Source organism: Nelusetta ayraudi, unplaced genomic scaffold (assembly GCF_046127955.1).
Source record: "Nelusetta ayraudi isolate G7.1 ecotype Tasmania unplaced genomic scaffold, CSIRO-AGI_Nayr_v1 ptg000002l, whole genome shotgun sequence".
NCBI lineage: Eukaryota > Metazoa > Chordata > Actinopteri > Tetraodontiformes > Monacanthidae > Nelusetta > Nelusetta ayraudi.
The window spans coordinates 7,643,284-7,784,959 of NW_027466052.1; the positions used below are offsets into that span (position 1 = coordinate 7,643,284).

A 141,676-nucleotide genomic window follows, 5' to 3' on the forward strand; every position below is an offset into this window, starting at 1 on the left:
AATTTTCGTGACCGAGCTGCTTCGCGGCGCTTCCGCATCCGGTGTGAACCCGGCGTAAGCCTTTTTGTCCCTTTTACTAACCCGTAGTCGGCCCCCTGGCTGCTTTCCTGTAAGAAATACTTTACTTTATGGGGTTAAAACTGCCTTGAGATGCAAAATAATGGAATTTCACACATGCAATTCAACCCGCGATTAATCGCAGTTAACTATGAAGATTCTGCGATTAATCGTGATTTTAAAAAATGTATCGTTTGACAGCCCTAGTTTTTTGTTTGTTTTTTTTAATAATTTCCTGAACCTCTGAAAAACTAAAATTCTTTAATCTTTCGTCAAGATAAAAACAACAATGCGATGCTAATTTTATATCAAGTCGGACCAATTCTCAAGCGTTGAACGACTCTGTGGCTCGGTGCAGGTTGGAGACTTTGCCATCCTGCTGAGGGCCGGCTTCGACCGCTGGAGCGCCGCTCGCATGCAGCTGTTGACTGCGCTGGTCGGCGTCCTGGGCGCCTGCTTCGCTCTGTGCGCTTGCTCACCACAGGGCACGGGTGAGTGGGCCACGAGCACGTCCTCTCAGCGCACGTGCGCTCGTGCGATTGCCCGCCGTCGAAGTAGCTCACAACTGTTTCCTTCCATGAACAGAAAACGCCACCGCCTGGATATTGCCGTTCACTTCTGGAGGCTTCCTCTACATCGCCTTGGTCAACGTGGTGCCCGACCTGCTGGAGGAGTCCAGTTTAAGGTATTCTATCGCTTTTCATTCAAGTGGTAGCAGTTGGGATGAGGGAAAAGATGGAGGCGGGCGATTGGCTGAGGCCACCTTTGAAGCGAACGGCCCAAAGGAGAGGAAGACGAAGCATTGATTCATGTTTTTTTTTTTTTTTTGTACGACTTTTTCTCCTCTCATTTTTTTTTACTTTCATTGCGAGCAGTGGAAACCACCACAGAGCCCCTTTTTTTAAGCTGTTGTGTTTGATATGAGTCGTCACATTGATGCCATTGAAGGGAGAACAAAACGAGGTGTTTTGTGTGAAGTTTTCCCTTGATATCTCCCATTGAATGCATCGCCCTGGTTAATGTTTGTTTCTGCTTTTTTGTCGTCCCAGGCAATCCCTTCTGCAGATCCTGCTCATATTCAGCGGGGTGGCCGTCATGGCTCTGCTCTCGGCCGTTGTCGAATGAAGGTGTCTCGCCGTACCAAACGCCAATGCTCCGTGCCAGAGTGGGAATCTTGCACTCCTCGCACCCTCTCTCTTTACCCGTCTGCTCCTTCTCGTTCTCACGGAGCCTTCGTCTTCTGCGTGCTGGGGTCAACTCCAAAAAAATAAAAAAGATCTGGCAAAAGAGTTGCACTTTAAGAGTGGATGTCTGAACGGAAGACCTGCAGCAGGGATACACCTGTGGACACTTGTGTTAGTGCCAAACTGAAAGGAAGGAATGAAGAAGAGGCAGGTGTGCAAAAGCTTGCCGTTGAATCTTGCTTTCTGATCTGACAATCATGTTTTCTTTGTTGTTGTTGACCCAGAACCAGCGTTGTTACCCCTCATGAACTTCCTTCTATACAGTATATTCAACCATAGTTCTAATTTTCTATCTCTTTGGCTTATTTTACTGTGTTTTCTGTTTCTGATGTACAGTAGCTGCTGCCTATTTATTATTAAAAAAAAAAAAAAAAAAAAGATATGTAACCTGCAGCTTTTTCAGACAGGTGCTGCCACCACTCCATCATTTTGTTTATTAAGGATCAAGTGCCATGCAGTCGGTACGGGCTGACAGACTTGTGTCTGACAGCCTCCTCTTGTGAGATAAGATAAGAAGCCTTTATTGTATTTGCAGACATTGTACAACAATCTCCTAACTCGTAATATGCAAAAGTCATTAGCGGCAGTAATCGATTGTTATGTATTTTCCAGCTCCTGTCGCACTGGCCCGGTCGCCCCCTGTACAGGGTGCATATATCTCCAGCCTGCACAAAGGAGGAGGTGTAATATAGATCAAATCAAATTATTTTTAATAGAAAAAGCATCTTGCTGTTTGTTTGATAGGTGCTTTGTTAAAAGTTGAAAGGGACAGATAACAGAGCGCCGCCTGCAGGATTCGTTGTTTATTCGTCTGTTGTTTGCTCACCTCCTTGTGTTTAAAAAATAATAATAAAGTTAAATCACCATTTCAAAGAGAATCCTTTCAGTCTCAACTGCAGCGTTTTCTGCCTCTTTTTCATTTGTTGTCTAAAAACTTTCACATTTACCCGAATCTGATGTTTGTTTTTCTTCTCGCCAAACAGCCAAACATTCTCACTTTAATAGAATTTAAAATTGGCAACTGTCTCCAAAGACACACCTGTGCTTAATAACTGAGGGTTTTTATAGCTTATGATTAATTCATCTAGCTTTTCTCCCCTAATAAAGCTTGCTGTTCAATCTCCAAGTAACTCATTCAAACCTCATCTCAGCTCATCTCTCTTAATGGGCCGTAAATTACGGTGGCTTTTTTTTTTTTATGTTTTTCCCCAGCTCAGCAGAGACTTGTCTGAGTCTCTGTTTTGAACCAAATTGATTTCTCTTTGCATCTGCATTTTATGAAGCATCTCTGTCTACGAAGAAAATTATTTTAATTGGCAGCTATTTTTAGATAAGCAATGAAAAAAAAAAAAAAGTTGACGTGCCAGCCGGCCAGCCTGAGGGTGTGGGGTTATGAATAAATAATAAGTGTCTATAATGTGAGCAGCCTTGAACGGCGTAGATCCTCTTGGCTGAAATGTCATATGGAGGTAGCGGGGAAAAGGGGTGGGGCTATTGATTGTGTGTTCATCATACTTGTCCAATTTCAACACAGTCTGTTTGGCAGGCTTCTGTTGCCATAACGACTCCGCCGCGGGTTGCCTTCCTTAGTCATCAGCCGGTGAGCAGCTCATTGTCTGTGGGAGTCTGCGTCAGTTGCAGCACAGAAGGGCAAAGAACGGACTCGCTGTAGTACGCCACGGAGGAACACGCCGGGCGGCAAACGCTGCAAAACATGAGCGACAAGGCCTTCATTGACACGCAGTCGAGTCCCCTTAACTCAATTGAGTTGAGCTTAATTATTTGCTGACTTGGGGAAATTTACCACGCCCCCTAACTTGTGCTAAATCCTCATCTTGTCGTCGCACCGATCGCTCTGCTTCAAGGTTCACCGCCACTTCCCTCCGGCCCGCGCTGGTGTCGAAGCAAGGTCACCATATTGTACATGTCTTCACATGTGTCATGTGTCAAACTGGTTCCATCAGGATTAAGTGTAGCAGATGGTCTGTTGTGGTATGGGGTCAGTCTGTGCAATGGTTCAATGCGGTCAACCCTTAGTCTCTTTGGTTATCATGAATCCAAGAACTTCAAATGTGCCGACGGTCTTAGAATTGTCAATTCATCTGGTGCACTCCTCAAAGTTTATTCATAAGAAGTCTGCATAAGGCAGAAGTGCGCCGTCTAAAATTTAAGGTTGGAACGGAAACTAATGGCAAAAAAAAAAAAAAAACATTGCTTGTAAACTGAACTTTGTGACTGAGTAGTAGTCAGACTGAAAACTCATCATAAAAACCAAACTATAATTAGTGCAAAGCCAAAGTCCTGTGATTGTACTTCCTCTGTTGTTGCACTATTTTGTCTGTCCTTTTTTCATCAAGAGCCCACTTCTGAAACAAAAATAAGCTTTTATGGCAGAACCGTATGTCAGTAAAATAATTAATACTTAAAACTCAAAATATATGACTAATATATACCATAATGTTTGACCTGGATAATCAGAAATGTGGAAATATTCCCAGAAATAGAGCTACCAAGTTGTCTCCCAACTGCTTCATGCTACCCTGTTAAATATACCATTTAGCCCTCTGTTTGCAACAACCCCTAAATACAAGCTAATCAACACTTTTGTGTTTTTAAAAGAGGCTTCAGCAGCAGAACGAGGGCGGTTTCCTGGCCAGAGATGCTTTTTGCCCCGCCAGCCCAAGAGAAATATTAGTGCCCTTTGTGACATCACAGAGAGTTAGTTTCCAGAGAACATGCACACTGTTGAGGACACATATCTAAGTTGCCAGGCGTGTAGAGGTTTTTGGTGGAAAAATCCTGAGTTCCGTCCTGGGCGGAAGACCTTAATAACACATCTGCCAAGGAAATAGTGCGGTTGTTAATGTGAGTGTGGACGGTAGTTTGTCTCTCTGTGGCCCTGTGATAAACATGTGCGGGCAAGGTTACACCCTAGACTAGCCACACAGCAGGAGCATTAACATCACTTCACCAAGATTTTCTGAAAAAAGAAAAAAAAAAATCTTTGATTTCTGTAATTTTGTGGAGTTTGCATGTTCTTCTTGTGTCTGCGTGGGTTCTCTTCAGGTTCTCCGGCTTCCTCCCACAGTCCAAAAACACGCATGTGAGGTGAATTGGGAACTCTAAATCAGCGGTTCTCAACAAATTGAGTCAATCAATCACCCAGTGTCGTGAAGTCGCGACCCAAATTAATTCCAAGGCACTGAAATTTGTTCAACAAAAATAAAAATGGTCGGCCACTTTCTATCATATCTAGTGAGTAAACTGCCTCGAAGCCGCGACCCGATCAAAACAGCTCCACGACCCATTTTTGGGTCACGACCCACCAGTTGAGAAACACGGCTCTAAATTGCCCGTAGGTGTCTGTGTGGGTGTGAACGGGCGCATGTTTGTTTGTCTCTCTATGTGGCCCTGACTTGAACTGGCGACTTGGCCAATGCCGCCTTCGCCCCACGACAGCTGGGAGAGGCTTCAGCAGACCCCCTCCACCCTGAGTGCAGGGAGCAGCGGGTGTAGAAGATGGATGGGTGGATTTTTGTGAGTCTCCCAGGTCAGCGTCAACAGCCCCGGGCCAGATGTTGCTTCTTAAAAACAAACAAACAAACAAAAAAAACCCATGACTAACGTTTAATGACTGTCGCATATTCTCTACTCCCTCATACGTGGTGGCCTTTTATTGCTGCATACCAGATATGACTTCAGATGCTAACTGAAAGAGGTTCACTGTCTTCAGGTCTATATTATCATGAGCGATTTTCTTTTAGAACAGACACATGGCTATTTTAACATGTTATTTCCGTACCTTTGCATGTTTCGACGGTGGCTTCCGTCTCCCTCACAAGGTCACCTGGGTGCTGTTGTGTGATGCCAGCTGATATTAATGCGTCACACAACAGCACCCAGGTGACCCTCTGAGGAAGACGGAAGCCACCGTTGAAACATGTAAGTGTACAATAATAACATCTTAAAATAGCCTTGTGTCTGTTGTAAAAGAAAAATGCTAATGATAACATAAACCTCTGATGGTATTGTGCGGAAGTGAAAAAGCCTTACACTTCCACACAATAGCCTCTGAAGTCATATCTGATGTACAGTATCTTCTTTTTTAATGTGTGTTTATATACGTGTGTATTTAATATGTATAATGTATTTCTGCCTTGATGGTTGGTCTGGATTCTGCACTTGGTGGAAACAAGACACTCAGATAAGAAATTCACTGTGACACTAACCCTGACCCTAGGACAGCAGGGGCTAATGGATATATTATTTATATTAACATTGGTGAATTTTGGTGAATGATTCACATGGATTGTGACAGGCCGACTGTTATAAGGTCACGCTTAAATTCACTTGATAAATACAAACAAACCTAGAATAACAAATTAGAGCATTAAAAAAAAAACAAAAAAAAACTGCCATGTAGTCATTCCAGGTGTCTGCTGATTGCCACCTCGTATGTGAGTCATGATCTCACCCTGTGGCCACCCCAAGGAAAAATTTCTGGCTCCGCCACTGGCAGCATCAGTCTGGAGGAGAGAGAGGAGAGCGCCGCTCCATCACTGGCCCTGCCTCCTCCCGCACACACACATACGCACGCACACACACACACACTCTCTCTCTCTCTCTCTCTCTCTCTCTCTCTCTCTCTCTCTCTCTCTCTCTCTCTCTCTCTCTCTCTCTCTCCTCCTCCTCCTCCTCCTCCTCCTCCTGTACCACAACAGATGGTGGCAACAACACCGCGTCCGCCGGCCACCACCACCATCACCACCACCACCACCACAACAACAATAGACCGCAGCATCCCGTCCCGACGCCGCCGGCCGCGCACCGTCATGCCCACCGTGCGGGACCGTGCGCGGCTCTGAGCGCCGTCGTGACTCGGCGCCGAACGACACGCACCACCGTCGCCGCGGCCGCGGACGAACCTATTTTCTCTCTCTCTCTCTCTCCGGGGCTCTCCGTCGAGCGGAGGGAAGATGGCCGCGATGAAGCTACTGACGGGCACGGGGCTCTTCCTGGCGTTCTGCGCGCTCGGGCTGCTCGCCATGGCGATCTGCACCGACTACTGGTACGAGACCGACGCGCGGCGACACCGCGAGCGGTGCAAGAACTACGCCAACAAGCGCAACGACCCGGGCTACATCTACATCTCCAACCACAACCTGCCGCTCCAGATGCCTCCGCGGAGCGCGGAGAGGAGAGGCGGCGGGCCGGATGCTGGGGCGGCTCACGTCCGCTGGAAGCGACACTTCCTGGCCGCAGCATCCTCCATGGAGTCCCACTGCAACCGGCAGTTTAACTCCACCGTGTCCGGCCTGTGGAGGAAGTGCTACCGGGAGGGCTTCGACCTGGAGACCGAGGACCTTATCTACAAAGGTAAACAGTGGTTTAATTCACCCCCCTCCCCTCCCCCACCCCCCTTTTTTTTTTTTTTTTTTTTTTGATGGGGGGGGTCTGGATCATCATCTGCTGTGCACCAGGCCCTGATGCTCAGCGATGAGCTCATACCTCGGGCCGCCTCCAGCACAGGCCTGGGCTAAAGCTCTCACACTGATGTGCCTGAGCATTCTATGTTGTATGTTTTATTTATTCACGCATTTATTTTAGATAAAACTGCCCCCATGAAGGTCTTCTGCAGCCTTTTCCCCCCTCCTCTTGGTGATGATTGTCGCCGCCGCCGCCGCTGTTGTTGTCGTCGTCGCTGACTGAACCTCCTCTAGCTGTCTAGGCCACCTCAGACATAATGGATGCCTTTCTGCTGAGCAGCATCTTGGGGGAGATTAATGCCCCAGAAATGGAGCCCATTGTGCAAAAGCAAGCGGGGAGATATTATTCATTTAAACTGGGTGTTTGGCCACGCTGTGAGGAGGACGGCAATGGACCAGGCCTGAGTGAAGTACCTGGTTCAGGTACTGGGGGAGAGTTACATAACGTCATCACAGCAGTTAAAATGCTTTTCATACAACAAAACACCCCCGCGCTCAGTGTCTTTGCTGTTATTTAAAGGCGTGAAATCCTGATTTTTTTTTTTTTTTTTTGAAAATCCATCCATACGTCCGCCTTTTCGATCCCATCCTTGCAAACGTGCTAAAGAATTGAATGTTGGGTTTTCTTCAGGTGACATCAAATCTTCTAATTTACACAGCACTGTGGTCACTAGTGACTGACTTTCTCAGTCTTATTGTGTGTGTTGTGATGCAGCCCTGCACAGATCTTCACCTAAAATAAACTCTACAAACAGCACAATATATTTAGCCTTCTGTTTACAGTCAGTAACATCCTTGAGTTTAGCCTCCTGCTGAAATTGCTGTTGGACCTGCCTCTTGTTAACAAGGTGGTCTCAGGGCATGTTGTCACCAACCTGGAAGAGCTCACGCTGCCCTTTGTGACTTCACGGTGGGTGCTGCAGATTTCCAGAAACCCTTTTTTTTTTTAATTATCACATTTTATTGTTACAGATGCTCGCTAACGTGTCAATGATGTGGGATCTGTGAAGTTGTGGGTGGTACATCAATCAGTCAATGAGTCCACTTCCTGTCATCCCTTACCCTGCACCCAGGGTCACAGGGCTGCTGCAACCTATCAGAGCCGTCTTTGGGTGAAGGCGGGGTTACACCCTGGACAAATCACCAGTTTATTGCACATTCAACATCCACACTCACGTTCACACCCACACGAGCTGCCAGTTAGCCTAGCATGCATGTCTCTGGACTGAGTAAGGACGCCGGAGAACCTGGAGAGACACTAGGAGAACATGCAAGCTTCCTGCTACAGCTAAAGCAAGGGTCCGTAGTTCATGCCATGCACATGGCTGATTATAATCTTCACTGGAGAACTGCAGCCAGGCTACATATGCACAATATCGCATCCAGTTTGTCACGTTACAATATTTTCAGCGTGCTTCAAGTTAAATGTTAAAATGTTAAAGGCCCAGTGAATGTCACATCCCGGCGGATGCAAAATTTGTCGTCCGCATTTGACCCATCACCCCCCGAGGGAGCGGTGGGCAGCAGCGGTGCCGCATCCGGGAATCATTGGGCAATCTAACCCCCCCAATTCCAACCCCAAATAGTGAGTGCCAAGCTTCCCCATGACGTCAAGTGGGTGAAAGCACCCGGCCTCAGAGGATGGATGGATGAATGTCACATTTATAAGACTATTAAGCAAATTGATATCATATTATTGTGGGAAGTCAATGTCCTGAAGTCCACAGAGATGCCACAAAAATTTCACTTACATGCATTATTGTGGAGTTGTCGGTCATAATCTTTTGAATGATGCACTTAACACAAGTGGTCTGGGTTGGTGAGCAGCGTTTATTGAAGACTTTGGTGCAAAGTTGGCGTCTCATCCTCCGCTGCTTGATTGTGACAGTGAGACGGTTGCTGCTGTTGCAGACGCATCAGCGCGTTTAGTCTTGCACACGGAGAAATGAAGCGTTGGTCTTCACAAACCTGGTGGACTGGAGGCTTTAGAAGTGCTCACCTCATTTGAACTGGTTCCACCTTCGCCCACGGTCTTCATGGTGTCCTCATCGTTTTGAACTTGTGTGACCTCTTCTCAGATTAAATTGAATAAAGGAAGTCCTGGTCAGTGAAATTCTCCGTATTTCTCTGACAAGAAATGTGCCACTGTGAATCTGTAACAGGACCGCTGACAATTTAGAACTTAAGTAGTAATATTGGGATCTCCAGCTCTGAAGTGCTTTGACCAGAGACCTGCAATCTTTGAATTCTCTGCAGAATTTGTTGCTTTAATGAAGTTGTTAATCATTTGTGGCTTTGCTCTTGTTGCTTATGATTTTAATTGTAAATGCGCTCCAACTGAAAACATGAAGCTCCCTCTTTAGTCGTAGCAATGTTGAAGAGTTTTCAGATATCTCTTACCAAAATAGTCCAAAAAGTGTATGAAGACGATCAAAGTGAACCTTGAACGGAAATTGGTGCGAGAAAAATAAATGAAAAACCATTTAAGAAAGGAACTAAAATATTCTGTATAATTGAAAAGCCTGAATCTGTCAGACGCTGCTACCTGTGTTTACACATGATTGTATTTGGCAATTTTAACTCGCAGACACAATAAAGCTCCCATGTAGCGTTCAGCAGCATAATCCATACTGCAGCTATTTCTTAATCCCTGTTTCTCAAATCGTCAGAAACACAAGGTGGATGAAGACGTCCCTGAAAATTAAAAACCCAGTGACGGTCTCCAGTTAATGTGCTGCTTCCCTTCTGCATTTGCTGTTTTATAATTCCTCCAACAGGAGAACCTTTTAACTTTTTTATTCTCTCGTCTGTTTGTGTTCTCCAGGAATTATTCAAAGATGCACCCCAGTGAAGTATCACTACTCGTCATCAATCCTACCAAGAAATCTACCTGTCAACATCACAAAGACCATACGGCAGGATGAGTGGCATGCACTCCGTAAGTCTGAAGTTGTTGTTTTTTTTAAGAGATTAATCATTTGTCTTCTTGATATTATTCAAAGCTGATCTGTTTTGTTTCCTGTGATGTGTTTTAATTACGAATGCAAGAGTAGAGAGGAGAGTGAAGAAAAAGAGGATTGAAAAGAAAAGAAGAATTAGGAGGAGTGATGGGCGTGGCTGGGGTGGGGACAACGTTGGTGTCATACAGATGCAAGAGAAGAGAGACGACAGACAAGACCTTTAAAATGGACAATAACAACCAGCTGAAATCAAAAACAGACAGATGAAAGAGAAAAGAAAACCCAATAACACTCAACGATATTGGCAGTTAATGGGAAGGAAGCAACCACAATGACTTCTGTGATCTGGAGCTGTGTGTGTACATGTGTGCGTGGCAGTTGCCTCAGCAGAACCTTTAGGTTTGGGGTGGGCTGGTGCTGAACCGGAGGCGTCGTCTTTTCCCCACAAACGAAAGACTTCTAAATGAAAGGAGAAAAACAGACAAACTGGGGACAAATCGACGCTCTTGCTTGTAACATTTTGCACTACAGAGCCAATAACAGCAAGAGAACTGGGCAGGGTGGACTGCGTTGTTGAACAAATTATTATTATTTCCACCGGCTCTAATGAAATGACACAATTAAAAACCTTTTGTTTCATTAGCCATTGTTTTAGCGGTGAAAAGGGCTTGCTAGCCAAGCTCGCTGTCAGAAGAGGAGCGGCAGACCACTCCGGCATAGTGAGTTAAAGTTGCTAATGTAGGGTGGGACAGTGACCATTAGAGGGTCTTGGTGAAGGACACGTTACAACAAGTCGACAATAAATCAATTTTATATATATTTTCCCCGCGAATGAGTTTTTATTAATGATAAAGCATGCTTTTCTCAAGCATGGATGTAGTGACTATCGTGGGCGGCACCAGGCCCATTACTGGCTACATGCCTGCCGTGTGCGACAGTGCAAGACAATCACACACCCGTCATTAGGGTCAACTAGCGGGACAGCAGGGCTGCAGCCTTCAGCCCTGGGGGTATAGTGGGGTGGGGGGTGGGGTGGGTGTCTTATCCCATCTGGGGGAAGCAGAGTGTCAGGTTCTTCCACTCCCCCCAGCCTGTCGATCCCGCAAGTCATTGACCTGGATGCACAGGAAGCATGGCGATGGAACTGTTCAGCAGGCACCACACTGTTGGTGGACGGAGGAGTTCACACTTCCTCGGTGTGTCCACGCCGTGGTTCCATATGATGCAAAACTCTTTCGTAACCGTCCAGCAGATGTCCCAGGGGTAGTGGTGAAGTTAGGCATGGTAGAACATTAGGATAGAACAGAATAAAATAGAATTTCCCTTTTTGTTATTGTACATGGTGCATGACGAAATTGCAGCAGCATCCTCTGTGAAGCGCATACTCATTAAAAACAACATAAAAGTGGCAGTCATCAAGCAGAGTTTAAGAGCCCTAGTAAAGTCTGACTTAAGGGGCTTTTGCCGCTTGCTCCTGCTCGGCATCGCACGGTTGTCAATCTTTTGCCATTAGGTGGTGTCGCCCTTGCACAAGGTAGTGTTTTATTTTACCTCCCTACTTAGAGGAGGTTCCAAGTGAAAATGCGATGTCAACAAAGTGAGGGCCACTGATTGGACAGGGACTGATGACAAGGTGGTGTTCCATGAGAGTGACTCCTCTTTCAAAAAGAAAATCCAACCAGGCTTGCTTTTTTTTTTTTTAAATAAATACATTTAAAAAATAAGCCCAGCCATGCGTTGTTATCTTCGGTGAAGTAGACCAGGAAAATGGCTCGCAAACTATTGCCAGCTGCAGACGTTTCTCTGCTTGGTGGCACACCAAAATTCAGGTCATATGTGTCGAGAGTCACTGCAGAAACGCGTTTACCATAATATGAATATGGTACCGTAACATGTGACACCTTGCTCTGATGAGTCACATTGGGGTGTTACTCAATAGGCTAATAGGCTAATAGGCTAACGAGTGGTGAGTAGCGTTGAGGCAAGGCAAAGTGTCAAAACTGTGTTATTGAAAAGCGCTGTGAGTGGTCAAACTGTTGTCAGTTCCCCAAAAACAAAACAAAAATCTAAAACGTGATAATGAACTTTCTTTTTTTTTTTTTCAGTAAAACCTCTACATATGTGTACTTATATGTGTCCGTTGCAAAAAAAAAAAAAAAAAAGGTTTTGTGATTGCTCTTCGCGTGGCTCCTGTGACGTTTCCACCTCTCGCTGGCAGATCTGAGGAGGATGACGGCTGGCTTCGTCGGCATGGCCGTGTCCATCATACTCTTCGGCTGGATCATTGGAGTGCTGGGATGCTGCCAGCAGCATGACCTCATGCAATATGTAGCTGGGCTACTCTTCCTCATGGGAGGTACTGTGAGAGCCTGTTTCCTTCCTCATCCTGACCCAGGGGTGGGCAAACATTTTGACTGGTGGTTAGAAAAATTTGACAGAGGGGGCCGGAGCAGGAGCAGATGGATGGGGTGTTTTTGGTGACCCGCCTCATAGGAGAAAAGAATGTATTGGGATATGTAGAAAACGTGGTTTAATGTCAATTGAAAATGGACAAAAGCATTAAAACTAAATATGCCCCACAGTGTTCAGCTCTTTATTGAAATGACTCTTAAAACACTGAAAAAAAATGGATGAAATACAGCTATTTTATAACTTACTTACTATTAACATAATTTCTTCAAATTCAGTCGTCCAGATTAAAAAGCTGAACGGGCTGCATTTGGCCCCCGGGCCGTAATTTGCCCAACCCATGTCCTAACCCGTCCGCCAACAAGCATGTCGACCAAATCCAATTGTATCTGTTAGGGCTGCAATGATTCCTCGAGTAATTCAAGTAACTCCATTAGAAAAAAACTATCGAGGAATTTCATCTGGTTGTTTCGTCGATCGTTTGATTAAATTCAAAGCTCACGTTTCACACGGACTCTTTTCAGTGTGACACGACGTGCTTCCGTCACAGGCCGTGCGTGCGCCCGATGCAAATCGGGGGAGAAGACGGAAGCGGCCTCATGGCAACAATGCCAGGGCGACGCGGTTTTTCACGCTTCTGGGACGCTAACGATAACAATCGATGACCCAAAGATATTCGACAGCCGCGGCCCCAGGATCCATTGTCTGTATTCAGCCTGAAAGCAGCATGCTAGCAGCGGATCAATGACCTGACAGTAACGTGAGCCTCCTCGCCGTAGTAACCGATTTGTCTCCTCCTCCCTTCCCGCGCAGGAACGTGCTGCATCATCTCCCTGTGCACGTGCGTGGCGGGCATCAACTTCGAGTTGTCCCGCTACCCGCGCTACATGTTCGGCCTCCCGGAGGACATTAGCCATGGCTATGGCTGGTCCATGTTCTGTGCCTGGGGAGGGCTCGGCCTCACGCTGCTGGCCGGCTTCCTCTGCACCCTGGCGCCGTCCCTCAGCACGCCCGCCGCGCGCACCACCACCCACAAGCCCCGGCAGGAGAACGGAACCGTGTGACGGAGGCGCGGCCCGCCCTCCCCCCCCGCCGAAACCTCCTCCCTCCCTTCGGCCCCTCCCCCTCGGCCCGCCCCCCTCTAGCCCTCCGCCCCCCCCGACCCCCCCGAGCGAGCGAGCGACTTGCCCACTGAACAAAAACGCACAAAGCCGCGCCGACCCCTTCGAACCTTTGTCGTCGAACTCCGAGAGAAAACTGTTCCTGTCACGCCGAAGCCCAACCGGCCCCTCCCCCCACCCACCTGCCCAGCCCCTCCCCCTCGCCGGCCCCCCACCCACCCCCAACCCCATCATGACATCTCCAACCCCACCCATTCAGTGTTCTCAGCGTGCCTAAAGAGGACCAATGGAATGACAGAAGGTCACACAGGCGATGGTGGGAACGGCGAGAGGGACGCCCTCCTCGCGCCCCGCCCCCCTCCTCCGTGACGTCCACAAGGAGGCGGGGCCTCGCCGCACAGCCACCTCATCTCTTCATTTTTTTTTTTTTTTCTTTTCATTTCCGAGACGTGTGACACGCTGACTCCACGGTGATCTGAGGCTGACTGTTGTTCTCTGAGGAGAATTTGTCTTAAAATGGTGCTCGCTCTATCTCTCTCTCTCTCTCTCTCTCTCTCTCTCTCTCTCTCTCTCTCTCTCTGTCTCTCTCTCTGTCTCGCTCTTTCAAATGCATTAAGCCACACACACACACAGACGCACACACACACACACACACACACACACACACACTCCCAGACAACACGTACACGCACCAGCACACGCTTTACCACACATGTTCCAATATTCCGCGATGAATCATGGGAGAAATCCCCCACCCGACCGCCCCCACCCCTCCTCCCTCGTGCCCCCTCCCCCCGCCCTCCCACTAAGGCACCGGCGTCAAGCTGGACCATTTTGTCAGCGAATCTTCTTTCAGTCAAGTGACGTGTGCTGTGTCAATGTTTGTGATTTAAACGGGAAACAAAAAAAAAAAAGATTCTGAAAATTCCCGGTGTGGGCCGCCGACTGCTCATGGTTAGGGGTTAGACACTAACTAATATTAGACTGGAGGGTAACGTCCGCCGCCCTGCAGAGCACAAAACACATCTAGAAGCGTGTCAGTACCTTAAAAATACATGAAAAAAAAAACATAACAAAACAAAACAAGAAGCAAATTTTTTTTTTCTAAATGCTTCTGTGAAGATTCTGTGTGTACAAACGCATCTCTGTGTAGAGCCAGACCATTTCTCGTGTGAAGTCGATTTTGAAAAAGTGATTTTTTTTATTTTTATTTTTTTACATTTTATTTCATTTTCTTTATTTGTTTTAAGGCTGACAGTATTAAAATGATGACAGGTCACAGGGTGGTGCTGAGAGGGATGCGAAGGTGGCTTGTGGTCCCAGCGAACAGCAGAATCATGACCAAACAAACGTTTACTGGGGAATTAGTGTTTGATTCCTTCAATGTTTCCCGCCACCATTTCTCAGGATTGTTGGCCGGGTGCCCAAGTTCCACCGACAGGTCAGTCCTCCCGGGGCCCGGTGGCTCTTGCTAGTTCAGTTTTCCATCAATAGAGTGAATACTTTAGTATTTTTTTTTTTTTTTTTAACTGCTGTTATAAACTCGTGATTGACACTTTGGTGTTATTTCTCCATTTTCTGAGGCGCTCCATGGCACGGATTATCATTTTTGGGTCTTAGTAGTTGGGGTGGGGGAGGGCTCAGAGCTCCCGCCTTGACCCACATCTCATTGGCTGAGTGGAGATGAAATGCAGTCTGCTAACAACTCTTTTAGCGTTACTCCCGTTACCTGAATTCTCTTGACAGCTGCCTCCCAGCATGCAGCAGTTTAATGTACGCTGTATTTAACCTTTCATTTTGATTTGAACAATGCGAAGGCTGCACCAGCGATAGCGTGTGAAACGTGTAACATCCCAATAGCGCTGTTGCTAGCTGCGCTTGCTAGCCTAGCTACCAGCCAAACGCCTGAAGTTGCGACAGTTGTGTCTGAAGCGGCCACATTCTTCGTGAATTATTATTTATTTTCATGTTTTTTCATGTTATTTTTCACACTCTCAATGGAAAATTTAACTGATGAGAATGACAAGGGCCACGCTTTAGTGCTTTCAGATGGTACCCCTGCAGTTTTTAATCAGGCTTATGACCTATTTGTTATAATTGAGTGGTGATTGAATTGTGCTGCGTTCTCTTTTAAAGAGTGTCCATCTTTATACATCCTCTGTGGTGAGGATTATTTTTATTTATTTATTTTTTGCAAATCATAAGAGCAAGTGGAGCCATTCAGCACAGCAAATTCAGCAGGGGTCGTATTAAACATTGAACAGACACGTGCCGGCCTCCAAATACCCTGCTGGGTCAGCAACGCACAACCTTCGCACTGCGGTTCGAATCGAGGCCATGAGCAGCGACGAGACAAAACAGAACGTAGACGATCGTCAGAGTGTTGGCCACCATCCCCAAGTGCAATCGGGAAACATCGGACTTTTCCAAAAATGAAGCAAAAGCCCGGATTATAAAAGCACAAAATGAACTGGCTCATCCCAAACCCAAACTTTCACCCGTGTTGAAAACACATCAAATCAGCTTAATGTGACAATAACACATAATGAAGAACATAAAATATCATGTAAGCACTTTGGTCTGTAAAATCGTATTGTTTGGGTGACTTGCATTAAAATACTAGTTTGGTGTGTGTGGTCAGGGAGAATGCAGATGCAGATTCTAAGATTTTTGCTCTGATCCTGTTTTTGTGTTGAACCGCAGTGCAGTTACACCTGGGCCATGGGAAAATTAAGCTCAATAATCGTATTTCAAGGCTTAATGTTACTCAGCGACGCCTGCGTTTGAGTGTTAGGGTAAACACCAGAGCCAACTTGTCTGATCCTTCACAGGAAGCATGCTGGGAGTTTGGCACAAAAAAAAACTTGCAAAAAAAGTGATTTAAACTGACTCTATACTACTGATATGTACAAGGAAAGGGAAAGAGTTCCAAACAGGGTGTTAAAAAGTTAACCAGTGTTACAATAATAGCAGCCAATTTCCCTTTCTTTCTTTCTTTCTTTCTTTCTTTCTTTCTTTCATTATTTCTTTCTTTGTTTCCTTCCTCTTTTGTTTATTCCCCAGAGACATTAGAACTCATCACGACTTCATGATGCAAGGCAAATGCATCCATCCACACGTGAGGTGGGGAGTGGTGGGGGCGTGAGTTTTTTCTACATGTTGACGGGCTGGAGATGGTTCACGTAGATACAGTGTCCTAGGTGTCACATATCCTGTCAGCTTTATGATGTATAACGTAGACAGAGAAAAAAAAAAATGAAATAACAATAAACACCGTGTGTGATGTTCAGTCCACGCACCGTCAGCACCGACCATCTCATGAGCCGCCACTTTAGCAGTAAGTCCAGGACATTAAGTGAGGCATGATTTCAAAACTGTATCTTCAGCGTCTTGTTCCATGTTCTTTGCACTTCGTCGGGTCCGAGCAGTGTGAGCTACACGTCGCGTGCTTGTTTGATTGCTGGACAGGTGACGAGCGGCCTGCCGGGACTCACGGGAAGGCTTTTGGGTTTTACATCCTGCGGTGTCTTTTTTCGGACCGGTCTGTCTAACTGTCCAAAAAAAAAAAGAAAAAAAATGCCAGGCAGAAGGTCAAGTTACTTAGAAAATGTAAAGAAAAACATTTATATTTATGCTGACTGAGTGTACTTTTTTTTTTCTTTTTTTTTTCTTTTGATGTCCTGGGAAGCAGTAGGATCTTGCGTGTGCAGGTTCTCTCTGTTCAATGATGTTCTAAAGTCACGGCCGCCACGATGGGCAGCGACGACGATGTTACTGCCAGCAGTCAGTTGTGATGTGACAGTGCACAGTGTGCAAGTTGCGTGTGTTGCTATAGGACTAAAACACACCTGCACATGGACATGGACCCTTACAGGACTTTGTCTGTTGGTGTGTGTGTCTGTGTGTGTGTGTGTGTGTGTGCGTGTGCGTGTTAGCTGGTGGAGAAAAAACGACGTTCCCAGTACTGATGTGAAAGACAAACTAATCTTAAAAGCACACAATTCCGCCCCCCCCCTCCCTCCTATATGTCATCTATTTGGGAACAAATCATAATTTCCGTGTTTTTCAAGATTCTGCCATTAATTGGGCTGAGTTCGAAACTTTCCGAGGGGATCTGTAGCACACGGTAGCAGGTTTGACAAAACATTAGGCTTTCAGAGGACGACACAGTGCGACAACGTTTTTTCATATTGTTGTTTCAGAAAAAAAGAAGAAGAAGAGAGAAGCAAAAACAATCCTGACGTGGCAAAGCATCCTGTGTTTCATGACAAATGTAGAGAAATGCACAGCGAGAGATTCCCTGTGAAAAATGCCACAGTTTGATGTGGCCTTTGTTTCCGTAGCACAGCTCATGTTTTTTCTTTTTCTACGTGTCATTTCTACTGGTTCCAACCACTGCTGATGTAACAGGGGCGGCTCGGTGGTCTCAAAAAGACATAACAGTCTTGCATGATCTTACTACCGTTAGTTTCTTTCAACATATATATGTATAAAAACAAACTTGTGACCATTTTTAATTAATTTATTTTATTTAAATAAAATATGTCATTGTTAATGAGTTGCGTTTGTCACTCTGGGGCTTTGCATTTGCTTGTTTGTTTTGTTTCTTCTTTTTTATTTTCAAATTCTGCACGTTTGCTGCTAAGAGTGTCCAAAATTCACCTACAGTCCTTTAAATCTTTCTTCTTTTCTTTTACGGAATGTATCTGTGTCCATGAATACATAATGATCCAGCTATTTGATAGAGGGAGGCGGGTCACAGAGGCCAAAACGCTTAGACGCTGTCACTGAGGACACAGTGCCATCTAGAGGCGATACTGGGTTTTCAGCGTCTGGCCCTGTTGCCGCACACACTACTGGCCCCTGATAAAGCAACTCAAGGCAAAAAGAAAAAGAAAAAGAAATAATAAAAGGAATAATAGTATCTCTTTTATTTGGTTAATCATGTGAAGAAAACATATTGAAACAACAAAAGTGAACGAGCCTCACGTTATGTGTATTTGCCTTTATTTGCTTTAATCTGAGTAGAAATATTTTCCAATCCAAAATGATATATATATATATATATATATATATATATATATATATATACTTTGCATTAAACAGCTCGTAAAATCAAGGCATCACAACATTTATAACGTTAAAAAAATACCTATTTCTTTGTCTTTGTTTTCATCATGATAAATTGTTGTACAACGAACAGCATGTGAACACTGTTGCCCATGAAGTTGGAAATGTTTCTTCCAAATGGATCAGTAATCACTTCGTCCAGGTGCACTGATGAAGGACACCGCGTGTCCCAGCAGGTGGAACCAATCAAAACAGCACGGCGCTGTGAAACAGGTAAAAACTCCTTTTATTACAACTTTATGGTCAACAGTGTTTAAACAAATAAACAAACAAAACTCTTCTCATGATCCCTTAAACCAGAACTGTGTTTTACCGTAAAACTCAGATATTTATCTGTCATAGTCATGACTACTTAGAAAACAGGAAGTCTTTTACACCAAGAAGACTCAGCGAGAGTGACTCATCATTGCGAACACTGTGTCACAGAAGGAAGAACCGTTCGGGACTGTCGGGACTTTCTGTCGGAACATCCCGGCAACAGAGGCTCTTATCGACTCGTGGTCAATAAATAACCGCGAATTTTAGTTTGTTCGTATTCGGCGAAACGGCTCAGGCGAAAGAAGCCTATAGTTTTTCTTCTTATGGTCGTGCTAGGCTACTTCTTGGCAGCACGGTAATGGGCCCCGACCACCATGTAGCCGTCAGGTGAGCCGCTCCAAGCTTGGCTCGGCTTGGCTTTGTCCCTGCAGACCTCCGGCCTGCCGGCGGGTCCGCCCCCTCGGCAGGGGTCGTGCTTCTGCAGGTAGCTTGAAAAGGTCTCCCAGCCTCCGCCAACACGCACCATCACATGACGCTCGTTTAGCATCTGCAGAAAAAAATAAAAGGAAGAGAGCAGCAGCAGGAGACAGTCAAGGAGAGAAGGTGGGGGAATTAAAAGGAAAACACTAAACTATTTTCTTCCCCTTGGCCTCATATGTCGTCAGGTTTGCGTATGATTTTTTTTTTTTTTTTTTTTAATTATATGAAAAGCAATCACTTTCTATGCACGCGCACGCACGCGGGCAACCAATCTAATATTCACCAGCTTCCCGGATCTGGCGATGAAAGGCAAATGAGCACTTGAAAAGCTTTGTCAAAATCTCATTAAACCAAATGAAACAACACCTCGTGGCGCGCCAGCTGAGCACACACGCGCGCGCAGCACAAATCCACATATGGACATGCGTGCGCGCGCACACGCCCCCGTTGCAGTGTGACGCACAAAGGCTCGCGTACGAAGGTCTGCAACATAAAGCGTCTCCATAAGCAGTATTTCTCTCTCTCTCTCTCTCTCTCCCCCTCCCCCACACCCCCAATGGCAGGAACGCAGCGCAGCTATTTGCAGAGGCTTCCAGGAGGTCAGAATCAACATATTCCTACACGAGTACGACCGTCATCCAGAGAACTGAGCCCTGCTGCTGCTGCTGCTGCTGCTGCTGCTGCCACGGCAACAACAGCAGCAAAGAGCCTGAGAGGACAGAAAATTAAAGGAGACATTAAGATGAGATCAGCAAAGACCCCTCAACTCCCAGTAGACACCAAGACTCCCATGAGGCCGAGCAAAGAAAAAAAAGCGAGAGAATAAACATGAGTTGTTCTGCTGGCACCGACACGCCCCCTCTTACCTTATCAGCAATAAGCCCTTCATTACGCTGCTATTAAGGATGTGATAATACATGCAGATCCCTTCCTCTCGCTCCAGTGTGTGTATGTGTGTGTGTGTGCGTGTGTGTGTGTCAAATCAATAGTAAGGGTGCAGATGCACACACGCACAGGAAAGCGACACGGGCCCACGAGCCCAGACGAGCTGCGTCTCAGCTGTCGGGCCGCAGATTAAAATGTTGAGGTTGACCGGGGGTCACGTACTGACATCTCTAATATAACACACTCCTGTCACACGTTATTGTGACCGATGGCCTGAGCTCATGTTTAATAGAAACGTAATGTTAACAATCCCATGAACATTTTTTTCTTTTTAAATTCTCTTCCCACCACCTACGCTGCCTGCCTCGAGTTCTAAAAGGCGCCTTGTTATGCTAAGTTCACCACCTATGACGTCGTTCTCCACAAATAATGTGTACACTTTAAGTTGTCCTATTGTGATGTCACAAAGGGGCACAGGTACCTCTGCCAACCCACCAGTCAGGTGTGGGCTCCAGGCCTTTGTCTATAATCTTCTTTCAAACAGCCTAGCTTGGATTTTAGCAGGACACTAAAAACTGAGCATTTTTGGTATGAGGCTGTACGCAAAGGAATAGACATGCAGCTTTTTATTTGTTTGGTTTTTTTTTTACTTTTTTTTTTTAGGGGGGGTGGGGTTATCTGTTGGGTTCTTTTAGATGTGGGGTTATGAACCATGCAAAGCTGCTGCGCTGCACTCTGTGCTGTCAAACATAGTTACATAGTCCTGAAAATACCCATGAAAATGGACCTTTAGGTTTTTGTTTGGTTTCTTCTTTTTTGCTGTATTTCATATCTTGCTACTTGGTGATATTCCTCTGCTTGGCTCCTGTGTGTGTGTGTGTGTGTGTGTGTGTGTGTGTGTGTGTGTGTGTGTGTGTGTGTGCGCGTGTGTGCGTGTGCGTGTGCGTGTGCGTGTGCGTGTGCGTGTGTGTGTTTACAACTTCCCCTCCCCCGCCACAGACTCCATACAAAGTGTGCTACGTCTGCAGCCCATAAACCAGGCTCTGGATTCCCCAGTGTCCTCCCTGGCAGCTCCATTGATTTCCTTTCTCCTCTCCTGCTGAAAGATGCATGAGCGTAGTCAAGGAAAGAGAGACCGGTCTAACCGGCAGCCACCAGTAGGAGGCAGGCTTTAGCCGCATCCACATCCTTGGGTGATGTCTGCGAAGGTAAATTTCAGACGTGGTTAATGGAGGGAGGGGCGATTGTGCGGATGCGCGAGATTCATCTTGCCCGGGGAGTCTTGGGAGGCGCTCTAACCATTTTAACGACGGCAGGTTTTTAGGTTTTACCCGACTTTCGCTGCCCAATCTGAATTTGAAAAGATGCAACATCAGCTAACTGTACCTAGCTTGTTTCATGCAACAACTTTTGACGTTCACACCTGAGCAAGATGGCGGCCTGTTTTCCGCAAAGCCGCTAGCTTGACTGCTTTGGATTGAAATTTAGGTTTCGTAATTATTTCAGAGTTGTGAGTTGTTGTTGTTTTTGTTTTTTCTTGGCTCTATGATCAAATGTGTACAATCTCGGAGAGAAAATATGCACCTGCGCTTGCCTCCCCGACCGTGAAGAACAAGGTCAGAGTCACATCGAGACAAAGACCGTCGGGTTTCTATCGGGTTGATGTCTCACTCAAGGGGACTTGAGGACGGAGAACGAGGAGAAAGGGCGTCGCCTGATGAAAAAGCAGGAAATAACAAACGGCAGCCTCGGTTTGGCTTTGCTTCGCTCTGCGGGGGTGGGGGGGGCGTGGGATAGAATCAAAGGACTCCTTTTTCTTGTCACGCAGCCACGGCATCATAAAGAACTGGATGCTGGTGTGATGTTGCTGAATGTCTTTCTTCCTCTTTTTTTGTCCATTTACACACTCGTACACGCAGTATATCTGTTCCTGCTACGGAGCTGCAGGAGAGCCTTAATTGGGCAGAGAGAGAGGCAGGGTGAAAAAAAGGAATGTCCGAGTCTTTTAACACCAAAGAATGGCAGAGCACTCCGGGCCTGCGGTGAGTGAATAGCCTCCAGAAGGTGCAGAGAGGGTGGGGAGGTAGTCAGGGTGTGTGTGTTGGTGGGTGGGGGGAGAGGAGGAGGGTTTATCATGCTCAGCCGCTCATTAACAAGCTGTCTGATTAAACCCCCGGCTAATGACTCTGTCCCACTAATCAATAGGATCTGCTCTTTAAATAAAAAATAAATAAATAAAAAAAGCAGCTCTCCTAGGAGCCGCTCGCAGGTTATCGTGGCACACGGTAATTGAGGGTCGTTGCCCCCCGACACAAATACACACACACACACACACGCACGCACACAAAGGTAATGGATGGAGTCGGGGTCGATGGGCTCTATTCAAACAGCTGAGATGCGAGGCGCTCGTCAGGGAGAGGAGCCACGCGCCTGTGCACGTGAGGTCGGCACGGTAAACACGGCCCGTGCAAAAGGCCGCAGGCCGGGTAGGAGGAACGAAAAGGTCAGCGGTCGAGACGTCGCAGGCGTCAAAGCGACGACGACGATGACGACGACGACGACGGAAAACAGAAACGCTTCGAGAGGAAAATATCAGAATGAGGGATGAAGAAGGATTCTTACTGCGCTTTGTTCTTCTCCCCCGAACAAACACGCGCTCGTCGTCGGCGTGTATTATCGTTAATTTCTTTTAACGGCGCCTTGAAAGCACGCGCTCTTTGGTTTTGAGTCACGCCTGCCGCGGTGAAACAGGTGTTGGCGGCGGCTTGAAAGGCGGCAGTAACTCTTACCGGGGGCAGCGAGAGGTATGTGGCCCGGCAGGTGAGGAACAACACACAGTGGTCGCTGAGCGAACACACAGCGAACACACAGCAACGACTCCTGGTCGCACGGCTGAGCTGCGTCGGTGTTTCCTTTTTGACTGTTTCACCTTCACGAAAGTGTTTTTTGTGTTGCAGATTCATTTCTTCAAAAAAAAAAGAAAAAAAATATATGCAGAGTGTATTTCAAGGAAAAAAGGCGTTGTTAGCGAGATTAAAGGACGCGTTAAACCCACACCGACGATGTTGCGTTCATGCGTTGACGGCGGCTTGTACGAAGGTGGTCAGGAAAAAAAAAGAGAAGGAAGAAAAAAGCCTTCCCACGTCCGTGCGCTCCCAGGTGGGCTGCCATTTGAAGCGAAAGAGGCGTGTTAGTTGTTCCCTCAGGTTTGAACTCTTTGCTGAAGGTCTGTGCACTGAATAAAATCATTGTCAGCCTCAGTCCTTATCCTGACCATCGGTTGCCAGGCAACCTTGCCTCCCAGAAGGCCAGAGCTGGAGCCTTTGTATGGAGGCGCACAGTGGCGGCGGCGGCGGTGGTGGTGGTGGTGGTGGAGCAACACCTGTGTCTCCATCTCAGAGACTTGTAAGCCCCGCGGTCTGATGTGCTGCAAGTGTTGCTTCTGCTTGACGCAAAATTCACATTTGATAAATCAGGATTTGCAGTGTCCTTTTGTTGTTATTATTATTCCATTCACAGTGGAATAATGTAGTAGTCGTCTTTCTCCCTTAAGATTAATGTCTCAAGGCCATATTTATAGTTATTGGACGTGTGTCAAGAATGGCATCTGCCTTGCCATTCTCACAGCGCCCCCAACTGGCATGTTGCAGAACTATACACATTTTTGTTTGCCCTTAGAACTACACAAACGTTGTTGGGGGTACCGGATGGGAAATATACAAATGCGATACTAAAATAATATTGTTAAATGCAACACAAACTGACCCCCCTGCTTCTAAAGGTCAGGTTTCAATCAAACGGTGGAAGTATTTTTGGAGTTTAATGTAAGATCGCCTCTTTAAGGAAAGTGCAGACTTATATACTTACACGTATGTAAAGAACTTTGTCGCCAACACGGTAGCTGCCTTTCGGTTGCTTCTCGACAAGGAACCTGACTGGACAGCTGCAGGGAGGGTTTTCGACAATGTTCTTCACCTAAGTTGGGTGAGACAGCGAGAGCCACATTGAGAAACAGTCAAAGAGGTGCAGGCTCAAACAGAATTCTTTAGAAACTAACTACAGGGGGGAAAGGTGCAAATTCAAATTCATACAATCTCATCCAAAACGTTGCCGGCGCCCGCGCTTCTTTTGGGCGTGGACTTGCGACGAGGACTGGGGAGTGCGGCAGGTGGCGCTGCTGCTGCGGCGGCGGCGCGCTTCGCCGGTGCGGCAGGGGAGCCTTTGTCAGGCGCGTGAGCGGCACAGGGCGGAGACAACAAAGGTGTTTGTGTTGCGGCGGAGCTCGTACAGGGGCTGCAGGCCGGGGACTGAGGAGGGGGTGGACACGCCGGCGCTGCGTTTGTTGTGGCTAATGGAAGATCAGTGGCGCAGGGGGCGACCGGGGGCTCGGCCGGGCAGGGAGGGGAGGGGGGCGTCGCAGGTGAGGGGGGAGGGGAGGGGCGGGGGACAGGGGGACAGGGGAAAAAGGTGAAGGGCACGTGGAGCGACGGGGAGAGAGAGGAGCCCGCCTCCTCCCTCTCGATCTCCCTCTCCAGCTTCACCAGGCCTGGAGGTTCCACTCCGCACCTGGGGAGGAGAAAGAAAGACAAACAAGGTTTTAATGCACATTCACATACACAACTGCTGGGGAGGAGTGACCTTCGTCACAGAAAGCGGCTCAGTTAAAAGCTCTTTGACAGAGGAAAGAGTGATTGAATTCTCACTACATGTGTGCTTCAAAAAAAAAAAAAAAAAAAATCTTTATATTGTAAAAAAAAAGAAAAAAAAAGAAAGAAAAATAGCTGCTGACTGATTTGTTCAATTATCTCCAAACATCAACAATAGAACACAACAATATATACATATGTGTATGTGTGTAAATTTCTATATATACACATTTATATGTATGTGTAAATAATATATGAGTGCATTTATAGCTATGAATATATATGCTTACTTACATATATACAATATATACAATCAAACATTCACCTAATTTTATTTTGTCAGTCTTTCAATCAGTGAATCAATGATTTCAATCAAACCTCTTCAGTTTTTATTTCCAATGTCTAAAAGCAAACATCAGAACAAAAGCCTGTTCTCATGCTGCTCGAGTGGTGTCACCCAAGTTTCTTGTGGACTCAGGGGTCCAGTTGACATTAACTCCACGTTTTCTACGCCACTTGTACTGTAACCTTAAGTCCAGTTTTGTTCAAGAGAGCGTGCACATTGCAGCCATGATAACCAAATTGCTTTTGCAGCGAGTGCGTCTCTGTTCCTGAGGTAGCCATCGCACCAGTGTTGCATTTTTACTGGTCCTTTTGCGCACAGTGTTGCATGCAGCTCTTATTCCCAAGTCTACAGTAGCTATGTTGGCTATTGATGTGTGGTGTTAATGCTCCTCTCCAGTCCTGTGGGACCACTGCGCCATCCCACTCCACACCAGCAGCATGGCCGCTACATTTCGTTGGATGTTTGAATCCACAGGTTCCCATTGGGGGATATTATTTTCCTCTTAGTTTCATGGATTAGGAAATAATAGAGCCTCTGTCAACAGAAGTGGTGGCCTACAAGTGGGTGATGTTTCCATTTTTTACCCTGAAATATTCCTTTAAGGTCATTTTTATGCGCATGCTCTGGCCTGACTCACCTGGCAGCGATGCGTCCCAGCTCCATCAAGCAGAGGCACACCTCCCGCGGCTGCTTCTGGAGGACTTTTTTTTTTTTTTTTTTTTTTTCAGGGAGACCAAAACAAAAATGACAAAGAGGGACAGACGGACAGAGTGAGCAGACAAGAGGGTCAGTTATCTGAAAGGACAGATGTTTCCAGAGATAAACTATCTGTGTCAGACGGAAACGGGAGCTGTCATCTGAGCGGGCTACAGTTCAGGGGAAGGGCTCCCACTCTTTTGTCCGTCTCTATCTTTGAAGCCGAGTGGGAATTCCTGCGGGCGCTGGGAGGATGAGGGCTGCTCTGCAGCCTTATCAACACGCTCGATCCACCGCCTATAATACAGTTGCAATTCATCTCTGCACACATTATGAATTGTTCAAAAAAAATGACCTGAGTGTGCATGAAAGCTGTTATGAAAACACAAATCAAAGTAATAATGTAGGCAAAGGCGGAAAACACTTTTTTATGGAGCTGTGTTTGAGCTCCGCCGCGACATCACTGCTGCTTTACAGGCAGTGAAGGAGAAAAGGACACGGATGTCCTTTGAAAAGCTGCTGCGCTCACTACAACAGGTGAAAGTCGGCCCGTCTGCACTGAGAGGGGCTACTTTTTCTTTTTTTTTGTCAGCGGGGATTAACCTGCACATTAGCATTGTCACGCATCTGCCGCCCTGCCTGAACATGCCCCACAGCAGCGGGCCAAACTACTTAAGGGAGGCTGCTGATAACAACTGTGTTGACTGCGAGCCATCGGCACCTCAGGCACATCGTGTCGCGGCAAAAGTGTTTGCGCAGGAAAACGGAGCAGGAGGAGGTCTGGAACACGTCGTTATGATTAGCATGACTGTGCTACGTTTAGCATTTAGCAGCAGCAACGCTGTCATTTCGTGAAGTACGTGTTGACTCACTCCTCCCTCCTGGCCTCCTCCAGCTCTGTCAATTAGGTCGGTGTTTCTTCTTGGAAATGTTATGCCTGGTCTGAAAAGGCTCCGGCATAGCCGAGACCTCATGACCACATCTCACTTGTACCGCTGGCTGCAGCTTCTTGGAGCTTCCGCCTCTTTAGAAGAGGTCAAAAACCATGTGTCCACAAGGGCGTCAGCTTAGCTATGGCTGTTGTCACTCAGCTGGGTGAGCAGTCAGTGCCCATTTTGACATCACAACCACCAACTCCCGGAGCTGGGTTGGTTTTTAATTAGATTACTTTATTACGGCGTAATCTGTAATCAGTAGTTGCATTACTTTTATGGAGTAATCCCAACAACACTGCAAAGTGGGTACGCTTAAAATAACTAGATAAATATAAGTTGCGCGATGCTGCGCTGTAATTTATATCCCCGTCTCCGCCTCCAGTCGGTGAAGCTGACTGAGATTTTAACGAATGAAAAACTTCAATGAAGAAGTGGCCAAGGAGTGGAGGAAAGAACTTATTGGGGTGGGGGAGGTGTTCGAATCCTGCGGCTCACCAGCTCACCTAAACCCTCCGACTCGAAGAGAAAAGCCTCGTCCACGGCGTTCTTTCGACACCAGTACAGGAAGTTGGCGGCGTTGTCGCGAGCGAAGAAGGAACCCGAAGTCGCGTCGGCTCGCCAGTGGATGACTCTTCGTGTGAAGGGCTGCCGTCGTCGTCAGAAAAAGGACAGTGTGCACACGCACACACGCACGCAGATGAAACAATATTAGTTCAGACGCGAGTCAGTGCAGCGAGCTCGCTGTTTTCGAGAAGCCAGAAGGACAAACGAAGAGGTGGCACCTTGCCGTTGCTGCTCTGGATCATCTCGTCCTGCAGCAGCCGCGCCAGCTGGCAGAGGAGGACGCCGTTGTCCAGCCTGTCCATCAGGCTGTCAGCTGTAAGGTCCGAGCCTGAGAACACTCACACAATTACTCTCACTGTGCTTTAGTCACTTTAGTCTCACCCCCCCCCCCCAACACCCAGATCTCTGCAAAAGAACACGCTCTTCTTATTAGTATTTTATGACTATCATTTTGAGGTTTGTTTGGGTTTTTTTGTACATAGCACTTTGTAGCGTGTCGTTATGTCTGCTACAGACAGTTTTCAGATTCGCCCAAAGATAAATATGTGACAGAGCAGCTTCCCCCGCCCCCTTTTTTTTCAGCTGGCAGGCCAGGGGTGTTTCTGTCATATGTTACGAGCGCTCTCACTCCCTGACATCTGTCTGTCAGGAATTCTTGCCATCCAGCTGTATGTTTGCTTTCTCTCTCTCTCTGAAAAAAAAATTCAGCTAAATGGCAACGGCTCCTCCTTTCTTTTCGACTTCCCAGCCGCAGGGCTCCGCTGATGAGAAGGCGCATCAAGGAATCATAGTGAGAAATTTCCTCTACAACGCAACTCGACATGTAGATCATGACATCACCATCATTTTTGCTAAGATTGATGAAAAAACAACAACAACCGGATAAAAGACCTCCCATTGATTTCTTTTTAAAACAAATTTTCGCAGAATTTTTTCTTTGTTTAACGCTTGTATTTGCGTCTTTCTTTGTCCATGACATTCAGACATCTCACACTACGCTGGCCCGAGGGATCAAGGCAAGAATGTCTCACCCATGAGTTTGTTGAGCCACAGAGCCAGGTCCTCTTTCATCGGCAGCAGGCTGGCGTCGTGGCGGAACGGCAGCCACTGGCTGTACTCCTGCGGACTGGCGAGTCCCGGTCCCGAGTGCCTGTACCTGCTGCTCACACAGTTCACCCCCAACCCCGTCACGTGCCTCGGACTCTCCGGGTCAGCGGCCCTCGCCTCCTCTTCGGTGTCCATGACGCCACCGGGACCGCTCTCTGGTGAGCGAGGGGCGAGAAGGTGATGGATATGGGTTGGGTGAGAGTTTTCAAGTATTGACCAAATTTCAATTTCAATCAAATTCATTGATAAATATCTATCCATGTTTTTTTTTGTCGTTGGGAAAGAGGTTGGAAAAAAATATGAAGAATGTAAAAGAAATCTTGTCTTTCTTCCTTCCACAAGCTCCACTGTAAGGCAGCAGTCATGAGTCAAGAGTGTGACTAGTTTGGCTGACAATATTCTCTCACTTTGTATTAATATTCTAAAAGCAACACTATCCACTACCTTTTCTGTCTCATTTGTCTTGGGACAAACTCACAAGGTGTAGATACAATGAGTTCACTTTTTTGTTACAGTTTTGTTTACAGTCTTTGGAGTGAACCACGATAATTGTTCCCCTTGAATCCCTGTAGTTAGTACTTTTTCTTTACTCATGCACTTATCCTGCACTCAGGGTCAAAGGTCACTGGAGTCTCTACCAGCAGTCAGGTTGCAACCTGGACTAGTCTTCAGCTCATCAGGACCACATAGAAAAAACCCCAACCACCCACAACCTTCTTCCAGTGAGGCGACAGTGCTGACCACTGCAGAACTCCGCTGCGCTTTTATGCAGAATTAGCCATTATGAAATCACTGTAGTCTCTCGCAGACATGTGATAGGCAGTAACAAGTTTGAGTCACAACAAAACAACAACTGACGTTAGATGCCTCATATTTTTTGGCAAAGGATTTGAGCGCAACCTTTCATGTACATACATACAGGTTCGACAACACACAAACCAAAACTGTAATGTAACGCCAACTTTTTTTTTTTTTTTTTACCAGTTTGGTAAATAATTACAGTGTGCTGACATTTTGTCAGAACAGCACAAGGTTCTCCTGCTTTGTGAAGAAAAACCCGGTGGGAGTCGTTCAACAGCCCCGTCGTGCACAGGCCCCCGCGCTAATAACCGTACGGCGCTCACAATCATCCATCATAAGGATTAAACTGACTGACTGCAGGTTTAATAAGACGGAGCCCCCGAGCTGCTCTTATGGTACCGCTGCATGGCTCATTTGTCCCAGTTTGCCAGCGCTCAGCCCCCATGCAGGGACGTGTTCTAGCCGCCGGCCATAGCCACTGCTAATCAGCCGGAATCAAGGCAAGAGCACAGGCTCTGTGTCACTGGGTCTGCCGGCCAGAACGGCTCGGTGTGTCCCAGCAAGACCTGTTCTCATGTTTAATTATGCAGTATGAGGTGGCAAAAGAGCAATGAATTTAAAACCCTGCTTTTATAACTATTTAAGCTTTGAATGCACAGATGTTTCTTTAGGCTTGAGTTGAGTTTCTGTAAAACACATACTTTTTTTTTAAGGTTCACTTGAAGGTTCACTTAAAAGAAATGGAAAAAAAAAAATCAAACAGAACCCTTTGACTGGGGCTACATGGATAATAACAAAAGTAGCAGAAAAATAGAGAGAGGATTCCAAATTGTACTGTGAACTGGCTAACTTGTAATTATTCTTCTGTGCACGGGAAGAATTCGACCATGGGGAATGCATCTCTTGGACTCATCGGTGACGTGAGCTGAACACGCACTATCCCAGAGTTGGAAAATTTAACCCCGTGCAACATTTAGCACATTATCTGTTTTTCAAACAAACAGGATACAAACTCATTTTGCAGAATTTGAGATTTTTTCTTATTCAAATTGTCTATTTCCATATATTTTGTAAAACAATATTCGTCAAAATGCACATGAAAAGGCTTTGTGGAAGAAGACAAGAATATAGAGAAGTCACTAAAATAAAGCTATTGCTGTGTTTTCGTTGCGAATCAAGAAAATTTCCATTCGGGGGGCGGCCATATTGTGCTAACATGTGTCTACAGTAGCCCAAAACATGGTTCTGTTCAGGTTCTGTTGGGGTTATTTTAGCCTGATGTCACAGCTGGTATAGGAAGATGTGAAATCAATTGGGACGTCAGAAAACAGGTGTTGACGTCAGGAATCTGCAGATGAGAGAAAACTGTATCCTGGTAATTCAGGCTGATTGCAGTTTATTGTTTCATAGCTGTAATTACTGTGACAGCCTGGCCAGGGGCATGACGCTGCGCATGATAAATACATAGGTGTGAAATCTTTGTGGTTAGTTCTCTTACCACTGGAATGACTGAATGTTACACGCTGGACCTGTAACATTTTGTAATCCATCCTGCAACATTTATTACATTTACTTAATGGGCTAATATTGTTGCTGTGCTTTTTATTCCTTACAGACAACGCATCTATTTTCCACAGTGCTTTATAGAACTAATGTTTTACAAAGACATTGTCTCCCGGTTAAGCCAGACATACAAGCGTGACAATGTTCTCAATTCAGCACTAAAACCATCTGCGGCAATTTGACGGATAAGAATGGACTTGTCCCGCAGTCGTGAAAGTGTTTTTGATTTTTTTTTTTTTTTTATGTACTTTGATCTGTCGACGGTTTTGGAGGCGTAAACCAAGTTGATGAGGTGTGTCATTAAAAAAACCAAACCAAACCAAAAAAAAACAACAAAAAAAACTCACAGTATTGCCAAGTAGATAGTGACTAGACCGGATAATTCTGCATGTAATTCTTGCCACCAATGAAGAAATCAGACCTGTAACAGGCTTTTTGCAAACCTTGATAAATAAATAAGAATCAGTGGAGGCACATCTGGAAAACAAATGTTCCACAGCCAGATCAGTGCCATATCACAGCCAACTATTTGAGCTCATTTAAGGTTTCCCTACCACCTGTGATGGTTGCATTAATTAGCCGCGTCTGCAACCGATCGCCGTTGCAAGTTTAAGTGTCCTGCTCGCAAACCTCTCACACAGAGGGGGAAGTAGGGCACCAGGCATGTGTGTCAGCCAATCCCCTCCTGGAAGTGGGACGGTGGCGGGTGAAAAAAGGAGGCCTACTGTCGAAGTGGGACAGGTACATGTGGAGTGGGCTGCCGTCCAGGTTTGTGACAGGTTTACAGGTTGACCAGCGGGGCATGAGAGCCTGTGTCAGTAACAAAACATCCTGGTGCAAAATTCACACCTCGGCTGCAAGGATGGCTCTGCTGGGAAGGGAAGGTAAAAGGTCAGCCGTGGTCCCACGTCTGAAGACACTGGGAGCCTTTATGCTGCGCTGCAGTGCTGAGGCTTGTGCACAAACCGCACTGGAACACACACACACACACACACACACACACACACACACACACACACACACACACACACAGGTCCGTGCATGCATTTGTGTTTCTGTCTCAAAACTTGTTCTGGGCAAACTTTAATGTTCCCAAAGTTTCGCCCAGGCGGTTTTTCACACTCATTAATTGTGTTCCCCCCCCCAAAAAAAAATCCAAACACCCTGCAGCCGTGCAAGAATACTGGTAGCAGCGACACACTCCTACAATTACACGCCCACCACCACCTGAAATCTGCGCGCGGGATGACGGATCTGGGCCGAACATGCCCTGCGTGCGTGTTGTGTGATTGATGGTCCGGCGTCGCTCTGTCCGACACCACAGTCTCACCACAGCGTCTGCCTGGCAAACAACTAACTTCACAACTAGTTAACAGAATCCCCTTTGCTTACATGACAGGCGCAGCCCGCGTGTCTGTGTTAGGCGGTTGGTGGAAGGGGTGGAGGGGCAGATATGTCACTGAATGACTGATTGTCTCAGTCAGTTTCTTGGGTCTTTTAAGCATTTCAGCAGTTACTTTGAGGTTGCCTCCTGCCGTCAGTTGTTCAGTTGCACTGAGCACCCATCTTCTGCATGTATGCATGTGATATAAATGGTGCTTATCTCTTCTCCTAAGGGTGCACGTTCAGTGGCAGCGATCAGCTGGCGTGATGAATGAATGCCACTGCATGGCAGAGGAGCAAGAGCTGCACAGCTTCCTGCTCGCTGCTTCCAGGCTAAATAAGCTTCATATCAACGCGAGATGGGAAGATCTGATGCTTGTTCTGCTGTAGAGGTTCGCGCACCCATAAATCTAGCCAAGCGCAGACTACGGAGTTCAAGAAATGCCTCGATTCATATTTCAATGTGGACAAAGTCAAACATACATAGGATCTCCTCAGGGGCTTGTTGATGGTTCTAATCTCCCATTCAAGCACACAAAAGTCCAAAAAGTTTGCTTTTAGTCAGAAAAAGCTGCAGAACAATATTCTTACATTATTATTAAACTAGCTAAAAACAAAATACTATGTGTTAGGAATACTTTAGGATTACTGTAGGATTAACCTGAAATCATAGAAGTAATGAAAACACAGTGACGGCTGCGGAATAAAACAGAAAGCAAAATAGAAATCAAAATCACTTCTTCCATATAATGAAAACTTAACAATAAGAAAATCAGCAATCAGTGCCATTTCTCCCGACTGCAACTGCCATATCTGCAACACACAGTAACCTTTATCTTGACGGAAAACACTTACTCACGACGTTGTGCCAGAAATTCCCTTCCTTTTACATGAAAGTGTGTGGCCGACCGTGTTGTTTCTCTCCGAGCCAGATGTTTGGTCGCCCTCAGGTTCTCCACGCTCTGAGAGCACAGCGGAGTGAGCACCCACTTTGGAAAACAAACTGTGCACGCCTGCAAGTTTGTGGTGTCGGTTTTCAAGGTGGAGATCATCGGGGCTCTGGGTTCACTTGGCAAGATGTTTTTTTGTTGTTGTTGTTTTTTTTTGTTTTTTTTAAAAAAAAGAAAGAAAGAGTTTGTGTGATCTGTTTAAGCTATTATTAAGTCAAAAATAATTTATATTTTTTGAGGCGTGGTTAGAACAAGATCCATTTAGATTATAACAATCAATTCTGGCCTATATTCATTATTATTATTTTATTTTTTAAAACGATAAAAATCATTTTTGACAGACACTGTCGTAAAAAAAAAATTTAAAAAAAATGTAAGAACGACATGATTAAGAATTCAAATAAATATTTATCTCCCCTTTATAAGTTTCAGCGGATCAATGGGATCTGATTGGTCAAAAAAAACAACTTTCTTAATCGTCACGCGGGGGGCTGTCAGTCTTCGTACCGGAAGTGAAGGCCCGCGTGTCATGTAGTTGACGAGAAACGCCGTTTAATAATTGAAACTCGCCAGATTCTGTCGCTTCTGCAGCCGATTAATCATTACGCCAGCGGCGACTGGCGTCATCTGGTCGCGTCACCCCACAAAACTTGGATTAATTGAAACGGAAGTAAAGCGTGACGGCGACAACATCTTCCGGCAGGTAAGTTCAGCGTTTCCCTCTTGTTGCGTTGATGCGGTGGATGTGTGGAGCTGCGCTGAATCTACACAACACTGGTGCTGCTGTGTTGTGGAGCAGTTGACTCTGGAAGCTGTGTTTGTGTTCCATCAGCTGTAAAGTTTCTGGGCCAAACAGAGCTGATGTGGTTCTGGTTCAGATGCTGCTACACTGGACCCAGTCAGTTGACCTGCGCTGATGTTGAGATAGTCAATTCCCAGTGTGTGGTTTAGTTCTGTGAAGATGGTCAAGAAGAAAAGGACCAATGGTTGAATGAAACTGAAGTCTGTGTTGACCTTAAGTTATACATTTGAAAGAATAAATATCATAGTGATAAGAAAAAAAAGGTTGTGGGTTCAATTCCCGGGCCTGTGTGTGTGTGTGTGCGTGTGTGTGCGTGTGTGTGTTCTCTCCAGCTAGTTCGGCTTCCTCCCACATTCCAAAGTCGTGTGCGAGGCTAATTGGCAGTTCCAAACTGTCTGTAGGTGCAAATGGTTTGTCTCCCTTTGTTGCCGGCTTGTCCGGGTTGTAGCCCCGCCTTCACTATGTGACTGCTGGGATTGTGACCCAGGTGCAGGAGAAGGGGTGATTGAAAATGGATGGATGGATAGATGGATGGATGATCGTCATTCAGCTTTACTGCCCCCTAGAGGTGGCTAAAAAGGTGATTGCAAAAACCAGTGGTTGCAGGTTTGCTGCTCCTGTGCTATAAACATATGAGGAATAATGATTATTTGTTTTACCACTTTGTTGCTACTGTGAACAGTTCATTTATCTTGTATTGACGTGAAAGCACTGAAAAAAGATCAATTAATGGGATTGTTCTTTGGTCTTATTTTAATTTTATTTTATTCGCTTTTTTACTTTGCTGCTGCCCAAATTGCATGGTTATTATCCTTCAAAGATGACTGTATGGATATTTTTTTAATTAGAGGCTGGGTCTCGATCACTCTTTGCTGGTTTGGTTGCTGGTTAAGACGTTCACCAGCTAGCGCTTCCCATGTGTCTCCAGGTGTGGCTGCTGGTTCATCTCCCAGGGGGACGAGTCCCTCATGTCACCACGTCTGCCAGACTTGTCTGCCCTCCCTCCTCATTTACACTGGTTAACATTCATCTGGTTTACATCGCATGGGCCTTTCTTTGTGTGTGTGTGTGTGTGTGTGTGTGTGTGTGTGTGTGTGTGTGTGTGTGTGTGTGTGTGTGTGTGTGTGTGTGTGTGTGTGTGTGTGTGCCCTGTTTTGCTCCAGAGAAGCTTCTGAGGTAGCGAGTGCCAAGCTGAGAATGAATCACATCCTGTCTCTGTTCGAGAGCCAATGTGCCTTTGAGCAAGAAGTGCGGTGTAGGAGCGGACGTGCTCACGACGTTTTAAAGAGCCGTCGAAGCATTTTAATGATGAGTGAGAAGCCCCCACAGAGTTAATAAACTGGCTCCCGGCGTCTCTGGTGCCCAGGCTACATTCTAAGGAGGAGGTGCACAACAGATCCACCAGCTGGAGGAAATCCACAAAGAAGTCAACGTTCTGCGTGTGTGTTCCGCCACAAATCAGAAGCAGTTTGGCGCCGCTCCAATGCAGCCTAGTTAGCGCGTTCGACTCCTTTCTTTGTTTTATTGGCATGTGGGACAGAATGTGAGCTTCCAACCAAACCAAATAAAATATTTTGCTGTCTTTCCCTCTTTTGTTGTAGAAGAGACAGCATTTACAAGAGAAAACAAACAAGGGAACAAACAGAGGCCCCATTAATGGCAATTTAAATTGTTTTTTTTACAACCAATAACATACACCTCCATCATTCTGGCCAACTATGTGCTGACACGGGCTCTCGTGCTCCAGCGGGAGGTGTGTCTGGCAGTGAGAAAATGATTAAATTAAAACAATGTCTTGGCGACACGACGTGGATGAGTTCACACGTGACAGATGGGCGTCTCAGGTTGCCAAGACAACCCAACCCTAATCCGCCTCGCTGCCGTCCCCGCCGCGGCGGCGCTGCTCGAGCCGGTGGGTGGGGGTCGATAATCCAACACGGGGCACCATGTGCTGTGCACCACTCAAATTGGTCCCCTGGGTCAAGAGGACCTGAGGCCCATCAGATGGGGACACACTTATTAGGGACTCACAAGTGTTTTATCATTCTGTCAGATTAGAGCCGATCTCATTTCCAGGGGCGTTCGGGGAAGCGTGTACGGTTTCGTCTCTCTTTGTTTTTCTCAGGTTAGAAGAGGTTTTGCATTGGTTTATTCCCCCCTCCGCCCCCCCCACCACCACCACTCGTACCTGCGCACCTGAGGATGGTGCACTCACAGCGAAATTAGCCTTTGTGTGCTCTGTGTAGTGCAAAGCTGGCTTTCTCAGGCGCGTTGAGATTTTTGTCTTTCAGGGTGAAATGTCACAAAGTGCATTCGCATGACTTCCCAGAAAAAGGAATGAAATTTGTGCATGAGAATCGTATATTAATAGTTGCTGCTGACATTGTTCTGACAGAGCTGGTTTTTTTTTTTTCTAGACTATTTTTTATTCCGGGCAAATTCCAATGAGTCAAAACCGTCTGTTGCGCAATTATTGTTCCTTTAAAGCATTTAGGTGGCGTTGCTGTCAGCCATACAGCCATATGACTAATAAACACGTCAGCCACCTCTGCACATGACAAATAACCAGCGGTTGCTGCGGCTCAGGCTGCTGGTTGGTCAGGGGGTCAGTTCGCTGCAGGGCGCCACCTTTTCTGTAATTAGATGCCCGTCACAGCCAGCATCAGAGTGGAAAGCTCAGGACTCAGGGCAGAAAAGTAAACCAAGTAATAATAATAATAATACATTTAATTTATAAGGCGCCTTTCAAGGCACTCAAGGTCGCCGTACGACAGTTTAAAATCCATATAAATAGTCACATGATGAAAGCATACAAAAGCAGCAATCATGGAGGGAGTCCAGTATATGCCTGCCTGAAGAGGTGAGTTTTAAGGTGTGTTTGAAGATGGAGATGGATTCTATGTTTCTGATGTCACTCAAATGATTTGGGTGGATGCAGATTGTTTGCTTTATTTAATCATTTGCACTACAATTGTGATCATTTATTTATTTTTATATTTATACGCAACAAACTAGCCATACCCGCAACAGGAAGGCCTGCGTGGAGTGCGCTATGGTGGCCACCAGAGGGCAGCACAGCGACTTCCTCGCGAGCCCCTGCCAGTAGTAGCCTGAGAAGGAGAGACAAGAGGCAGCTTTAATATAAACAGGGTGGGGTACCGCCTTGGTGAATGGATTTAAATCTGGGATTATATCAAAGACCAGAGAGGGGGGGGGGGGGGATTACTGTGACTTTACCCTGAAACTGAAAGCGGAAAAATAAAAAGGTTAGATCTTTCTTTTCTTTTCTTTTCTTTTTTATCCTTGTAGCTGTAGACAAGCGCATTATAAACAAAAAGGTCATCGCAGCATTTGTGTGCAGGCACAAAGCGCTGCCCTGCGGTCGGAGACAAAAGCCTCCCCGCCGCTCGGGGAAACAAGGCGGCGAGGGCGGACGGCGAGCGGCGGGGCTCCGCGGGCGACTCGCCTTCCACTCGTCATTCGTCTCTCTGTCACTGTGATTCCAATCACTGGGATTTTAACAAGATTACCGGGGGCCGAGTGGAAGCAATGGAGTAGCGGCGTAATGTAATTATCAGGTGATGGAGTGCCTGGAACAGCTGTATTATCAGCCGCCAGTTGCTTAACCCCTGTCAACACATGAAGGATCGCGGCCTCACCGGCCAGGCGGTGACCGGCAACCGTTCAAGAGAGGGGTTTTCTCTTTTCCTGTTTTAGGCCATTAGCTGTAATTTGTAAATAAGCAACTAAGTGTGGGATTAGATGCACGTCCGTCTGCCTGCATTTTAGACACGATGGGCTGTTAGATAATATAGTGGATAAATGAGAAATAAAGGGCAATGTTCCTGCAGAGAGCGTCTCCTCACAACCACGTTTCTCTCTTTCGCCACTTCCTACCCCCCCCCTTTTTTTTCTTTTTAAACTCAAGTATCCCAGTCGCCATAGCAACCCATCTCAGTTTTACAAACAAGGACAAAAGACAGAGGAGCTGTGTGTGTGTGTGTGTGTGTGTGTGTGTGTGTGTGTGTGTGTGTGTGTGTGTGTGTGTGTGTGTGTGTGTGTGTGTGTGTGTGTGTGTGTGTTGGGGGTAAAACAGCGGGAAAAAAGGGAGAGAAGAGGCAAGGACATATAATAATAATAATAATGAAAAAAAAAAAAAAAAAACATGCAGCAGACACAAATCAATGGAGTGGGTGCCGTGCACGCCCGCGACCCTGGCTGACACATGGGCGTGCACGAGAAGAGACGGTGAGGAGCGAGGGGAGCGAGGGGAGCGAGCAGCGTGCTTCAAAGTTCGCCGTTCCAAACTCCTCCGGCAAAACCTAACGCAGGCGGCCATGAGACGGTGGGGGGGGCGCTCTGACGTCACTCCCCCCCCCCGGTCTCCCACCACCACCACCACCTCCAGCCAGCCAGCCAGCCAGCAGCCTCTCTAGTAAGGATGACGCGCCGCCGTGTCAATTATTCACAACTCCCCTTTTGGAGATTCTTTGAATGCAACTTTGCTATTTTGGGAGCGGCAGGAACATGCGGCGCACTCGCCGCACCCAGGTGCCGGAGCTCAACTCCACCCCAGACTGTCACCTTCACGCAGCCCCCCCCCGTCCCCCCCCCCGTCCCCTCCCCTCCTCGACGTGGATGTCCGAGTTTTGTAACTCTCGAGTCGGCAGAAAAAAAAACCCAAAACGACGCGGCGAACTTTGACGCACAACTTTCACTGCGAGAAGATAAAAGAAGCAAACTTTTTTTTTCCCTTCACCTCGTTTTGTCTGACAAATGTTTGCGCCGCTGCGTCCGTCAAGGCTCAGTCGGTGTGACGGACGGACGGAGTCGGGGTGAAGGTGTAGGTGTGTTAGGATTGACAGACTTGTCAAGGTGATGAGAGGGCAAACAACTGACAACAACAGCAGCAGCAGCAGCAGCAGCTTGTTTGCGAGGCCTGTGCACAAGAAAGCTGGAGGGTAGGAAAGGGGTGCGTTTGATACGTCCATCTTGACCGGTACAGGTGCGGCGCCCCTACTGGCCGCGCTGGGTGGTTGTGCCCGGCGCCTCCCCGCTGCTGGGAACTTTCCGGGTGGACGGTGTCGGGACTCGGAGTGTGACTCATCCAGTGTATCGCTGCGAGTGCAGCATCGCCGCAGTGTCTGAGTCACCATGCAGCAGTGACAGAGTGACTAAGAGCAGCGGAGAGGAGAGGAGAGGAGAGGAGAGGAGAGGAAGGGAGCGGTTGGAGGAAAGGAAGCCGGCGCCAGCCAAAGATCACGATGTTGAACTTTTTCCGTTTTAGCGCGAGGCCTCGGCCGCCGCGTCTCGCTTCCAGTCTGCCTCGTGTTCCCGCCGCGCCGCCAGTTTGGAGTGAATGAATGAATGAAAAATTCAGCCAAACAATAAAAAAAAAAGGTCTTCCTCCCCTGTGGGCTGTTCCCATCAGGGGTGGCCATGGCCAATCACCAGCCTCCGTCCGACCCTCTGCTCCTCCACATCCTCTTCTCTCACTGCGACTAAGCTTTTTTTTTTTTTAAATTAAATCAGAATCAGAATACTTTATTAATCCCTTAACAGTGCTCCATTCAACCTCAGGACTGTACATAGTGCAAAAAAAATAGAAGCATGCACAAAAATAAAAAGAAAAGAAAAGAAAAGGCTCTCTTCACGGCTATAAACACATAGTGCAAATTTAGCAGAGTGAAAAATAAACAGTTGACTGTGAAATAGGTGGAAGTGAATGAATTGGGTAAAGAGTGATTGTGCAGTTTTATTGCCACAGGAAGGAAAGAAAAAGAATGAAAACAAGCTTCCTGCCACGTTCTGTGTGCACTCATAGGAAAACATCCTTCCTCCTGAAGCATGTACCAGTTAGAGTACTCAGTACTCACTGAGTACTCCGTTGTAGAGAACTCTGATACAACTTAATCATGAGTCAAACAGTTTGAATGAACAATGAACAGATGCTAAAAAAAACATTCCCAGTGACCATACAGACACTGAGTAACTTCCTGCTCCTCTTCCACTGCAGCCCTCAACCTCCTCGCTGCTCCTCCTCCGGTGGATTGGATTGGATTGGATTGGCCTCCATGGCTTCAACCCCTGAACAATTTAACATCCTCTGAGCCCCCCGCCCCCAACCCTCCTCCTCTTCCCCTCCATGCTAGAGAAGCTCATTTTGCAACATGCTAAGGGGCGTCGGCACCAATGAGAAAACCAACGGAGCGCCGCTCGGACGCCACCGGTGTCGGAGGCGTGTTCGCCGTCCGCCTCCTCCTTGTCTCCCACACGCTCCTAACAAAAGGTCGCCGCTCTTAGAGGCGCAGCCCCCCCCCCCACCTCCCAGTAGTCCGTCACGCCGTCGACGCCAAAGGAAATCTGTTAGCGCCACGCAAGGTACGTCGTTAAGCTCCTCGCCGATGAGACGAGGTGAAGGGGATGCAGCGTTCACTTTTCAATTGGTCGAGCCAACGGTCCGGGGTCGCTGCCATGGCAGGGCTGTAATCGCTGCCAATTGCGACACTTAAGCCTAATGAGTAAATTGCAGTGTGTAAACAGGGGCTCGGCGGTGCCATTGTTGCCCGGCAATTACGACTCGCCGTTTGACGCGCAAATTGCAGAGGGCGGCTGGTTTTTTGAGGGGTGGGGGGGAGGGATTCTTCAGCACGTGCTTTGTGCTGCGTAATCAATAGTGTTGAAATCAAACACGCCCTCCTGAACAGCGGCCCTCTCACAAGGAGCACCGGCGCAGTGATCGCTGGGAACACAGCGCCTGTGTAAAGCGAATCTATTTTATTATACGTTGCCTTCAGTCCCGTAAGACACGATGAAGCCCCACCCCCCACCTCTCACTTTTTAATGAGATTTGGTGTGTGTGTGTGTGTGTGTGTGTGTGTGTGTGTGTGTGTGTGTGTGTGTGTGTGTGTGTGTGTGTGTGTGTGTGTGTGTGTGTGTGTGTGTGTGTGAAGCCATCAGTGACAGGCAAGAGGACAAAAGGAGGCCTCATGCTTAGGTTTTGCAGGCAAACATGCGCACACACACACACACACACACACACACACGCGCAAGTGCACGTGCACATGCACTCTCATTCACACATCTACAGCCAGCTCCCATCTGGTGAGAGGGCATTAAGAGGCGAACTGATGGCACACAGGCCAGCATCCGACACAGGGGTACACACACACACACACACACACACACACACACACACAGATACGCTCTGCTCTAAGTGCTTCATCTGCATTAGCTCAAAAAAAAACTTCAAAGTGTTGCTCTCTGTTATCTGTTCTGCAGCAAATTGTGTTGCAACTGCGTTGTTGTTTTTTTCGATTACCTTCCAATCAGAATGAGGCATTTTGTCGTATAGAATTTTTTTCCCCTGATGATAAAAAAATATAGCAACAAGTCATTCTTTTATTTTTTGTGTTGACTCTATTTTCCTTTTCCATCCTTGTCCTGGATCCCGTCACATTTGAACACAAATGACTTGGGCGAGGCTCGCACTGCAACATAGCAGGCAGCAGCATGAATAAATAAATAAATAAATAAACAAACAAACAAATAAATAAATTGCACGCTCAGCGGGGCTTTGGCTTCGTGCGCATGTTTGTGATCTCAGCGGCGGCCGAATCAATGAGACTTTCCGACTTGGTAATATCGGAGTGCCGCGCCCCAGAGGCTCCCCCCTCGACGCGGCTCTGACGCACTTCCTGGCGGGGCGGTGGGGGGGGGGTGCGGAGCGCAGGACGGAAGAAAAAAAACCAAAAAAAACCATAAAAGCAGAAAGACTAAGAGGAGGAGAAGAAGGAGAGGATGAGGAGGGGCGGGGTGTGACGGAGGCAGCGGCTAAATATATAACAGCGGCGGTGAAGGCGCTGAGGGCTGGCGCGTGCAGCCAGTCATGCTGCCTGACCTGTGCTGGAAGGAGGGAGCCGCTGCCGCCGCCGCCGCCGAGCTCTCAGCCAATGGCGGCCGTTCCATGTGGGCGCGCACGTGTGGGCGCACGCGCACTCGGCGTGAACCAGCGTCGTTTGCAGGATCATTCGGGGTCTTTGGGCGCCATGATACTGACGCCGGATTTGATATTTTTTATTATTATTATTTTTGCACTTTGCTCGTCCGCTTGCGTGCGCCTGAGCCGACAACGGCGGCGTGACGCACGCATGCGTCACCGCTCACGTGTGGACATGTGTGACTGCGGACAGACGCTGCACATGTCTACAACTCCACACACCCCCCCCCTCCCCTCCCTTCCCCCAAAACAAACTTTTCAACTGTCTGCTGCAGACATTCTACACAAAGCAGGAGCAGGAAAAAGCTCAAATTGCTTGAATAATTGACGCGTTTGAAAAATGAAAAAACAAAAAAAACCAAAATCCAATTAAAGCCTCGTACATGATGCATGTGGACAATAACTCCTGAATTGATCCTGCAGCATCCTGCTTCGTCGCCGGTCGATATCCATTCCGGGGGACCGCCGCCGCTCTCATCAGCCTCATGTCTGAGCCGAGCGCTTGCTGGAGGCGCATTGTGCAAATGAGGAGCTTATTTATGAGCGACACGGGCGTCTCGGGGGCCCCGAGCACAGCACGGGCTCGGCCCCGGAGTCATTAAAGAGTGATTTTGGCTTCCATCTCCCTCCCTTCCTCCCTCCTGCTGCCCCACCACCCCTGCTCCCCCCATCCCCTCTCGGGGGGCTGGAGCCGCACCTGCCCTCCACCCACAGCCCCAGCGGCCGTGTAAGACGGCCAACATATGCGCGTGCGTCCTGCTGACACTCACGCCCACGTAGACGTGTTGCAAATGGGCGGAAAAACAAACATTGCAAAACATTTGGAGTCGTGAGAGGGTTTGGCCGGCTCGCTGCGTGACGCACTAATGCAGAAAGATGCGGATGTGACTTTCTTATTTGCCTCTTTCTTATTAGCGGCTTCGGGAAGAAGAAGAGGCGGCGGCGGCGATGCGTCGCTCGTTAGCGGGCAGATTGATGGGCGCGAAAGGTCACGGGTCGCCTCCCCCACTTGCACCGGGACGGAATTGCGGTTCTGGCTGGTTGGCTCCGAGAAAACACTCTGTAGGGGCGGCTGCTGATACCTTCATCGTAGCTGTCAAATTAAGAGAGGCAGTGAGGTGAGTCGCTACAAGGGGTCGCAAGCGTGCGGACGGAGCTGCGTCAGAGAGGGCGTGTTGTTCCTGTCGTTGCTGCTGTTGTTGTCCCCCCCCCTCTCTGTTAATATTGACTAATCTGGAAGTCGTGCGTCAATCAAACGCTGGTGTGTGTCACCTTGGGCTTTTCAGAGTTCCCGCAGAGTTGTTTGACGTCACTGATGTTCAGCTGAGGATTCGAGGGGGTGGAGGGGGTGGAGGGGGTGGGTGGTGGGGGGTTTCTTCTCGACTAACTGCTACACAAACCGCAGGAACCAACACAGATGTGTAGGTTGAGAGCAGATATGTGGACTGCGTTGCACTCTTCATGCATATGACGCCGCGTTTGATTTTTTTTTTTTTTCTCTTTTCCCACTTTTGACTTCTCTGCCGGTAATACACGTCACAGTCAGTCTGACGGCAGCGGGTCGCCATTGGTCGGCTGGATGCTGCGTTTCTCCGGGTTCCATCTCAACAGCTGCTGACAGGCGAAGTTTCACACATGCATTTCCATCTCTGACCGCTTTTCCTCTACCCTTTGCAGACCCCCGGTGTCAGGAGTCTGTGCGTGATGCTAACTCGAAGCAAGGACAAAAAGACTACCAGCTGATGAAAAAACATTATTTATTTACACCACAGTGAGAGTTTCTTTAGTCTTTTTCCTCTATTGTGGAAACTGTTGCTGTTTGGAATGGCTGTCCTGCTGACTCGTTCTTTAAATCCAGGTCTTTTCCCTCAGTGGTCGCAAAAATCCCACTGATTCAATATTAGCATTCAGCGAGGGAGTGCTGTGAATGCTCCAATGTTACTGGATCTATTGAATACCAAGGCTGCTTTGTTTTGCTGTGTCGCATCTCCCCTGATAACCACGTGTAAGCAGCGCCGCTCGCTAGGTGGAGAAAGGGGTCGGCGCCTGAATCCAAGTAACACCTCCAAATGGCTCAATAAGTGCTCCTCCTCCCTCCCATCTCCATTAAGAGGTTAGAACAGTCAATAGGTCCAGCCGAACACTGGGGACTGACCCTATTGATTCCACTGCTGGGGGAAGGAGGGCGGCTATTAGCGATGCACTTCCTGTGGCCTTGGCGGAACGGCTAAAACCCGATCTACTGAGGAGCCTGCTGTGAAGCCAAGGGAGGCGAAAATAAGGTTCCTTTGAATCTTGAATAAAAGACCGGGGAAAAGCATAACGCCCAAAGCATTGAAAGAGGAATTTTGGAAAAATCATACTGCAAATGCACTATGTGATGAGATTTTGCACATATGTGCGAATGCTTTGTATTAATGCACATTTGTGCAATGTTGCTTTAATCTGAGGCTGGAGTGGAATCCAAGTTTTTACAGGTTGAAAAAGCTAAAAGACAAAAATCTTGACCAGTGTGACTAGATAGTCACACCCCTAGTATCACCCCTAGTTTGTGAGACAGGGTCACACATAGAAACAGAACTATTTGTGCTCCTAATCACCTACAGAGTGATCACCTTTTAGAGTGGTCGGTCTAATGTGCACGTCTTGTGGGAGCACATCAGGTCTTCCAACTCATTGGCTATGTTTAGATGGACACAAATAATCGGAATAAAGGCCCAATCAGATAAAATAAGCTTCACGTAAACACGTCAATCGGAAGATTCTGATCCGATACGGTCCATTCGGAAAGAAATCTCATTCCGAAAGAGAGAGCTGGTTTATTCCGAATGGCATCCGTGTACACACCCATTCGGATCCTGTCTTCCTGGCATGTGCAAGAAATTGCGAGGGACTTGTCATCACTCTTCACTCGTTCGTCTCTTAGCAGCACAAACACTCAAGGACACACAGTTTTTCTTCTGTACTTTTTTTTTTTTTTTATATATAAAAAACGGGATACAGCGTAGTTACTTTGTACATCAACAAACCTCTCAATATACACAGCAACAGAAGCCATAGAATCACACTGCAACTTCAGAGGCACGAAACAGTAAACTTTAGAACTACTTCAGGCTGCACATTTTTGTCACCTTTGCAGGAAAAGAAACGCAGGGCGGTTCCGACCGCACTGCCCTCCGCGCGAACGTCGTGTCGATGAAATCGGAAAAAAGGCAGAGGAGGTACATTTGGTTAAATAGGGCGGCGGGGACGGTGAGTCCAAACGAAAGACGAACGGACGGACGGAGATAGAGAGAGAAACGGCAGCACACTGGAACAAAGACAGAAAACATGAAGAGGACGAGATCTCCACCTGGCGTGGAGCTCGCTTTATCATTCTCATCTGGTGAGCAGCCCTGTCACAAACTCCACTCGCACTCCTTTGTGCTCGGAGACGTTTGCGTCGGACTCTATTACTATCGTTGTCTACATATATATCTATGTATATATATATATATATATATATTTGCTTCTTTACAATTGTTATTCTCTAATGTCGTTTTTACTTTTTGTCACAAAAAACACACGACCTTTCAACGAAAGACATAAAAAAAAATAAAAATAAAAAAATAAATCGGTTACCTAACGACCGTCTGACCAGAACTGTTACAATGGGTTTATTGCTTTGTACACTGAGTCATGTGTGTTGCCACCTGCACAACAGTTTGGGGGTAGGTGGGTGGGGTCGGGGAGGGGGAGGTTCACTGCTGATGGTCTGAACGTTCCCCTGCGATGTTTTGATCCGTAGCTAAAACTCTGGTCTGCTCTTCACCTTTGGTTAATTGTGCGATGAAATCAAAGTGTTTCTGAGACAAAGACGTTCAAATTAACGAGAAAAAAACCCCACACGTAAAACAAACAAAAAAGAGAAGACTTGTTGATACGAGTTTCACATTGTTCCATGCATGAATACACATCCACACACGCACAGGCACACACACACACATATATATGGTGAAGCGCTTCCTTCTGGTCTCCGCTGGCGAGCGGCAAATGAAACAGTGTCGGGCCCCTTCAGACCTTCAGACCTCAGCCAGTGTAAGTGCAGAGCGAGAGGTCCCCTGTCGGTGTTTGCTACTGAGATTCCTACTCGTCAATAAGGTCCTCGCAGGAACATAAATCTCTAAGTAATTCATCTCTATTCTGTTCACATATTGCACCCTTTTAAATTGCCACGTCACAGTCGATGTGCTGCTTTTTTTTTTAATTGTCTGTGCAACCAGTGCAGCATATTGGCAGATGTAAACGTGTTTGTTTAGAAATGTCTGCCATTTTTTAAAAAAAATCCCTTTCTTTTATGATTTGAGCGATAGTTTTGTAATATAGATACCGCTGCCATTTGCTAGTCTTTCCTCAGTTTCATGGATCTTAGTAGAATTGTTTATATATGTCTTACACACAAATCAGTCTGAAATTAGCACTAAGGCCTTTTGAAAAAAAAAATTTTTTTTCTAATGCGGTTTTTCCGCAATGTAACCACAAAACCCATTTAAGAGAATCTTGCTCGTACTGACCCAGCGGGGTTTGTGTTTCTAAAGCACGATTTCTGGCCATCATTCTGGTTGAAAGCTTTGTTGCATGAGGCCTTGGAGGCTGCATTCTCCCATCCAACCACAGCTACACCGTGAGGACGAAGGCTTAGAGCTGAAAACCCTCAATGAATGATGCATAAATAGACCTATTTGATTGTTTTCAAGTCATAAATACAAGTTGGAGCAGACGCTCCCCGAAACCTTTCATTTATCAGTTAAATATCTACTCTCTACTTTTTCATGTATTTTTTTCACATCTCATAAATATCAAATAAGTTTGTCACTCTTTATGTTTTAATATATTTTTATCTGGGTAGTCACATTGCACAAACCCCTTCATAATATCCTGTATCACCAAAAATCTCTTAACTAGAATCAAATCCTTCAGGAGTCCATTGCTACATAAAGAATTTCCACAGGTGTGGCATGTGATGGAGAGTAGCTTCGGTCCTGCACTGCACTGCCGAGATGTGAAGGGCTGCAGAAGCTCAAAGTAAACGCTGGCCTACATGGAGGTACTGTGGTATAAAACAGGTCACACATAGCAAACATCTGACAGACACTGCACCTTATTTTTTCGTTCTCGTTTTTGTTTTTTTTGTTTGTTTTTTTAAGCGAGTGCATCCAAACACATTGTCACGAGTCAATAAGTCACTGGCGGAGAGCCTCTACGTCGGGTCGCACTTTGACATACGCACGGAAGCCGGTGGTAGAAAAACAAAAGTCATCAAATTGTGCATTACGAGGACACACTACTCTGAGTGCGGTCAGCAGAGTTACAGTACAATCTATGTCGTCAGAGTGTCTACTTTCTGTTTCACGACGCTGTGCGGACACACGTACGTACACACACTGGAATGGCTGGCTTGTGGGTCGCTGCACTGACTCTGATGGTTAAAGGGCCCGCGGTGGCGGGAAGCTCCTGGCCTGTCACCCCACAGGCTTCAGTGTTAACACGAAGCCTCGGCTGATGGAATGAATAACGTTCACATTAATACACAATTGCACTCCAAATAAATACATCTATTCTCAATATGCATAATAATACATTTACAGACTGCCAATTCGTACGCGGCACACCTCTATTTTTCAAATATGTAAAAACTTTAGTCACTTTTCTTTTAAACCACAGCAAGTTGATACTTTTAAGATTTGTTTCTTTCTTGTTTCTTTTTTTTTGTAGGATTTGTGCAAACAACACATCGATGGATTGTAGTACTTTTTGTTTTTCTTCATTTCATACTAGACTAAAACGATGCACAGAAAATAAATCTACCCATCTGTCGGTGAATGTGTGTGTGTGTGTGTGGTCTAGGAGTATCCCTCATCCTGCCTGTATCCGTAGCCTCCCGCCTGTCCCTCCTCCTGCACGTACTCTTCCGTCTTCTCCCAGCCCGAAGCCCAGCCTCCGTTCACCTGCGTGGTGGCGCCGTACGACTTGGCCGCACCTCCGAAGGCACCGTAGTTTTGAGTGATGTCGCCCGTCTCCTCCGCAAGCTCGTCCTCGTCTATGAAGCCACACTTCTCCTCGCTGGTCAGTTCCGGGTCCGCCCAGGGCTGTTTCTCGCCCGACGCGAAGATTCCGTAAAAGACCACGCCCCCGTAGTGCACCAGGGAGGCGATGAGGAACACGTACTGCCACTCCTCCCGAGTCTGGAGGGAGAAGGAGAGCGAATGCAAGCGTCAACATGATTCAGATCTTAAGGAAGAAATTACTGATGTTAGCAATTAAACGATTGTCGAGTAATTGTCGATTAAGAATTTAATCGATTAAATTAAATGAGTCGCAATCAATAACCCCAATTTTTTACACGGTTAGTTAATATCATTATAACATTATAACAGTGTAGTGGAAGGAAAGAGCAATTCACCTGTAGATACCGTGATGGTCATAATATACCCAGCACAAGTCAACTTAAAGTCAGAGGATAAATGTTCAGGGTGTTTTTACTGTTCTCTAATGTAAAAATTGGTCACATTGGACCCTCAACATTATTTAAGGGTTACATAATGTTTTCCTTACACATTTTTCATTGCGAAATTTAGGTTCTCGGGAAAAATTGCCACAATTAATCATTAATCGATCGATAAGGTCAATCGACTAACGATTAATGAATGAATCGATAATTTGCATCCCTAATCCAGATCCTAAGTCCCTGAGCATTCTGTCAGCACATCTCCGGAAGCTGCTTTCATGGAAGATATGAAATATACGGGCCAGCTTTGGCACTTTTTTTCTGTTTTCCTAACATTTGCATTTGATTATGATTCAGTTAGCGGCTGCCGCAGAGATAATGAATCAGTGGCTGAAAGAAAGCCTTTTATCTGATGTAAATATGCATCTTATTTTTCGTCAACCTATTCTATCCTGCTGCCACGCCCACACAGTAATGGTAGGAAGGTTCAGAAGGTGAAAATAATATATTGTTTTCTAGATATTTGGCTGAAAGTCGAAAAATATCTGTTAGATGAGTCTGCAAGAAATGTGGCCTGCATGAGGCGAAGTCCTCACCTTGTTTTTGGTCATAGTACCAACAATTAGTGGGCACACCATCCCAGACAGAGTGCCAACACCGTTAGAGATGCCCATCAGGATGCTAGCATAGCGCGGCGCAATGTCCAAGTGATTGACATTAAACCCTGATGGAGAAAGAACAGTACAAAAGAGAGAAAAAAAAAATCTATTTACCGTTTGTAGGTCAAACATTGTGGACATGATGCTTTACAATATGATTGAAGCTCAGGAAGGGAAGGCAGCAGTTTTTGGGGACAAAAGATGTAGATTTAAAGATAAAAAAAAAAAAAATACAGCAGCAGTATTCAGCCACCTCAGCCTCACTGCTTTGGGAAAAGGCAGCAACCTGTTCTGCAGACAGTGTGAGGCGCGGCCACACGTCCACCCCCTCCCCCACCCTGACTGGCTGAATGACTGAGTGTCCTCGTGAGCCGGCTGCTCCCGCGGGGCCGCCAGCACTGAATTATTAAACATCGCAGAAGAAAGCTGGGAAGCGACAGCGTGTGCAGCCGCAGCCGACCTCTGCCTCATATTTTCTAAACACAAACAATATCAGTGTCTGCCGAGTGAGCGAGCGAGCGAGTGAATGAATGAACGCCGATGAAAGGCTCGTTTTGCCAGATAGTCACTGAGGTCCTTCACAGCCGACCGAGCTGGATGTTGCTTTGTTGGACTATTAATGCAGTCAGTTGTTTTTAATTTGATTTTTTTTGCATCTGTGTTTATTAACATGGATTTACTCGAGAGCCGGCCGTAGCCAGTCGCACTTTTCCAAAGACCTAATGCCGTGTTAGCAGTCGGAAAAATGATGGCTAAAGAAAATGGCGGCTGCAGCGATTGAGTTAAAGAGCAATTACTGGGAAATATTGTGCAAATAATACGTCGCCGTTTCAGTTCAACAAACCTGATATGGCGAATCCACTGAAGCCAACTGCCAGCACCAGGAAGGAGATGGCCACCCCTTTGCTGTGGGAATATCCTACCACCAGCAGCAATGTGGCTTCCATGCCAAATCCTGGCAGAGACAGACAGCACAGCACGCGCACACACACACACACACACACACACACACACACACACAGAGGGAGAGGGTAAATCACACAAAGCCCACGGGCTGTTGGCCATCCCGGTGCCAATTGAATTACGCATGATATATTGTCTGCACTCAATTACGTAAGTGACAGATATGAAATCAATGCACAGTCACGGCCGGAGAGCCAACTTGTGCTGAAGTATCGAACACAAAGATAAACACAATTGGCTCCGAAGGCCCATCTGGCAGCCCAGGCGCAGTGAAAGTCACACCCTCGGAGCCGCCGAGATAGAGAGAGGGAGGGAGAGAGAGAGAGAGAGAGGTGTGGGAAAGCACATTTCGTCCGCAGTGCGAGGCTTCTCACCTCCACAGTTCATGATTTTCCTGACGTTGGTGGTTGACAGGATGTTCTTGCTGCGGAGGTGATCGGCCAGCTGGCCGCCGAGGGGCACGATGATGGTCATCACCAAGTGAGGGAGGGCCGACACTATGCCCACCTGCAGACGGCATGATATTGCAGCGTAAAGTGTCGCTTGAAACATTTGAATCTTCAATGTGTTCTTCTTTAAAGGCCCTTTTTATGAGATATTTGAACATGTTGGACATGGACAGGTCTGTTTATTAATTTATTCACTTCAAATTATTAGCTTTGAGCAGCTGAAATGTATATTTTGCATGTAATTTGAAGAGTAGTGATCTATTTTTTTCCATGTGTTACACCTCAGAGGGCCTTTCATGTCCTACAATCTGAAACACTTTGAATTTTAGTTTTTTGTTTCCCTTTTTTACACAATAAACTAAATGAATTTTCTGCTGGGTGGCATCACGATACACCGTACTGTTTAAGCAACAGTAATTTTGCTCATCATTTAGTATTTCTGCAGATTTTAATTTTGTTTCTCCCGAAAGCAACTCATTCGGGGCAACACAATTCAGGAGTGAATTGTTTGCTGTTAAAACCTTTTATTTTAAAGAGCTCTGCCCCATAATGAGCACTGGAAGCAGTTACTTTTCACATGGAGATATATTTTTATCATTTATATGTAAGGCCCAAAGTGTGAATGAGACTGATTCTGCTCTCAGACACGCTGCTGGTAAACATCAGTGTTGGCGCACTGATCACACAGTCGAAGCTCCATGCGCGTCAGTTCCCCGAAACCGGCATCACTGGAGGCTCACCTTGCTGATCTCAAAGCCAAACACCTCCTCAAAGTAGGCAGGCTGGCTGATGAGCAGCAAGTAAAATGTCCAGCTCCTGCAGAAGTTGGCCACGATGATTGCATAGACAGGCATGGAGGTGAAGAACTTCCTCCAGGGGGTCTTGAATTTCTGGCGGCGGATTCAAACATTTTTTTTCATTTATTATTTATCTTGCCAGACAAACTGCTAAGCCAAGATCGGTCTTTCCTATCATGAAGGTTATGGCCTCACCTCAGCAGGACCCGTTAGCTTGGCACTCTCACCAATGCTCTCCTCAATGTAGCAGCGTTCTTCATCCGTGATGGTCGGATGCTCGGCAGGGCTCTCGTAAGACACGAATATCCAGAACATGTACCAGAAGATGCCGAAACATCCTGCGTGTTACAGGCAGAGCTCAGGTCACCACGCAAATCGCTGCAGCTTAATTTGACCTCCGCTGTGAGTAGTTTGACAGCCTGATCTTTCCAAAAATGCCCGAGAGAATAAAACCCAGACTGGAAAGCTATTCAGTCCAGCGAGAAAGAGATTTATTGACACGCCCCAAACATCAGAGGGAGAAAATCAATATACAGTCCCGCCAGGATAAATCCGTTTGACTTTCAACAGGCTCTCAGAGTGTCAAACTCCACGTTGCGGACACTTGACCACTTCTTTTTATCGTTGTTTGTCTTTTTTTTCTTTGTTTTTTTTTTACCCCCCACAAAATTCAACCTAGTCCTGCCCTTCTGCTGAACACACAGAGGCCTCGTCAGTTAGCTCACCGTAGACGTAGAAGACAGAGGACCAGCCTGAGTACTGAACCAGGATCCCGGCCAGCGGCATGGCTATCACAGCGCCAGCATAGGAGCCTGAAATGTACACGTGTTACACCAGAAAGAAGTTTAATCGACCTCTTTAGAAGATCTATCAAAATTTTTCCCAAGCCCCATTCATTTGTGCGTAAAAGAGAGACTTGTTTACCACAGAATGAGATGGTGGCCAGACGACTTCTTTCAAGTGGAGGAGCCCACTTGCTCCAGATCCCGTGGCAGGCTGGGTAGGTCACCCCCTGGATGCACAGGATGCAGATCAGCATAAACAAGAGAACTGTACTGGTGCTGGTGTATTTCTCAATGGGAAAAACATTTGAAGAGCATTTTCCAAAATAACAAACAAGCAAACAAATCCCAGGCCACATTATTTGCTCGCATTTGACAGGGCCAACACAAACATTATTTGTCAACAATATTGGCTATTTTTACGCATCCAAACCTTTGTGTTTTTATTTATTTCTCACAGAATACATCTGTTCTTACGTGTAATGAAAATATCCAAGGGGATTCGCCGTCTAATTTACCCTGAATCAACACTTCTCTAATGTGACGGGAAAAAAGAATTAACATTTTCACCTTCTGTAATTAACATGAGCAAATTTCACGACGCCGTGAGCAAAGATGGCCTGCGAGATGAGCGGCTCGTGGAGCCGAGCAGCCGCGCAGCCATTAAGTGTTCATCAGCCACTAATTTGAACAAGCCATGTCAGCGCATAACACAAACTGCAAAGGGGCTGTCCGGCTGCGCCGCCGCCACAACTGTGTGACGGCATACAGTGTATGATTAGAATTTCATTTTCCTTTTGTATTTTCTGCAAATCATCTGGTTACGGTGAAGATATGTGTGGGTACGAAATAAATGGCAGATTCCATTTGATCACCACTACAAACTGGAACTTTAGATTTTTTATATTTGAGGGTGTTTTTTTTTTTAAATACATATTTTTGTTGGTGTTCTGTAGCGCTTCAGAAAAAAGGCCTAAAACGTGTGTGAATGTTTCTCAGTATTTTCTTCTCCATCTGTTTGCACACTGGCATGTTGCTCTAGTGTGTATCATATGAAACCGGAACCAGATTGTCCTCTCGGCTGTAGTAAATTCGATCAATACAGCTCATCTCGCATTCCCCCCCATCCCAGCCTCTAGTTTGCATCAGTGTTTCTACCCTCCTTTTAGGAATGTTTGCACAGGCACAGTGTACACTGTGATGGGATCATCGCAATAACATTTATATTCTGCTTTTAGAGGGAATACTTTGAACACACACTATACAATCTTCAACCCGGCTTACCTCCACCAGACCTTGCAATATCCTCACAAAGATGACGCATCCGTAATGCGCTCGGGCAGCAGAGGGGATGAGCATGTTGAGAGTGGAGGTCAGGACAATAGCAGCACCAAATACCCTGGGAACGACAGGCGGCACTTTACATGTAGGAACATACAAGTCAGCCCTGGTTCATATTTTAGCCGAGCTGAATCGATGTGTCATTACAATTAGCTGTAGCCTGGAAACAGTGCACGAAAAGTAAGCACAATGGACTAAATTGACTGTAGTCTTTTATTTGTTTGTTTGTTTATTTATTTATTTATTTATTTATTTATGAATGATTCAATAAAAATTGGCGAAATTACATCCGCTGGAAAACAAGGCCTATATTCATGGAAATGAATCGATTGTTTTCCACTGGCAGAGGCCTTTGCTTCGCCTATTGAAAGGAGAAAAATCCTTCTATAGTTCAAATCTCGGCTCCCGGCTGCGGCACGTAGCTACAAACCGCGCGCGGCTCGCGCACCTTCTCCCACCAGCTCTGATTGGCCCGCCGCCACCGCCGCCTCGCGCGGCCTTTTGACGTCAGGAGAACTTAATATTTCATCAGCAGCGCGCTATTAACGGCCGCCTGCATGTTGCTTAGCAACGGCTTTCACCCCGACACCGTCTCCTGAAATGTGTTCGGCGAAGCTTCACGATCGGATCCCGCCTTACGTAAAAAGCAAATAACACACTAGGCGACCGTGATTCCGTCTGTTGGCGGAAGGCCCGCCCTGCTGTTCTCACGCCTTAAGCCTGCAGGGGTGTCAAACTCTGGCCCGCGGGTCAAATTATATCATTATATTTGGTGGTCCGCCGATATTATACAGCACATGGTATTTTAGCACGTCAATCAGGACGTTCAGTGAAGGATATTATTATGACTTAATTGGCTTATTGTTATTTTATTTTTAAATGTATCATTAGCCCGTTCAAAACGGTTACTGTCGAAATTTAAATGACAAGACTGCAAATAAAAAGGAGAAAGGAGCATACTGTTTTCATTTGCATTTCATTTATTTTGATGAGCTGTTTTCTATTTGAAATTCAATTTTGTATGTGTGCAATATTACGTTATTTATTGCACAGTATTAAGCTTTGCTTGTTCCATATTCAGCATATTGGGTCCATATGAAAAGGTTCACTGTTCTATCTGGAGGAATATTTTTCTCCTATAACTATCAATGTTGGCCTGCGATTTTGCAGGTTTTACATTTTTGCCCCACATTTGAGTCTGACAGCCCTGCATCAAGGTCTTCCTGTCATGTTTGTCGTTGAGTGTCGTGGACAGAACGATCACGATTCATCCTCCATTATTTTCGTCTTTATATGCACATTTTTGATTTTATGTTTCTACCATTGGGGGAGCAGCTGGGGCGCATGTGGAGAAGCAGGGCCGGATTCGAGCACTGAGCTCTGATTCCCCACCCCCCCGTCCCCCCTGCTCCACTCCTCTTTTCATGCGCGGGGGGGGGGGGGGGGAGACCTTAATCCGACAGAGAACATGTTGGGCACGCGACCAAATTGATTCGATTACGCCTTCAGTCAACATGAAGAGAAGCGAGGAACACGGATTGTCGGAATAGAAGATCTTTGATTAAAGATCCTCACACTGGACGTGTGTGTGTGTGTGTGTGTGTGTGTGTCAATTTACACCTCATATTTCTAGCAGTCGCCTTTCCTCACAATGTGTCCTTTGTTCCTCATCTCTCCTTATATATAACGTGGCCTTTCAACGCCTCCACGGGCCCCATTTAAGGCCACCGATATCATACGACCAGATTTCCTTCTCTGCGCACCATATAGGTTTTAATATGAGTGAGTGACGATGAGGCAGTGGCTGTCCTCCTGCCTTTGGCAGCGGCACAGAGCCCGGTCTCCATCCATGCCCTGAGAGACAGACGGATTAGGCCCGGCTTCCCCCTGGGAGCTCATTAACAGGTGGCACACAGCCCTGACGCCGGGGGCTGCTGACACCGGGGGGCTGCAGGGCTGCCAGCCCGGCCTGACTCACTCTACTCTCACACCGTGACTGGGGATTCACCCTTTTTTGGGGAACTCAAGAATAGCGCCGGTGTTTATTGCAGGAGGATATCACCTCGTTTGGTTTCTATTATTTCAAGAAGAAAACCACTCCTCTGCTTGATTTTTTTTTTCTTCTTTACGCGCTGTTTTTGGTTTCTCTTTTTCAAAAATATGCCACCTGAAAAGATGAGGTGAGGAAATTAGCAAATAAATAATAATGCTGTTAAAAGGCCTTTATTGGGACGGATGATATCCGCATGCAGGGTGCAGGGCTGCCGTTACCTGTTTGCAGCCAGTCTGGAGGATATGTATCCTCCCGGGATTTGCGTCACGATGTAGCCCCAGAAGAAAGATCCGTGAATCAGCCCCACCGTCTCTGGATCCCAGTTGAACTTGGCTTTCTGGTGCACAAAAACGAAACCATTCGGATTTTATTGTAACAATAACAATAATAGTAATAATAATAATAATAATAATAACAATAACAATAAGACGGAATCGACGTCATCATAAACTAATTCAATAATAACTGGAAATAAATAAAGCCACGTTTGTTGAGGACAGGCCTGTACATTGAAAAGGCCAGCCAGTGTTTTATTTCGATCAGACTGAGCTCACCTTCAAACCATCGCCTGTCCTGCACTGTCAGGGAATTGCGCGCAAGTCCGCTCACAGTATGAGACATAGTAACGAGCTCAATATTTATACGGTTATTGCGGTTAGCAAGTGTAAACGTCATGTATTATATAGGCCTACTCGGATTCCATTTTAACACCTATTTTAAACATAATCTGCGATGAAATCAAGTACGGAGACATAAGTACAAAAGTTACAAGATTTAAAAGTGAGTTTTAACTCTCAAACTAAATGAACGCTGTCAACGGAGGCCTTCTGCTATTTGAAACACGGCGGCACTAATCTAGATTACATTTATTCATTCATTTATCGTTATTTGTCATCTTAATCAGAGTCCTTTATTGGTACGTCGTTGATCGTTTGAATGTTGTTGTTTTTAAAAATAAACTAAAAAATAAAATACTCCAGGATGCAAAAATATAATATATACAAATATTTATATATTTTTTTAGTTTAGTCTAGTTAGATTATCTAGGAATCTAGTCTTTTTCGTGCATTACATATAGGCTGTGATCTGTAAAAAAAAAAAGAAAAAAAAAAAGAAAATACGTAATTGTTGCACGGGAGCGTTTTCACAGCTCAAATCCCAATTAGCACAACAGCAGCAGGCCCTTCTTCCTCCCAGCGCGTGGAGCCCCATCACGTGTTTTTGCGCCTTTTTCTCCCCCCTCTTTATTCCGGCGCTGCTAAAATAAGAACCACGTGTGCGGGAGCATGCTGCTGCTGCTGCTGCTGCTGCTGCCTACGTCGCTGTGTACGTCAGGAGGCGCAGACCTCCTTGATGATGATTTTGCCGTTCTGGTGGATGGTGCTGTTGTTGACCATGCCCACTATGGCCACGCCCAGGTTGCAGCGGATGCCGAAGGAGATGCAGAAGCCCATGCCGCTCAGCATGGCGATGATGTAGCGGCGCGGCAGGCCGAAGCAGTTGCACTCGCACAGGGGAGGCTTCTTCTCGGCGGCCTCCCGGGGCCGCCCGTCCTCCGTCAGCTCGATCACCTCGCCGGTTTTCTGCTTCTTCTCCATAACCCTGCAGGCAGCGACAGCAGGTGGAGACGCTGTCTGGCATCAGGCGACCTTCATACAACATTAATATGGCACGCATGCACACCACGGAGCCCTAAATAAACCCCTAAAAATAAATGAAACATTAAAAAGGCCAATGTTTTGTGTATCACCTTAGCTATAGATCGTATTTGTTTGTTTGTGTTGTTTTGGTGTTTTTTCTGTTCTAGACATGTTTTTTCCTTCCGTATTTCGTCATATCCTGATTTGGGTGAATCAAAAATAATGTTCGTCTGCCTTGCAGAAGCTTGAGGTCCTCCATATCCCCTAAAGGGGTGGGGTGTGGGGGGGACAACTGTTTGTGCTCACTGCACGCTGTCATCATTTGAAATAAGAAACTGAATTTGTAACCATACTGAGCTGTGTCGAGGAAAATGATTTATACGTGGGCAAGAACAAAATAATGACAAATGTGACACCAAAATGTGGCGGTCATGTCCCTGACTGTACCGCATTGCAGCAGCCGGCTCACTTTCTCACTTATTAGCATTCACGGGAGCGAGCAGCGTGCTTCAGACGCACGGCGGTGGGTATTCCTCACCCCCCCCCCCCCCCCACCCCCAAACCTCCCCCTCTTTCCACCACCTTTTTCTTTTTTTTCCTTTCCTTTTTACTACGTTCGGTAAAGTCACGTCAATGGCGTTTTGGCAAATCCGGGATGAAATATACAAATTAATACATAAAATGCGCAAATGGAAGCAAAGATGGGCTTGTCATAATAAGGAAACGAACATAAAAGAATGCAGTATAATATTAAGTGAGGTAATCCGATCGAATAAATCGAATAAAAATCAAAGGCCCATGTAGTTGCGTCGGTGCGCGGTGTCTTTTCTTGAAATCAAAAATAGCAGCGTCTAAAATTATTTATTTATTTATTCATTTATTTATTTATTTCCACGGATTCCCCTCCACGTTTCACATCCCATAAATGGCATCATTTCACCAGGCAACGGGACGCTGTAGCTGCCAGTCAGCGCTGGACTGCTGCTGCTGCTGCTATCTTCAGTGTAACTCAGTCCTCCCCATCTCATCCTACCAAGTTTAAAATAATAATCATCATAATAAAAAAAATGTTCGTGGCATTCGGGTCCTATACACATGTATAATATATATGTGTAACCTGTCTCATAATGAGTTTCGCTCACAGGCCTCTGCATTGGGACCCCCCCCCCCCACACACACACACACACACACACGCACACTCAGACGCGCGCACTTGATTGCATAATTTCCCTCTCCCATCCAGAGGCGTGACTGGTTCGAGATCCGTGCACGTTGTGAAAACACAGACACCTCACTCCGACTTGTGGCCTGTTTCGAACCAAGCGTGCATAAATCTCTCTCTCTCTCGCTCTCTCTCTCTCTGACGCACACACACACACACACACACACACACACACACGCACACGCACGCGCGCGTCCTTCCTTACCTGTGCATTTGGCCCAGGGCCTTCCCCGCAAATTCCTTCATGCCCGTCGCGGCTCTCATCTTTATCGCCTCCATATCCAGTGTCTGTTGTGTGAAGGGCCTGTGCTGTCGCTGGTGTCTTACTGTCTACTCGCCATGGTATACGACGCGAGGATGGCCGACTTGTGGCGGCTTACACGGAAAACAACCAAACGGTGTGCTGATGAAAACGCGAGTCCTGGGGGGATGGAAGGAGATCTGCGATCCAAACAGGGTCCGGCAAAAAGAAAAAAAAAAAGAAAAAAGGAAAAAGTCACAGCGTCTTTACGTCAAAAAAAAGGGAGAGAGAGAGAGAGAGAGAGAAGGAACAAACCTTGCCGTGACGAGGTGGAATCAGAGAAGCTGTGCGCCCTCATCCAGCAGCGACAGCAGCAGCAGGGGCAGCAGCAACAGCAGCAGCTCGTCTCCTGCCTGGTGCGCAGCAGCCGCGCCGAGTGCCATCACGACGCAAACACAGACGAGTGCGAGAGCGCGTCCGCCTCGCGCAGCGCGCGATTGAGCCGATGGCAATAAATAAAAGGAGAGAAATAATAACAATAGTCAGGATGACAATGGGCGAAACAGAAAGAAACGTGCTTAAAAAAAAACACGAAGCGGGCAGACCGTGTGTGTGTGTGTGTGTGTATGTATGTGTGCGCGCGCGGCTCCAGTGAATCAAAGAGGGAGTGAGGGAGCCCGGCTCGCGTGTCTCCTGTAACTGCGCGCAGCTTCAACTGACGCGCGTTCAGCACCGAGGTCAGCGACAGCAGCTCGGCGTCCGGCAAGCTGGCCAGCTGCTGAGTGGAGGCCAGGCTCACCATAACAGTCATACACACAAAAAGGCTTATTAGGAATAAACTCTATACGTGAATTATTATGGGATGCTTCACACACCGTCGCGGCCCACCATAGTCAGTTCTACGGTTTTTGTTTATTTCGTTTGTGTTTTATTTGTGCGGGATTTTAATGCCAATAAAGTTTTTTTTATTTTTTTATTATTGTATTAAGAGAAAAAAAAGGTCTGCAATGCTCGTATTTGAAAGCAACACGTCTCTAGGGGCAGCACTATGGAAACCAAATAGGCAGGAGTGGATCGCAAAGGAGGGTGGTGCTCTCTCTCTCTCTCTCTCTCTCTCTCTCTCTCTCTCTCTCTCTCTCTCTCTCTCTCAACCCCCACCCACACACACAGGAAGCTCCTCCGCACAACGTAGGAATGTATTAATAATTTAAGAGTTCCCTCCACCACCACCACCACCCCTGAAAACGTCTTTCCTTATACGCGCAGGAATATTTTGTAATAGCTGTTGTTTATTATTGACAAGCTAACCGAAAAGACACGACCTTCAAAAAAACAAAAAAACATACAATTTTGAAACGTCACATCACGTCATATAAATTGGTGTAAAAATCCTAAATACGTTTAAAACGGTTATTCTGTGTGATAGGACAAAAGAGAACTCGGCAGTAGCTCTCTTTTTATTTGTGGGTATCGGCTACCATCTGTTGGACAAAAGCAAAACTGCACCTTTCCTCTGTTTCCACAGCGACAACATCGAGATGATTTGATTCTGTTGTCAATTTCATTTGACGTCGATAGTTCACATCCTTTTCACCGGCACCACATTATGTTCCACAGTCTTCCAACACCGAAACACCTTTGTCATTTCACTTGGAGTGTCAATTTTCTTTATTCACAAGCATGTTTCACATTGATCTGCTTCATGAGAAAAGTTTTTTTTTTTTTTATGTGACTGAGCATCATTTCATAGCAATTGAACTGCAGTTCGAGTCAGTCAGGGTGTATATTGATATATCCAGAATATATGTCTTGGTACATTCATCATTGTCATCATACGTCATTTGGTCATTCTGGGAGTATTTGGGACTGATAACATATGTTGTTATGTAAGTATGCGTATGTTCATATGAGAATGGGTGCAGCCCAAAGATGGTTGGTTTGGTTTGGTTTATGATGTACTATCAGTTTGACTGGATTATAAATCAGTTCAGGTGGTCAGAGTTCTGGGGACGAGGAAGAAGGAAACATAACATTTTTATCCTGCTTGCAAATAAGGGTCATACAAGAGGAGATTTTTTTCCATTATTTATTGTGAATTGAAAAGGCTTAACTGCAGCCCAGCATTGACATACAATGATCTGAAAATCGAATACACACTTGACAGACTCATGCACACTGACACAGATAGTTTTCAGCAGTTGACAGCAGCCAGAAGTGTTTCCAACAAAACAAACTCTGAACACTCATTGCACGAGCGTGTACAAAAGCATGTCCACGAATGTTTAAGGCATTTTGTTTCTGTTTGGAAGTAGGTCGAGCTCACGCTGGGGGCTGCTCTCTGATCCCACCACGCACACACGACATCACACAGCCGGGCACACACAGTGCCTACAAGCGTGAGAAGCTGTTCCGTCCTGAGATTAGAGCAACTGGAACTGTAACCGTAGCTGCAATATGGAGAGTTGAAACAGAGACATAAAAAATACACATTTAAAACGCAAGTAGATTCATAGAAACCTCAAAGGTTTCTCACTCGTTTGGTCCCTTGACAAAGTGGCAGGAGAGTCTGAACGACACTTCTCTGAGGGCCACTTGCAAAGCCAGACAATTATTAGTACAAAGCAAACCGGAAGTTGACTGAGACAATCTAGAAAAGAGAGTAACAAGAGGTTTTTTTCCACCCACTACGGCTTCAGGCTACAAATTATTAGTTTATTAGTCACAGGTTTAGAGTAAAAGTGGATTAATAAGGTTACTGTATTACATGTCGCTCAGTAGATTCTATTTTATATGTATTAAACTCAGCAACCACAGCTTTTTTTTTTTTTTTTTTCAGACTAATACTCATTAGTCACATTTGAGCCCATCTAGATGTATGTTGGCAGTTTATCTAAAATGAGACTTACAACTATTACAGCGTGCAAAACTTGAGGACATGTAATTTTAGAGGACGTTCGGTCTCAGACTTAAAAAAAACAAAAAAAAAAAACACTCACACAAACTGATTGTATTACGACTGGAAATCTGTGGCAGAGATTCTGTCACAGGTACTGTGTGTTCTGCTGACAGACATTGTCATGATTGGTCCCGCCGTCGTTTGCCACCACATTTTGATGACAGTTAGGCTGTGGACACACTTTAGGATTTTTTTGCCCGACTGTCCGCCTGTCAGGGCGGCAGGAGATCACATCAGTTCAGATTTTTCATACATGCATTCAACAGATCACAGTCAATGGGAACGAGCTGAGGCCATGAAGTGACGGGAAGCCACGTCCCGCTCGGAAAACAACACACAGAGAAGTTCCCACAATGGCGACAAAAACAAGCAAATGGGGCCGTTCCAGAAAGCAACAAAGCTTGTTACGCTAGGTCTTAATCACGAGACTGCGCTGAAGATCTGACATCTTGTGTCTGCGACGGCTGTCCCACTATTGGCTGGAGTCGTCAGGTGTGTGGTCTCTCAGTTGAAAGTGGTTAAAAAAAAGTCTTCATGTTTGATGTTTCCTACATTTTTAAAGCCGGTCAATATTTAAAAAAACAACAAAAAAAACCCACGTGTGTCCGCAGCCTTTGAGTATCAGCCCGCTTCATCTGACTGCGGTGCAATTGGAGGTTCTAGGTTTTTTCTTTTTTAATCCAATTGAAAACAAACATAAAAAACTTCAGAGATTTAAAAACAAAAGGGGGGTGCGGGGGGCACTCCAATCTCATAGTCCAGCTACAGATCAGTGGGACAGAACATTGACAAGCTACCAGTTTCTTCGATAAAATAACAAAATGAAGCCACAAAGAAACAAATTGCACATGTTCTCTCACACACAGGAGGAGAATTACACACATTGCAAAATACTTATATGTTATATTATCATATACATCTTTTACTCTCGATTAATGATTCTTAGTTGTACCACAACCACCTTTTGGCACATAGCAAGTTCTTCAACCTGATGACCACATGCAGATATATGATGATCAAACCACACCGCAGCCAACAGGTGAGCAGCGCCTGGTGTCACGTTTAACCCCATGAGGAGACAAAGACTTTTTTCATTTTTATGAAGGCCTCACATGGAGAACAATAGATGCTGCGTTTAACAATCGATTTGCTCTTTTTATTTTATTTTAATGGCACTCAGTTATATTTTCTTGTCTCGTGAGGCTGAGGCCAAAGTAAAATGAAGATTTGAATTATTTTTCTTTTTTGGGTTTTGATTCTGAACTGGAATTTGAACACTCCCAGGCACGACCCTTCCTCATCTTGCGTTTCATTCAATTCGCACGTCAGGTATGTCTGTATCTTCTGTCGCCTCTGCAGCCTCTGTGACCTCGGTAGCCTCTGTGACCTCTATGATCTCCGTAGCCTCTGTGACCTCTATGATCTCCGTAGCCTCTGTGACCGTAGCCTCTGTGACCTCTATGATCTCTGTAGCCTCTGTGACCTCTATGATCTCCGTAGCCTCTGTGACCTCTATGATCTCTGCAACATCCGGGACCTCCATCGGGTCGGTCAAGTCCGTCAGCTCTGTCGACTCCGTCACTTCTTCCAACCCGAGCAGCGCCATTAACTCCGTCATCTCCTTGTCCTCCGTCACTGCTGCCAACTCCATCTCTTCGTCCAACTCCATGGCCTCCATCTCCTCCATCTCCTCTCCCGACCCGGGCAGCTCCATCGACTCTGTTGCCTCCGTTGGTGCGATCAACTCCGTGAGCTCCGTTGCCTCGGAGCTCTCGGACGTCACCTCCGCCCCCGCTGCCTTGTGCGTCCCCTCTTCCTCCTCCTCCTTGCCCTCCTCATGCCCCCTCGGCTCCGTGAACTCCCTCAGGTGCGCCGCCGCTCTCTCCTCCGTCGCCTCTGGCGGCGGCTCTGCGACCAGGCTGGCACTCAGCTGCAGTGTGAGCTTCCCCAGCTCGTAGCTGTTGAGGTATTCCTGGATCAGGTAGCGCTCCCGGGTGATCCGCGCCTTGATGTCGACGGGGATGTCCGGAATCAGCCAGGCCAGGAAGAATTTCACAGTGAACACCACATGCTGCCGGAGGACAAACATTGATCAGTTATTGCTGGGGGTTTGTTGTTAAAACTGAATTTGTTTCTTTGTATTCATTTTTTATGCAGAATGCGTGGAGGATTTGCTTTCAGGGAAGGGAAATGGGGAGGAAAGGGGAGAGGAGAGGAGGTAGAGAGGAAGGGCAAGGGGTGGGATGGGAAGAGAAAGAAACTAGAGGGCAGGCGGGTGAGAGAAAGTGAAGGGAACTCGGCTGCACTGACTTACCTCCATGACAATAATGAAAGCCAGTTTTGCTGCCATGATGTGCCAGAACTTCAGAGTGTGAGTGTACTGTTTGTAATGGCCTGGAGGGTAGCGGTAGTCGTAATATCTATTCAAGGGGAGAGGAGGAGGAGAAAACAGCATGAGTCCAGTTTGTCTCTCAGCTACTCAGATTTCCCCTTGCAGTCCAACGACATGGACATCAGGCTGATTGGCAGCTCTAAGTCGTCTATAGGTGCGAGTCTGAGTGTGAACGGTTGTTGTTTGTTTGTGATAAGCTTCTAAATGGAACCCGGGTTCGGTCGACAGCTCTATCTCTGCAAAACAGAACTTCTGCAAATCCTCAAGGTCAAGTTTTTCTCCGTTGGCTACGGTGACTGTCACCGCATGTCATCACTGAATCGCGTTCTTCTGCACAGCATCGCTGCTCCTAGAGCTCAACGCGGATGCCCAAAAAATAAAAATAATCACGGTAACCCGGCTGTGATCTCCTACCTGCAGGTAGTGGTTACGTTCCTCAACCTGAGGGTGAACTCATCCGGCATGTGGTCCTCGGGTATGTGCGAGACGTTGAACACCGATAGGCTGTCATTGATGTAGCCCTTCATGTTGGACTCTTTACTGTAGGCGTACAGGTAGACCATGCGGGGGATCATGTCAGAGGTGAACGCCATGATGAAAGCCTGGATGGAGCGAGACAGAAGACGTTGGATGAGCACTCAGCTCGGGTTTTGATGTGACAAAGATAACAAGCGTTCCAATATCTGTCCGTCTTTCTATCTACATGTGCAGCGCTTACATTGGTGACCACAGATACAATGGCCACAGAGTTGAGGATTTCCTGCCACGCGCCGATGTTTCGGGCCTTGGCTGCCACCGGCCGTCTGAACTGGGTGGTGAACTTCCAGGCGTCAACTCGGATCTCCATGATGTTGTTAAACAGAGCGAGGAGAGGGGCCAGCGGGCAAGAGGCCACGAACAAGGTGATGAAGCCAAACTGAATCACTGCGTGGGGCGGGAGACAAGATTAGCATTGAGAATTAAGAGACGACCAAGGCGGAAAAACCAAATCTGCGATCAGTCAGTCTGAGATACATAGACGCCTCTGCCTGCCAATCATAAACGTCTCACCCATCTCCAGGTACTCATAGAATAATCCCATGTGGATGAAGTCCTGCAGGACGTAGTCCTGCTCCCAGCGGCTGAAATCATTGTGAGGATTTTGCTTCCCCCTCCACCGGTTAAACCAATTACGTAGCAACCTATTGGAGAAATTCCACATGAAGAAGAGAACGCTGTTAAGAAAATTAAGGTTTTCATTTGCCAAGCCAAGCAGAATCTTTATAATAAGAGATGTGGCAGAATCAATTCAGTGACAGAAAAATGAATCTTGCACCCTGACATCTTGCATGAATAGATATTTTCGCAATAGTATGCATTTTCTTTTCAAACAAAGATAGTACGGATGACACTGCATGTGACGTAATCTCATGCCTTTAAAGCAACACTGGGGAATTCTACCTTGCAAAGACAGTTTCAAAAGTTGTTCAAATTGGAGAAATGTTTTTCCTTTTTCCGCTAGAATGGGTAGAGCGGCCCCCTTTTCATTGACACAGTGCCCCCTGGTGGACTGGTATAGGACCAAATAAACTAAAGTTGCCTGCCCAGCACTCTCTTGCGAGAATAAACCTTATGGCAACAGTTCACACACCAACAGAAGCTCCTCTTGACAGGCTATGAGAAGTTTGCTCACCAGTCAATGTGTCTACAATCATAGAGCCACAAAATGAAAAAACAAAATGAAAAAACCCAGGGGTGAGTCGTGGCAAGACAGTGCTGGGCAGCCAACAAGAGTTTTTCCAACTATGGTGTCAAGACAGAAAAGATGGAGAGTGACGTCTAAATAGCTCAGCATTCATCCTTGCTTTCATCCATTTGTCCCAGCAGTGAGTGAAGCGTGTGGAAGACGTGCACTTACGGCACGGTGGCTTCCTGGGCGTTCCCCACCAGTTGTTTTCCGATCATGACGATCAGCAGCTGTGTGGTGAGCTCAATCAGACAGCCGCCGGGGTCACACTAGGGCACCAAGAGGTTTTCAAGTCACAAAACACGCTTTGGATCGTGGCACATTTTCTAACGGCCAATAAACCAGGAGACCTTGAGTGTTGAGAGGTTCATTTAAAGCAGTGTTTATGAACTGGTGGGTCACGACCCAACAGTGGGTCGCGGAGCTGTTTTGATTGGGTTCCATTAACGGGAACTCACCTCCTCGTTCCTCAGTTTGCTCCCTTTGCCAAACATGTACATGTATTCGCCGGGAAAACCGACAAATTTGCCCTTAAAGAAAGCCACGTAGAAGCAGGAGGAGTAGTAGTTGACAAACTGGAAAAGGAACATCTTCATGGTCAACCGGTTCTCATACTGGAAGTGGGTTTTCGGGATCTCTGCACACAAGACAAGGCGAGACAAGTTGCCCCCGCTGTCATTTGTGTGGAGTCTCTTCACGATTCTGGGTCGGGGGGGCTGGAGTGGGCGACTTACCCAGATCGGTGATCCACACGGCCACCCTCTCGTAGAAGAAGTTGAGCATCAAGATGAGGACAAAGTTGATGCAGGAGGCGGTGACGGACGTGGCCAGCTGTGGAGTGATGAACCTGCCCACCAGCTGGATCTTCCTCAAGGGGTCCTTGATGACGCTTGCGAAGGCAGCGTACACAGCCAGCCTGTACGCTATGACGCCGATGATGCAGGCCATGATCATGCACAACTGTTGGCACACACACACAAACGCAAACATTTAAGCCTGCAGTCGGTGTTACACAGTGACGACGGAAGATGACGTTCGTGAAGGGAAAAGCTCCGTTACCCAGAATATGACAGTGGTGACGGAAATGCAGAAGCGAGCGCACTTGCTCCTCCAGGGTAGAAAGGGCTCCATTTCCTGAAAGATTAGATGGAGTTTATTATTTTCTCTTCCGATGCTCGGGGTTTACATCGTAGAGTTGTTTCGGGAACAGGGGAGCGCGCGAAAGTCGCTGTAAATGACCTGAGTGATTTTGTTGAGTCTCCTGCGTGTGCACTTGATCTCAAACTCAGGCCTGATCTGCAGCTGTGGCTGCTCCTCCTCCATGTCCACCAGGTCCCACTCGTACTCCAGTCGAGCCTGACGTCGTTTCCAGAACTCCAAGAATAGAGTAACTGCCAGGTGGTTTTGACAAAGAGAAAGATGTCAAGCCTCACACGGCAAATTATCCCAGAACTACAGATCTCCAGAAAACACTGTATTTAGCCGCCTGTTTACATCCTCCTTCAAAAAAAAAAAAATGCTTGTTAGCTTCATGCTGAAATTGACGCATTGTTGAGTCTTCCACAAATTTGGAAAGGAATAAAAAGCAGCGTGTATGGTGATGTCAGAGGATGGACTGGGGAGTGTTGAGACTACTCATCCCTTTGTGATGTCACTAAGAACACTTTACTTTTAATCATTTTAGCCCACACTTGGAGCAAGCATTGATGGGCAGACTAGTTTTCATAAACATCAGTAAAATGAGGTTTGCAAAGCAGTGAAGCTCCAGCTTAATAGAGAACAGGGTTATTATAGATGGAGAACATATTTTATTGTGAAAGAGTTCGCAGATCTTTTAGCCACCTGTGCTTGCTACGTATATGAGGAAGTGGGCTTTAACCCCTGTATTTATCAATCTTGGGAGGACGGGGGGCAGGTACTGACATTCTTGCACAGCTTAAACCACAACAAGTGCTGCACTCACCCCAAATCCCCATGAATATGGCAAAAAATATCGTGCCTTCGTTGTCAAACAGACTGGATTGCTGGAAGACACAGTACATGAAAGATGTTAGGAAATGAGTCAAGGGCAGAAGAGACTTCGGTAAAAGCGACTGTGTGACGCGCTGAAGTGTCGCCTTACCCATGAAGAGTGACAGGTGGAGCTGAGATTCCAGAAAGGGCACTTCTTGTCACAAAGTGGGCACATGACAATGGTGCCTCCTATGTTTTCGTCACATATTTCATTGCTAGAATAAAAAAAAATTTTTTTTTTTGAGTTATTAAATTCCAAATGTATGTCTGAATGCAGCAAGTTTTCCTCACATTCTGTCAAATATGTTGCACTCCATTTACTATGGCAGCCATTTAGTTCTAAGTGTCCAGACGCCCCCTTGTGGCACCAACCTCGTTATGTTATTGGTGTAACTGGACAGCCCGTAGACGAAGCATATGACGCCCACGGTGGCCGCGAGGAACAGCATCTCCGTGTAGAAGCCCAGCCAGGCAAAGTAGATCCCGATCCTTTCACCGTAGTACTTCCTGCAGGCGCGATTGGAACCACAGTCAGCCTTCGCAGGCTCGGAACGTCACAAAAGCGTGACTGATGTGCTCTGCTCACCTGATGAGGTTGATCGGTTGCTCTTTGTAGAAGCAGAGAAATCGGGCCCAGTGGTTGTACAAGTAGAAGCGCTCGCTTTCCACCGTGCTCTGGCTCGCCTTCTCCCAGTATGGGCACTGAAAGGAGGCAGGGGAAAGCGGTCGACTTGGTGGAAAATTTGCGAGTGAATAAAATGTAATGTTCTCCAACAACATGGTTCTATTAAAAGTGACTTATTGTGTTAACAGTGGCAGGGTGATTTGCTAAAAGAGCCGTGCTGTGTGCACCGTGATAGAACAACGCAGTGTCTTTCTCCCCACTGCACAACCACTGCAACAACACTCAAGCACAAATGTTGCATCTAAATTTGTGGACGCATGCTACTTCTAGTCACGCTTTACATGAGGAAGTCATGTGACTATGACACGAGAGCAACCTGCATGAACAGAAGGGGTGCAGCAGTAAACGTGCGGGCAGATTCCTGCACTTACAAAGACGCCTTTTCAGGTTTTCACAGTGACGCGTTTGCGCAGTCCAGCGCTTTGTCAACCCTTCCCTGCCTGCTCTAAGCACATGAAATGTTTTCAAAATACTGTGTTAATACGTCAGTGAGTTCTGCGTTTTTCTCACGTCGTGCAGAGGAAAAGCCGCTGTGTACGTCCCATTGTTGATGAGCCGCTTGATTCCCGTCTTCTCTTTATCCACCTCGTTTTCTTTGTAGTACGGACAGCGGGCCAGGATGTAGTACACCTGAAAACAGACAAAATGATCAATTTAAGTTGACTATTCGTGAATTATATGACAGGAAGGACAAAACAATCTCAGGTTCATTTCTAGAAATGCCATCATTCTTAACGGGGCCACATTTAATACATTCATTTTGGTGGTCTACTTCCAACAATAAACAAGGTTTATTTGGTCAAAAAAGTCCTAGTTTGAGCCCTGTAGTCCATACAAAACTGAAAAAGTCAGTTTTTTTTTTTTTTTTTTTTTTTTTTTTACAATAGGACCAATTTAAACAATCCGTCCAAAGAGACACTCCATGCAGCATCACTCCCAATCATCGCACTCACGATTCTGTTCCTTGTGGAAGGAGGGAAGAAGGTGTCCCTGTCGGAGATGAGGAAGAAGTCGGACTTGCTCTTGGTGAAGGGGTAGGTGAAGTAGTCTGGCTCTGGGTGCATGATATGGTGCGGAAGACGGAACGGATGCGATATCACATCCAGAGGGACGTCGTTTCCGTGGGGGATGTCGTTCTCCTTGAAGGGAAACCTGATGCTTAAGATTTCGGCGTAGGTGGCCAGCACGTCCCAGGGCGCGTGGAGCTTCAGGAAGTACGTCTTCTGATCTTTGGAATCCTGATGCAAAGCACAGATGAGAGCACAAAGAGTGTTAGCTTGAATCAAATCCCCTCGTTGAGGTTCTCCCTGTTCAGTGTGGAGGCTGATTCATCACTTTCCTATCTAGATAGTTTTCTCTGTCCTACAGTGTGCATCTGCAAAGTGTCCACTAGGTGGCAGCTGCGCTCCGTGCTTGGTTTTCTTACATCTTTGTCCTCTGTCTCCAGTTCCAGTCCGATTTTCACCAAGTTGGCCTCAAACTCCTTCCTCCTCTCCTGAAAATAAGCACACAAGACATTGGTGCGACACACAAAACAACGCATACACACACACGTCCATCAAAGCCTCTGTCTCGGATATTAATGTTGAGACTGAGGTTTAAAAAAAAAAAAGCCTTTGTGTCAAGGGAGACAACAAATTCTACAGGAAAACAGAATTTTGTGAAAACAGCTTGTGCTGCCGTTGTGGTTGCATCATGGTGGTAACAGGCAAAAGCGTGACACTTCTCTCTTACCTGTCTCTTCTCTACATCCTTGTCATCCACGTAAGCCAGCACAAAGTCTATCCTTCGTATCCCATCCCTGAAGAACACAGTGTCTGAGTTTGAAGATTGAAGATTGTCTGTCTGCGGGAGGAACAGGAGGCACAAAAAGACACTGTGACACGAGTGGCAAAGGTGGGACGATGGCAGCTGCGGGGTTCTGCATCGCCACTGCTGGATTAAACACTCAAATGTGAAGGAACGAAATAGTTTTGACATCAAAGTGAAAATGCAATTTGTTTGAAAAGACCATTTTGACTGACAGCCCGTTTAGACTTAAATTTGATGGACTAGTCTACTGTTACGCCATTATTGTGGCTGCATGCAACTTGACACAGAATTGGTCACAACTAGTGTCACAAGGCTACACAAATTGACAATCTACCCATATTGACAGACTACAACATAAACTGTCAGAACGTTACAAGACAAAACTGCGAGGGCAGCTTTGAAGGTTTGTAGGATGGCTGAGGCAGCCTGCAGAAGAAAGGGACGGATGAGAAGGTTTGCCGTTTATTCTAAAAACTGCTGAACTTTCTCTGTTGCAAAAAAGAGGAGGAAGTCTGCTAACAGATCAAAAGAGGGATGGAGCATTGCTAATAATGTCAAATAAATTCGATATAATAGATTCATCAGTCCAAACGGTGTCCTGACAACAGAACAGCGTATTGAAATGCTACTGATGTTCTGCTCGGTGCAAATGAGACATTTGTCTTGAAATCTTGGCAAAGTGCCACATTGGCCAGTTTTGGTAGATCTGTCATGTCAGTGTGGAGAGACATGGCCCAAAAACCAATAAGCTCCCCTCTAGTCCCCTTCTCTAGGTCTTTAGAGGACATCTGCAGTACCCGATACTGGTCTGCAAGAGTGAAAAGCCAAGACTGAGAGCGAGACCACCGTGTCAGCGTCCCCAGTCTTCCTCCTGCATCTCATTAGGGGTGCCAAACACGTATTTCAAACCCAACGGTTTAGCAGCAGTGTTTACCATGGGTACTAGGTGGTGAGCAGCAAAAGTCGGAGGTCCAGTTAGAGCCTGTCAGGGCCTACATTGAGGACATGTCAACCTTGACAACAACAACACCAGAGCACCTGATGCCGGTGGCTCAGGAGGCTGGCAGAATCACACGGGTCCAGAATGACGATCGGTCTTTCCAAGTCAGGAAAATTCTAAATCATCAAAGGCAAAATTCAGATCAAAGGTTCCACATTAAAGGAGAACCCATTCTGATGGGATCTGATGGAAGGGGGCAGGCCAGGGAGGAGAACAGAGGTGCTACAGTTGTGGTTCAACGTTTAGGGGGGCTGCGGGTACAATGGCAACCAAAACCAAGAGGTGTCCGAGAAAATAAAAACACATCAACTCAACTAGGATGAACAGAACACGGCTAAGTTGTCTTCATATGAAAGAAACTGCGTGCAATTCTTATCAACAAAACCAAACAGTAACCTCAAGATCCTACGTGGTCGCGATCGGGTTGCATGGTGTGTAGTGCAGTTTACCAATCCGTGCAGATGTCTGACCGCAGGCATAGATGGGTGCAAGCTGATAAATTCCACACATTACATGGGCGTGCTCTCCCAACCTTGACAAAGCACACGTCTGTGCGGTGATAAACGAAGCCTCGGGTGTCTGCCACTCAGGCCAGACAGGAGTAGTGCAAAAAAAAAAATATATATATATATATATATATATATACGAGACGCAAGTAGAGGCAGTCTGCTGCCTGAGAATCTAATGACATTCACCCAGAGGCTTCCTCCTCCAACTGAATGAAGATCCACCCTGCCAATGCAACAAGCAGCGGTCGGTCGCCAATAGAGTAGCAAAAGCAGGTAAAGGATCAAAGTCTGTTCGTGTGTCTGTCTGTTCTACTCAGAGTAGAAGTTGACGCTGCCATGTCGTGGTGGGTGTATTTTATGGAACTTTTCGTGGCCACCTCTTGTTTGTCAACATCCAAACTGTGTGCCTAACGTGCATGCTGTTGCATTGTGGGAGGAAGAACCCAAGGGCACAGCAGACCACAGCAGACACCAGCCTGAACAGAAATCACCCGTTTCAAAATAATTTATCCCTTAGCATGAATAATGTTTCAGGCTCAACCATAATTCCACATTTTTTTTAGGTCAGCAAAGACAAACCAGAAAACACGGTAACCGTTTAAAGTGTATCGTTACGCTGTGGTTCTGTGTATGAAACTCTTCAGTTCAGTTCAGTTAGCAAGACCCCGCCCAGCTTGTTTATCAGACTTCAGCAGCATCTTTCCTGTCACGAGGGTGCTGTCACACATTACTGAGTCGTCGTCAGCCGCATGCTCTTCTCCAGTGAGAGGTGCCTGCTACCATCTTGTGTATTTAAAAATAAAAAAAAAACATTTCCCAGGTCAGGAGGAACTCACTTTTGAATGTCCAGGAAGCCATGTCCTTTCAGATAAGGGAACTCCATTCCCTCCATTTTCATCTGCAAGAAAAAAATAAAAGATAAATTATATAGTAAAATGCAGCCTAATATATTTGTAGACAAATGGCATGTGTTTTCTAATGTAAACACACACACATATGTACTGTATGTGTACATATATATATGTATATATGTATATATGTATATATATATACATATATATATATATATATATATATATATATATATATATATGTATATATATATACATATATATACATATATATATGTATATATGTATGTATGTATGTATTTGAGTTGTGTCATCTTGAAGAAAAAAATCATCACATAATGCTTTTATTGTGGAGAGTTGAAATTATTGTTTAAGCCGTTTCATTACAGTCAGATGGAGCAGCGTTGAACCCAGTGAGTCTCTAATCGCTTTTTATCACTCAAGCAATGTGGCACAACTTTCCCTTTTAATAGGAAGCACTCATATTATGGTAGCACGTGCAGCTCATTTTTTTTCACAAGCTATCCCAGGCCGCTTTAGCACTGACCAACATGTTTAGATGCCACTGCCAAGCATTTGGGATGAGAGAGAGGGGAGCGGAATATAAAGGCTGTGACTTCACACACACACTCACACATACACACAAAGGTGGCAGCCAGCATTCCGGGCTCTATCCCAGCTCTGTTCACTGTCTACCCCATTATTATCACAGACTGGTCCTCAACAACTTGCTGCGGTGGGAACTGCATAGACGAGGGTGGGGGAAGGGCCCCTGAAGCTACCTATGATTAGCTGCTATGATGTAACGGACAGAATTATGAGCCAATGGGGGGAGAGAGCCAGTGGTTCTCTCTGTGCGGAAGCTCGCCGGCACAAGCCTGAAAATTCCCCTAGAAATAAAAAAAGACCAAGACAAATGACTGAAGGGAGCCTGAGTGCGAAGGTCAAGTGAAGTCCCATTTTTCCATGGGACGAAGCAGCAGCTGTGGCTGTGCGGACAAGTTTCCGGTCGCCCTGAGCAGTATTTTATCTCTTTCCCTCCTCTTTTTTTTGGGTCTCACTCTCGTTGGGCCCGTTCCAACTGTGAGCCGCCACCAGTCAGAGGCAGCCAGGCCTGAGCAAACAAGAGGCGAAGGGGGCCAGCAGCGCACTTCATCGCTTCCCAGAGAGAACGAAGCTCCTGTGTCAGTCCGCAGCTCGGCCACGACCCGTGCAGCAGTAAATTAGGACTCCACTGCAGTAGCTGTGGCTTTTTGAAGGGAGCAGCTGAACCTATTTTTTAAGCAACTTTGGGTTTGTGCTGCTGTTTTTTTTGGACTTGCATGAATCAAAATTAAAACACAAGGTCTATTTCCAGATTCTGAAATGTCCCACTGTGAACACACAGACAGGCATGTAGACATGACACAAGAACAAGCCTCTGCTGCTGTATTCACCAAGTTTGCATAGCAAGCAAGGATTTTGACTAATTTTGCTTACAATATACAGTTAGAACAAAAGCTATGAATAGGAAATACATTAAAATACGACTGAAAAAGTAGAAGAGAATATTAAAATAAATCCTATGGTAACAAGTGCTTCGGGAAAACAGCCAGTGAGTTTCTGGATGTGCTGCACGTGAGGCAGAGAAGATGACAGATTATTGCATTAAAATACATTAGTGCACTTATTGGATTGTGCACACTGGTTGTTATCTGTTTTGTGTTTGGAATTACTGTCTCGTGTTGGACACAGCAACAGCTTGGGGCTAGAAACTGCCTCTGTGTCCGGTGGTTCTCTCATGCAGCGCTCTGGAGCGCCTTCCAGAGAGGCAGAGTTTAAAAAGGGTGTGTCTGGGCTGTGAGGGGTCTGCTGAGGAATGGATGGATGATATAAGAAAATATACCTGTGCTTATGCAACCCCCAAAGCTTGAGTTTTCCCTGAAAGATGCACTGAAAGCGCTCTGTGGTATCCCTCCGGGTGCCGCCGTGAGTAGGTGCAGCAGCAGTAGCAGCAGCGCGATGCACTGCTGCAGCACACCCAGAAAGTTAGTCATCAAAACAAATCATAAGAACAGAGTGGGTGGACTCCCCAGAATGAAGGGCTGGTAGTAAGTGGTTGGAGAATGGATGAGAGTTGATACTCACAGCCACCCACAAAGCCACTTAACCCGACTCACAACTGGCAAACAAGCCAAACAAATGTTTGAGACGTTGAGAATTAGCTGCGTTGAAATGTGACTAATGGGTTTTAAAAAGAATACATACATAACATCATACAGTACACACTTCTGAGATAACTGTACTTTTATACTGTTCTTCTACATTCTTATTTTCATCATTCTGACAATGTGTTTCAAAGAGATAGTTACTATCACAAAATTTGCTGAGGCCAGTTTTTTTTTTTCCATTTGTGGCACGCAACTGGTTCATTTCCTTTGACATAATTTTGGCAGGTTTGGCATCAGAGACATTTTTTTCATACCTACGTTTCACAGGCTCTGTTAAAAGAAATTAAGAGGAGCGCAAGCTCTCATCTAATCAGTTAACCCAGTCGTTTGTACATCAGTGCCCACTTGGCGTCCGGGTCGAGCACCGTTATGTACGTACCAGACGACTCAACTGACGATATGTAGTCCCTCGCTTTGCATTCTAAAGGGAAAAGCTCTGTGTGTTCTGTGTTTATTTGCACTCACGTAATGAATTTCTGTGATGTGAACGGACTATGTTGTCGTTCTGCGGCTTTGAAGAAGCTGTTAGTTGCCTTGCTATGCAGCTGTCTTCAGTTGTGTGCTTGAAGCTGAAGCTTCTTTTTGTTTGGATGGGAGATATATTCTACTATGAATTGGCTGTCAAGGACTCTATCATGATTCCCAGAAACATTCACATTTTTGGGGGCCATAACATCTATCACAGTCACTCAAGCAGTTGGCTCCACCCAACAGGAAGTCTGCTATCCTGAATAAAGTGCTTGTTTTTCATTTTTGAACTTGAACAAACTTTTGCCCAATCAACTTGACGTGTACACCACTGGAAAGCAGACGGCGCGTTTAATGTCCTCCCCTAGAAACAGGAAGTGGGTATTCTTCAGACAGAAGTGGTCCAATCAAGGGTCGTGGTGCTAGACTAAATGTGGCCTAGGCCCAATACAAGTGAAATACCTTTTCTCATGGGGCAGTCGTGTTTAGATCCGGTTTCGAACGTTGGTTCAGTTATTTTTGTTAAGATATTTACCTCTGTCTAAAAAAACAGACACAATGTGCTTTTGTTGAAAAAATGGAATCTTAACTATTAAATGAAAAGATGCAAAAGATCTTCAAACATAAACACAGGAATAAATATAGATTGTTTGTTAGTTCGATGAAGTGTACAGTGTATCTTCTTATGTAACACACACTGTCAGCCAGGCAGCCTTAGCGGACACATGACCCCCCCCCCCCCCCCCCCACTCACATGACTCACGACAAGATATGAGTGCATGCATCGGAGCGACTCATGAACACAGGACACGCTGCAACCAGGACGCAAACATTCCAGATGAGACACATCTGGGTCTGATCGGCAGGTGAGCGAACCAGAAAGCAGAGCAGAGCGAACAAAAGCGGCTCCATTATTGGGGGAGAGGTACACGCATGGAGACAAAAGCAGGCAGATGATGAGATGTCGGACAGACCGGCGTCACATTAAGCCTCTGATCTGCCTGTACCTGAGTGCAGGTTTATCCTGAAAGCGGTCAACACTGCAGGACCATCTTTAAAAGGACAGAGAGATAAACAGGGATTAGTCTGGAACAACAGTGCGGGTCAGCGCTGATGAAAGCTCACTAAAACTGCTGAGATGCTTCGTTTGGTTTGCAGAATTCACATTCAAGCTTTTTAGTTGTGAAACGGCACCCAGGGGTCCGCTGGCGGACGCACAAAAGAAACAACGCGGGGGGAAATGAACGCAGGAGAAGGGCTGCAGAGAGGTTTTATGGCCTGTGCCACTCGCAGGGGGGCTCTTGCCTTGGCGGAGTCAACCTTTGATTCAACAATAAAAGCCAAATTGTCATTTTGTTTTTTTGCTGGGACGCTAAACGGACACTGTTGGTGTGTGTACTGTCAATAACTGGGGACCAGTGGGAATCTCTGGTCGGGCTCTCCTCCACATGACTCAGCTCGACGGCCCTGTTTATGCATCACAACCATGGTGCCCCCAGTGTTACTTCTCTACTGTCACTCCACAGTGGCAGCTTTTTTTCTTCTCTGTGCCCCATCCATGCAAACATTGGCGTTATTGCCGTCTCCTCATTTGTGCTCTCAAATTAGGGTGCAGGTGTGTCGATACAGCACTGAGACTCAGTGCTGTATGACAGGGCGAGGCGTGGCAGAACCACAACATCCTGAGTTTGAACGAGACCGAGGCCTTTGACGAGAAGATACTCTATATCGCTGCTCCCTCACTTCCTGTCACCGCGTGTCGGCCTGCAGTCTGTGGAAGTTTCTTCAGCCGCAACCAGCTGAGGCCAAACATGAGGCTTGCTGGTAAAAAAAAAAAAATAATATATATATATATATATATGTTTCCAACTTTGCCTGTAATATCGAAAACACACTATTGTGAAATGTCGCCGAGGTCATTGCAGCAGCCAGCGGGTTAAACCTCCACCTGTATTCAGCTATGAAGGTGGAGGATTTTAAGAACTTAGCATCAACAGGCCAAAGTGAGAGAGTGCGTTGAAGAAGCGAAGGTGGAGCCTGCGCAAGCTGGTTGGAGCAGGCTGAGAAAATTCAGGCCAAGATTCTTTATATTTCATCCAAAAATAGATCAGTTGTTCACCCGTACGCACTCACACACACACACACACACACACACACCTGCACTGACAGCGTAAATAAAGCGGACGGGTGTCGCTGCTGCTCTGTCGTGGCTGACAACTGCTGCAGTGGCAAACGTTCACCAAGCTGAGGTAACACAATTAGAGGGTTTGTTTCCATGGCGATTATTTGACTCTGCTTTATCTCCGCCGACTGCATTATGACTTCATTGGCTCGACTGCAGATAGCGGTGTTACATCATCTTAAAAGGGAAACAAATCCCCCCCCCCCGTAACTCCCTTCCATGCACATATAGCAGTAATTAATCTTTTAGGAGTGTGTCATTAAGTGAGAATTAATACATGGCTGACCCTGAGACACAGAGAAAAAAACCCTCTGCAATAAAGCTTTCAAACAGCTTTTAGATGTTCCAAGGTATGACGGCCGGAGTTGTATATCATGTCGGGGTTCATTTGGTGTCTTTTCTCTTGTGGCACATTGGAGGTGACTGTCTACAATGGCTGTCAGCGTTTGAGCAACTGTGAATGAGGAAATACACCCCGAAATACACTTAACAAGGCGAGGACAGAGGCTTTCCTCTGCCTTCATTGTTTCCTCTGTGGCTGAGCGTCCAGATAAGAGACCAAACAAACCTGCTGTATAGTCTATGATCCTGCATGGAACACTGTATAAATAGATACTATCACGGTTTAAGTGGAATTTACAAATTAAAAACAGTCAGGTGCTATTTTCCCGCCCTTGAACACATGTTTGCGCTGCAGGGTTATCAGCGGTGGATATGAGGTTGGGGGAGGAGGAGAGGAAAATAAAACAGTTCCTTTACTTGTGTGTTATAACGCCGACTTTGGTCTCTTGTCCTGCGAGCTACAACGAGAGCGCTGCTCTGCCCTTATCACACAAGCAGCAGACTTTTTTTTTCTCATGAAGAGGACAGACAGAGGTCAGGCGATAGAGACATTGCACTTCCTGAAAGTCCTCCATGTAGACTCGCTTTAACCCCCATTGAACTCCTGAAAGTTAACATGTACCTCTGGGCTTTATTGAAAATCCTAGCTGAGCACATGCTCATTAGAATAGAGAGTATAAAATGAATAAAAGTCTCCAATTCAAGGATCATAAGTATACTTGTTTGGTTAAACCCTCATATTACTACTGTTGGTTGAGTTTGATGTTGCAAATTGCACATCCACATCCGTCGTTCAAATGGAGATGGATTGTTTGTGCTGTCACTTAGAATTCTGTACTTCACACATAAGGTCGGAGCAGTCAGAATGTCCACCGCAAGAGATGAACTTTTCCACTTCTCCACACATGATGGACGTGGAACTGTGAAGCTCTTCACTCGCCAAGAGAGCTTCACGCTTTCTCCACTTGGCGGTCGTGTGGTGTAAAAAGATGCTTCCGAAGCGCTGGTGTCTGTCTTATCGGCGCTCGGGGAGACGTGCCGCCGGCTTAATAGACCGGGGCTCTTAACTGCTCTGACAGGCTGGGGCCTAAATGAAAACGCTCTCGTTCGGCGCAAAACAACAGTCGACAGCAGGCAAAAAGGGTCGGATGTCACGCGGAGATGGAGATGATGACGGGTTCAGTGAAAGTGATGCTGGTAACCACGCTGCCAGTTCCAATGAATGTGGACGTACATTGTGATCAGATATCAGAGATGAGGAGGAAGGTGGAGTCGCTTTGTAGTCACACGCTTTGCTTCAGATTCTTTTATCCCTGTTGTGTCGAATAAAGTTACGCCACACTGACTGAATTCCAGATTTCCGAGCCGAGTTCCGCTGCCATTTGAGATTGTGTCCAAGATTTTTGGACTTTCAAGTCTGAAAGCTGGCTTTGGTGAACAGACGAGACACTTGCAGGTACCAGTCAGAGACCCCACTCCCTTGTAGGCTCTGAAATGCACAGTCACAGCGTCAAACGCATGTCTGTTATGATTGCTTTGTCTCTTTGTAAAGAGACACCAAGAATCAGTTAGGGCAAGAATCACTGATCTCAGGTGTATTGTTGTAGCAGTCCCGATTGGTCTTGGTCTCTTTTAAAAGGTCTCAGACTCTAAGGCATTTTCACTTGGTCTTGTCTCGGTCTCTGACTGGGTGGACTCTGGATATTTGATCAAGACCGGTCAAGACTCAGCCAACACTACAATGACAGATGATAACGGAAAATAATCCGTTACGCTCTGTTTGTGACACCTAGAGTGACACATCTAGTGAATTTATTTTTTAATTTCATGAAGCAAATTTGTTGTTGAAAATGGTTCAAAATAGTTGGCAAAGCCGCAAAATGTTTAAGAAAATTATTGAAGTACTGCAAAGAGATGTTGCCGTCTGATTTAGAAGCAAACTTGAATTTAAAAAAGATACTGGTCATTTTCTTTTCTGTTTGGTTGTTATTTTCTTAGATATATATAAAGTCTTGGTCTTGTCTCGATCTCAATACTCTCTCGTCTTGATGATGTCTTGGTCTCGGTTGGTGCGGTCTTGACGACAACACTACTTGGGTGCTGAAATTGTGACGTCGCGTGCACGTTCCCCAAAACCCCCCACATATATATATATTTTTTTTAAACGACTCTAACAACAAACAAGCAACGCAGCTGCACGCATTCAAAATAAAACGTGTCGGCCACGCATGTACATCTGCAGTTCAAGCGCGATCACGCATTACGTGAGCCATCCTCATGATACAGTGCGACCCACTGCAGCCACGGTGGGTTACTTTACCCACCTCTCCCTCCCTCCCTGCCTCCCCTCAGCCCTCAGCCCTCAGTCAGTGTGCCACATTAATGAAGGTCACTCCCCCCGCCGAGCTGGTCCCTTGCCGACACTGAGTGCCTTACCTGAGGCGTAGTTGTCTTCGGCGCCCCGCATCTCGATCAGGGTCTCATCCTTCGCCTTGCCCGTTATTCGCCTCATCTTCTGCGACTCTCACGGCTGCTGCTGCTGCTGCTGCTGCTGCTCCTGCTTCTTCTTCCTCCTCCTCCTCCTCCTCTTCCTCCACCCCCTAGAGCTCCTCAGTGAGATGCCGTCCCGTCGATATGGAGACGCCACCGTGCAAGCGGCGCACGATCGTGCTCTGAAATCAGCGAGCGCCGGTCGAACGAGTTAGAATGGCAAAGCGGATCATAATTGGTGGCATTCGGGTAGCCTGCCTTCTGCTGCTGCCCTGCTGCTGGCTGGCTGCCGCGCGGAAAGGGGGAGGGGCTGCGCTTCTCAGCCGGCCAAACAGCGCCTGTGAGACGTAGACATTTGTGACGGGAAGATATTTTACAGGCCCCACATCAAGGCTATTTTCAGATTTAATCCAACATCCCACAGAAACCATTTTATTTAGCCCTCTGTTTGCAGCCTCCCACAGAGCGCCTAGGGTTCTGCTTCCAGCTGAAAATGATGTTTCGTTGCTCCTTCGATGCATTTTCAAATTACACCAAAACAAAACCCTGCATGAAGTTGCATTTCTTTCATGTTGACAATGACGCCTTGTTTTGTTTCTTTGTTTTTGGTTCTTGACAGCAGCTCTGAAGGCAACACACTAGCTTGGTGTTTTGTTTCCTTTTATTGTGCACATGTATAGGCAGACTATACTTCATCTGAGACAATCTAAGGCACTGTTTAGGTTCTAGGATATATTCAGACAGCATAACGATGCCCCCTACTGCGTACATAGTGAACTGCAGTGACAGTCAAACACTAACACATGCCTTCAATACACTATAATACAAGAAGCTCCCATGTGGCTCTCTATTAATGGACATCCTCCCAAGCATTCTTCATAACAAAGATATGTGGTTTCACATCCATGAATCATCACACTCAATTTTCCTAGGGGCCCAACCCGGTGTTCGTCAATAAATCAAAAGATACATTTACGCCAGTAAACACAGATGGATCGATCACTCTGTCCACTTTCCACATCCATCAGCTGTTCCTGTTTAACTTTGAAGTAGATGAGATGAGATGTTTGGTGGTGTAAATTAAGAACGGCATTAATTAACATCTTTCCATTGTGGCTGATCACACCGGGCATTTTACTCCAACCTGCTTGCAACGACCTCCATTCTCTGGACTTTTGACCATAAGAACTCGGAATCCTCCACATTCTTCATCCTCTCTCTCTCTCTCTCTCTCTCTCTCTCTCTCTCTCTCTCTCTCTCTCTCTCTCTGTCTGTCTGTCTGTCTGTCTGTCTGTCTGTCTCTCTCTCTCTCTGTCACACTCAAACACGCACGCAGGCACACACACACACACACCATTCCTTGTCTGTCATTCCTCTTCTTTACCCGGCATACCTCCATCTCTCTAGGCTTTCCTCCACCTGCTCCCTGCTTTTACAACAGATCACAGTGTCATCTGCAAACATCATAGCTCTTGGTGATCCCTGTTAAACATTGTCTGACAGCTTGTCCGTCCAGCCTCAGAACAAAAAGTTGCTCGGAGCGGATCCCAGTTGCACTCGTACTTGCCTTTACACCTCTGACACACTGTTGGAATGGACATTAACAATTGTTCATAAAAGACCTGAACGGTATCAGGTTGCAACCCGGATGCACCGTTAAAATTGTTAAAAAAACAAAACAAAAAAAAAACAATTTGTTATTGTTAATTGTGCTATTTTATATGTTGTACAATCTACAATCACTTCTCAGTCAGACTCACTGGTTGCTCAGTGATTGATGATGGCGTCACACAAAAAAAGTGTTCCCATTAAGGCTTGATTCTAATGATTAATTAGCATTCTTTAGTTGGTGGTTTACAGCTGCTATACTAGATAATGGGGACATTTCTAAACTAATGACAGAATGAAGCTCGAGACAAAGAGTAAAACATGAGCAAACGAGCTACCATGGTTCCAAAAGTCTTGAAGTCTCCTCTCTTGTTCTTGTTCATTAGGATTTATAGTGTCTAATAACCCCACAGAAAATGCGCCCTTAGCATCTCGCACGACCATTAAAATGAAGCCATCGTTATCATCGTCAGCACTTTTTGTTTGCCTGAACAGCTGTCACATCGTGCCAACCAATTCAGCCAGTGTGTAACCACACAATTACCAGGGGTTAATGCGACAGCTGGTCCCTCTGCCCCTCCCTGTTGAAAAATCACCTTCAGCAGACTCTGAATACAATAAACAAATAAATAAATGCTAATTGGTGCTTTCCGACTTTACCTAAAATAACCTTTCAGCTAACAGGCGGCTCTGTCTCTCCTCATGCCTAATAAAGCCCTCCGGACATGTGGAGAGAAGTGGGAGGAGCAGGAGGTGCAATGCAATCATAATTTTTAAATCATTAAAAATATATTTCAAACCTCCCCATTATTTTCTGACCTCACTGCCGTCACAGGTGGAGGCAGTAGCCACAACCATGGCTTAGTGACTGATAATACTGTGTAGAGGCCTCTCATAGCCTATATATTAATATAAGATATATAAGATGACAGCAGACTGCAAGCCAAAGGCACGTGTTGCATGTGATTAATGGCACTTTATTTACAACTAGGTAAGACTCGTGTTTTTTTTTTTTAAACTTGCACTGCGACATTGTGCCTGTAGGGGGAGCTGGAGTATAATCATATGATAGTCGGCTTTGTCGTTGTGTGTGTTCCGATTGCTGTTTTTTGTTTTTTGTTAATATATATCTCTCCTTGTTCAATTAAAGCAAATGCATCCCGGTTAGTGTATCAATAATTCATTTAAAAATGATGGTTGTTGTACGAATGTTACTATATTGATGTTTTTAATGTATAAATAGGTTTAGATTCTTTCAGTTGTTCATTTATGTAAATTCCATGTATATTTGATTTAATTTATGAATGACTGTTATTGTATACTTTCTACAGACTGACTAAGCTGTGGTTATCTATCAGTCCTGTTTTCCACGTCGAATATGCCGCAAAACTATCGATTGCCGCTGTTGTCGTCTTTGTCCACTAGAGAGAGCGCGAGCAAGGTGCAGCGCCCGCTGCTTTGTTGTGATTGAGTGGCGCAGGTCTCACATGTTTATCGGCTTCACGTGTGCCGAGCCGTTCTAGTCAAATGAAATCCACCCACCGTGTTGAAAATGTGACGTTTTGTTCATAGTCTTTAACGAATTGTGCGAGACAAAACACAAACACGGGACGCTGCCGCGCGTTTCAGTTGTTTTTGGACAAAGTGATTAGCGACTGATTTTTGTATCTTTTTCTTAATTTATCGGTCGCGTTACTCTCAGGTTACATAATATGCCTTCAAGCAATCGTCATATACCGACGGTTTGATTGTTTCGACTTTATTTTATTTTTTATTTTTCAAGAATTTTGTAGCGTAATAAATGGCTATCGTCCTATCAATTTCTTCGATTTTGTTGTTGTTTTGTTGTTGCTGCTGTAAATGACGGCAACGTTGTAAATGAGGAGAGACAAATTTGCCGAATTGTAAAACGCTTCTAAATTTTATCGACAGTTGGAGAAGTGGTGGCGGGGGGGAGAAAAGCTTTCACTTGTCCTCCTGGATGATTTATCGACGCGCAAAAATAAAATAAAATCGTGCGATGTTTTGCAGGTTTCCAAGTGAGGCAGTCAGTCAGTCGGTCGGTCGGTCGGCTCTTTTGTTCCTAGAGCGGATCCTGTGTGTGTGTGTGTGTGTGTGTGTGTGTGTGTGTGTGTGTGTGTGTGTGTGTGTGTGTGTGTGTGTGTGTGTGTGTGTGTGTGTGTGAGAGAGAGAGTGAGAGAGAGAGTGAGAGAGAGAGGGAGGGAGGTGGAGAGAGAGAGAGAGAGAGAGAGGGAGGTGGAGAGAGAGAGAGGAGGGAGGGAGTGAGGGAGTGAGGGAGGTAGAGAGAGAGAGAGAGAGAGAGAGAGAGAGAGAGAGAGAGGTGCAGAGGGACGGACGGGGAGCGGGATGCTGGCAGACTCCTAATAGATGGCTAAAATGGCGAGAGCTCGTGTGACCCTCAGCCAGCCACCGCACTGTAGCACCGGAGCTCGGGACGTGTGAAGGCTTGTTGCTGCTGGAGCCGGATTCTACCTACCTACCTGCCTGCCTGCCGTCGCCCGGTGCATGTGCGCCTGTCCACCTTTTCTTCCTCCAAAACGTCGGACATTCTCTCTCTCTCTCTCTTCTATATTTTTGCTGCAACCCCTTCCTCACGTTGTTGTTGGTTTTGTTTCCCCAACCCCTCACTGTATTTCTCTCTGGTGGAATATACAACTACAACGTACACGCACAGGCTGAACCCTCCAAGTGTTTCTAAATGGCATCCGCGGGGCGCCGCCGCCTCGCGCCGTGCTTTTTGGGAATATTGCTGAACGCGTTCATCGGTAAGTGCCTGCCTGCCTGCCCTCCTGGCTGCCTGGCTGCGTGATGGTGATGCTGCTGCTGCTGCCGCCGCCGCCGCACGTTGTGATAGAGAAAAGGGGCATTGCAAACCCTGAACTTGGCCCCTTTGGCTCCGCTGTCCGTTAGGGTTCCGGCTGTAAGTGCGTGGCTGTGGCTGTGGCTGTGGCTGTGTGTGTGTGTGTGGTGGGTGAAGTGGGGGGGCGGTGAGGGCTGTGGAATTCGGACTTGAACTTTGACAATGCGTTCAGATCGCTCAGTCAGTTTTGAGATGCTGAGTCGTGCGTCACCGTAAGACTAAAACAAGGGTAGCCACGTGCAGTGCAGTCACCCTCTGCAATAAAATTGTGGCTTGTATTTCAACGTTGAGACCTGCATGTATTTATGCACGCACGCATGCATGCATTTATGTATTTATTTAGTCTTCCCCCACTATGTTGGGTTCCTCGGGTTCCCTCTGGAGCCAGGAGTTGCCCCGTTCCATTCATCACTCTGTGGAGGAACAGCCCTCAGCAGCATCGGGCAGAGCCGCACTGGACAAGCAACTTAGTGCAAGTGGCAAATAAAACAATATTTATGGACAGACTCGCAGGTTTTTGCATTGTGCCGCGAGATGCCACCGTGTCTTTAAAATGATCGAATGTCCCACTAAAACTTCAAGCGGTGACTTTTATAAGATGGAGTGTTACTCTCTACCAGGGGAGGGGTGGCGTGGGGTGGCGTGGGGTGGCGTGGGGGGGCGTGGGGGGGGTTGAAGGGGTCCGGGGGGGTTCAAAAAGTAGGCGGCGTTCCTGAGTGGTCAGTTCAGCAGCCATGGCTGGCTGAAGTGACAGTGGGTTATTGCTCTGGGAATAGTTTTTCTTTCTTTCTTTCTTTTTTGCTGCGCTTGTAGCCTGCCGGGGAGAATATTTGTACAGATTAAATGTCAAGTCCGTTGCTCTTCTGCTTTTCAAATGTTTTTTTTTTTTTTTTTTTGGAGGAGCTCCTTTGTTCATTGACGGACAGTTTCTCCCTCGCTAGATGAGGCCCCCTTAATTCAAAGGCAGGAGAGAGTGCTGAGTATTTGGGCAGCATACCACACGGGGACCTACAAAGGCCCCCACTGCAAGCGTTAAAGGCAAAACACACATACATTCACACACACGGATGGGGCGATCATCTCTGGTCGGAAGGAGGGGGACATAAAAACTTCAAAGACGCAGCTCTGTGATGGATGCACCTCCAATTTAGCCATTACATGAGAGAAAATTAAGCTCTTTCAAGTGCTCGTCTGCCTCGGAGATTAGATTCAGTTTAGATAAAGGCGCTTTTATGGCACATAAAGGCAGAGTGGATGAGAGTGAATGAAGCGGCGAGGGGATTTATCTGCCGGAGATATCTGGCGGTCCTGGGGAGCTCAAAGTCTCCTGCACTCTCCCTCATTGCAGAAGCTCAGATGATGCTGCAACTTTATACAGGCAGGATTCCGGCTTCAGGGTTCCGGCTCGAGTGTTCCCGAGCGAGTCGCTCGGCTCGTGGAAAAAGATTCCAGGGCTTGGATGTTGAGAGAAGAGTTTCATTTGTAAACGGTCACGTTTGGAATATTCGTCAGAGGTGTTTTGGTACATGAAGGATGTGCAGTCCAGAGGGACTTGGCACCTCAGGGTCCACAACACTTTTTTTTCACTTTCTCCGCTGCTCTTAAGTGCAGTTTTGTCAATGTAAAGATCGCCGAGCTGCTTTATAAACAGCGGAGTATCGGAGCATGAAAGCGGACCTTTACCAGTGTCATGCTAGATGTATCTATTAATAATTGATCACACAGAAGCCTGTAGGAGGGAAACATCAGCGTGCGCAGAACAAACCTCGCTCGGAAAATGATGATAATCACACAAATATTGCTTTTAGCCGCACACTGTGCCGATAAAAACAACCTTAAGAGGACAGCTGAGCATGTGGAGCTGCCCTGAGAACGCTGCCTATTTCTCACCGATGTTCTTACTGTCGGTCTGAATGGATGATTTTTCCAGTGCGTTCTGGAAAACACGCTTTTCAATGGAATTAGTGCTCCGCCTCCTCCGCTCACTGGCCATGAACGGGTGGGTGTCTAACCAAGCAGCTGGTGGGTGTGTTTCAAGGTTGGAGGTGTTGAATGTTCAGAGCTGCCACTCTGCAGACCCTGATTGTCACCACTGACTGAATATAAAGATGTAACCAGTGGTCATGTGACTCCCTGTTAACCCCAACCCGACTGTGCACTCTGACCTCTGACCCCTGACATCAGCAAGGCCTTTTCCTCCGTTCGCCTCTCTTTTTGTGTATTGAGTAGCTGCCACGCGATTGGCCGATTGGCCATTAATGTTAACAGGCAGTGCATAATTTGACCTTGCGATATTCTAATAGTAATCGTGAGCGACTGAGCGTAACGACAGTCTCTCACTCAAAGGCAGACATAAGTGGAAGAGGTTCGTTTTACTTGCTGCCGTGATCAGAATGGGTTGGGAGGCTGCAACAGATGGTTCTTCAAGTTTCAACCAACTAAATAGAAATGGATCCAGCGGCACCAAAGACACCGCTCCCACTTATCCTGCTGATTCTGACACAATCAGCTGGATCATTTGACGCTAACATCCTTGTGTCAGCAAAGTACACCTGTCAAAAAAAACACAACTTCTTTGTGAGGCCAACACGGGATTCTGTAAGACAAAGCATTGATTTGGTCCTCTAACGTGCCAGTGTCTGAGCATTATTAGCATGTGTGTCTGTCCTTCCTTTTATCCAACCACGACAATCCTCCGCCTGCGCAGATTTGTGCGTGTGAACGAGCGCTCGGCGGGTAGGCGGGCGCGTCCCTTCAGCAGCACCTCCTCCCCCGCCCTTCTGCCAAGTGGCCCGTGTCTGGATGCCCGCTGCGCTCAGACGACCTCAACCTAAACGACGGGTATTGCAAAAAAAACAAACAGTGGCGGCGGTTTTCCATCCCAGGCCCCCTGCGATCTGCTTTGTCCTTCCCTTCGGATCTGTCTTGATATTACAGGGCCAGCCGGCTTCAAATTGATTTCCGCTGACCTTTTTCCACTCCGTCGTTCGCGAACCTGCCGCTCCGATCCAGAGCTCAGAATTACATTAGCCGGTCGCCCTGCCGACGGGCTTCATTCATTAAGACAACAAAAAAACCCGGGCACCTTCCCCGTTATTCCGGCTAATGGGCAGAAACGGATTAATTGAAGTCATTGAGAAGTATATACAGCCTCGATGTGGCGGTTTAATCAGAGTCAAATCAATGAGACTGCAACATACTCTTGACAATCTTCGTGCGCTTGCCGGGGCCTGATTGCATTGGCTCTCGTCGTTTGGCCGCCGCAAAAGCAGGGAACGAAATGCTAATGTCGCTAATGCACTCGCTGGCCTCGGCAGGCGGAGGACGGCTGAGTGCCGCCTGCTTCGCGTCTCTCGCTTCCTTCCCCAGGCATTTGTTTGGGAACGCCTCACATTTATGATGGAGCGTGACGCTACGGATGCTGCTGCCGCTGCTGCTGCTGCTACTGCAGGCTCTCTGCAGCCTCTTCATTCCCGCGCACGGCGGCAGACAGTCAGTGCAACAGAGCCGTCGCTTAGTGGGCGGTTTGGGGCGGGGGGGACGTCAAAGTCCAGCCTGCCAGTTAAGGGTTAAATATTTCTCTCACCCACAGCAGCCCCCTTCTGCTGCTTTTTTTTTTTTTTTTAAACAATTGGTAGCACCGATGCCTCTGTGGCCCCATGGCCGCTGCACTTGGCCTGCCCGGCGAGGGGAATAAAGAGGAGGAGCGTGCAAAGCTGGGGACACGGCGGCAGATTAGAGCAGGAGGGAAGCGTTTTCCCCGCGATACACATGTTCCCTTCACGGAGGAGCGTGTCAGAGCATTCCAGGCCTGCACCTCGGGGGAAGTATCCCCTCGTCTGGAATTTGAGAGACGAAGCCGAGGGTTCTCCGTTTCTTTTTTTTCTTCTTTTTTTTTGACGTTGAACCTTGCGCCCTCCCCTCCCCACTTCTCTTCCCCCTTTCCTCTCCTCTCCTCTCCTCCCCGCCGGATTCCAGGGCCCGGGCGGGGGGGCAGAGGCCACTCAGCGCTCGCTCAGTCCATCCGTCCACCCAGTCCGTCGGCGGCTGAAACGTGACACCCAGAGAGCCCGAGCTAAGCTCCTCTTTTATCGTGGCCCGCTCGGGTCAGGCTGTTTTGCCGGCTGTCACCCCTCTGCTGCCGTCTCGGGAATCAGCGCCACTCTGTGTACTGTAAAACAGCAGCGTGGGTGGGGGGGTGGGCGGGTAGACTGGCAGGGGGCCGTCACAGGGGCTGCGCGGTGTGAAATGAAGAACACCGTGACACACGTGACGGCCGCCAGTCAGTCCACCTTGCTGTTGCTGCCGTGGCTGCGAACAAAATCCGTGTTGTTGAGCAGCTCCGCGAGCAAAGACACGACGCTCGTGTGTTTCGTTGCTTGCCTCAATCTGCGATCTGTTTGCGAGGTGTTGCCGGCGGATCGGCCGCTGTCCCCTGAAAAATTATGACGAGGCAATGAAGGATTGGAAAAGCAATAACAGCCAGAGTTGAAAGAGAAAAAATGGGATTAAGAGTAATGAACACGGTGTGCTATCGGTAAATTGATCAGCGGGGAAATTAGAATAAACATTGGCGGCAGCCTTTACAGGAGCGAACAGATCCCCGGTTCTCTCAGCAACCCCCCCCCCCCACACACACACACACACACACACATACACACTTCCCAAACCCCTGCATGGCCTTTTTTTTATCGTCTGTACATTTAACTCTGCTTATCTCAGATCCTTAAACACACACACACAAAAAAGTCTGGATTGTCAGTAGGTTAAAGCGTTAGCCCGAAGCGCTTTTGGAATGTACCCAAGAACCTGCCGGTAGCTGAGACAGCCTTTAACCTCACACTTGGCCAGGAAATTTGAGGCGGGTTTTCCAACGGAGCGACCGGCTCGTTTTTGAAAGGTTTGCATCAGTGAGGCCAGTGTGATCTGAGGACGCAGCCCAGTTGGTCTGACTCTTGTGAGATTCCGCGAGGGCTTCCGGGGAGTTTAGAGATTCCAGTCGGCCAGCACGAGATCGAGATGGAGCTGCAGTGTTTTGTTTGCTGTGAGGATTTTGATCGGAGGGAAAGCAGATGTGAGGAGAAGATGGGAAAAATGAACGGAATTCAAGTGCTCGGCAGGAAGTTCAATGTTGCCGTTTCAACTCACTGAACCTCTGGGCTTCTCTCATATCACTTCTGTCTGTGACACTCGAACAGAGAGACTTGACACTCACCAATACGCATGTTTTATTGCTCCCCAGGTGTGATGTGCGAGGCCGAGCTCTCCTTCACTCTGGAGCCCAGCGACGTCGTGGCCGTGCAGGAGCAGCCGCTCATGCTCCACTGCCAGGTGAACGGGATCCCGCCCGTCACCGTGCAGTGGCGGCGCAACGGCCTGCTGCTGCCGCAGGACCGCGAGCGCACCACGGTGGTCAACGGCTCGCTCCTCATCGGCCACTTCCAGAAGACCAAGTCGGACGGCTCGTCGGACGAGGGCGACTACGAGTGCGTGGCCCAGAACTCCTTCGGCCTGGTGGTGAGCCGCCGGGCCCGGATTCAGGCAGCCAGTAAGTCACCGCTTCTCCCTTGACCATCGTCCCATGTCGTCTTCCGAACTATTTGTTTTCCCTGCTTTTGATGTGTTACAATGCACTTTGACCTGACTGAGGAGTTCTTGAAATGTGCGTCAATGCTTTGAGGCAACAAATCTGCAAGTCTGTGTGTGTGTTTGTGTGTGTGTCTCGGGGTTAGGGGGAGCATTAATATGCAGCTGGTTAGCTTAGCTTAGCTCAGCATAAAGAAGACAGCTTGCTTAGCTCCGTCCAAGGTTAGCTGCCCTCACCGCGGGAAGCAAAGTGCTGACGAGTCACTGTCTCCTACCGAGGGCCGTAAACCATCCCTACGCCTCGGCTTCTCTACACACCAAACAGACGTGATGCAACATATTTGTGGACCCATTTACTGCCAGGCGCAACCAGAGCTGCTTTCTTTGCTGGGATTCGTATTTATCTTTTCTGAGCAAACGGCCTCCTGGATGTAATTCCTTATCAGAAAGGAGCAGCAGATCCGTCTCATCTTGATCTTCTTTGAAGACAGACCTGACAGAGTTTTTTTTCTTTTTTAAATCTTTTGAGGAGCCTTGCCGTCTGGAAATGAGTAGCACCTGTAATAGTGTTTGACTTTCATGTTGTTTTAAGTTGTTCTTTTTTTTTTCTTTTTTTTACTAAATGGCTTTTAATTATTTTTTGATAACTGCTTAAAAGTTAAAGTATTAGCAAAAGACTCCCCAGAAAGATTTGGCAAAAAAAAGAGTCAATATGAGCCCGTGTGTTTGCCACTTTGTGTTCTCTCCAAATTCAACCGTTGTGGTTGTGATCATTTCAATGCTTTCCAATCTGCGTCTCAGACGAAGTAACTTTCGGACGCCCCGGCTGCAGTTCTGCCGCTGCTGTCGACTTCAAGCTTTTGAGTTTACGCATTAACAAGCATTCGCACTGAGAGTTTCCAGGCTGCTTTACGAGAGCGTAACAAGCCCCAGCGGCTCGGCCCCCCCCCTCCAGTCGTGGCCTCCACATTTTCTTCCTGTTTGACCACCAATTTCTTTTTTTGTCCTCTAAATCAAAGCAGCAAAGCTGTAAGACGATCATGTTGCTGCCACGGCTCATTAACGACGTTTGTCTCCGCAGCGGCGCTAAAGGGTGTGCACTTTCCTCGGCGTGCACGCCGAGACGTTGCAGTGGACGTCTCTGAACTCCTCACCGTGTTCAGTGTAAAATTAAAAACCTATACGCTGCGTGGCGGCGAGACGGACAAAGGCTGGCGGGAGCATTGTTGATTTGCAGGGCCATTGTGTCTACAGCGCGCCGCCGTGCTGTTGTGGCTGTATGATACAGCCTCTTCCCGCACAGTGGGACAGAGAGGTGAGACCACAGGTCACGCGGGACTGATAGGGAAAAAGTGGCCTCTGCTCGACGGTTTCGCTCCAAGACACGTCCAAGGTCAAGTTCCTCGCAGGTCACATTGCAGCTGCACTTCTTTTCAATGTATTGTCGGGGAATCTACGGTGGCCGACAAGGGCCAAACACAGTGCATCTCCCTAATGCACCTTAGTTGGCGAAAACAGCTGCATGTATGGAAACGATGCAAATTCACAAACACAAGTCTAAATAAAGTACAAAAAGAGGATCGTGGTGCAAACGAAAAAAGAATGCGCTGCCAGACATAGAAACATAAAGTTAATCATCAAATGCGCTGCAAACAGAGAAGCGATGCGAAACACAACGGATGCAAACCAAGAAAACACATGCAAACGAAAAAACGCTACATAAATGAGTCACTGCTCCAAACCTGCAGGGGGCGCTCTTAGCAGAACACTATTGTGTTTGAAACACCGTCAGTCAGGTGTTCTCGATCCACCTGTGTGTCTCTCAATTGAGCTGTTCCACCAAGAGCGCCCCCTGCAGGTTTGGAGCACTGCCGTTGTAGTTACTGGTTTATGTAGCATTTTTTTCTCGTTTGCATGTGTTTTCTAGGTTTGCATCCGTTGTGTTTCGCATCGCTTCTGTTTGCAGCGCATTTGATGATTAACTTTATGTTTTTATGTCTCTTTTTGTACCTTGTTTAGATTTGTGTTTGTGTTTGTGAATTTGCGTCGTTTCCACACCTGCGGCTGTTTTCGCCAACTAAGCCGCAGTTGTATTGCGTTTGGCCCTTCTCGGCCACCGTAGGAATCTCATCGCTCGTTGTCGATGTTCGTGAGTCTCGCGAGGTGCCAAAACAATGCAGTTGCCGCGATAAGCGACGGTGACAGTGAAGTTGGTTGATAGTATTCGCTGGTGTTTTCTCACGTGTACCGTAATGGCTGCCTGTCAGCAGACGACACTCGGCGCCGACTGCACCGCGTCCGACGGCCACTTGTGCAAGTGTGCAATTACTCTCCCCTGACTGGAATGCCATTTGAGCCCGTTATTTGTCAAATGAGTGTCTTTGGTGTGAACAGACGTTTGGGGAAAAAAATGTTTTTGGAGTCGAATTTGCTGTAATTCGCAGGCCGGAGGAGCCACAGCAGCCTTTGCTAAAGAGAAATCATCAACAGCTTAAGAAGAGAGAATTTACAACAAAAGCTGAATAAAGAGAGCAAAAATTGTCAATTGATGCTCTTAGTGAAAAGAATAGAACAGAATAGGATAGGAGCGATTGCCATTTGTACACCTTGAGGCACAGGTGCATAGGGATTTCAGTCATGCGTTACTTTTGCAACAAAAGGTATGACGCAAACCTATAGAAATAAATGACGACGGTCATAGAAAAACACACACGGCGGGTTTATGAGAAGAATGAAGAATGCAAATCGTACTTTCAAATGGCTGGCCTGAACTCAATGTTGATGCAAATAAGGCTCATTGTCACGGCCTCAAGGTGAGGCCGTCTTCCCCACACAAAGGTTGTGCAATATATGCTATAGGTTTTACACCGAGCGGGACAATGGCGGCCGGAGGTTCACAGCACAACGTGCAGAAAGGAAGGTTATTTGAAAACGGTGGAATAATTCAGCAGAATCCTCCTGGCGGTTTATCTTGCTGCTCCCGACCGTTGTCTTCAGCTAGAGTCCAATCTCCTGGACTTTAAACAGGGCACGTGGAAGGAAGATCTGCGGGCACGCGTTGAGATGTTTTGGACGAGGAGGTTGTTGCAGGGCCCCACTGATCTTTTAACAATATTCTTCCTGGGGTCCACACAGAAACGGACAAGAGATTACAATATTTCCTAATCAAAGTGGGTGGAAATAGTCACCAAAATCACCAAATAGCGCTCTTTAATGCCAGGTTGCTGAAATTCTGTATCTTTGCAACTCAAATGATGCCCACAATAGTCCTTAAAATTGTTGTCCAAAAGCATTGCTAGCTTGCGCTTACGCATTAGCACAGCCAATTCGTTCTAATCAAAGGAGCGAGTGAAAACGATGCGTGCGGAGAGCAATTCCCAGACAGCAGTGATGCGAGCGCGGAGCTCTCATCTGAGAATGAACTTGACCCTCCAAGAGAAAGCTGCAAGTTCAGAGCCATAGCAGGAAGTGTGACCTTTGATCCCCCCCCTCCCCCAACCTCATCCCCTCCCCGACTCTGCTGCCCTTTCCCGGCTTTCCCTCTTGACTCTTACCTATTAGAAAGAAAATGATGTATTGCCGCGATTCCCGTCCTGACCTCTGACCCCTGACCTCTTCTCGGCTCTCTCCTCTATCCTTGTATTTTTTTTTAGACTGGCTCATTTCCACCGGGAGCAAACGGGAAACTGCAGCGTTAATTGTTTAGATTCCTGGAAAAGCTTCGCAGATGTTTGTTCAGTTGCGCATTAAGAGAAATCTACCAGCCAACACGGTTTCGAGCTCCACTTTTCCTCTCCACCATCTCCAGGTGCTTGCAGCCCCTAGGCAACACAACAAGTCTTTTTTTTATATACATATATATATATATATATATCCTCTCTGTTATTCAGTATTAGATCCTGTACGAGGTGAAAGGAACGAAGCACAGCAGGCTTTGAAACAATTACTCATCAATTTCTTCCTCTCTGGGTCCGGGCCAGCCATAAATAATTTAGCGCCTTTATTGGATTTGTGGGGAGAAATTGCCGCCAACAAGTAAACACTCGTCTTTTCCAAAGTGGCCCGACTAGTGTTTGTGTGCCTCTCCGGTTCCAAGTGTTTGTTCTCGCTGATGCTCCCTTTGTGTTTGGGAGGTAATTTGCCGTCTCGGTCTCTCTTACAACAGGGCTCTGACTTGTACCACTGCGGCGCTAGTGTGCGCCGTGATTACTGAAAGCTCTTTACAGCCCACTCAGTGGATAAAGCTTTCATCTTAGCCTGCGCGCTAACTCCCTCCATAAATTTCACCTTTTTTATTTGCTCGACAACCATTTCTGTGAGCTCACTGTCGGGAGCGGGTGTAAGACGGACGCCCCGCCGTCCGACCTAAAACAAGAAAACTGTGTTGTTTTTTTTCTTCTCTGTTTTTTTTTTTTTTTTTTTTTTTCTTACCCTCCCTTAATGTTATCTCTTTGGCGGTCAGCCTTTGCACAGATTCTCTCAGTTTCTCTTCTTATGTTCAGGAAGCTTTTCATCATTTGGATGAATGACAAGCCCTGTACAGTGGGCCTGGTCAGGGCTCTGCGCCCCTTCCTCCCATTGCCCCACCCCCCGTCACCAGGCAACACGCCACAAAGGCCCCCCTGTTACAAAATAGCTTTTAGGATCAATTGAAATGAGTTGCTTTTGTCGGTTTGTCCGGAATTAATTGGAAAGAGTCGAACCTTTGTTTGGGTTTTTTCTTCTTCTTCTCTCCCCCCCCCCTCAATTTTCCCCTTCCATTCTGAGTTCATGTGGTGAAAGTGCAATTGACCTCAGGGACCGTACAGGATTTACAAACACAGTTATGAAGTGTGCTGACAAAAAGGCAAAGTCTGCGGAAGCGTCGAGGGGGAAAAAATGGTGCTAAAAAAAAAGAAAATCAATAAACGCAAACTGTTTATTGTACTGCATTTATTTTTATAGACTTCCTCCGTGCGGCTGCGGAGCCCTCGGCGACTTAATGATAATTTCCACCGTGATTAATTTCGAAACTGTCATAACGAATTGTGTTGCCGTTTGTTGGCAGCCTTTGAATGAGACTTTAATGAAAAAGAGCAACCCAGGGGGCTGTAAAAGGATGAAATGGGAAAAGACGGCGCTGCCCTCAAACGCGTCTCGGCCATGCATCCGCGTCCGTTTAACTTCTTTCGGGGGAGGCAAAATGTAACCGGCGGCGTCAGAGAGGAACTTCTCGCCACTCTGTCGTCTTTGCCGCGAGACGGGGAGCGTGAGCGCTGCGCGGATGGCCGGCCGGCCGGCCACCGGCGCTCGTTTAGCCAGAGTGATTTATGGCCGGGCTCATTTTTAGCCTTACGTGAGAGCGTGTGTACATGTGCGTGCGCATGGTGTTTGCGAGGATTGACGGAGGCTCTCCGTCACCTCTGACCCCCCCCAGCTCCCCGCCCCCCCCCCCATCATGGTCCCCACCCCTTTCATGGCCTCCTGCCACGGCGAATGCTGAAGCTCCGTCCCTACATCTCCTTGTTGGCTCCCTTTGTCTGCCAGCCAAGCCCCGCCCTTCCATCGGCGGCCCCCCTCCCCACACGCACACACACGCACACACACACACACACACACACACACACACACACACACACACACACACACACACACACGCGCACCCCTCCTGCCCGTCCTCCGCTCAGGCTGCACAATGTGAGCAAATCATCTCCCTGTCATATAGATTAGCCAGCTAAATGCCATATAAGCTTGTGTTGACATTTCAAGATAAATCCTCTTAGTGCTTTCTTTAATATCTGCAGAATCAGGATTGTTTTTTTGCATGAAACTGGGGGGAAGTGGCGGTGGCGAAGGGTGGGGGCGTGGGGGGGCACATCTGAAAATCCAGCATCGCCAGCTTCCACCGGGGGTTTCTTCTTTTTCCAAATCGATCACATGGTGTTCAGCGTCACGGCTCGTTGGTGGCGTTTGGTTTTGCCTCCGCAGCGACGGTCGTCTTCCGCCAGCGCCGCCACGGCAGAGCGTCAAGCGGCACCTCATCGATCCGATTCATATCAGCCCCCTGTGCTGCAGCGGCGGCGGCTAATGGCAGCGCACACGGCCGTAGCCGCGCTGCACGCCTCTCCGTCAGGTATGCGGCTGATGTTCAGATCAGAGTGTACCCACCTGCTGTTTGGTCAGCGCCTCTCCATCTGTCGGCCAGTGTGCCAAAGCAGAATGGATCCACCAACCCACCCCCTCCCCTCGGCACTGATGACAGCTCCGACCTCTGCCTACCATCATTACGTCCAGAAACTGGTTAATTACCGAACACCTGCGGACAAAACGCTCCGCCGCCGTCGCCTGCGCGGCCGAACATCGGCCGACGTCATCGCAGAATTTTCCTGGCGACAGACGTGCGGGCGCTCCTCGCTCGTCTGTCGCTTAGCAGTCATTTGCTTTCCGGAATCGCTTCGGTATGAATATGTATGAACGTATAGCCGAGGGTAAACAGGCGTGTAGGTCTCATTGCCTCGCCGCTGCTCCCCTGTCAATACGGATTCTGTCTCCCGGCCCCGGATGCAACGCTGCATGTCGCTCATACCAATTCTGGATATTTGCATTGACAAATGCTCCGTCCTGACAGGCTCCCCTGTGGGGAAGGGCCTCGGAATCCCTATTATTTCTAAAGATGGCACATCATTGACCTTGACGCAGTGGAAAATCACCAAGGAATCCCTCACTGCCAAGCCCGTTCCCCGGCCGCCTTAACGGGGTTTAAATGAGCAAACAATGCAAAGTCTGGGCTGGGTTGGATTTAAAGGCCAATTACAGCATTTTAACCTTTACTCAACTAATATAATTACTTGATAATGACTTTATGATTAACCGTATAATTATGAAATATGCAGCGGTATGTATTTGGGATATTATACAAATAGGAATGAATCCCTGGTGCAACAGTACACGACACACAGTGAGTCTCACTCTGAGCCACGCTTACACGGCTTAAGCCCAACACAGTCATAACAATTGGTTGTTGAAAGGAAGCCGGGCTTATGATACAGTACAAGAAACGTGCGACAGTGCGGGTATAACCTGCTGCTCTAAAAATATCTGCCGGCGTGAGGCGGCAACCACACTCGGGAAAATCGAGCCGCTATGAGAGAGGAAGGGATGGAGAAGGTGGTGGAGCAGCTGGGGCAGGGGCTGGGGGAGGGGCTTGGGGTGTGAAATGACTCAAACTACCGTTTTGCGAATTCAACCCTATTTCTGTCCGTCACTGTGGCACCTAATAGGCGTCATCCTGCCGAACCTCCACCCGCCAAGGAGGTAAACACAGCACTGCAGTATTATATTGACTTCATGCGCTCATGTGTACGTGCACTGATGGTGTCCTGAAGTTCAAACTTGGCGGTTGAATTTCAGTCGGGCCGCATTTTTTCTTTTTCTTTTTCTTTTTTTCTTACTTGTGTGTGTGTGTGTGCGCGCAACGTGCACAGTGCGTGGAGACGAGTTAAAGGGCTCGGAATTTAACCCTGAGGGACCCCACATGAGGTATTGGATGTGAGTGACGTTAAACAACTGTGAAACCCAAACTGCCCTGTGTGACGAGGTGGATCAGGTTTACAAAAAGAAAAAAAAGTTATTTAACTGCTGTGAAAGATGGTTGTTGCATCAAACTGGTGTTTTTTTCCCCCCCTGACGTCGTGCTTCTCCTGGTTTGGGTTGTTTTGCTCCGCCAACTGTTCATTTTCAGTAGCCATGTGAATGTTTATTGCCGCCTCGTAGGTCGAGCTGGGAGCGGAACGCACTGCGAGTCTGTTACGGGTGAGAAGGTAACCGAGCAGTGAGAGTCGCTCAGGTTGACTGTAGTGTTAGGCGTTCCTTCGAGAAGAATGATTAAACATTAAGCAGGCAGGAACCTGCACTCCTAAAGCATTCAGAACAATATTGCTGGGGATAATTCAGCAACAACATGTTTCTCTGAGGCAAGACAAAGTTTTTCCGGGGACAATTTTCCTTTTTTTCTTTTTTAAATATCTGATGAGCATTGCTTAGTTTGGCTTGTTTTTATCGCAGGAACTGGGGATGTTAACAATTAATCGATTATCGATTAATCTGCGATTAAGAATTGAATTGATGAAATCAAAAATAGTCGCAATTAATTCAACATTTTTTACATGGGTAGTTAATATCATTATAACAGTGTAGTGGCAGGAAAGAACAATTCACCTGTAGATACTGTGATGGTCATAATATACCTTTTAGTTACTTTTAAACAACTTTAAAAAAAAATAATAATAATTGAAATGTGACCCATTAGAAGTCAACTTAAAGTCAAAGGATAAATGTTTAGGGTGTTTTTACTGTTTTCCAATGTAAAAATGGGTCACATTGGACCCTCAACATTATTTAAGGGTTACATAATGTCTTCCTTACACATTTTCCATTGTGAAATTTAGGTTCTCAGGAAAAATTGCCGCTTGTCAATTAATCGTTAAGCGATAATTTGCATCTCCAGCAGCAACTGAAGGAGCTGCTGCCTGGTTTGCCTGTGATGGCTCTGAAAAGTTTTCTTCCTTTAGTACACTGGCTCGTAACAGCAGTTCCTCCTGAAAAAAAAGATCATTAATACATCACCCTGATTCATATTTTATCTGTGACACCGTTTTTGACCGTTTGATGTGTGCTGCTTAAACCGCTCGCGCCAGGATTTCCAGGAGGAAGTTTCTTTTCCTTTGCACCCTTCATTAAAAATGCCACAAAGACATTTTTTATGTCCCTTTTTCAGTTTTGCCTCTTTCTTCACAGAAAAGTCGGAGAATGTTCCGTTGGTGAAACTGTGCTCGGTTCTATTATTTCATGGTGATATATTCAAACTAGGATACGAAGTTATATTATATACATAACCAAACATGAAATGATTTACCTCCATTATTCTGAACTCTGCTCTTGTTGTGGGCCAAATTCAAGTTCATTGTCAGGATTAGGGGGCATATTTGTGTAGCATTTGTTCCCAGCATGCCTCTGGACCACCCCAGCTACCCTCAAACAAACAAATGAAGAGGGGGGCCAAAAATTCCTTTTGCCTACTTTTAAGGCTCTCGGGAGGAATTCTTCACTAATGGAGGTGAAAGGTGAGCGGAGGGAGACCAGAGGCCAGGCCAAGAGGTTTTGGGCGGCACAGACTGGAGTCTGTGTCGCCTCCTTTGCAGCGGGTCTGTCCACCGTGCAGCCCTTCGAAACAAATCTTTTCATGCTTTCGTTTTCTTTGCCTTTTTTTTTTTGGCGAGTGTCAACAGAATTCTGATTTACCTCTGAGAATCAAACCAAGTGCGGCGCCCACTGGCGTGCACGCACGCGGTGTCTGTTTCCCGGCTCCACCACGCAGGGGCTTGGCCTCTCTCTCTCTTTCTCTCTCTCTTTCTTTCGCTCTCTCTCTATCCCTCACTCTCTCTCTTTCGCCGCTGCCCCGTCTTTGCGCTTCACTACACTTAACAGAGACTTTATGGCCAGATTGTGCAGTTAAAAGCCTTTACGGGGTCTGCGCCGTCCACCAATAAAAACACCCAAACTCCCCTCTTCTTCTATTGTCCCACCCCGCCACCTCCCCACCCATTCCCCCTCCCCCGACAGACATTTTGCTTTCCCCTGGCGTGGAAACATGTTCCGGGGACAAAAAAAACCACAACAAAAAGAGAGCGACACGTTGTTAGTAAATGTCCATGCGAGCGGCAGCGGCGGCAGTAAACACAACAGTGTTCCCTTATGGGATGTTCACACACACACACACATACACACCCAGGGGCCCCTAAGTCCATTTCCATGTTGTTTAAGCAGGGATCAGGAAATCCTTCTGCGGTGGCCAATAAGCAGAAGTGACAGAGACAAAGGCCAATCAGTGATGGGCAGACAGCAGCCCTCAGCTGCCTCTCCCTCCTAAGGCCTGGACGCATGTGTGCGTACATATATATGTGTGTGTGTGTGTGTGTGTGTGTGTGTGCTGGACCGTTGTGGTGGGGGTACCTCTCGGAACTGAGCTCCACCTATTGTGAGCCGTGAATCGGCGAGCGTTGGAGTGGCTGGGAACGGGGCAGAGGCCGCGGAGATGTGCAGCCTCTGGTGGCTGGTGGCTTTGTGGCGCTGGCCCCCGGCCCCGGCCGCTTCACCCCCCCCACCTCACCACCACCACCACCCCCCGGCGCTCACTCCCTCCCTCCCACCCGAGCGGCGCAGCTCGTCGTGGCCGAGGCCCCCTTTTGTGGCCGCTGACTCCGGGTGTGCGCTGGGTAGCGCTTCCACCTCACCTTCCTTCACTCCCCTCACTGTTCCAGCTTTGACTCAGATATGGAGGGTCAGAGGTTGCGAGGGGCTGGACGATGGAGATGTGGGGGAGGTGGGAGGGTTTCGGGGGCTTTATCTGGGAAACGATGACCTTTTTGTGTGCACTTGGGCCCCCTCCCCCTGCTTCCCCTCCTCCTCCTCCTCCTGCCCTGGCGCTTCCCCTCCTCCAACACTCAGACATCCTGCTCATTCCCCAGTGGGGACCCGCCCCCTGGTCGGATGGCCCCGGGCAGTGGCAGTGACCTTGGCTTTGGCAGTGAAAGGAGGTGGTCCCAACCTGCCACAGCGTCGCAGGATCAACCTCGGCTTTTTCTTAACGAGCGTCTTGGCAGCCTGGAGCAGCAGGAGCAAGGAACTGCTGACCCACAAAAAGCTTTTATTCGTCTTTTTTTTCATTAACAGTATTTACATAGGGACCAAATGTGTTGTTTTGTTTAATACGCCCTTGATTTTACAATACCTAATAACGCTTTAGAATAATGTGAGGCAGTGACATGGACACAAAGATGCAGATTTCTATCAAACAGTGTATGTTAGTTGTTTAAAAAACATTAAAAAAAATATATATATTGATCTTGCTTTATAAGGGTAAACATGAGGGTCCCATGTAGCCGGTCAAAAACACATTTAATTTAAATTGAATGACAAAAATAACACTTTGATTAAAAAGAAATACCATTAAATTAAAAAAAAATGAATTTCAGTCCATTAGTTCTGAATGAAAGGAAACCGACTCTACACTGCCCCTGCTGGAGACACCACTCCACTCCTCAGTCTCTGCTCAGTCCACCATCTGGTTCAAGGCTGCGTTTAGGTGGTGGAGTCTGATTGAGTCAAGACCCTCGTGTCTGCGCTGCTCCACTTGTGATCTAAAGGAACTTTCCCAGTGCAGGAACTTCACCCTGGGCCAAGGGACCTTCTTAGGAACTACACACAGCAGGAACCCTCTGCTTTCAGCTGTCGTCCATACGGACATGAGGTTAAGGGTGGGATCCGCAAAATTCCTCTTTTTTTTTTTTTTATATTGTATGAACGTCCAACCTTGAAACAGTCCGGCCACTTTATTAAGTACCTGGTACTAGTGAGGTGAGCCTAACAAAGAAGCATAACACCCACATATCTACATCCCTTTTCACTGTAATGGGTTTCATTGACAGTACACGTGACGCTTCAGAGACCGATGTACTTGTCTGAATAAACAGCACTGCACATGCACTGTATGGTGTTTAATTAATGTCATAACCAAGCATGGTGTATCCGTTATACAAGCACATGCCCAACAGCCTCTGTCCCTTATTTCCAACCCGTTCCAGTACCAACACAAGGCCATCCAAGCGCTTCCAAGTGCTTTCATATTGGCCATAATTTATAAAGTGGACCTTCAGTCTAGTCTCCTCTAATGGAAGCCAGGTGTGATATGAGAAGGCATGATTTTACTCTCAGTGTATCCACTGTTCAGTCATGCCAGCGGTCACTCACTGGGGTTGAAGCTGGCAGCCGATTGATCGATGCTCAGCTTGACTTAAGGAAGTGTGTGAGAAATTTCGCCTTCTTCGCGACTATTGATCACAGCGTAGTTCCCTGTTGAGCCTTGTGTGTGAACAGTATCGACTGTGACCGGCCTCGCATGAGTTGAAGCCCCTTCAAAGTGGAATTCACCGCACGCTCGCCCTTACATCGCATCGGCGAAATCAAACAAAGCAAAATTCTTTTGAATCGACACTGAACACAAGAGAGCGTTTGCTGCCCCCCCCCTCCTTTCTCCACCCCTCTTCAGTTCCCTCAACCTGAGAACAGACCTCCGGTATTTGGGGGTTAAAAGTCTGTCATGCTCCTCTGTGCACTTAAGTCGGTCACCAGGGAAGAAATAAATTCCACAGGAACCAATTAAAAGAGGAAGCTCCAGACACAGGGTGAGAGATTTCTGAGGGTTGCCAGTTTTCCTGCTGACGACCACTCTGCAGGTTTAGTGTCAAACGTGCTCAGATGCCTTCCGAGTTGCAGAAACAGAAATCAAGGGATCTTTGCAAACATTCAGAGTGATCAGTGTTGAGAGGGATTGTTAAGGTCAAGGCTGCAGCCGTCGGTACAGTCATCTTCATTGTCTCCATATCTGATCTTGTTTAGTTTTGTGCTGCAAGTTGCATGAAATAAGGTTGCATTCAGACTGCCAGCCAAAATCAGATTTTTAGGCCGTCCAGATTGAAACCGGATGCCTCTTTGGTAGTCTGAACAGTCACAAATCACATGAAATCCGATTTTTGCAAAACGGATTCAAACTACCTTCGGGAGGTACTTTCAAATGGAATTTGGACAGATGCATCTCAGTGTGAACAGCTCCAAACACACTGATGAGTTTTGACTGTCAGTGACATCACTCTACAGAGCAGAGAGCGCCATTCCAGGTACTGAGCTGCAACGTAATGGAGCAGACAGAAGACGTAGGACAGAGGAAACTCATTGCCTCATCAGTGTGTTGGGAGATCCAGCTGGAAGCTCCATTCAGGCCCAAGCTCCATGGCGGATTTGAGAAGGAATCGGATTCAAATCAGATTCGCCCGCAGTCTGAACAGCCTAAGAGGCTTGTGGATGCAGGGCGCCGGGGGTTTAGTCGCCGGTCTTACAAGAAAAACATTATTCCCACCAATTTACTTACAACATGCGGCGCCTATGTTCAACCATGTGACACGCTCTCTTTGAGGCCTTTCGGCGATCCCGCGCCCTTTAATTCGATGCAGGAGGGGAAGCGACTCGTTGGCACTAATTTGAGTGATCACGTCTCGCGCCGCCGCCGCCGCCGCCGCCGTGGGTGAAGCAGATGAAAGTGGATACAGCGGGAGAGTGAAAAAAGATGGAGCGTGTCGGTGGTCTGAAATGATCTTAGGGGCCTCTCAGGAGACTGGACCTTGAACCAGGAAGGAACATTCCATTCCGATGCTGTGCTGCGACCTCCTGACCTTTTTCGACAGGCAGCGTGGATGCAAAGCGGCGGTGGCGGCGGCGCTCCTCTGGCTGGAGGAAGCCCGCCTCCACTGTTAGAACACGCAAGAAAATGGCTCCCCTGACCCCCACCACTCGTATATCCCCCGCTGTAACACGCGCACTGCCTCGGCTTTGACATGAAACCTCCTCGCCGACGGGAACGCGTGCCGCCATTCCTCCGCCGCGCTTCTTCCTGCGGCCTGGTTCAAAAAATGTGAGCGAGAGCGCAGCGAACTCTGCTCCCACACGCCGAGGTTCCTCGCACCTCCGCATATTAAATGTAATTTGTAACCTAAAGTGATACGGTAGCAGCTTTGAGGCCCTGGAAGAGAGAGAGAGCGAGAGAGAGAGGGAGAGGGAGAGAGAGAGAGAGGGCGCCAGGGGTGCGCTCGGGGGTTCGGCGGGGGAAGGAGGGATGAGATGTGTTTATTTTATCGTGATAAAAAAGCCCCATCCATCCCGCCCGCTAACTTTAATCACATTTATGAAGGCGCGGGCTCCGCCGGCTGAGGAGTGGCGCCACGTTGCGCATCAGTAAGCTGTGGCCAGATCCTTTTCATTGCCGCGGCGCGAAAGATGAAACATGAAGCTAGTCGTGTAATGGCCCTCTCCACTTGCCAGCGCCGCCGCTATTTGTTAGCTGCCAGACAGTTTTAGAGGGCCGGCCGGCTGATGGCAGGTTGCTGGAGTCGCTGATATGTGCTCGGCTCTGACAGCTGATGGAGGCGCTCCACCTCCACCTCTTCCTCCTCATCCTCCTTCCCCTCTTCCTCATCCTCCTCCTATACCTCCTCCTCCTTCTCCCTCCTCTACCTCCATCTCTCCCTCCTTCTCATCTTCCTTTCCCTCTTCCTCATCCTCTTTCTACACCTCCTCATCATCATCGACATCCTCCTCCTCCTCCTCGTTCCCCTGCTCCTCCTTCTCTTCCCCCTCATCTTCCTTCACCTCTTCTTCCTCCTTCTCTTTCTTCTCCACCTTCTTCCCCTCCTTCTCTTTCTCCTCCTCTTCCACCTCCTCCTCCGCATTGTCTTCCTTCACCTCCTCCTCCTTCTTCAACTCCTCCTCTTCCTTCTTCCCGTTCCTATTCTCCCTCCTCCTCCTTCCCCTCTACATCCTCCGCCACTACCTCCACTTCCTTCTCCACCTCCTCCTTCTCCACCTTCTCTTTCTCCTCCTTCTCCACCTTCTCCTTCCCCTCCTTCTCTTTCACTTTCTCCTCCTCCTCTCTCCTCTCCTCCTGCTCCCCCTCTTCCCTCTGCTCCTGCTCCTCTTCCTCCTCCTCCTCCTCCTCCTCCTCCGCTGGGCCAGTGCGACCAGCCAGGGAGCCACCGCTGCAGCTGCTTGTGTGTTCTTTGTTGCTTGTTGTCGCCTGAGGTTATTGTTTTACCTCAGATCACGTCAACAGATGCGATGCTGATGATTGTGACGCTGCTCGGGAACATTCAACGTCAACCCTAAACATGAAAGCAATGATATTTGATAGGAAAATTCAATAAAAAGAAATAATAAATGCATCCATGGGGGAATTACAGAGGTTGATTTGCAGTGATGGTGGGGAGGAAAAAATCAATCAAGGTCTTTATGTTTTATGCATCCACAAGCCCCGCCCATGGTTTTATTTCTCAGAAAAGAATAAGTTTCTCTCAATTTATGTAAATCCAGAAGCAGCTCTTTGTTTATTGTCTCCCTGCAAATGGTATTTCATTATCAGATAGACGAGATATGCCATCGCAACAAATAACACTATCTGCATAGTCTTTGTTTGCACACACGCTGCTGGCTGAGGCAGAGACAAAGGGCTTTCATTTCTCACCCACAGCCTTATAATACTAAGTGGTTATGACAGGGGCTGCACTCTCTTCCCTGCTGCTCTGCTCCTCTTCCTCCGTCGTCGCTTTTTTTTCATCCTTTTTTCAGTTGTTTTTTTTTTTTTCAACCTCAGTCTCACAATATGCCGCGAAAGCGACGGGCGTGGGGTCGCACATGTGCGCCCTGAGAGGAGCCAGGGGTTACCCATGGCATATTTGCATAAATTCATCAGGATTAGCCAGTGTGGAGGCAAGTGGGGGAGGGAGGGGTGTAATATCAGCTGGCTGTCTGAATAGGCAGAGGGGAGAGAAGGGTAAGGAGGTGGGACTCTAAGCTTCCTGCTGTCTCAACAAGAGAATGTATCTGTACACAATCAGGTGATGGAACCCCCCCCCCCACACACACACACACACACACCCTAACCCCACCCCTACAGGCCTACCCCGCCTTTATCCGGATTGCTCTGTGCTCATAAATGGCCTCGCTGTCGTTGCCGCTGCAGCTCAGATGTTCAGCATTTACTCCACTGCCTGCCTGTCAGCCGCCCGACCCTTCCGCACACTCAGCATTCCTCCTCTGTTTACACGCGCGGGAATGCATGCATGCATACGTGCACGTGCGCGCATGTGTGTGTGCGCGCGGTGCCGCCACAAACAAGCTCCCGGAGGCGACCTGGAGGCTGGCAGGAGCGCGTGGCACATCCACCTACGGTTGCCTGCGCCAGCGGCGACGGCAACCTACGGATGCTCCGGTCATCGTCGTCGTCGTCGTCGTCGTCGTCGTCGTCGTCGTTTTCCGCCGTATCTATTTCTCTGTCTGCGGAGCAAACGTCCAGGCAGGGTCACAGCCGTGCCCTGCTGGTGCTTTTCTTTCAACCGCCAGGCCCAGTCCTGGCCGGCGGCAAAGGTGCCGCTGCCGCTCCCGCAGCTCCGTCTCGCTTCTGGCTTCTTCGCCTTCCATCCTCACCGTCCCCATTGCGTGCCAAAAAAACAGCATCCCTGTGTGCAGACACATGATGGCAGCGCGCTGCCCCTGCATTGTGATTAATGGCCACAATTCAGGCTGAAAAATTCCCTTGAGTGGGTGCCAGTTGGCTTACGCAGAGAAGAAACTCATTACTGTTGTCAGTTGAGCTGACGGAGCAGGGAGGGAGAGGGGGGGGCAGCCGGGTGAGCTATTACACGCGTGTCTTTGTGCATGTGTGTGTGCGTGAGCATGCTAATGTGCACAGGCAGAGGATAGAAACTCATTTCGGGCACATGACAGCGAGTTGCATGCATGTCTGACCACCTTGGTTGTGTGCGAGCGATGGCGCATGAATAAGCGCGTCCACGTGCTCTCGGCTAAGTGTGCGAGTGACGGCGGCGTCCTCCCGCCTGGTTTCCAAGTAACGCATGGTAATTTCTCAGAAATGAAGCCCCGAAGACCGATACCTATGAGCGCTCTGCACACACACAGACCCCAGGGGTTGCTTTTACCTTTGGCCATCGAGGTAGCCGCACAATGGCAAAACGCAGAGTACGGCAGTGCGCTCACTCAGAGATCAGCATCACTTGAGTAGAAAGAAGATCCATTTATGACTCAGGGCTTTTTATTTTGAGTGGCAATGCAGTTTAAAGGCACGGACGGGCCTGAGGTTCATTGATTTGGATCAGAATTTGATTGGACGTCACTGTACATTGTCAAGTTTTGTAACTGTTTTGGTGCCTTACAAAATAAAATTCCAAAATACAAGTGTTTTGGAGGAAGGAGGTGATGTTTTGTGTTTTATGTCATCACTTTCTTTTGTTCTGCTTTGTAAAAAAGTTGGAGTTTATTGTTTGGCAACAAAGACGCAAAGTTTATTTGAAGCATTTCTCAAATTCATCGCCAACTCTGAAAAACTACAGAAGGGATTTTATTGGACTAAAGTGTGGGGAAGAGAAGTATTTGAGACACAGGTGTTACTGAGGCCAAATGCCTTTTCAGCTATTATTGAAATTCTTTTTGCTATTTATTTTTTGTCTTTGCCTGTTGGCTTTGTCTGGTTTTGCATGAGCATCCTGGGGATGAATGAAGGTGATCTAATAGCGCATTCACCACAGTCCTGGTCCATCAAGCTTGTGTTTGCTTGGAAAAGCTGATTTGTGTTTGACAGTTTGGATGCGCAACTGAACTCTTGGGCAAAAATGCAGGAAATGAGTTACACAGGCCATTGTCGGTGAGTGAAATTGCGTGTGGAGCACAATTGCTGGGAGAATTGTCTCACAGTCAGACATGGAGCGAAGTCGAGGACAAATCTAACGTAAATATATTGCAACGGCTGCTCAGCACTCACAAACACAGTCAGTGTGGTTTTCACGCTAGCTGATTAATAGACGGGCGAAGTTTCTTGTTCATTGTTTGCCTTGTCTCCGCCTTTCTATAACTCTTAATACAGCGCCCCCACAGGTGAAGAGAGGAATACGCCATTCCAAAAGGTTTCGGCTTCGTTCGCCAAAGTGCGGCGTCAACGCAAACTCGCAAACTCAAGAGCTGAACGTTGCAAGTCCGGCCATACCGATCCTGCTGGAATATCAGGCGATGATGCTTTTGCAGTTTAAAGGTGTCCGTCTGTTTTTGCAAGTTCTGCACGTTTTTGGAAACTGAAAACACCCAATGAGAAACCTGCAGCTGGGACAGAAGACCCCCCGACCCCCAACCCAACTACTAGGGGCTCCATGTGTGTGTGTGTGTGTGTGTGTGTGTGTGTGTGTGTGTGTGTGTGTGTGTGTGTGTGTGTGCATGTGATTTACAAAGCCATTTCAGCCATTAGGGGAGCCCAGTTTTCTCAGATGCAGTGGAGCGCATGGGCCCGTCCCGCCCTGCGTCTTTCAGATGTCCCGTGGGAGTGCCAGATGTGGGGTCATCCATCTACCCACTTCAGACCAGACCCCTCCCCCAAACTTGCTGTCACTTGCACAGTTAACACTGCCCCCTCCCCTCCAACCCCTGAACCCCGAACCCATCACACAGACACACTTTCAGAAAAGGAGACACGCAGAGGGGGGGGGGAATAAAAAGACGAGATATACTGACGCACTGAAGGGGCCGAATGGACGAGTAGTTTTTGAGACCAATTCATCGCGTCCCTGCCGACTCCGTCCCCCTGCCCAACAGTGGCGCTCTAATGAGACGGAAGTAATGAGCGCTGGGCCGAGGGAACACGGCCATGCCAAATGTCCGTCCAGGTTGTTATTCAGTGCCGCCGCTGTCTGAAGGCCTCGTTTATATTTGGGCCTCACAAAACAAGAGGCGGGGACGAGCCACACAAGAATTTACCGTGCATTTCCATTTGAATATAAATGTTATTTTACCCCAGATGTCTCTTAAATGTCTCAAAATATTTCAAGCCCACCCCCGAACCCCACTCCCGAACCCCACTCTCACACACACACGCACACACACACACACACACTGTGAGGGGACGAGGTGGCAAGAGGGATAAAGCCGCGGTGGCACTTTGGCTTTTGTGCACGCAGTGAATGAGGTGGGAAACAGGCAGCACATAACTCACGTGGATATGAGCCCATACGTGCAGGGAAGGGCTTCTCATTTAAATGCTTAAATAGGCAGTTCAGCGCTGAAGTATTGGCAATATTAATTAGGTATGTGGCCTGTGGGCGAGAACAGAATGGCTGTTGGGGCATCACGGGCAGGTTGGCGACCGACGGCTTCTTTTGTTGCTCCTCCTTCTGGGCGAAGGTTCCGGTGAAGTGCCGATAGAGGATCTGCGGATGAAGGCAGCAAGTCTCCTTTATATGCACCACTATGAAGCGTTTTTAAGAGAGAAAATTGCAAGAATGTCAAAATAGAGGCCTTGGCATCGCTCTCGGTCTTCATACTTAAGATTCCAACCATTCATATTCTTGGCTAAATGGATAACGAGGCTTTTTTTCGTAGTATTTTTGTCAGGATACGTTTGTTTTGTTTGAGTGGAGCCTCACTTCCCAGGAGATCTTTGACTTATTTGTAGCAAAGTGTTTCATTCACAGAACTGCTGTTGGTCTTTTTATTCTGATCATTTCTTTGTTGTCTATGGGCTCAACAGTTAATTGAGTGAACTGGAAAGAAAGTGTAATGATATTTTTAAACAGCAACAGCAATCAAGAGTATAAACGCTGACTGGAATCCATTCAACATGGTGTAGAAACTGTATTTTCACCCCAAAATTTGCTCTCTTTTTTTCTTTCTTTTTTTAAAAAAAAAAAGAAAACTAAAAGGCTTTATGTCGTGTGAGGATTGGCCATTTTATCAAAGCTAATATGTTAAGTTCAAGCCACAGATTTCAAAGAGATGCCGGCCCTGTGTGTAATGAGTGTGCAAGTTTTAGATCCTGTCGTCTCTGACATGGCGCCAAAACCCTACAGATCCCGCTCTTTTCATCCGCACACATCAAAAGAGCCTCTGTGTGCTCCAAAAAAAACACCAAAAATGCAGCTTGTTTAATTAAAAAAAATGAAACAATATCAACAGGTTTGACGCCACGCTGCACAAACACAAAAAAGCGAGATACCTCCCTTTTTCTACTTTAACCCTCCTTTCTGTCTCGTCCCTGCAGCGGCTCCCGCTTTTCTCTAATCTCACCCAAAGCCTCGACTGGGAACCATTTAAATAATCCCTTAATTTTAAGCATCTGCTGTGCTTTAAGGGGTCTCTCTTTAATTAGGGTCTGCGTGCTGAGGCGGGCGCATGTGAGGCTCAGGGCTCGGACTGGGGATTGTCGGGCCAGCGCAGGAGGACAGGGGGCCGCGGATATTAGAATGGGGAGGAGTAAAAAAGGAAGGTGGGGCGGGGGGTGCATGCCGGAGGGCGGGGTTAGGAGTGAGGGAACACAGAGCAGGACGCCACGTGAAGCCCCGGGCCTTTGTCCCCTGTGGAGGGAGGTGGTAGCAGGGAGGGAGGGACGAGGGTGGGGAGGGTGGAGAGGGGGGATTGAAGGGGAAAAAAAAGAAAAAGAAATGGGAGCTTTAATTGCTGTGCCGTTGAGAGCAGAATGTATATCGCACGACGATCCACTTTGCATGCGCTCCCTCCGCACAGTGACGCCGCTTCAAGGTTGGCAGGCAGTGAGTGCGCTGATGGTGTTTGGCCACAAAAGGAGCTGTTGTGCGGCACTGTAAGACATTAAGGCAATGTTAATGGAGGCAAGGTTAATGCAGGTGCATGGGAATTCTTGCACAATTTTCTTTTTTGAAAAAATACAGAGAAAAAGCACATAAATGCGTATATGAAAATGGAGTAAAGAGTAGGCGTTGGAAGTCTGGAAGTCAACTGAGTGCTGTGTGCAGTGTAAAGAGTTTATTATGATTGCCCATATTACACATACGTAGTGTGTGGACGTGGCAACTGCTCTGTGTGAAGGTCAGTGTTAGTGTGAAGTCAAGTAATGGCATGTAAACAGCACACCCCAAAGCAGTCTTCAAATATTTTCCCATCACATTTATTTTATATTTTCTATAGAGAGCAGGTTCATTCCCGAGGGGTCATCATGATTCGTTTCTCAAGAATACCTCGGGGAGACCACATCAAACCCAATAGAATCATAATAATAATAGTAGTAATAATGATAATACTAAAACTGCCGCCTCCTCCACCTGACGTGATGGTCAACCAGTTCCTTTTACCCTGGCTTTTGTTTTTTGTCACTCGGTTTTTCATTAACGTCCCGGGGCTAAGCAACCTGGATGGAAATGCAGAGAATTTTTTGTCGGTGATAACTAGCGAAGAATCCGCGCCACCGCCACCCCCCCCTTGGCAAACCCTCCCGCCCCCCTCCATCTCCGCGCAGGAAACCTTAATAGCAGCCATCAATCTTACTGTATTTAACTGTGCGCACGCGCTGCACGGTATCGATCGGCGCGCGCGCACACAAACACCTAAGTCCAATCAAGTCAATGGATAGTTTGTTTTTCCAAAGTATCCTGCAATACAAGCACAAACGAACGTTACTCGACCCCAATACTTCTATTTGAAGGAAGTTTACTGTTATACGCATGAATGTGTGGCTTTGTTTGTTTTTGTTTTTTTACACCTCGAAAATCATTTGCCTTAATTTAAGTAGAACGCGGCACATTTTTCTTTAGCACGAACACACATTAAATACAGTTTGTGTAAGCATTACATAAGATTCCTCTGCCTCCTGCCCAAGAGCAATGTGCGAAAAAAAAAAAAAGAAAAAGTAAACAGTTAATAAACAATGAAAGAGGGAAGCGTGCCTGTAACCTGTGTTATATAAAAGCTGCATGCTGGCACGCTGGCAGGAGAACAAAATGCAAATGATGCGCAGCTCTGCCTGCTGAGCTTTGCTTAACACATGTACATCTTTACATCTGCCAGGGCCCGAGTGGCAGATGTGCCTCTCGCATGCTGCTTGCTACACATGTTGGCACCGAGGGTGTGTGTGTGTGTGTGTGTGTGTGCGGGAGTCGGTCGGTTGACTCGCCGAAGACGAAAGTTAGCCGACCAGTGCGAGCGCGTGTGCTGGAGGAAGATAAAGGCGCAGCCCGCACGCTACACACACGTGGAGCCGCTCCTGCCTTCATGGGCGATAAGCACCGCAGACCACAAGGCAGCAGTTTGATCACAACGGTGCCCATCCTTGGCGTGGAGGAAAAGGTGGGGGCTGGGGTTGGGCGGTTGGAGTGGGGGGCGGCGGGGGCGAGGAGGAGGAGGAGGGGGGTGGTGGGCGGCGAGCCAATAAAATATCACATCTGCATTAAAACGCCATCTTTGGGGTCCCGGCGCGGGGCACGCTATTCCGAGGATTCCTATTTAAAGGCTGTTGAAGTGTGGGCTCTCCACGCCAGAATGGCACCGTACGCCCTCTCCATTATTTATGGGCCTCATCTCTATTTTACTGGTTTACCGGTGGAGGATGGAGGGGGGCGTGAGGTTGAGGGGTGGAGTTGGGGGGGCGAGGGGGGGTCCGCGCCGCGGTTATCAATGCTGCTGGAACAACATGTGCCTAATGATGTCACAGGCCTCGCGGGTGGAGGCGGGGAAAAGAGGCTCGCCGAGAAATGTCAGGGAATACGGCTGGTGTGTGTATGTGTGTGTGTGTGTGTGTGTGTTTTGCGGGGGGAGGCGGGGTGCGCTGGAGGTGAGGGGTGGATTTGACATTACCTGGAGGGAGGAGAAGGGAGGGGGGCAGCTTAGCAGCGCGTTGGAATGGCGCTGTATGTCAGGCCCCTCTATGGGCATCATTACCTCTGTCATATCAATGAATCACACCCAAGATAGAAAACACACACACACACACGCGTGCACGCGCACGCACAAGCACGGCCACACTCGCATCCACAAGTCTGTGAAAAATACGCGGACACGTCTCATCTCACTGGATCCGCTGCAGCGTGAGTCCAAACAGTTTTAATGGCCGTGCTAATTATTATTCTCTGTTGTCCGTGTGTGTGTGTGTGTGTGTGTGTGTGTGTGTGTGTGTGTGTGTGTGTGTGTGTGTGTGTGTCTGCGAGCGCATGCACTCTCTGTTGCGCCTCTGTTTAACGGACTAATCAAGAAACGGGTCATTACTTCATAGTCATTAAGCTAAAAAATGATTCAGCCATGGGTCATTCAAATAATCACCATTTAATCTAGATTTGGACGTTAGATCGATGGGACTTGGTTGAGTGGAGACACCAGGAAATCCACCAGATTATTTTATTACCATTTTTTTTTTTTTTTTTAAATGAACTATATGCACGGCCAAAAGCGCCGGCTTGAAGGATGGACGGTGATTCCGTATCGATGGCTTGCTCGCAGCGCCGTCGCCTATCGAACCTCATCAGCGCCACCTCGTCTGCACTTGGACGTTTGGTCTGTGCACCTCCCTCACGCTGGAACACGGTGCGTTCCCCTCGTGTTGTCGGACGAGTGGCCGCCGCCCCTGTGCTCCTCAGTATGGATCCCTGTTAGCTCCCGCCGTTCCGCCTCTCCTTGCAGTAATTAGACCAGCCCCGTCCAAGCTGGAGTGCCTTGCTGCCGGTGGACGAGTCTTTAATCATGTGTATCTGACAGCACTCAATGCGGGAAGCGGTGGGGGACTAAAACGTAAAGGAGTGAAAAAACTAGAGACAAGAGAGAAACATGTCCTCTGTGACGAGTGAGAGTGTTTCCGTCCGTCTTTCCTCTTTGGCGAGTCCGGCCGACGGCGGAGGTGGGCGTTCCCGCGTTCTGCATGGTGATCGAAAATACAAGTCGATCGAATTCCCTGCATCTCAGGGAAAATATAACATCGCCAGCTAGTTCATCCAACAACAGAACAGCCTAAAGTCTCCAAATCCAATCAAAGTTGAAGTTGAAGTTGAAGCAGAAGCTGCAATGGGTGCTCATCCAATCAGAATCCAGACCAAACAATCTTTGGATGATCTTTGGATGGTTTTCTTTTTTCTTCTTCTACTGGCTGTTCCTTACTGACCTTCTCAGCCTCTGCATATTCTTCTCTCACATCAACTTACTTCATTGTCCTCTGTCACTGCATCCTTAAATCTCCTCTCTGCTCCTCCACCGGCCTCCTGCCTGTTTCTTCCATTCTCGGCGTCCTTCTCACCAGATCTTGTAGTCCAAAAAATCTCAGTCTGGCCTCAATGGCTTCACCTCCAAAATATCTAACATGCCCTGTCCCTCTGCTGGGCTTATTCCTGATGCTCCATCCTGGTCCCCATGTGCTGATAGATGCGGGGGGTCTGGGGGGGCGTGGCCTCTGCCACACCTCATGCTTTATGCATGAGAGCTGAGTGTTGGGCTGATTGGGGACGGACGGGAAGACTAAACATCCAGATCAACAGACGTGACCGTGACAGCTTGGCAGAGGCGCACGAGAGAAACCCTCCTCAGGCTCCCATCCAGCCTCTCCAAACCTTTTGTTTTTCACTTGCACACGCACGGCCAGTTATCCCAGTGTTCCCAGTGTGCTTGGACAGCACCAAACAGGCTGTGAGTGTCTTAATTTGTGATGACAGTTCTGAGACCCGTAGCTTCCCTGAACAGTTATTTTAGTCGTGCGTGTGTGTGTGTGTGTGTGTGTGTGTGTGTGTGTGTGTGTGTGTGTGTGCGTGTGTGTGCGTGCGTGTGTGTGCGTGCGTGTGTGTGTGTGTGTGTGTGTGTGTGTGTTGGCTTTTGAAGGACTCTTACCAGTGCATCTAACCTCTCCGCCTCAGCAGTGGCGGTGTCTTCAGGGACTCGGTCCACCCTGGGCTCACAGCCTTGGGTTTCCAATTTCAGCAGGCAACAGCGGCAAGTGCCGCAGAGTGCCTGTGTCAAAAATCCAAAGGGGAAATGTTGCTCCGCACCAGCGGTCCGCAACCTGAAACGTTGCAGTTGCCTCGGGCAACATGGGTTTCATGTTTGGAGTCTTATATGGAATAAAGAGACACGTTTTTGGAGGTGGGGGAGGCGACAGATGTGCTCAAAGGAAGTCGCTATCATCTAAATACCATTAAAAAAAGAAAAGAAAAAAAAACAGTGACCTGAGAATGTAATATCACTATCAATACCCACTTCACAGCTCAAAGCTTTTAAATCCTGGGTGGGAGAAGAGAAATAACAATCGCCGCTGTGCCCATGAGACAGGCACTTAAGTTGAATCACCGGAGCGAGGCTCAAAAATAAAGTTGCGGCCGCGACATCTTTGACTCAAACTGTGAGGCTTACGGCGCCGAAGCCACCGAGAGAGAGGCTTGGTCTTGCTGCAGCTCCATAAGGGGGAAAATTGTCCCCGCTGAAAGAATAAAAAATTAGCAGGTTTAAATCTGAAATCACGTCCTCTCATGGATCAAAGGTCAAGGCATGTTGAAGAATGCCACGCTACTCATTAAGCTCTGAAATGGAACCATCACATTGCTGGAGCGGCGGCGCTCGTCGGAGGCGCCTCCTCTGCAATACAGTGCAACCTTCTACGTCTTTGTTTGTGCGTGAGTGCATTAACACAGGAGGGTTGTTTGTTTTGCTGTAATCACGGCGCAAGTTGTGCTCATGCAAAATAAAATGATTCTCAATCAGATTTTCAGGAGAAGCAATGAGGACATGAGAGATTTGAATGCAGGTGGTTAAAACAAACACCAGAGACACATATTCTGGTGACGCCCGCATTAAAAAGCCTCTGCTCACTGCTTGCACTTGTTGAGAACGGATGCAGGGCTGCCTGGGAGCAGTACGGGGAAGCAGGAAGAGGATGAGGAGGAGGATGAGGGGGAGGAGGAGGATGAAGAGGAGGATGAGGGGGAGGAGGAGGATGACGAGGAGGAAGAAGAGGGGGCGGAGGAGGATGACGAGGAGGAAGAAGAGGGGGCGGAGGAGGAGGTTATAAAATAATAAAAGATCTGTCCCTCTTGTTACGCCAACAGCGTTCAGATGAGTCCTTGTTCGTCCGAGTTAATTATGGCTGACATTTAAATGAGCACACTTGTGCTGAGGAAGGTACGAGAAGTCAGAGGAAGAGGGCCTCCCTCTAATTGAGTTTTCTCCCCATTCCACCGCTCCGACCGTCCTCGCTGCCGCTTTTGTTCTGCCGACGGGGGGAAGACACGTAGAGAGCGGCTGAATGCGGCTCTCTGCCAGGATATTGATACTTCTTTAGAGATAGGGCTGCCCGTCTGTTTGTCTACGTCTTGTTCTTGGCAGAAGCAGCTGACCCGCAGCAGCGCATGGCGGGAGACGCGGGAGCAGCTCGGCTTGATTAATGTGTGCAGAGATCAGGTTAAACGCTGACTGGCTGCCGCTCTCGGGGTCGCGAACAGGAAATAGGGAAGCAGAAGTATTGAGGCCACGCGTAAGCAGCCTTTTGATCAGAGGAAAGTGAGAATTATGTACAGTATATGTGTAAATATATACATATACATGTACATACATACAGTATATGTATACATATATATATGTATATATACATATATATATATATGTACATATATATGTATATATATATATATGTATGTATATATTATATATGTGTATATATTAGTGCTGTCAAACAATTCATTTTTTAATTGTGATTAATTGCACAATCTTCATAGTTAACTGGGATTAATCGCGATTTGAGTTGCATATGTAAAATTCAGGGTTTTTTGCCTTTCAAAGCAGTTTTAACCCCATAAAGTAAAGATAAAGTATTTCTTTGAGCACTCAGCCAGCCCACTCTATTTCTCTCTTTCACATGCGCATGTGTTTGTTTGTTTTCATCTCTCGCACACTCTGATATTAGATACTGACAAATAAACGTACACAAATATGATCGCATTTGTCAATCAAGGTATTTTTTTTTTTTTTTTGAAAAATGTTTTTATTTTGAAAATTTACCAGATTTTCTCGTGGTCCTTTGAGTGACTTCCTGTCCAGCTTCACGCAGATCGCTCGCGGATGTCTGACCGACACCATCGGTTAACAAGGGCGCCGAAAGGAAGCAGGCTACGCTTCCGGTGTGAACCCGGCCTCACGTTTGAAATGTGATTTTAAAAAAATGAACCCGTTATGGATTGCATTTAACTAATCGCGATTAACGCGTTAACGCTGACAGCCATATATATATATATATATATACAGTAAATACCAGGATAAATCTTTCCACCACTTGAGTCCTTAAATGTTGATGTGTACACACTGTTTAAGCTGGCATGCAGGAAGCCACGCTGTGACCTAACAACCTCTACCCCTTTCTCTCCCTCTCCACCCAACCCTCTGCAGCCATGGCAGACTTCCACGTCCAACCTGAGTCGGTGCACGTCGAGGAGGCCAGCGTGGCCCGGTTCCAGTGCCAGATCCACGGCCTGCCAGAGCCGCACATCAGCTGGGAGAAGGACGGCGTGCCGGTGGACACCCAGGACCAGAGGTTCACGCTGCTGCCCACCGGCGTCCTGCAGATCACCGGCGTCCGCGGCGAGGACAGCGGCAGGTTCTGCTGCGTGGCCCACAACAGCGCCGGAGTCAAGCACAGCGCCGAGGCCGTCCTCACCGTCTCAGGTGGCTCAACTTTTCCAAATGTTGAAACGTCTGCGGTTGTCGGCAAAAGGGGGATTGAAGAGGGAATCCAACCCCCCCCTCATCTTCCTCCCCGGACCGCCAGTTAATTCAGCGTGGCTTGATTGGTTATATTCTGGTCTTCTTGGTCACTGTCCTCTGTATTGTGCCCTCTGTTTATCTACCGAGCATATTTCCGAGATTTTCCAAACCTATTGTCTGTCCGCATGATGTAGGAGATACGACGTATCGAGCTAATGCACTCCAGCGGAATTCAATTAAAGGATGCCATCCATCATGTTCATTCCCATCTTCTGCGCCCCCTCCCCTCCCTGTCCTCCTTCACCCCCCGCCCCTCCAACCTCTTCCCCCTCCTCCTCCTACAGGCTCCCAGTCGTCTGTTTACAAAGAGCCTATGATCCTGGTTGGCCCAGAAAACCTCACTCTCACCGTTCACCAGACCGCCATCTTGGAGTGTGTTGCGACCGGATACCCTCGACCAATCGTGTCTTGGAGCAGACTAGGTGAGGGGGAGGGGGCCAAAAAAAAAAGAAGCAAATCAGGCCAAAGAAGAAGGTACCTGTTTGCTTTGTGCTTGCAGGTAGAAACGTGCACGTGTGTCTCCGGGGGCGTTTACACGGAGATGGATTTATTTTTTTTTTTTAAATCGCACATTTTCGAAAACGATGTTGAAAAAAAAAAAGTGTGTTTACACGAAGCCGTGTTTTAAAAATAAAATCAGTTTACATGGATACGCCTTCACGATTGAAAACGATGTAATACCTATGCCAGGCCTGGTGTGGCGCCGCAAGTTTACTACCTGAATGCGGAAGAAGAAGAACAACACCTGAAGCACGACATGTTTAAAGAAGCAGAAGCTCGTTAAAAAACATTAGCATCACTGAGAACAGAAAGAATGATGGCTGTGGATAAACGACAGAGTTGAGTTACTGTAAAACACAAAGCCTTAAAAGTACATGTTATGGTTGACTGGGAGTCGTGCCAGTAAAAGTTTGGGGTTTTTTTTCCATTCAGGAGGCATTTTCAAACGTATCCTCCCTGTGGAGCGTTTTCGAAAAAGTACGGTTTCGGTCTGTGCGGTTTTGGTCTTTGGTCTTATTTTCCAAAGTGTCAGACTTGAGCGTTTGGTGTGGCGCGTCTCCGTCATGAGCAACAAACACAACGCGTTACTTGAGCGTCACCGTCAGCAACGAGCGACCAGGGTTTACCACTCCAGTCCGTGCTGTGCACGTTTGTCAATTTGTTTTTTCACAGCTTCAACCTGTTTTCTACCGGAACTCGTTAGATGGGAAGAAGAAAGGATGCGCTCACTCACTCGCTCCACATGCACTGTTTTGAAGAATCACAATCTCTAAAGGTTGCCAGAACAGAAGCTCAACAGAAGCTTTTAAAAGTTAAAAATAGAATCCAGGCCACAGAAAAGGCTTAACTAGGCTCTGCGGTAAATAAGCGTTAAATAACTCTCATTTATTGAAAATTCCAACCATAACAGGCAGTATGTTTTCCAAGTCATGTATGTGAGATTTCTGTTAGTTTCACATTGTGAACAGCACACACACACACATTGACGTTTCTGTGCATGCAGGAAACAGTATGACAGTGTTAAAACATTTCTATAGTAGCAATTGATTTGACATTACTGCTAGGAGATATATGTATTTCTTTGCGTCCAGCTCATCATCATGATTATTACTTCCATGCTCATGCGTCTGTCGATTATTTAGATATTGGCTTCATCCTGGTCCAAGCGATCATTGTATTGCCCTTGAATAATTAATATGACCTCTTGGTTGAATATTACATCTTACAGTGTGTGTGTGTGTGTGTGTGTGTGTGTGTATGTGTGTGTGTGTGTGTGTGATTGTGAGTGCATGCTCGCTTGAGAAATGATGTGCCACTGAGCCGGACTGTACCCACACCGTGCACTCATGCATGTTTAATGGCAGATTGTTTCGTGTGGGCCTCGCACACTGTGCGTCTCCCCCCCCCCCCCCTTTTTTTTTTTTTTTTTGCAGGACTTTCATCCATGCCGCGTTGCGTAACGAACGCGTGTGCATAAAACACATGTAATATAGTCAGAGTGTAGTCCATTGTGTGTATACATGAGGCCCTGGGATTCGACGCTGGCCTTGGGGCTAAACACTGTGTTCCATTCTGCGTTGATAAATCCACGTTTAATCTCGTCGTGGAGTTGAACCATCCAGCGTTGAGATCCTCCCCGTAATTGCTGCGAGGTGCTGAGGCAGATGCGATTAGTTTCCCCCCGTGCCTCCATGGCGCATTATTTTTTATTATTTTATTTATCTATTTATTATTTTTTTGTTTCCTTCCCCAGACTATCACTCAGATTCTGTCGCCACCAATTTCTCAGTGTGGGATCTGTTTTCTTTACCTATTATACAATCTCATTTTCCCTTCAAAATGTAAATTGCCGCTCCTCCCAGGCAGCTGGCCATAATCAGATTGAGAGTATTTCCTTACACAATGTCCCGAGAATGAAATGCTAACACGATGAGATTTGTATGTATTCGATTACGGCAGGGAGGCTGGGATAAAGCTGCATAATGAATCTGAGAGCCTCACATCAGTCACCGCTTAATACCAAAGTGTGTTTTTATGCTATTCAATGAACGGCACAGCGGCCTGTTGCCTTGTGCTCTTTCTTCTCTGACACTAAGTTAATTAGTGCCCGACAGAGAGAAACAGATGGAGGGAGCGGCGCAGGGAGAAAGAAATATGTTAGCAAAGGGAACAAGCCTGCTTTTGTTGAGGCAGAGCTCTCTGTTCTCCGACTTGTCAGCCTTGTGAATTACAGCAAGATAATGGAAATATGTAGAAATGGCTATTAAACCCGTGATAACGACAAACAGAGAGAAATGTGCTCGCCCCGAAAGCCATTCAGCGTGCTTTAAAATATTGTGTTATTATTAAATATAAATAATACGCCGCCGTCATCTTTTATCCCCACATCGTTTCTTATCTTTAATGAACCCGCAGACTTCTCACAAAGACGGCAGGGGCCACACAAGGGCCCGCTGCACAGGCAGCCGCTTTTAACTCTTCACATTACCCCTCCGAAAAACGTTTGCGAGCTGACTGAGGGGCCTCTCGCTGCGGCGCGCTCTGCCTGGAGGCAAGAATGATTTGGCCGTTATCTTTTCACAGCCTCTTGATTTTATTTTCCCATAAAGTTGTCACGGTCTATTCCTTTGTATTTTTTCCCCCCACTTTATGTGAGCGCTCTGCCTCTTTATCTTCATCTTCACTACCATTCGAATTCATGCACCATTTGTCAGCATTACAGACAAGATAACCATGTCATTGTAAAAACAAAGATTGTCTCTGGCGTCAGTGTTGCTGCTCTTTTATTTATTTGTTTAGTTATTTTTTTTGAATCGAGATTTCTTCCCGCGCACCCTTGCACCAAAGTCTTCCACCAGTGGGGAAGCTGAAAACGTATTGTAAGGTGTTGATATTGTGAAGAGAAGTAACAAGTGAACATGATGGACATGTTTCAACCATTATTAGAAAGAGGGACTTTGATGCCATTAAATGTCATTAAACACTTTCCATTTCTGTTGTTATATTAAAGTATCACATGTCCTGTTCTAAGAGAGACTTTACTCTGTCATTTGTTAGCTGAACTATTTTTCAGTGTTTGGTCGCCACTGAGACATAAAGAGTATGAAGGAGAATCTGGGAATTTGTGTCTTCAAAGTAAAAAAAAATATATATATACATTTTCGTATCAGCAACACCGCCAGTAGTTTTACTTAGTATCGCATCGGAATGGAAGTCAGCGGTCTCACACATCGCTAGATGCTGAATCTCTTTAAATCAATAAACTGCTTTTCAATCAATACGTTTAAAAGAATAGTTGTTGTCATCTAGCTGGTTAATATCCCACAACTACCATTGCTGCAAGCAGGCGTTAAATCCATACAATTTGATTAAAGGGAGTTGGATTGGAACATGTATGCCGCTCTGTTTATATGACTAATGTGGCCCAACGGCCTGGTTTCCTTCCCTGCTGAAGACCTTTTCACACATTGATTGTGGAGCTAACATGCGTACAGGCAGCTGCTAAAAGTCAAAAAATGAGATGAAATGTCCTCTCTCCCCCCCCCGCTTTAAACCCCGACGCTTGCCTTTTGTGTATTTGCTGCGGGGGCCAGTGTGCCAACAGAGAGCGCGGAAACGAGTGAGCTTATCATGTAAGCGCAGACGCGGCTATGGATTGTGTCGGGAGATGGGAGATTAGAAGTTGCTGGTCACCGTGTGAAGGCCGGAAAATCCCTCATGTAACTGCTAGAAAGCGAAGCGACTCAAAGGCTTTGCGAGGGAAGGTTCCCGCTGGAGTGGAAACGCTTTGATTATCCGTCGGAGTCGGTTAGAGGAGCGACGCTCGCATCAGAGAGCGCAGGTTTGAGCAGGAAGCGTCCGGGAGCCTAATGACGCGTCGAAAAAGACCCACTGCGCGCCGGCCCGTCACACAAATGCAGGCTCGATTGATCCTGCTTCTACTGAAACACGCAATCCACCAACGCAAGTGTTGCGAGTCCTTGACCTTGTCTCACTCACAACGAGAGAGCGCACGACATCAACGCACTTTTATCGTTGCGGTCGTGACCCTGCTCACGTCCGAACCTCCCCTGACAAACACCAGCTTCCTGTCATGAAATCTCACCTGTTTCTTCATCTGCCTCAAAGCTGCTCTTCCGTTTTATTTCCCGTGCAGACGGCCGCCCCATCGGCGTGGAGGGAATCCAGGTGCTCGGCACGGGGAACCTGATGATCTCAGACGTCGGTGTGCAACACTCGGGGGTGTACGTGTGTGCCGCCAACAAACCCGGGACCCGCGTGCGCAGGACCGCTCAGGGACGTCTCGTGGTCCAAGGTAAGGCCCGCATAGATGGAATTTGCCACTTTAGCACCGGAGGGAAGCGAAAGCTCGCGGCGCACAGCTGCGGTCAGGTAGATAAGGCAACAGTGAGTGAAGTCCCGCCTCACGTCAGGCAAAGGAGTGCATGTAGAAGTGGACTGTCGCACCTTAAAGGGGCAGTAAGACTTCTCTCAGAGCTTTAGAGTTTAAAAGTCAGTTCAAATGAAACAAACTCGCACCTCATGTATTTTAGCAGAGCAAAAGTGGTCCCCTTTCAAACACGACATGCTAACAGTTCTATTAATAGAGGGGCAACCCTGTAGGATTTAAGGTTATATCCAGCAGAATTTTAGCATCAGCATTAGCTTTAGCATGTCTAGCTCCTTCACCTGACGTTCACACGCTTCCCTTGGAGCATGATTCATAATATTTGCATGCAAAAAAGTCAGCAACTGATTCAGTGGTAGGAAGTAGGTGGACATTCACATCCACTAATATGCAGGTGCAGCTGCTCTGCCTTTGTAAACAAGAGGATGGAAAGGGTTCACTATGAACGGAGAGGGGGTGTGTGACGTGACGCTCAGACGAAATAACAACACTAGAGCGTCACATGACAATTTTTTATGTCCTTAAATCTGATGATGATGAAAATTGCTTCTTGCCCCTTTACGTTGCTTACGTGCTGTGTGTGTGTGTGTGTGTGTGTGTGTGTGTGTGTGTGTGTGTGTGTGTGTGTGTGTGTGTGTGTGTGTGTTTGATTCGATCCACGCGACATACAAAGCTTGGCTTTGTATGTCGCGTGGATCGAATTCCTTCGGCCCGACCTCGGATCTTCAGATGTGAGGCTTTCAAGGCGTCACGAGTCAAATCATTTTCACCTGTTTTCAGTGTGACATGCTGCACATGGCTCATACTGGAAAACACTTCCTTACACCTATTAGACAACAAAGGTTAGCTGCGCCTCTATGGGAGTGCACTGTAAATAGCACAGCTGTCAACCTGAGGCTGTAATCGGAGCCTTACAAGCCAACATCCCAAGACACTCCACAGTCCAAGCGGCCAATCTTTTACTATGTTTACGCCCTCAGTTCTAAGAAGAAAGAAACCTTTAGACCTCGCTTTCTCTTACCGCACTGCTCTATTTAGATGACATTTCTGAGTTTATGGAGAAAGAAAACATTGGCTGCAGAAAGACAGCCGGTATCCACCTGTAGTGCTAACAGAAAGAATGAACACAATACAAAATGATAAATGTATCAGAGTTGAAATAACAGTAAGACGGACACCAAGTCAAGTGAGGAATGTTTAATTGCCTCGTAATAATCTGGTTAGTCCTCACTGACACATATCGCCAATATAAATATATGAATATTAAATAATTTCTGATGAAAAACCACAGTAAACGTTAGCATCATGCTATTCTTCAAGCTAACAAAGTCTTGATTCTGGTTTGAGAGCCGTCACTTACCACCTCGTCCTGTATTTATTGTTTTTTTTCTTTCTATAACCTGAACTGGTGCAGCAACTAAACAAGTACAATCTAGATTTCGCTGTTCATTGTTTTCAGTTTCAACTACTTTGTGGATGTGGTACTTAGTTTGCAAGCTCTGAGCTCTTTCCATCCACAAGGGATGCATATGATTAGACACACATCTTACCAGAGTCCAGTACGAGGCAGTTCTGAGACTGTCGTGGCGTGAACTCTTTAATCATGGCTGGTCCCCTTCGCTGTTTGAAATACAAATGTTGGCTGCACAATAAATGTGTCCTGAGAATGTGATTCAGGCAGAGGGCATTTGCGGCGGTACCCGTCAAAGGATGTAGAACTAGTTACCATTAACTTTACAATATCTCCATGAGCCATTGTGGAAAGCTGTGCTTGCTATTGAAAAGGTTTGTGTTATGGTGGCGGTGCAGCTCTCACATCTTCCGTCATCAACCGCTTTCAATTCCACTGTAACTTCACTGTAAAAGACTGAAAAAGAAGCTTTCAGTGCAACAGTGTTCCCCCTGTTTCTTCATGGCAAATGTATTAAAATTGTCATAGTAATTATTATTATTATTACTACAGTAATGAATTCTTGTTTATTACTGGATTAAGGTTTAATTGACATAGAGCTAGGATGGATGGATGGATGGATGGATGGATGGATGGATGGATGGATGGATGGATGGAAGGATGGATGGAAGGATGGATGGATGGATGGATGGATGGATGCAGGACCATATGAGGGTGGCAAAATAACAGCCAACATCTGCCTGGCTCATCTATTGATCTCATGGACCAGAGTTTGCTTCAGCCCCGAGCGATATTGATCCTGATCAATATTTCATTTTATCTGCCTGTCAAGTCCAAGTCAGGCTGAACTCTGGCAGGGAACAAATAAGAAAAGCCACGGATGTTAATTACTTGTCAATATCTTCAGTTGCCGAGATCAATTTGCGGGAAACGTAGGTGCGTTATTGAGAGAAAAAAAAGGAAGAAAAAGAAAATTCAAGTGTGTCTACGCAGGTAATGGTCAGAGAGGCGTAAGGAAGTCATGTGACACCTCTGTAATTATTTCAGTGTCAATGGGCCGTCAATTCAAAGAGACAGAACAGCGGTCAGAACTCCTGGGAAACTGTCACACTTCAAACAAACACAGCCGTACAGCAAATCAATCAGTGGACGAGGCAGGAAGCAAAAGCCCCGGAGGTGGAGCCGGAGTGTCGGCAGCCCAAATAAAGAAGGCAAGAACAAACACGGGGAAAAACAGGAGCAAGATGGATGGGCCGTGCTGACGATCCGGCCCAAACCAATACAGGTTGCAAATCGATACCTTCCCCTCGCTGACCTTCACCCCGCAGACAGGCCTGGCCAGCGAGGGGGAAAGAGAGGGAATGAAGGCGGGGAAGGGAGAGATGAATGGAGCGTCACACGCTGTCAGCAGCCTCTGTGCGAGGGCCCAAGGGTAACTGGGGGAAAGAATGACAACGCTCGCATTGTGCGTCGGCCCGCCGCGCAAGACTGGAAGCAAGGAAGGAAGGACACGGCGGCTGTGTGACAGGAAATAAAAGGAAGAAGAACAGAGTTGTTTTTTTTTTTAAAAAGGGAGTATTAAACAAAGCGGCGTGACACAAAGGCATTTAAATATTTAGAAGCCGACTGTTGCTTCAAGGACAGACGGGGCGTTATTCTCTTTTTTTCACTCATAATGTCGTATTGTCACACAGAGCTTTACAGTGAAGACTATGCAGGCATTTTCTTTTCCTGTTGTGGATGGATGGCTCAAATAAATCACACAAACACACGCACACATTCACACACGCTGGCTGAAACCAATTCATCTGAGGATGAACAAATGTGCTATTCAGGGCTTAAGTTCATTGTTAAACGGACCTGTTTGAGTCTTTGGCGAGGGCGTGAATGGACAAGTTAACGGGACGCCACCCTTAAAACCGCAAACGCGCCGTGACTGCTCGAGTCCCCGATGATGTGCGGCTGGACAACAATCACTCGGCCGTACGAGCACACGGAAACAAAAGGCCGCTGCTGAGGAACGGCCGCCTTCAGTTTCCATTTTCTCTCTTTCATCGCGCTGCGTCCCCTCTTGTGCAAGATGCGAGCAAGGCCAGCAGGGGGAGGAGGAGGAGGAAGAGGAGGAAGAGGAGGAGACAACGAGATGATTCAATCTCTCTTTTGCCTCAGATCAAAATATCGGCTCAGTAGCTGAATCTCGGGCTGATGTAGCGCTAATGCTCTCTACGCCAGCTAGGCTGAGGGTGGGGGAGGGGACTGAAGAAGTTGCACATGAATTTTTCATTCATCCGAGCACAAGCGGAGTTCAAAAGAACGTTATTTGGCCGAACAAACGTCGTGTTTTTGTGACACTAACGAAGCTGCTAGCTAGGTCTCGCTCTCCTCCTGTTCGTCTCTGCTTTGATTCCCTCAGTTTCCCACTCTGACCTGTCCGTGCCCCGTTTCCTTTCAGCTCCGGCAGAGTTCAGCCAGCCTCCGCAGTCGGTGGCTCGGCCCGTCGGCACCGCCGCCACGTTCACCTGCCAGGCCCAGGGCGAGCCCGAGCCGCAGCTCACCTGGCTGAAGAACGGCCAGATCCTGGAGCCCAGCGGACACGTCAGACTCAGGAACAACAACAGGTATTCCCCAAGACAAAGGCACAAAATACCACAGATGGGTAACGATGATGACGTGGAAAAAGCAAAACTTATTTGTTGTCTGGTAACCTTTGTCGCTGTTTCCTGGTGTGAAATTTTCTCTTTTTAGCCTTTTCGGTTCCGCTAATCTAGCAGGTCGCCCTTTCAAAACTGTGTTTTAATTTATCTCCTTTTAGCACAGCCGACACAATTTGCGGGTCATCATTAAGAGATGTATTTGTTGGGGCTTATCATGACTGCTTTTCCTTGATTTACTCCGGGGTTCTCTGCACCCAAGCTGATTGTCAGCTTGGCAGTTGCTGCCGCTGCTTCACTCCTGCCAAGACGAATGATGTCATTTATCTCTACCTTTGTATGTGAGCGGCGTGTTGATGGGACGCTGGATGCTTTCCAGGGATAAGCCCCCAAGAATGTCAAGAGCGGGATCACTGCGGTCGTTTTCGTGACTCTATGTGGGATTTGACTTCTATTTCAGGTGTAATATTAAGGATTAATTACATGTTGGATCCGCTCCATTCACATCATTGCATCAATTTTTCCTCTATTTTTTTCGTTGACAAGGGAGTAGCTGTGACAGCGGGCTAAGCTATAGGACATATAACCCTCACTGCTGTTCCTCCTCAGGGAGGATCCTCAATCATTCTCAGGCAGATAACAGATATAATTCCTCCATCATGTCCTGGGCCTCGCCTGGAGGTCTCTTCTCTATTGGACAGGTCTGGAAAAAATCTCCAAGGGAAGGTATTAAAACTGCATCGCATTTGACGCTCCAGCAACCTTCAGCAGAACTCAGAGCAACAATCTGAAGTAGAACTGATATTCCGACTGGACTCTGTGTTCTCACTGGACCAGAACCACTGGGGTCAGACTGAGCGCGTGTGCAGCGAGGCTGACAGCAGTCCAGACATTTCCAGACACTCGATCAACGTCATGTTAGAGACACGGCAGGAGCAGAGTTAGCAGTGCTAGCTGACGACAACAAGTCACTGACACTGATTTGCAACTAAACTAATGCGTCGTGATAAATTCTGCTGACGCTCTCTGCGCTGGATGCACTACAGGTGGCAAAGGAATTTGTTGATAAGTACTCTAAAATAATCTCCTTCTAAAATGTGATCCAGTTTTAGATTTAACTACACAACAGCAGAGAGTTCAAATGGTTCCACCTGGAGCAACAACAACTATAACGATAAGTGAATTACTTTTAACAAAATTTGTATATTTTAAACACTTTTAAACACAAAAAGTAACAGTAGACGAGTACAAGGTTCAGTTATTTGTAGGAAGGAAACGTTAAGATTTGTCAGAAAAAAAGTATTTGCAAAGTATTTGTACTTTGTTTCTTCTAGCGTTGTCTAAAATATTGATATAAATCGATTAATTATCAATATTGAAAAATAAAAACGGTTCAATATGACTTTTCCATAGTATCGATATATCAACACATATATCAACACTCGACGTGAGCCGCCACCAACACACACAAAAACACTAGTATTGCGCTAGTATTGTAGTATTGTATTGGTAGTATTGAAAATCGTATCGAAAACCAATATCTTTCAAAATATCATAAGTCTGAATCTTGTGATCTGGAACATGCTTTTTGATTATGCACAGGGAAAAAGATGCAATCGATTAGGGACATAGTTGCGTGGCCCTTCCAAGTTTTCTAGGAGACATCCACTGGAGACGAGCAATCTCCCACAATCCCCCTTGGCAACGGTGAACGCGGACATTGCACATTTCCATAACAGGGATGCGATCGATGTGCCTTTGTTTGGTGATGGGCTGAACCGGAGAGCGTGATCTCTGTCTGGGTGGCGACGACTCGCAGGCTCGCGCCCGACTTCATGCATGTGGAAGAACCACCCGGGAGCTGGACGTGCACCGCAGGAAAAGAGCGAGGACGACCCGGTGGTGGTCCAGCCTTTTGCTAAAACGCTGCCGGGTGTGTGATCGTAAAACATCCATCCATCCATCCATCCATCCATAGAATGTGCGTAGTAAATTCCGCCATGCATTGTTGCACAGGGAAAGTTCAATTTTTCCAGTTGACCCTGGCGGCCAATCATCCGTGTCTGTTGTTATTATTCAGACAGAGGGGGAGAAATATGAAGTGAGCGCATTAAATATGCGCCAGAGAAATCAATACTTGCACTCGGTAGCAGTGAGTGACAGGGGCGGACACCTTCCGCTGCTCGCACACACTCGCCTCCGCCGGTCTGTATTAGTCGCGGTGATGAGAGTGAGGGGCTAACAAAGGGAGAGCGAGGAGAGGAGGGGAAACAGATGAGCGGCCAGACTGGGAAGAAAGAGAGAGAGTGAGAGAGACGGAGAGAAGTGATGAGTTAGCAGGATGAATAAATGAGGAGGAAGAGGAATCGGAGCATCGCGCCGCCGCCTCTAACTCGCCACCATTAGCGTGCGCTTACGACCCGCTGGATTATAGATTTTACGCGTGGCAAAAAAAAAAAAAACCCCGCTCTGTGATTGGTGGATGGGGGTCGGAGGCACCGTGGCTCGAGGTCTGCCATTAGCTAATTAGCTCATAAACTAAACTCAGCCAGTTGTCCAGGAAATGCAGCGCTGTCGCCGTGCATCTGAACAGTTTGCCCAAGTGTGAGCCGAGTGTCGAGGACGCGTTAAATATGTTTCATTAGAGGCACCCGCACTCTCACAATGTGAAAAGCACTCCTAACCAGAGTGCTAACCTTTATATTATGTGTGTGCATATATATTAACATATGTGTGTGTATATATATATATGTATATATGTATATATATATATATATGTATGTATGTATATATATATGTATACATATATATATATATATATATATATATGTATGTGTGTATATATATATATATATATATATATATATATATATATATGTATATATATATATATGTATATATTTATATATATATATATGTATATATATATGTATATATATATATATGTATATATATATATATATATATGTATATATAGATGTATATATATGTTCTTTATATGCAACAGAGAAAAAAATAGATCCTTTAGCTGGGTAACATAACAGAAAACAACACAATGAAATTCATGGCCCTGTTCTGTCTATTAAGTCCTGACTGTTTCTCACAAGCTTGTCGAGGTTTCTGTTAGATTTAATAGTAGGCTGCCTTCACACGGGTTGGAATAAAGGTCAGAAAATCATATAAATGTATTTGCAACATTTGCAACAACATTCAAAAATATGCATTTTTTTTTGCTTGCTGTTTGGTTGTTTATTTGTTCCTTTTTTTTCTCTTTTTTTTTTAAAAACAAAAGATGCATGTTTTAATAGAAGAAGAAAAAATAGTAGGTTGTGTATTGCAGCTAAACACGTGACTCAGTTTGAGTGGCCAAATAATCGCTGTTGTTACTCTGGTGCATTCGTATTTTTGGACCATGCCCCTATTTTCTTTCTCTTTTTTTTGTCTCGCTGCATGGGTTCTAAAAGGCAACACCTTTTTTGCAACACACACACGTCTCCCAGCATGCGCAGCGGAGGAAACGACAGCCGTGATTAGAGGCCAGGCGCCCTCCCACAGAGCGGTGCCACCTCGTAAAATTTAACAGAAAGCGAAAATCTGCATAAGAGCAGAATGGGAGAAGTCATAATAAGGTGATTTGCTTTTTTTCTTTTTTTTTTTTATCTAGAATCACTGTAATGCGTGCTGCATACATCCTAGTGCAGCAGAGGCACTTAAGAAAGAGGGGGGGATGATTTAGGGCACAATTTACCTCCTGGATTGAGCCAAAACAAAAGTAATGATATGCAAATAATATTCAACAGCTTTGGGCAGGAAAATGATTCCATTCTTATATATTTATGTACATATATATATAAATATATAAATGTACATTTTCTATCTAATAGCTCGGATACGCAGGTACGAGCGGAGAGATTTTAATTAATGTGTGCGCTTGTGTAAAAAAAAAAATATATATATATATAGAAAAGCTGGAGGTTCCTTCCGCCCGGCGCTGACCTTCAAAAGCAAATCGGACAATTGGGGGGGAGAATGGAGGGAGATGGAGGGTGAGGACTCGGGGAGCGAAGGAAGGATGGAGGAGGGGGGGGATCGATTGTACATTTCATTCACACGCAGGCATGCACACACATTAATCAAAAAGCAAGCGGGCCCATATGTGCACAAATAGCCCCGCGGTGCGTGCCATCATTTATTTTGTGCACACGCACAATCAAACGTTGGAAAAAATCCCACTGGCTGCCCCTCGGCTCCTCGTGCGCGCGGGCGCGGACGTGCACGCGCCTGACGGAGAGTTGCAGCAGCAGCAGCAGCAGGGTGGGACGCCGCACGCAGAGGCGGCTCCATCGCGGCCGCGTGCGCGCGCAGACACTCCCATTATTGTCAGGTAGCGTCATTAGTGGCCTTTGCTGACCAGGCTCTTGTTAAACATGCTGCCGCCGCCGCCGCCGCTGCTCGCGCTGCCGCCGTTAAAGAGGTGTTGCTAATTACGCCTGAAGTCTGGCTTCACCTTTCAGGCTCTCGGCCTGACGAGTGTAATCAGCCTAGCACGCAGACGGGCGGCGGCGACTCGCAGCGAGGTGGCAGTGAGCTCCTGCGATCCGGACGTTACTGTAGCTGAGGACTGAGGAGACGCGACTCCTTCTGCTGCTGAAGGGTTTGGAGGGAATACGCAATTAGATCTTTAGTGATAGCTTTTTTTCTCCCCCTTACTTCACAAAACTTCCTCTTTTGTGTCCGTTTCCTGTGTGCGTGCGTGCGTGTGTGTGTGTGTGTGTGTGTGTGTGTGTTTGCGCGCGCGTGCGTGCGCGCTCGCGAGCTCTGCAGCATGTTTTATAATAACATCTGAAGGGGCCGCCGACCGCCACACAAATCAGGACGTTTCGACACAGAATCCTTTCAAAGGGTTTTTTTTTTCTTTCTCTCTTTCTTCCTCTTTTTTTCTTCCGCTTTCTTTCACCAAGACATGCCTTTCTTGTTTGCGCCCCTCTCGGTGCCCCACGACCCCCCTTCCTGCTCCCATTACTGAGCGCCGGGGCCTGGGCATTGGCCTTGAACTCTGACCCCGCCTGTAATCAGTCATATCCCTGGGCTCTTCCCTCCTCTCAGGCCACAGACAGCTCATCACTCCCGTCGGCCCCTCCCTCCTTCCCACCTCTTCCTCCTGTTCTCCCTTTTGTCCCCTCCCCTGCCCCTTCCCTCTTCTTCCTCTCCCCCTCAACCCCACCCCGACTTTCCCTCTCACTCCATGCAGAATGGTCACGCTGGCTGTTAAAGCCTTGCTTCTTAAAGACGAGGCAGAGTAAACACGGCCCCGGCAGCCACCAACACCCCCCCCCCTCAGCGTGGGCCCTCTGACTTATCTATCAGTCTGTGCAATGACCTCACGCTGATGAGTGAATGATGCCGTCAACTTGTCAAGAGAGGACAGCTCGGCCTCAGACAAGGAAGTGGCCCAGATTGGAGACGGGTAGTTCCCAGATCTCCTCTCCTACTCCACTGCAAAGTCTGTATTGAGAGACCCTTGTTGATTCCTCCCACCGTCCAAGGACATTCACATTAGGCCAGTTGACATCTAAATCGTCACTGGGTTGTGAATGTGAGAATGGATGGATAATGGATGGATGGATGGCTGGATGATCGATGGATAGACAGATGAACAAACAGCACCAATTGCATTCTGTCCATCAGACTGTGTTTTCCTGACCAGGTCAGTGGTTGCATAGCATCAGCTTTGTTGGGTAGGAAACAGAAAAAATAGAAAAACAAAGCCACTTCCTTTCATGGAATCCCCTTAAAATAAAAGTACCACAGTGACGTCTTTTTTTCAAATGCACGACTAAAATTTCCCGACAGTTCTAAAGCAAAAAGTTGTAGCTGCAGGAGTTTGTATGCTGGGGAACCATGGTTTGCGTTCCCATCCGTGACTGCACCAGCGAGTCGGTCTGTACCTGGAAGCAGGAGAAGATCTGGTGAAATTCTTCCTTCTGCACACTTCAGGGCTGTGGGGTTCTGATGATTTGGTGCATCCCTGACTGCCTGTTGCTGCATCTGGTCTGTTCTGGTCTGGTCTGGTATCTGGTCTGAATTGGTCTGATATGGTATCTGGTCTGGTCTTATCTGGTTTGGTCTGGTCTGAACTGTCTGATCTGGTTTCTGGTCTAATTTGGTTTCTGGTCTGGTCTGGTCTGATCTGATCTGATCTGATCTGGTCTGGTCTGGTCTGGTCTGAACAGTCTGATTTGGTTTCTGGGCTAGTCTGAACTGAACTGGTCTGATCTGGTCTCGTCTCATGTTATCTGATCTGGTCTGGTCTGATCTGGTTTCTGGTCTGGTCTGGTCTGGTCTAAATTGGTATCTGGGCTGGTCTGTTCTGTTCTGGTCTGTTCAGGTCTGTTCAGGTCTGTTCTGGTCTGTTCTGGTCTGTTCTGGTATCTAGTCTGTTCTGGTCTGGCCCGGCCTGGCCCGCCTGTCTGCACACACTCTATCCACCGGCGATATGAAAGGCTGCCAGCGACGTGACGGTTGAGTAGCGAGGTGACTGCCGCCACCTCAGAGGTCAGAGTTGAGATTGGCCCGCGGACGGCAGAATACAGAGGGGGCCGTTTCGCCCGGTAATTATCCAGATTGAATCCACCGGCGTGACTGGAGAAAGTAATAAGCGCTCCACCCTGAGGGGCCGGACCTCATTTCAAAAGCTTCAAAAGCAAACGCCTGATGCGCTGGAAGAGGCCGGCGGAGCTCCGCCTACCCGCCCTTCCTCGCCACGCCGAGGCGGCGCTCAGGGTCACCTCCGTCCGTCCGCGTCTGAAATGCCACCTCCCTCGCGTCCCATTTGGCAGGTGCAGCGGGGCGGCCAGGGACGCAACCTCAGCGTCCTGTCCTTTCAGGAGAGTGCATGTTTGGCCTTGCGGGAGCCGTCCTGGTATTTCTGCTGTAAGATATGCTGCGGCCCAGCCGTCCGTCAAAGACAGATGTTACGCAGGTCCTGACAAAGTGGGGTTGACAGTGAGGAAATGCCGGAGTGCACGTTGAACTCTTGCACTTCTTAGCCTTTTTCCTTTTTTCCTCTCTTTTTTCACTCCGATAAGCAAGAAGGCTCGAGGGCTTTTTCCATCTTTCTCTCCCTCACTTCATTTGTCGGGAAAAAAAAAAACAATCAAAAAAAAAGTCGGTGTTCTTTGTGCTGCGGACGAAAGGCAGCTGCCTCTCGTCGCGGAGGATGTGATCAAAGCAAATCAAGGCCATCCGCTCTTCTGCGCAGATCATATCTTAAATACGCAACAAATGTCCCTGACATGGACGCGGACATCATGGAATGTTTTTGTGCCAGAGGGCCTCGTCTCTGTTGTGTGTTAAATGTTTTATTTTTCTGGTTCGCCAACAGGAGAAGCAATGAGAGGAGGGCATCGGGTCGCCGTGTCTAATAACACCCACTGACACCTACACACTCGCATTACACACACATACACAAACACAAAGTGAAGACTCTCAGGTTTTGCTCATTGTTGGTTTTTTTTTAATTCTTTTTCTTTGGTCTGTGCAGTTTAAGACGGGGCCGGGTTAGAGTTGAGGCAGCGCAACAGTGGAGGGTTCAAAGCAGAGAGAGTCGAGCCGAGACGTACGGAGTAAAAGTAGAAACGCCGCGTTTCTTTGTCTGGAAGGTTTTTTAGACACAAAGTGCGCGTTTTGCATGGAGCTTATACACTTCTTGCCGGCATCCGCTCGCCGCCCACCACTGCAGCAGCAGCAGCAGACATGCTGTCACTCTCACGCTGCATTCTTGGAACAACTACTGTAAGTGCTTTCAGTGCACTTACTTTGTCTCATGAGTTCTCAGTTCTCTTGTTTTCTGTGAAAATATTTGTTCCTTCACTCCGGTGCTCAGGTGCAGCAGTGGAAAAAGGTCTTCATGGTGTTCAGCGTACATAACGTACCAATTTGACAAGATCAGATGGTTTTCTAGCCATCTGTCTCTTCGGATTTGTCGCAGCGGTCGGTCCGACTTACTGGATAATCTGCACTCATTCTCACACCTGAGTGAGCAGAGCGAAGCAAAAGTCTGGCGGCGGTGAAGGATGTACGCAGTGCATTTTGAGTTTTAGGTTGAAAAGAAAAAAATATCTTTCAGCATTTAAAATATTTGACCACCTCCTCCTTTTTCCTCTTCCTCTTCCTCTTCCTCCTTTCTCCCCCGGGCGTCCTGCAGCACACTCACCATAAACGGCATCAGCCAGGATGACGAGGCCATCTACCAGTGCATCGCGGAGAACAGCGCCGGCTCCACGCAGGCCAGCGCTCGCCTCACCGTGCTCTGGGCCGACGGCCTGCCTGGCGAGCCCACCGACGTCCAGGCCGAAGCCCTGTCGCCCACCACGGTGCGGGTGTCCTGGAAGGAGCCCGACCAGAACACTCAGGACATCATCGGCTACGTGCTCCACATCCGCAGGATGCCAGGTGAGCATTTTTGAGCGATGGAAGTAATGTGAAGATTTTATGTGTATACAGAGGCTGTGATCCTTGCAAACAGTTTTTTAGGGGGGGGGGGATTCACCTTTAATTTTGGCTATTTGTCATCATTATCATTTTATATGTGTACAGGCATAAATAAGAGATGTGTACACACTGGACCTATTTTTTTCTTTAGTTTTCAGTATTTCTTTTGCTTATGGGTTATCATCTGCAGAATAGTCACATTTTGTCACGCTTTGGGCGCGCACGTGCGCTCCTATCTCCACATGTGTTGGTGTCGGGCGGTCCTGCGGCTCCCCTCTGCAGTTCTGCTGGATAGATAATTAAGGGCCCTCAGGGGCCGACCAATGGGATCTGCAGTAATTACCGTTCCAGGATGGCACGGCCCAGCAGTTCGGGGGCTGGAGGTAGATAGCGGTTATGGTTGGTTGTCTCAGGATTAAGAGCGATAAAATGCTTTAACACATTCTTTATAACTGCCCCTTTTGCCCCCTCCATGTCCTCGGCCCACCCCTGCAATTGTCCCAATAATTGTCACGCGGTCTTCCACGAGATTGGCTGTTAGCCGTCAGCCTCTGCTGAAGAAAGAGCCATTACTGAACTGGGCCGGCGGACTATAAAATGGAAACGGGATATATTTATTGTGTTTCCTCCTTGATCTCATTTTCCCATCGTCCCCCACGCTTCTCTCTCTCTCTCTCTCCCCCTGCCAACGCCCTCTAAACCCTCCCTCGGTGGCGCTCCGCTGACCCCGCCCCCCCTCTCGTAGACCCGGTGGAGATGGAGTACGAGGAGGCCGTCAGCAAGGCGACTCTGCAGCAGATCATCAGGGACCTGGAGCCCTCCACCAGTTATACCTTCTACGTCAAGGCTTACACCTCCCACGGGGCCAGCAAACCTTCGGACAGCGCCACCGCCAGCACTCACGGCGAGGGTGAGTTCAGTGCGCCGCCGGAGGTGTGGGATTTATTTCAGCACTGGGGCGGATTAGAGTTGGGAAAATAGAATATTTTCCGCTCGCCTTTCATGAGGCATCGGTCACACACTGATGTCAGAAAGACACATTTTGCACCTTTGGCTCCGGTGAAAATGAATTCTTGTGGGATCAGAAATATATATATATATATATATATATATGTATATATATATATATACACAGTATGTATAGGGGCGTGTGTGTGTGTGTGTGTGTGTATAACTTTCGACTTACAGAAAGTCGTTTCTGTAAAAGCTTTTCAGTGCATGTTAAGAGACAATTTGCACGCATCGAGGTTTAAATAAAGGTGAAAGTCTGCAAGGCTTTAAGCTTATTAATAATTTCACAAGCACGCTTGAACGGACACTTTCAATTTTTTCACACCCACGCAGGAAACACTGTGTTTGGTAAATGGTGTGTAGCACTGTCGTACACACTGTTGTTGGGATCACTCCATAAAAGTGGTCCAACTACTGATTACTCCTTTTAAAAGTAATCTAATTACTTCTTTAACTACTTTGTTTCAGAAGTAATCAATTACTAATTACTTTAGTTAAAAAAAAAAAGATAAAGTAACAGTTGAGAACGTCTTGTTTCCTGCGCATAATGTACAATGAACCACAATATTCTTTCATTTAGACCAGATGAACTCAAAATTTTCATTTTCCATAATTTCCATCTACAAACACAATCATTGTTTTTTCTTTTGCTGCCCCCATGCTTGTTTTGGTGCGTCGTCGCATATCAGTGACATTACACGCACGGCTGCATCACCAATCCCAGACATAATTGCTTTTGGTTGTTTTTCAAAATTTCAGACATTTTGTGGATAATAAGACATTTTCAGCTTGCAAAATATTTCAGTAAAGTAATGGAATAGTTACTTGATAAAGTAATTATGATATAATTTCCAGTTTTGCCACAGTAATCACGTCACGTTACTCCGTTACTCCGTTACTAAAAGAGTAGTTTAATTACAGTAGTGGATTACTTGTTCATAGATTACTCGCCCACACGGTGCCATCGGAGTCATTGTCACACTCAGCGACTCACACATCCATTGCACGACAGCCGAGCGTTGGTTCTTCTTTGTTCAGTGAAAGTGAGAAACTACGGCGTCGTGACGCACGCAGCACGAGTGTCTCTGTGCGCGAGAGAGGCCTCCCTGCAGGCGCTCGTGTTGCTGAACCGCTGCGCCGCTCGTTTGTTGTGTTGCAGTGCCGGCGCCTCCCTCCCTCGTCACCAAGGTGCTGAACGGCAGCGTTATACAAGCGACCTGGGAGCCCTCCTCCAAGATGGGCCAGCATCAAGGCTTCAGGCTGTACTACAGACGTGCCCACACACCGCACTTCACCGGTCCCTTCACCTTCCCGCGCAACGTCTCCCAGCACACCATCACTCAGCTGGGTGAGACCCGCAGGTTCCTCCGTCACCCACGCGGTTGCGTAACGACGTTGTCTCGGAGATCTTGGCTTTCATTACAGGAATCGGATCCGTTTCTGCCTCCCGCATCTGAGACCCGAGATCAGACCCACGTTATTGTCCCGGAGGAAATTTTGTCTTGAGGCTAAAAATTGTCCGGCACAACTGCCTTTTTTTTTTTCTTCTTCTTTTTTTTTTCCCCCTCCGCCACGTGAGCACAGTGCGAGCACACGTGACAGGACGGTCAACAACAGAAAGGGTTGAATATTGCACAGAGTAATATTGAATCGTTGTAGGTATGTAATAGTAGGGCACGTGATAGCAAGAGGGGATAAAGTACAATACAGTGTAAGATAAATGAAACCATACAAAATCCACAGAATGTGCCTGTGTAATCTGCTCTGGGCTGCACACAAGTAAAACCGCACTCAAGATATCAGAGAACGCTGATGAAGTTTTAGGAGGTTTTCAATTTTCAGGTCAAATAAGTTCATTTATTCAGAATTTGGTGCAGTAAATGCACTGTTTTGTCCTGATGAAGGGGTCAAGAGCCTTTATTTACCATCCTGCTGTCCAGTGGAACAGCCATGCAAAATAAAGCAAATTAGCCGTCTGTTTGCAGCCTCCTGTTGAAACTGAGTTCATGCTAGACCCAACATGAGACAAACACCTGGGTGGGGGTGTGTTGTCACTCGCCTGTGAGAGAGAGTCAATGAGGTCCCCCGTGCCCCGCGTGACGTCACAAAGGGCCCACTACTGCATGTATGAGCGTGCCCCTCACTCACTCTCTCACTCACTCACCCTCTCGCTCTGCCCTCCTCCAGACCCGACGCTGGTCTACGAGGTGAAGCTGCTGGCGTACAACCAACACGGCGAGAGCAACTCCACCCTGCGCTTCGTCTCGCTGCGGGAGGCCGTGGAGAAGTCAGGTGATCACCCCACCCCCATCCCCCCATCCCCCTGCCCTCACCAGTGTTGTTGGGATTACTCCATAAAAGTAATCCAACTACTGATCACTGATTACTCCTTTAAAAGTAATCTAATTACTTCTTTAACTACTTTGTTTCATAAGTAATCAATTACTAATTACTAATTACTTTAGTTAAAAGTAAAGATAAAGTTGCTCAGTGCTTTGGAATGCAATTTCAAATATTGTCGTTGTTTCCTGCACATAACTTACAACGAACCACAAAATTCTTTGATTTAGACGAGATGAACTCAAACTAATGTTTGTATTTGCAGCTATCATAGCTTTTGCCAGCTATATTTTTAGCCTTCAAAAGACTGGAAAAGTAATGGAATCGTTACTCGATAAATCATTGCCACAGTAATCCCGTTACATTACTTACTCAAAAAGTAGTTTAATTACAGTAGGGGATTACTTGGTAATAGATCACCCCCCCACCCTCTCTCTCTCTCTCTGACACTGCCACTGCTGTGCTTCCTCAGTGCTGGACGCGCCGTGCGACTGTGTGACGGACGAGCAGGGCAGGACGTCCACGACGGGCATCATCATCGGCATCCACATCGGGGTCACCTGCATCATCTTCTGCGTGCTCTTCCTGGTCTTCAGCTACCGCGGCAGGTGTGTGTGTGTGTGTGTGTGTGTGTGTGTGTGTGTGTGTGTGTGTGTGTGTGTGTGTGTGTGTGTGTGTGTGTGTTCTTTTTTTTCTCTTGCCTCAACCATGGCGTGTTCTCCCTCACCTGTCACTTTCCCCCGCATCCCCCCCAGGTTAATGATGTGCAAGAGGATGGAGGCCACGCCCCCTGCTGGCCGCAGCACCGCCCTGGAGCCCTCGTCCTCCTCCTCCCAGGGGGCCTCGGGGCTGAACGGCTCCGCCAGGAGAGACTTGGAGTTCGGCGGCGGCGGCAGCGGTGGCGCCGCAGGGAAGGAAGCGGCTGCCGGCAACGAGCTCAAGAGACTCTTCGCTCAGCCGAGGCAGGATGTGTGCACGGTGAGCGCCCGCTTGCACACACACACACACACACACACACACAACTGTGGCGCTTGCCCGCCTGCACGATATGATACCAATGAAATATTGAGAGAGAGAGCGAGAGAGAGAGAGAGAGTAAAAGCACAATGCAAGAGTGTGCTTGCATTGTGCTTTTACACATCCAGGCTCTGTTCTGAGGGCATACTGCAAATTACACAAGCTGAACTGTGTTGAACACCTGAGCCGGTGTAGGTACAGGATCTGTCCAGGGCTTCGGGATCTGTCCGGGTGCGCGATTTCCAGCGATTTCAGTGGCGTGACAAACTGTGATTGGCTAGGTGGCGTCTGTAAGGCTACGAGAGATCTGTCCAGGGGTCCGGCGACTGCCGACGTCATTAACGACAAACTAATTAGCGGCCGAATGAACGAATGATGGATAGATAGATGGATAGAGAAGAAGCTGTGGCACCTGATCTGTACATGTTTGGATGTAGACTTCTTTTTCTTTTTTTTTTGGAAAAAAAAAAAAAAAAAGGTCAAATATCCAGCTGAAGGCTCTTCGCCAAGTTGAAGAAAAAAAAAAGTAAAATCTTTGATAGAGTGCACCTGCTCCTCTGATGCTGCACTGTAACAAGTCCGTCCATATGTTTCTACATTTTCCAATACATTTTTCCATTTTTTTTACTTTAATATCATTCCCTACATATATATATATATATATATATGGTTATATTTGACTATTGTATCGCTGCTGAGACAAATTAATTTCCCTCCAGGGATTATTAAAGTCTTGTCTTGTCGCCGTCTACGGAAGGAAAACAAATAAATGGGGACTGAAATTATGTAACCCCCCCCCCCAAACCCCAACCCAATTTATGTCTTATGATGTCTGTTTCTGTGGGTTTTCCAGCCTGGCTCGTTGCCGCTGAACGACACCCAGCTGTCCATGATACCGCTGGATGAGTTTGTGCTGGACCGGGAGACGCAGCCCGAGGAGCCTCCCGCTGAGGACCAAGGCTGACCCGCTTCACACGGCGCTGCCAGCAGCGTCCGCTTAAGACTCTTCTCTCACTCAGGTTGACAAGATTCTCCTTTGAAAAGTAGTTGGGTTTTTTTTTCCCGATTTCGTGCAAAGATCATTATTATTATTATTTTTATTTTTTTTTTTTTTTTTGTAAATTAAGAAGTATTAGAGAATCTAGGACTACGTATCAGAGCATTTCTGGGGCCTGAGGGTTTTTTGGAGAGCTCTCTCCTCATTCACCAGGCCGCTTCAGTGCTTTTTATTTGTACTTTTCTTTTTTCACTTGCTGGTGTTGGGCAGCACAGAGAATAGAGACCCCAGAATGTCCTTGTTATACAATGATTTTATTTTTTAAGTTTATAAGTACAAATATAAATATATATATATATATACATATATATATATATATATATATATATATATATATATATATATATATGTATGTATATATATACATATATATACATATATACATATATATATATATATATATATATATATATATATACATATATATATATACATATGTCAAAGTGGTTCTAAGTTATTGGTCTGACCTCTACTCCTCTGTGGATGTCAAAGACCTCTGCTGCCAGCTCTCGCCTACCAATGATTCCACCTTCTCGCTCACAGAAGACCTCAGCCTTTCGTCCAGGGATTCGATAAAATTCTGTCTCAGGACTTTGTTTCAGATATCAATGATTTGTTTTTTGATTTTATTTTGTTGTTGTCGTTGTTTGTGTCATTGTTGTTTTGTTTTTTGTTTTTTTTTGTTTGTTTTTTTAATGAGTTCTCGGCCTTCATACAGGCACTAGACTTGGCTGTGTGAACCTTAACGATTCAACGAAAACCTACCTCAGCCGCAATGAATGTGTCGCGGGAAAGACTCTCCGGGACTTCTGCCCCCCACGCCCCCGCGCCGTGCTAACAATTGCTGAACGCGCGGAGGAACTGGTTGGTTTTGAAGTGTAGAAGATCAGGCGCCGCACTACCTCAGATGTCAAGGAACGTCTCTCGCTCTCTCTCGCTCGCTCGCTCGCTCGCTCTCGCTGTCGCTCTCTCGCTCGTGCTCGCCGAAGCAAAGTGGAAAAAAATATATATATATGGAAAGGAGTCTCCAACATATAGCACTTCAAAATCTGAAGTTAATGTTCTACCTCAAGATAACAATGTTAATGTCGTTGATGTTGTTATTTGTTGTTTGTCTGTTTATTGCATAATGACCCCCACCCTCCTCCTACTCCTCCTCCCGCTGTGAAACTCTGGTTCCAAGCTGTTGGTGAATATGATAGTGTTTATTGATACCATGTCAGTACCTCATGCAAGATGACAGACTAATGACACTGTTTGAAGAATTGCAGTTTGTTCGGAATTTGTTTGCCGTTCGTTTGTCAGCCTCTTTTTGTAAGGTTTCAATTGATTTTTTTGATGGTTTGTTTGTTTGTTTGTTTGTTTTATTATTTTGAGTTTAACCAGTTGAGAGTTAGAGACAGATCGCGTCGCTAACGCTGCTCTTCCAGGTCACACACTGAATAA

At 47.1% G+C, this 141,676-nt stretch overlaps 6 protein-coding genes across 13 annotated transcripts in view; 3 read left to right on the forward strand and 3 right to left on the reverse strand.

Moving 5' to 3' along the window:
- Positions 1–1,976, forward strand: part of slc39a13 (solute carrier family 39 member 13) — a 10,974-nt gene extending 8,998 nt beyond the window's left edge. The window contains exons 8-10 of the mRNA XM_076021257.1: positions 416–548; positions 643–742; positions 1,107–1,976. Coding sequence (XP_075877372.1) covers positions 416–548; positions 643–742; positions 1,107–1,182 — 309 coding nt within the window. The 3' untranslated portion in view covers positions 1,183–1,976. The remainder of the gene's footprint in view (positions 1–415; positions 549–642; positions 743–1,106) is intronic.
- A 3,897-nt stretch (positions 1,977–5,873) lies between these two features.
- Positions 5,874–17,489, forward strand: tmem276b (transmembrane protein 276b). The gene is made up of 4 exons (XM_076021272.1): positions 5,874–6,677; positions 9,612–9,725; positions 11,966–12,103; positions 12,970–17,489. The coding sequence occupies exons 1-4, from the start codon at positions 6,278–6,280 to the stop codon at positions 13,218–13,220; spliced, it is 903 nt and encodes a 300-aa protein (XP_075877387.1). The 5' UTR covers positions 5,874–6,277; the 3' UTR covers positions 13,221–17,489.
- Positions 17,490–18,384: 895 nt separating this feature from the next.
- Positions 18,385–33,054, reverse strand: gas2b (growth arrest-specific 2b). Its single transcript, XM_076021286.1, has 8 exons — positions 32,927–33,054; positions 28,249–28,479; positions 27,436–27,545; positions 27,157–27,298; positions 25,660–25,723; positions 24,122–24,596; positions 23,898–24,005; positions 18,385–19,212 (listed from the first exon to the last, which is right to left on the reverse strand). The coding sequence occupies exons 2-8, from the start codon at positions 28,457–28,459 to the stop codon at positions 19,003–19,005; spliced, it is 1,320 nt and encodes a 439-aa protein (XP_075877401.1). The 5' UTR covers positions 28,460–28,479; positions 32,927–33,054; the 3' UTR covers positions 18,385–19,002.
- Positions 33,055–46,462: 13,408 nt separating this feature from the next.
- On the reverse strand, positions 46,463–59,241 carry slc17a6b (solute carrier family 17 member 6b). 2 transcript variants are annotated; one of them, XM_076021363.1, is made up of 13 exons: positions 58,772–59,241; positions 58,421–58,656; positions 56,700–56,955; positions 55,572–55,690; positions 53,244–53,358; positions 52,102–52,189; positions 51,903–51,989; positions 51,373–51,515; positions 51,121–51,270; positions 50,306–50,438; positions 49,813–49,923; positions 48,906–49,033; positions 46,463–48,046 (listed from the first exon to the last, which is right to left on the reverse strand). In XM_076021363.1, the coding sequence occupies exons 2-13, from the start codon at positions 58,492–58,494 to the stop codon at positions 47,705–47,707; spliced, it is 1,746 nt and encodes a 581-aa protein (XP_075877478.1). In that variant the 5' UTR covers positions 58,495–58,656; positions 58,772–59,241; the 3' UTR covers positions 46,463–47,704. The 2 variants fall into 2 exon arrangements, with proteins under 2 accessions (XP_075877478.1, XP_075877487.1); XM_076021372.1 differs by having other exon boundaries at positions 58,421–59,241.
- A 3,421-nt stretch (positions 59,242–62,662) lies between these two features.
- On the reverse strand, positions 62,663–80,379 carry LOC142885136 (anoctamin-5-like). 7 transcript variants are annotated; one of them, XM_076021324.1, is made up of 22 exons: positions 80,039–80,379; positions 76,086–76,130; positions 72,386–72,447; positions 69,963–70,073; positions 69,655–69,723; positions 69,182–69,466; positions 68,739–68,858; positions 68,130–68,245; positions 67,916–68,050; positions 67,653–67,758; positions 67,494–67,554; positions 66,770–66,921; positions 66,590–66,664; positions 66,265–66,490; positions 65,989–66,167; positions 65,702–65,799; positions 64,855–64,985; positions 64,523–64,728; positions 64,219–64,406; positions 63,727–63,832; positions 62,869–63,483; positions 62,663–62,799 (listed from the first exon to the last, which is right to left on the reverse strand). In XM_076021324.1, exons 1-22 carry the CDS (start codon positions 80,112–80,114, stop codon positions 62,722–62,724), a joined length of 3,240 nt encoding a protein of 1,079 aa, XP_075877439.1. In that variant the 5' UTR covers positions 80,115–80,379; the 3' UTR covers positions 62,663–62,721. The 7 variants fall into 7 exon arrangements, with proteins under 7 accessions (XP_075877439.1, XP_075877423.1, XP_075877413.1 ...); XM_076021308.1 differs by having other exon boundaries at positions 62,663–62,826; XM_076021298.1 differs by having other exon boundaries at positions 62,663–63,483.
- A 3,630-nt stretch (positions 80,380–84,009) lies between these two features.
- On the forward strand, positions 84,010–140,541 carry igdcc3 (immunoglobulin superfamily, DCC subclass, member 3). The gene is made up of 13 exons (XM_076021383.1): positions 84,010–84,486; positions 89,824–90,129; positions 116,967–117,242; positions 117,626–117,763; positions 121,999–122,157; positions 126,114–126,279; positions 134,519–134,766; positions 135,551–135,715; positions 136,976–137,164; positions 138,004–138,108; positions 138,629–138,764; positions 138,912–139,134; positions 140,027–140,541. The coding sequence occupies exons 1-13, from the start codon at positions 84,420–84,422 to the stop codon at positions 140,135–140,137; spliced, it is 2,289 nt and encodes a 762-aa protein (XP_075877498.1). The 5' UTR covers positions 84,010–84,419; the 3' UTR covers positions 140,138–140,541.
- The last annotated feature ends 1,135 nt before the right edge of the window (positions 140,542–141,676 follow it).

Coding starts and splice junctions, on each gene's coding strand:
- tmem276b (XM_076021272.1), top strand. CDS start 6,278: ATGGCCGCGATGAAGCTACTGACGGGCACGGGGCTCTTCCTGGCGTTC. Junction 6,678..9,611: donor CGAGGACCTTATCTACAAAG/GTAAACAGTGGT, acceptor TGTGTTCTCCAG/GAATTATTCAAAGATGCACC. Junction 12,104..12,969: donor GCTACTCTTCCTCATGGGAG/GTACTGTGAGAG, acceptor CTTCCCGCGCAG/GAACGTGCTGCATCATCTCC.
- gas2b (XM_076021286.1), bottom strand. CDS start 28,459: ATGGACACCGAAGAGGAGGCGAGGGCCGCTGACCCGGAGAGTCCGAGG. Junction 25,724..27,156: donor CTTCGAGTCGGAGGGTTTAG/GTGAGCTGGTGA, acceptor AAAAAAAAAAAG/TCCTCCAGAAGCAGCCGCGG. Junction 19,213..23,897: donor ACAAAGTTCTTTACATACGT/GTAAGTATATAA, acceptor TTTTTTCTGCAG/ATGCTAAACGAGCGTCATGT.
- slc17a6b (XM_076021363.1), bottom strand. CDS start 58,494: ATGGAGGCGATAAAGATGAGAGCCGCGACGGGCATGAAGGAATTTGCG. Junction 56,956..58,420: donor GCCCTGGGCCAAATGCACAG/GTAAGGAAGGAC, acceptor CGCTGCCTGCAG/GGTTATGGAGAAGAAGCAGA. Junction 53,359..55,571: donor TCCAGACTGGCTGCAAACAG/GTAACGGCAGCC, acceptor TGTCGTTCCCAG/GGTATTTGGTGCTGCTATTG.
- LOC142885136 (XM_076021298.1), bottom strand. CDS start 80,114: ATGAGGCGAATAACGGGCAAGGCGAAGGATGAGACCCTGATCGAGATG. Junction 66,922..67,493: donor CATATTCATGGGGATTTGGG/GTGAGTGCAGCA, acceptor ACCACCTGGCAG/TTACTCTATTCTTGGAGTTC. Junction 64,729..64,854: donor CTATGAGTACCTGGAGATGG/GTGAGACGTTTA, acceptor CGCCCCACGCAG/TGATTCAGTTTGGCTTCATC.
- igdcc3 (XM_076021383.1), top strand. CDS start 84,420: ATGGCATCCGCGGGGCGCCGCCGCCTCGCGCCGTGCTTTTTGGGAATA. Junction 117,243..117,625: donor GGCCGTCCTCACCGTCTCAG/GTGGCTCAACTT, acceptor CTCCTCCTACAG/GCTCCCAGTCGTCTGTTTAC. Junction 122,158..126,113: donor GGGACGTCTCGTGGTCCAAG/GTAAGGCCCGCA, acceptor GTTTCCTTTCAG/CTCCGGCAGAGTTCAGCCAG.